This window comes from Pan paniscus, chromosome 6 (genome assembly GCF_029289425.2).
Source record: "Pan paniscus chromosome 6, NHGRI_mPanPan1-v2.0_pri, whole genome shotgun sequence".
NCBI classification, from domain to species: Eukaryota; Metazoa; Chordata; class Mammalia; order Primates; family Hominidae; genus Pan; species Pan paniscus.
Genome location: NC_073255.2, coordinates 10,828,155 through 10,949,999, shown reverse-complemented (window position 1 = coordinate 10,949,999; position 121,845 = coordinate 10,828,155). Strand labels below are relative to the sequence as shown.

The 121,845-nt window shown below is 46.8% G+C and overlaps 3 protein-coding genes across 18 annotated transcripts; 2 read left to right on the top strand and 1 right to left on the bottom strand.

The window, feature by feature from the left end:
• Positions 1-5,270: 5,270 nt before the first annotated feature.
• LOC117980873 (mismatch repair endonuclease PMS2-like) lies at positions 5,271-39,166 on the top strand. Its single transcript, XM_063605617.1, is given in 11 exon segments — positions 5,271-6,224; positions 7,348-7,450; positions 15,146-15,243; positions 17,294-17,393; positions 20,651-20,735; positions 22,428-23,145; positions 23,147-23,287; positions 27,036-27,203; positions 31,403-31,503; positions 32,346-32,515; positions 36,567-39,166. Coding segments are annotated over 10 exon segments (1,740 nt in total). The 5' UTR covers positions 5,271-6,224; positions 7,348-7,435; the 3' UTR covers positions 36,711-39,166.
• A 105-nt stretch (positions 39,167-39,271) lies between these two features.
• Positions 39,272-83,904, top strand: LOC100977127 (radial spoke head 10 homolog B). Of its 15 annotated transcripts, XM_055114919.2 has the most exons (23): positions 39,305-39,585; positions 39,765-39,817; positions 42,643-42,762; positions 42,879-43,217; positions 44,382-44,457; positions 45,527-45,595; positions 49,231-49,404; positions 50,873-50,958; positions 51,931-52,051; positions 53,569-53,620; positions 53,782-53,831; positions 56,710-56,869; positions 58,526-58,647; positions 61,520-61,709; positions 64,792-64,906; positions 65,987-66,066; positions 66,507-66,655; positions 71,124-71,231; positions 72,069-72,212; positions 74,828-74,956; positions 77,110-77,203; positions 81,696-81,894; positions 83,506-83,904. In XM_055114919.2, the coding sequence occupies exons 4-23, from the start codon at positions 42,964-42,966 to the stop codon at positions 83,684-83,686; spliced, it is 2,553 nt and encodes an 850-aa protein (XP_054970894.1). In that variant the 5' UTR covers positions 39,305-39,585; positions 39,765-39,817; positions 42,643-42,762; positions 42,879-42,963; the 3' UTR covers positions 83,687-83,904. The 15 variants fall into 15 exon arrangements, with proteins under 15 accessions (XP_054970900.1, XP_054970898.1, XP_054970899.1 ...); XM_055114917.2 differs by lacking the exon at positions 39,765-39,817 and having other exon boundaries at positions 39,305-39,482; XM_055114915.2 differs by lacking the exon at positions 53,569-53,620 and having other exon boundaries at positions 39,305-39,482; positions 53,782-53,958; positions 56,725-56,869.
• A 173-nt stretch (positions 83,905-84,077) lies between these two features.
• On the bottom strand, positions 84,078-111,132 carry LOC100976634 (vacuolar fusion protein CCZ1 homolog B). Of its 2 annotated transcripts, XM_055114927.2 has the most exons (15): positions 110,899-111,131; positions 109,469-109,566; positions 109,284-109,377; positions 108,918-108,995; positions 108,146-108,193; positions 107,111-107,194; positions 104,594-104,769; positions 99,868-99,949; positions 98,088-98,149; positions 97,068-97,179; positions 91,137-91,170; positions 90,071-90,188; positions 86,528-86,686; positions 86,110-86,237; positions 84,078-84,420 (listed from the first exon to the last, which is right to left on the bottom strand). In XM_055114927.2, exons 1-15 carry the CDS (start codon positions 111,016-111,018, stop codon positions 84,365-84,367), a joined length of 1,449 nt encoding a protein of 482 aa, XP_054970902.1. In that variant the 5' UTR covers positions 111,019-111,131; the 3' UTR covers positions 84,078-84,364. The 2 variants fall into 2 exon arrangements, with proteins under 2 accessions (XP_054970902.1, XP_054970903.1); XM_055114928.2 differs by lacking the exons at positions 97,068-97,179; positions 98,088-98,149 and having other exon boundaries at positions 110,899-111,132.
• Positions 111,133-121,845: the final 10,713 nt, after the last annotated feature.

Genomic DNA, 121,845 nt, shown 5'->3' with positions numbered 1-121,845 from the left:
TTGAATACAGCAATGGCTGCAGGTATGCGGCAGAAATACCATTCAAGTGACACAGAAGGGCTTTCCTGGCCGGACACAGTGGTCACTCCTGTAATCCCAACACTTTGGTTGCCAAGGTGGGAGGATTTCTCGCAGCCAGGAGTTGGAGGCTGCAGTGAGCTGTGATCCCACCACTGCATTCCAGGCTGGGCCTCAGAGTGAGGCCTGTCTCTAAAAAAACGCTTCACTCCCCACAAGAAGGGATTTGCAAATACCAGCCTTTCAGCATGAGGATCACATGGAGGAACATTAAGATACAGATGCTGGGACCCAGCCCTATTGATTGTAATTCAAAAGCTGAGGTGGGGCGTGATTTAACTCTGTCACTGGAATCCATTCAGATTTGGAACTCTCTGGGTTGGACAGTGCAAGAGAGATCCTAAAGAAAGCAAAGTCACTATGGACTGAAATGAGCAGACAAGGTTTTCTGAGCATGGTGAAATATGATTTGGGCCTCACTTGGGAGGGCTGTGGCCAGGCCTTGAGTCCTTGGCTCAGTGGGACCTTCTGAAACAGCCTCCAAGCTGTGCCCCCGCTTCCTTTGCTGTTGGATGACCCCCTCCAGCGGCTTTGGTGCTGATGGGAATAAGTCGACCTGCAGCGGAAGTTCAGCCCAAGTCTCAGCCCAGCAGCGTCCCGACACCTGACCAGGGTCTGGTCATGCTGCTGTCTCTGCGGTTCTCTGCGGAGTCATGGTTTCTGTACCTTGAAGAGAACTTCCCCTTCTGGAACCCAGAAACCCAGTAAACCCTGAGGAAAAAAGCAAATGAAATTACTGCAGACAGCTCTGTGGTGGGGAGATGGAAAAGGGGCTCTTTGTTTTTGTTTTTTATTTATTTTTATTTTTTGAGATAGAGTTTTGCTCTTGTCACCCAGACTGGATTGTAGTGGCTCAATCTCGGCTCACTGCAACCTCTGCCTCCCATGTTCAAGCGGTTCTCGTGCCTCAGCCTCCAGAGTAGCTGGGACAATAGGTGCGTACTACTGCGCCCAGCTAATTTTTGTATTTGTAGTAGAGATGGGGTTTTCCCATGTTGCCCAGGCTGGTCTTGAACTCCTGGCTTGAAGCAATCCGCCTGCCTTGGCCTCCCAAAGTGCTGGGACTACAGATGATGTGAGCCACCGTGCCCAGCCCTCACTGTATGGATTTTCTAAAAAAAAAAAAAAAGATTAAATTTGTCTTATTTGCCAAAAGGTAAATTAACCTTTTCTCCTCTCCTTTTTAAAGAGTATTTCCTGATAAACGTTGTAATATAAGTAACTTCTTTTGTGCCTTTGACATGTATCTAAATCTTTTAAAAAGGTAAATGAACTTCTTGCCAACACTACAACCCGGGAATTTTTTTTTTTTTTTTTTGAGACAGAATCTCACTCTGTCACCCAGCCTGGAGTGCAGTGGTATGATCTCGGCTCACTGCAACCTCCACTTCCTGGGTTGAAGCAATTCTCAGGTCTCAACTTCCTGAGTAGCTGAGACTACAGGAACTTGCCACCACGCCTGGCTAATTTTTGTATTTTTAGTAGAGATGGGATTTCACCTTGTTGGTCTGGCTGGTCTTGAACTCCTGACCTCAGGTGATCCACCTGCCTCGGGCTCACAAAGTGCTGGGATTACCGGTGTGAGTCACCCCGCCGGGCCACAACACAGGAATTTTTTTCTTAAGAGCCTGAGAGTCTTGTCTTTGAAATGTAAACCTCGAGGAAAATAGTGTCCCTATCTTCCTGTTGCCTAGGGAGTTTAGCCTAGGCACCTGAGCTGTTACTACCTGCTTGTCAAGGAGATATGAGAAGTTTTATTTTTTTTTATCTAATACAAGTAATTAACTAGCATGGGTGGCCACCTTGATTTCCAGGTGAATTTAGGATGAGTGTTTAAGAATGCATGGCAGGCCAGGCGCGGTGGCTCACACCTGTAATCCCAGCACTCTGGGGGAGGCCGAGATGGGCGGATCACTTGAAGCCACACAGAAATTGAAAGAAGGAGTTGGAGTCTAGCCTGGCCAATATGGCGAAACTCTGTCTCTGCTAAAATACAAATATTAGCTGGGCATGATGGCACATGTCTGTAATTCCAGCTACTCCAGAGGCTTAGGCACGAGAATCACTTGAACCCAGGAGGTGGAGGTTACAGTGAGCCAAGATCACACCACTACACTCCAGCCTGGATGACAGAATGAGACCCTGTCTCAAAAAAAAAAAAAAAAAAAAAAAAAGCATAGCAAGTCCTTTTACATGAGGATGAGTTACTGTTTATCTTGAGAGCATGTATGCAATGGATTGTATCTGCCAGGCTATACAAAAAGGAGGCTTTGGCCAGGCGCCATGGCTCATGCCTATAATCCCAGCACTTTGGGAGGCCGAGGCGGGCAAATTATGAGGTCAGGATTTCGAGACCATCCTAGCTAACATGACGAAACCCCGTCTCTACTAAAAATACAAAAAATTAGCCAGGCGTGGTGGCATGCACCTGTAGTCCCAGTTACTTGGGAGGCTGAGGCAGGAGAATTGCTTAAACTGGGGAGACAGAGGTTCCAGTGAGCCGACATCGCACCATTGCACTCCAGCCTGGGCAACAGAGCAAGACTCTGTCTCAAAAAAAAAAAAAAGAGGCTTTATTTCTCTTTGCATCTCATTAATGGATCACCTGTGATGGGCATCACAGTCTGGTTTAATGCTTATTCAATGATAAAATTGTTTTCTTTATTTTCTGAATTTGTGGAGAGAATATTCTAGGTTAACAGAATAATTTATTTATTTATTTTGAGATGGAGTCTTGCTCTGTTGCCAGGCTGGAGTGCAGTGGCGTGATCTCGTCTCACTGCAATCTCCACCTCCCGGGTTCAAGTGATTCCCCTGCCTCAGCCTCCCAAGTAGCTGGAACTACAGGCACGCACCACCACACCCAGCTAATTTTTTGTGTTTTAGTAGAGATGGGGTTTCACCATGTTGGCCAGGATGGTCTTAATCTTCTGACCTCATGATCCACCCACTTCGGCCTCACAAACTGCTGGGATTACAGGCATAAGCCACTGTTCCTGGCCTCAGAAGAATTTATTTTTAGTCTTCTCCTTACCAGTTTTTATGAAACAACTGGGCAAGAACACTGTTAGATTTCACCAAAAAATTGTGATGAATCATTGTCCTTATATCCCATTTTTGAAAATTGACATTTTAATTGTAAAGCAAAAATAAAATTCTAAGCCCCCACAGCTGCTGAATGGACTCCTCTGTTGGCCAGCAGGATCCAAAATAAACATGAAAAACTAATTCAGGTCATGACGGGAAGGAGGGGGTCGGACATGCCTTGTCATACTCTCCTCCCTTCAGAGTTTAGGCACAGCTGACCAACATTAACACTAGAATACACATCATAAGACTGACAGAACAGGCTCTTTGTATCAGTAAGATACCCAACTCCATCCAGACTCTGATATAGCATCACATGACAGATAGCAGTCCCTGAAGGAAATCATAGTATTTTACCCCATAATATATTTTCTTTGTCACACTTTAAAATAGTCCTGCAAAGCCATCTCTTTGGGGGAAATTTGCATTCTGTAGAGAATCTCCTTCCCTTACAGAAAAGACTCCAGGTCTTTTCTGGAGATTCTGACACCTTTTAAAATCCAATAAGAGATATTTATCATCTATTCTCTCTGAAGACTGTTCTGAGGCTTCACCTACATAACAAGAACCTTGGTTTCCACAATGCCCCTTATCTTAACTCAAGCTTTTTTTTTTCTTTCCCTCCCTCTTTCTTTTCCCTCCCTCCCTCCCTTCCTCTCTCTTTCTCTTTCTTTTCTTCTCTGTTGCCCAAGCTGGAGTGCAGTGGCACCATCATGGCTCACTGTAGCCTCAACTTCCCAGGCTCAAGCGATCCTCCCATCTCAGCCTCCTGAGTAGCTGAGACTACAGGCATGCACCACCACACCTGGATAATTTTTTTTTTTTTTGTAGAGATGGGGCTCTTGCTGTGTTGCCCAGGCTGTCCTTGAACTCCTGGCCTCAAGGGATCCTCCCAGGTCACCCTCCCAAAATGCTGGGATTACAGGCATGAGCCACCGCAATGGCCCATTTCTTTATGTCATCTTCCAACTGTTCAGCCAACACTTAACTCTGAATCAACTGCCAATCTTTGAATCTGCTAGTGACCTGAAAGCCTTTCCAGGCTGACCCAATGTGTACATCCCATGTATTGATTTATGTCTTTGCCTGTAACTGCTGTCTCCCTAAGATGTATAAAACCAAGCTGTAACCCAACCACTTTGGGCTCACGTTCTCAGGACCCCCTGAGGCTGTGTCACCAGCCATGGTCACTCAAATAGGAGGCCCACAATAAAACTCTTTACAGACTTTGAGTCTTTTTGGTCAACATAACCTAACCCTAAACATAATCCTCCTGGGGAAGGTGAAATCACAGGTATCTTTTCTTTGTTCGATTTGTGTATTTCCTGATTTCTCTACAGTTTTTAGGCATTCGCTGTGTGATCTAGAAAAGCTACAGAGTCTGGCTCCGTCGCCAGGCTGCAGTGCAGGGGCGCGATCTCGGCTCACTGCAACCTCCACCTCCCGGGTTCAAGCGATTCTCTTGCCTCAGCCTCCGGAGTAGCTGGGATTACAGGCACGCGCCACCACGCCCAGCTAATTTTCGTATTTTTAGTAGAGACAGGGTTTCACCATGTTGGCCAGGATGGTCTCTATCTCTTGACCTCGCGAGCTGCCCTCCTCGGCCTCCCAAAGTCCTGGGATTACAGGCGTGAGCCACCGCTCCCGGCCACAAATTCTATTTTCTTTCTCTTCCTTGGAAAGCATCGCTGGGCATTTATCCTGTCCTAGTATTTGAGTGAAACTTCTCTTAGCATTTCAGCGCAGTGACCACGATACACCCTTTCCTTTCCTTCTCGTTATGGGAAACTCTGTTCTAACCTGGAGGCCTTGGGCTCCAGGACCCAGTCACAGCAGCCCTGGACTTGACCCTAAAAGGGAGTAAAGACAAATGTGAAGTTCAGTCGGGGATCAGGGCTGCCAAAGCTCATATAGCCTGGGGCTTCTTAACCTTTAGACGGGGGAGAGACATTTGAAACGGCCCCTAAACTTGGGGGGCGCTGGTAGGCTCCTGGGAAATAGAGTCCGGCCCTTGTCCTGGGACCAAGGGTGGGCCCTGGGAGGAGGACTTCCGGTGCACTCCTGCGCGTGTGCACCTCTCCCTGTGTGCGTGTTCGCGCATGCGCGCCGCCGCCTCTCTGCCCTCGCTTCCTGTGCGTCCTCAGGTCACCGCTTGCTCTAGTTCCCAGGCTTTGGCCCCCAGTGGACGAGAATCGCTGAGCCTGCGGGGCTGGACGCTGAGCGCCCGGGCCAGCACCTAGGCGGGCGCGGAGCTATACGGGCCAGGGTTCGCACGGGCTGGGTGGAGGCTCGAGCGGGGACCCCCGAGCGTGAGCCCCTGAGCCGGCGGCCCTGGGGCCAGGGGAACCGGGCGGGAGGTGGCGAAGGTGGCGGCGGAGGCGAAGGGGGCGGCGGGACCCGGGCCTGGCCCATGTGTGTCCTGGGGGCCTGGCCCAGGCCGCTGCTGTACGGTGAGTCCCAGGGAGGCGGATCTGGGCGCCTGGAAGGACACCCTCCTGGATTTGCCCCGTAGGCCCGGCCCGGGCCCCTCGGGAGCAGAACAGCCTTGGTGAGGTGGACAAGAGGGGACCTTGCGAGCAGACGCGCGCCAGCGACAGCAGCCCCGCCCCGGCATCTGGGGAGCCCCAGGAGTATACGTCTTTGGATTTTCGGGCCCGCAGCGAGAAGGGCCTGGGTGAAGTCACCGTGTGTTCGGGACCTTAGAGTATGGGGCGGGGGAGGGTCCCGATCGCTTGCAAGAGAGGCGTGTGTTTGGGTTTGAGGCGCTACACGGGAAGATATGGGAGGACGAGGCTTACTGGGGCGTGGAGGGTGTCACCAGCCTCAGCTGCAGACGTCGTCTCCACTCCCCCCTAACCCCTAACAGCCCTTCCTCCTCCTTTCCGTGCTCCAGATTTCGACCGCCTCTAAACATCCGTCAGCACCTCTGTTCTCTCATTTAAGTGTCTGCTGATTCCCCCCTTAGATCTGCCCTGGGGACTGGTAGTAATGCAGGAACAGTCTGCAGGGATTCTCTCTTGCTGCCTCAGTTGCTAGGGGAAGAGACTGGGCCTTAGCAGGTGGGTGACTTGACTGGGTCACTGGCTTTGTGGGTAGAGTTGCTCAGAGTAGAACTCAGGAGTCTTATCTCCCAGGCCAGTGTTCTTTCTCCCGTATCCTAGTTTTCTTAGTAGAAGATTATTAGGTGCAGCAATAACCAAGTTCAGTTAGATAATTTAGAAACAAAACCATATTTTATACACATTCATTTCATTTCTGAGAGCTCACATACTCAATTCGTATGGCTTCTTTGATTTTAAGCAGTTTAAAGAGACAATAAGAAAATGCGGGCTGGGTGCAGTGGCCCATACCTGTAATCCCAGCACTTTGCGGGGCTACAGCAAGAGTATCCCTTGAGACCAGGAGTTAGAGACCAGCCTAGGCAACATAGGGAGACCCTGACGCTACAAAAAATACAAAAGTAGCCAGGCATGCTGGGATGCACCTGTGGTCCCAACTACTCAGGAGGCTGAGGTGGGAGGATCAATGGAGCCCAGGAGGTCGAGGCTGCAGTGAGGTGTGAATGCACCACTGCACTCCAGCCTGGGTGGCAGATTGAGACCCTGTCTCAACAAACAAACAAACCAGAAAAAACATGAGCCGTATAATGGGAATTTTTTTTTTCTTTTTGCAGGTTGTATTTGATGATGGCAGACTATTTGTAAAAGGAGTCATCTTACCCATGAGAGTCTAGCTCATCTAATTACTACCTGATTATCTCAGAGTTACAAAGTTACAAGTGCATGCTTCCCTTATCACTCTTTTTTTTTTTTTTTTTTTTTGAGACAGTGTCTCTCACCCAGTCTGGAGTGCAGCAGTGTGGTCTCGGCTCACTGCAACCTCCACCTGCCAGGTTCAAAGGATTCTTATGCCTCAGCCTCCTGAGTAGCTGGGACTACAGGCATGTGACACTGCGCCTGGCTAATTTTTTTGTTATTTTTAAGTAGAGACGGGATTTCGCCATGTTGGCCAAGGCAGGCGGATCACTTGAGGCCAGAATTTGAGACCAGCCTGGCCAACATGGCGAAACCCTGTATCACTCTTTTAGGCCCTTCTGAGTGTTTGCAGGCTGAGTGTTCACAGGGCGTTAGCCTATTGAGCTTTCTTTTGTGGTTCTTACGGAGGAGATTCCTGCCTTTGCAGGCCAGAGCACTCATGACTTCAGTGACCTGCTTCTCCCCCTCTACGTCTACCAGCCACAGTCTCTGCACGTTTCCAAGAGCAGCAGAAAATGAACACATTGCAGGTGAGTTTTTCTGCTTGTGTATATGTTCCTCAACTTTATTTTATGATGCATTTTAAGAGGTTTGTAAGGATTCATACTTTTTTTTCTTTTTTTTTTTTGAGATGGAGTCTTGCTCTGTTGCCCAGGCTGGAGTGCAGTGGCATGATCTCGCTTCACTGCAACCTCCACCTCCTGGGTTCAAGCGATTCTCCTGCCTCAGCCTCCCGAGTAGCTGGGATTACAGGCGTGTGCCACCATGGCAACTAATTTTTTGTATTTTTAGAAGAGACAGGGTTTCACCATGTTGGCCAGGCTGGTCTCAAACTCCTGACCTCAGGTGATCCTCCCGCCTCAGCCTCCCAAAGTGCTGGGATTACAGGCATGAGCCACCGCGCCCAGCCAGGATTCATACTTTAAAATGGGAATGTGGAAATAGACATTGTCCTGTAAAATATACTTAGTGTGGCAGATCAACACCAAAAATGATTTGTGAAGCTTGTGTGTGTGGATAGTAGATTTTAAGGCTGTTGAAATTGAGCCGCACCCAGGACTGATATTCTTGGCAGTCATCACAAAAGGAAAATGCCATCTGTATTAGTCCATTCTCACACTGCTGTAGAGAAATAACCAAGACTGGGTCATCTATAAAGAAAAGAGGTTTAATTGGCTCACCTGCAGGCTCTATCATAGGAAGCATGGCTGGGGAGGCCTCAGGAAACTTACAGTCATGGTGGAAGGCAAAGGGAAAGCGGGTACATCTTCCATCACCAGAGCAGGAGGAAGAGGGAGGGGGAGGCGCTACACACTTTTAAACAACCACGTCTTGTGATAAGTCACTGAGTGTCAGGAGAACAGCACCAAAAGGGAAATTGCCCCCATGATCCAATCACCTCCCAGCAGGCCCCACCTCCAACATTGGGGATTATAATTGAATATGAGATTTGGGCGGTGACACAAACTGAAACCATAGCACCATCCATGACATCATTTGCATTCATTATAAGGAGAAACCAACTTTGTTACTTGTGGATTTAAAAGATTTTCTAGGACTTTGAAAACTTTCTTCATTCCAGTTGATACAATTGCGGATAGCTTTCATAATAACAACCATCAAATTACCGTAACTTATGGCTTATTCTTGGTGCTTATGTAAGCAGAGGGCCTGCCTGCTGCCCAAGGAGAACTTGGTGCATATAATTTTTCCAGGGACGGAAATATTGTGATCCAAGTAGACAGAATTCTGTTTGTACTGTTGAGTCCTAGATCATGGGGGGAATGAATGACTTGATCATCCTTCAAATATTTGTTCGTCTTTCTGTTTGGGTTGCACAGCAAACAATACAGTTACTCTCTTGTGAAGATTTCCTCATTTCTGTTTCTCATTTCAGTTCTCAGTGTTTTAGTTTTGTGCTTTTCACGTTGCTGAGTCAGTCTGTAAAGATTACCAGTGATTTCATTGCAGTCGAATCCAGCGGGCATTTTCTAGCCCCTACCTCCCAGGACCCTTTGTCTGCCTTTGACATCTGTTACTTCCAAACTGATACTTTCTCCATGGAGTCTCTCTTTTCTTGGCTTTTAAAAAGATTCATCTGTAAGTATTTCTGCTTGTCTTTAAATGATGAAGTCTGTTTTGTTCTGTTTCTTTTTTCCTTTTTTTTGAGATAAGGTCTTGCTGTGTCACCCAGGCTGGAGTGTAGAGACGTGATCACAACTCACTGCAGCCTCAATCTCCTGGGCTTACACGATCCTCCTGCCTCAGCCTCCTGCATAGCTACAGGCGCAAGCTGCCACACCCGACTAATTTTTTTATATTTTAGTAGAGACTGGGTTTCACCCTGTCACCCAGGCTGGTCTTGAACTCCTGAGCTCAGGCAATCTGCCCGCCTCGGCCTCCCAAAATGCTAGGATTACAGGCGTGAGCCACTGCTCCCAGCCTAGAGATGTATTCCCACTGTATTGCTCAGACTGGTCTCAAACTCCTGACCTCAAGCAGTCCTTTCACTTTGGCCTCCCAAAGTGCTAGGATTACAGGTGTAAGCCACCACACCTGGCCAATAAGGAATCTTTTTGAAAGGGGCTAGGAATAACCCATAATACTCTCTTAATACATGTGGCAGTTGGGTTAAGTCTTTTAATAGTTCCTATAGTATGTCTCTTGCGTGCTCATTGTTTTGAAGAAACTGGGTTGGTTATCCTCATTTTGGATTGTGTTACCCTTGTTTCACCTTTAGCACATTTTTAAAAAATATCTTGTATGCCTTGTAAAATTGGTAGTTTGATCTGGAAGTCTAATCAGGTTTATGTTCAATTCTTTTCACACAGCTGTACCGTACGTGGCATTTGTCTACTTCTGGAGGCATGTGTTACCTTCTTTGTTTTTGTGAACTTAAGAACTATTGACTGTTGATTATTGCTGTGATTTAATCGTTCATTAGGGGAGGCAAAATGGTGATCTGCTAATTCTACCATTTCTTCTTTATTTACTAGCCAAAATACCTTTCTTTTCTTTTCTTTTTTTGGAGACAGAATCTCACTCTGTCGCCCAGGCTGGCGCGTTTACGGCTCACTGCAGCCTTAAACTCCTGTGCTCAAGTGATCCTCCCACTTCAGCCTCCCAAGTAGCTGGGAGTATAGTCATGTGCCACAATGCCCAGCGAATTTTTTAATTTTTAGTAGAGACAGGTTTTGCTATGTTTCCCAGGCTGGTCTTGAACTCCTGGGCTCAAGTGATCCTCTTCTTTGACCTCCCCAGTGTTGGGATTATAGGCATGAGCCACCACAGCTGGCCTAGAATACTTTTCTAAAGATAAATTTCTATTCTCTATTTGGTTATGTAATTCATGCAGGAAAGAAAGTTTCTAAAATATTGAGTAGGCTTCTAAGCAGGAAGGTTTTTTTGTTTTGTTACCATTATGAGCTTATGGGTTTAAACAGATAGTAAATATTTCAGTATGTCGAAGTTGTGATTCTTTTTGAAAATTAAGTGGTTCCATCTTTGGCCAGATGGAATCCCTTTAAGTTGTTTTCTGAGGCTCTGTTGAAATATATTTGATATATTTGATATCAAATATATACATATAATATATATTTGATATCAAATATATACATATAATATATATTTGATATCAAATATATACATATAATATATATTTGATATCAAATATATAATATATATGATAGTATATATAATATATATCTGATATATAATATATATTTGATAGCATTATTTTCTATTGAGCATTTTATTTTGAAATCATTTCAAATTTTCAGAAAAATTGCAAGGATTTTACAAAGAAATCCCAGGTACTTCCTTTTGTTCAGATACTTCATTCTTAACATTTTCCCACATTAATCATTTATATGCATATATACATATATGTGTGTATATATATTTATATATATATTTTCTGAACTATTTGAGAGTGGGTATGATATGTCATGCCTCTTTACCCTGTAAAGTTTTAGATTATATCTCAAAAAATCAAGAACATTCTATTAAATATCCATAGCACAGTAATTAAATTCAGGAAATTTATCATTGATTTAGTTCTTTTATCTAAGCTATAGTTCATTTTCCAGTTTTACCAATTTCCCACTAATTTCCTTTATAGCAATTTTTAGTTTTTGGTAGAAGATTCAGTCTAGGACTGTCAATTTCCTGTAGTTTTCATGCTTTTTAAGTCTGTTTAATACAGATTTGTTCCTCAGTGCCATTATAATATTTGCAGAATACAGGCCAATGATTTTATAGAAGTCTTTAAATTTAGGTTTCCCTGATCTTTCTTCATGATTAGATTTAGACTGAATTTTTGTCTAGAATACTACATGGAACCTCTTATATTTATGGCTCAGAATAGGATCTGTGTTGGGAAACTTCTGCACATGCTTGAGAAGATGACTTGTTCTGCTCTGATTTGGTGGAGTGTTTGATAAATGTTAATGAGATCAAGTTGGTTGGTTGTGTTATTCAGGTGTATTATGTCCTTTTTGATTGTGTGCCTACTTGTATCAATTGTGGGGGAGAGGGGATTGAAATCTCCTGCTGCAATTGTGTTTCTGTTTCTCTTTGCAATTTTACCACTTTTTGCTTTATGTGTTATATTAGATACATAAATGTTCAAGGTTATTACGTCCTGTTGATTAATTAACCACTTTGTAAAATGGCCTTCCTTATCCCTGCTAATATTCCAGGCTATGAAATGTACTTTGTTATTTATGTAGCATTCTTTTGAGTAATGCATGCATGGTATATCTTATTCCATCCTTTTACTTTTAACCTATTTGCATCTTTATATCTAAAGTATTATTTCTTGTAGGCAGCAAGATTTGGATCTTGCTTGTTTTCATCAGTCTATTTCTGTCTCATAATTGGGGATGTATAGACTGTTTACATGTAATGTGATTATTGATAAAACTAGTTAGGTTATAGTCCATTGTCTTTGCTTTCTTTTAGTCTCACTTTGTTTCTTTTTAAAATGTCTTTGTTCGTCTTCCTTCCTTTTGATTAATTGAGAATTTTTTATGATTCTACTTTATATCTTTTGTTGAGTTTTTAGCTATCCACTGTTTTGTTATTTTAGTGAGTTAGAATTTATAGTATGCAACCTTAATTATCCAGTTTATTCTTAAGTAATTTACCATTTTTCTTAGAGTAAGAGAAGTTTACAATAGGATACTTCCACTTCTTTCCTTTGGTCTTTATACCGTTGTTCATTTTATTTTTACAGGTGGTATCAGTGCCACACACAATCTATTACATTGTTGTTAATTAAACAGTTATCTTTTATTTATTTATTTATTTATTTATTTATTTTGAGATGGAGTCTCACTCTGTCCCCCAGGCTGGAGTGCAGGGGTGCAATCTCGGCTCACTGCAACCTCTGCCTCCCAGGTTCAAGTGATTCTCCTGCCTCCGCCTCCCGGGTAGCTGGGATTACAGACACCCACCACCACGCCCGGCTAGTTTTTGTATTTTTAGTAGAGACAAGGTTTCACCATGTTGGCCAGGCTGGTCTCAAACTCCTGACCTCAGGTGACCTGTCCACCTCAGCCTCCCAAAGTGCTGGGATTACAGGTGTGAGCCACCATACCCAGCCCAGTTATCTTTTAAAGAGATGTAAGTAATGAGAGAAAATACACAGTTACCATTTCTGATACTCTTCATTCCTTTGTGTAAATCTAAGTTTTTATTTGCTGTCATTTTACTTCTGCCTGAAGGACTTTTTTTTAACATTTCTTCTAGTTGATGGTGAATTCTTGTATGTCTGCAAATGTCTTCATTGTGTCTTAGCTTTTAAAGGTGTTTCTGCTGGATATTTCTCCACAGTGCTTTAAATATGTTTCTCTATTGTCTTCCTGCTTACATTTTTTTCTAAGAGAAACCTGATCTCATACTCATCTTTGTTCCCCTATATATAACATGTCTTTTTTTCTTTCCCCCCTTATTGTTGTAAACTTTTTATCACTAGTTTTGGGGAATTTGATTGCAATACATCATGGTATCATTTTTTTCATGTTTCTGTGTTGGGGATCATTGAACTTCTCGGATCTTGGGTTTATAGTGTCATCACTTTGGGAACATTTTTATCATTATTTCTTCACATACCCACCACCTCCCCTCCATTGATTCTTGTTGCCTGTATATTAGGCCACTTGAAATTTTCCCACAACACACTGTTGCTCTTTATTTGCTTTTAATTCTTTTTTCTCTGTTTCATTTTATGTAACTTCTGTTGCTGTCTTCATATTCAGTAATCTGTTTTTTCCACGATGCTGTTAATCTTGTCCAGTATAATTTTCATCTTAGATATTGTAGTTTCTGTCTGTAGAAGGTTAGCATGGGTCTTTTTTACATCTTGCCTGTCTCAATTTTTTGAACATGTGGAATAGAATGATGAACTCTCTCAGTGCTTTGTGCCGGTTGTAAACTCTCTGTCAGTTCTGGGCCAGTTTTTTTGGACTGATTCTTATTTCCTTATGGGTTGTAATTTCCTGCCCATTTTCCCATCTCACAACTCCTACTCCTCACATCTGCCTCTGTTCTTCTTCCCTCCTCTGTGGCCTGGAAACACTCAAGGCAGAAGTTGATTGGTTCACCTTGTTTATTTCCCATCACTCATAGATAACTCTACTGCCTGATAATCAGTGCCTTGAAAACTATTGCTTCAGCCCGGGCGTGGTGGCTCATACCTGTAATCACAGCACTTTGGGAGGCCGAGGCGGGCGGATCACGAGGTCAGGAGTTCAAGACCAGCTTGGCCAACATAGGGAAACCCCGTTTCTACTAAAAATACAAAAATTAGTCGGGTGTGGTGGTACATGCCTATAATCCCAGATACTCAGGAGGCTGAGGCAGGAGAATCACTGGAACCCGGGAGATGGAGGTTGCAGTGAGCCGAGATTGTGCCATTGCACTCCAGCCTAGATGACAAGCGGGAGACTTCATCTCAAAAACAAAAAAAAGAAAAACAAAGAAACCATTGCTTCGTATATGTTCTCCGTTTTATTTTTCTTTGTGTTTTTGATTTTGTTGTTGCTGCTGTTCTTTGTTATGTGCCATTTCAGGTTGGAGTACCTGTTAGTTTATCACAACTGAGGGCAGAAGTCCTCATGTCTCTCTCTCTATATATTTTTTCTAATATATATATATTTTTCTTTGTAGAGACAGGGTCTTGCTATGTTTCTAAGGCTGGTCTCAAACACCTGGCCTCAAGCAATCCTTCTGCCTCAGCTTTCCAGAGTGCTGGGATTACAGGCATGAGCCACCGCACCTGGCCTGGATACAGTTTTGTCCATGTCCAAATGGTGTTCTTCCCTGAGCTGTTTTTGATTTTCTTCCACCCCATAAGAACTGTAGTGTCAGCTTATCTAGTTCCAGGAAAAAGCTTTTTGATATTTTTATTGGGATTGCATATTTATAAAGTAATTTAGGATAACTGACCTTATCCTAGGTAGGGTAAGTTGACCTTAATAATACAACTAATTTTTTTTTTTGGATTTTTAATAGGGATGGGGGTTTCACCATGTTGACCAGGCTGGTCTCGAACTCCTGACCTCAAGTGATCTGCCCGCCTCGGCCTCCCAAAGTGTTGGGATTACAGGCGTGAGCCACCGTGCCCGAGCACTTTTACTTTTTCTTATAGTCCTCTAATTGTTTTCTCTAATTGTAGATAATGAGCATTTTATTACTACCTTGTTTTTGATCTTAGTGGGAAGGTATGTAGTTTTTCCCTGTTAAGTAAAATCCTGACTTTTGGACCAAGAAGACTGAGGCATAAATGCGTGTGTGTGTGTGTGTGTGTGTGTGTGTGTGTGTATACACGCAAACTGTATATATGTGCTTGTGTAATTGAAATACATATGTCGCATATATATCATACGTACTATTGCATATTAGGGTGTAATATTTATATTTGTGTATATACATAACATTGATGTTAATCAATGTTAATGTAGTCCCAGCTGCTCACTCAGGAGGCTGAGGCAGGAGGATTGCTTGAACCCACGAGTTTGACGCTGCAGTGAGGTATGATTGAGCCATTGCACTCCAGCCTGGGCAATAGAGGGAGACCCTGTCTCAAAAAACAAGACAAAAAAGAGAATTTTTTAATTTTTTTGTGCTCGTAATGTGGATAGCTTGACTAGGAAAGAAAACAAGTAAGTCCACCCTGTCTTTATTAGGAAGTAACTGTGAATTTTTTTGTTTGTTTGTTTTAGTTGCAAAGCCTCATTCCTTTTGTTCAGCTGCCCCCTAGTGACTCCATGTGTGAGGAGTATGGTCTGGGCTGTTCGGATGCTCTGCATAATCTTTTTTAGTAAGTAGATTGCTGGCAAGAGAACGACAATTGAACATTTTATCTTGAGAGTTTTTAAAAAAATTTTTTTAAAGATAGTGATTTTTAGGGCTAATAGTTTCATGTCTTTTTTTTTTTTTTTTTTTTTTTTTAAGAGACGGAGTCTCACTCTTTCCCAGGCTGGAGTGCAATGGCGCTATCTTGGCTCACTGCAACCTCTGCCTCCTGAGTTCAAGCAGTTCTCCTGCCTCAGCCTCCTGAGTAGCTGGGACTACAGGCACGTGCCACCATGCCTGGCTAATTTTGTATTTTTAGGAGAGGCGGGGTTTCTCCATGTTGGCCAGGCTGGTCTCGAACTCCTGACCTCAGATGGTCCGCCCACCTTGGTGTCCCAAAGTGCTGGGATTACAGGCATGAGCCACCATGCCTGGCTAGGGATAATAGTCTTTTATGTCCTTTATAAAACTGTGAGCAATGCTATTGCTAAGAAAGATGATTTATACAAAGGAGTCAGTTACTTAATTCAAACCATGTTCTGAGTAACTGGTATATTTCAGGTGGTTTTCTGTTGAGCAGGTCTTCTTTAAGGCTCTGTTTAGTTAGACTAACTTGTAAATTATTTTATCATTTTAAATGATTTTGACTTTTCTGGCATCTGATGAAGGCAGTTCAGTGTCATTAGTTTTAGTATAAGAAAATAGACACTTCCATAAATAGGATTGGTCCTGTAAATCTCATTCTCTCTCTCTGTCTCTCTGTCTCTCTGTCTCTCTGTCTCTCTCTCTCTCTCTCTCTCTCTCTCTCTCTCTCTCTCTATATATATATATATTTTTTTTTTGAGATGGAGTCTTGCTCCGTTGCCTAGGCTGGAGTGCAGTGGCACAATCTCGGCTCACTGCAAGCTCCACCTCCCGGGTTCCCGCTATTCTGCCTCAGCCTACCGAGAAGCTGGGACTACAGGTGTTCACCACCATGCCCAGCTGATTTTTTGTATTTTTAGTGGAGATGGGGTTTCACCATGTTGCCCAGGCTGGTCTTGAACTCCTGACCTCAGGTGATCCGCCCACCTTGGCCTCCCAAGGCTCTGGGATTACAGGCATGAGCCACCGCACCCAGCCTAAGATCTGTATTTCTTTTTGTTTGTTTGTTTGTTGCCTTGAGATCTATATTTCTTACTCTTCCTCCACTTGCTTTTGGCTTATGCCTGAAATTGTAAACATGGAGCTTTATGTCTTTATGTGAAGGTGGTGTTCTGGAAATGCCGGTATCCCTGGGGTGGGTCTCATGTGAAGCAAGCGCTTTACCAAGACATGAGATACAAGCTTCCTATCCGGGAGATTTTGAAAGGGGAGGGAATGTGGGCAAAATCCTGAGCACAAGTGGTTAGACTTCATTGACAAACCAGGGGCGGCAGCACGGAGGTTCTGAGAATGCATTTGAAGCGAGACCCACTTACAGAGGCTGAGGATTTATCAGGAAGGGTAAGGAGAGCTGCAACACATCAGTTTTGGACGCACTGCATCACCTGTGGTGCATTGGTTGACTGCAGGAGCTTTAGAGCATTCCAGAAGGTCTGGTTCTTTGATGACTCATCGAGATTTGGAGCACAGATACCGATGAACTGCAACTGTGATACTTATTAGCATGTCACCTGGTGTTTTGTTTTCATTTCACTTTAAGAATGTGCCATGTTGGCCGGGTGTGGTGGCTCACGCCTGTAATCCCAGCACTTTGGGAGGCCGAGGCGGGAGGATCACAAGATCAGGAGTTTGAAACCAGCCTGACCAACATAGTGAAACTCCATCTCTACTAAAAATACAAAAAAATAAAAAATTAGCCAGACATGGTGGCGCATGCCTGTAATCCCAGCTACTCTGGAGGCTGAGGCAGGAGAATCGCTTGAACCTGGGAGGCAGAGGTTGCAGTGAGCCGAGATCGTGCCATTGCACTCCAGCCTGGGCAATGAAAGTGAAACTCCATCTCAAAAAAAAAAAGAAGAATGTGCCGTGTGATCGTATTTCTAATCCCTTTCACTCTGGAATCCTGCTCTTACCATATTAATGTTGATTAGCATCTCAGGTTTCATTTCACAATGCGCACGTGGAGTTGGAAGGAGTTCAACAGACAGACAGTTTTTCTTTGTCAACCGGTGTCCTTGTGACCCAGCAAAGGTATTTAAAATTTTTTTGTATTTGTTTGTTCTTTATGCCTTTGACTTTTAATCGATAACTTTTTTTCTGTTAATAGGCAGTTTACATGGAACTCGGGACTTTGAGACATGGCTTTAACATTATCTTATTTTGGGCATTTACAGAAGTTTACTGCAGATGGCCCCCAACTTAAGATGTTTCAACTGAAGATTTTTCTGGCTGGGCGCAGTGGCTCATGCCTGTAATCCCAGCACTTTGGGAGGCCGAGTCAGGTGGATTGCTTGAGGCCAGGAGTTCGAGACTAGCCTGGCCAACATGACAAAACCCCGTCTCTACTGAAATACAAAAAATAGCCAGGCGTGGTGGCCTACGCCTGTAATCCCAGCTACATGGGAGGCTGAGGCAGAAGGATCGTTTGAACCTGGGAGACGGAGCTTGCAGTGAGCCGAGATTGTGCCACTGCACTCCAGCCTGGGTGACAGAGCGAGACTGTGTCTCAAAAAAAAAAAAGTATTTTTCTACTACTTCACCTTGTTGCAAAAGTTATTTTTGCAGTAGATACCATACTTCAAGTACCTATGTAACCATTGTTTTTCGGTATAGTATTCAATCAATCACAGAAGATATTCAACATTTTATTATAACATAGGTATTGTGTTATTTTGTCTATAGACTAATGTAAGTATTCTGAGGCAAGGCTGAGATAGGACATTCAGTAGGTTCGGTTATCACAAAGGCATTTTTGACATACAGTATTTTCAACTTATGGGTTTATCAGGCGTGAGCCACTGCACCTGGCCTCTGTGTACAGTTTTTTAAATTGCATATACATGAGTGTGTTTGTATGTGTTTATATACATTATATGTGTTGTGTGTATATACATACATAAATATAACCCTATCATAAATCAAGGAGCACATCTATCTGTGTACAGTTTTTTGTTGTTGTTTTTTGGGTTTTTTTTGAGACAGAGTCTCGCCCTGTCACCCAGGCTGGAGGGCAATGGCGCCATCTTGGCTCACTGCAACCTCTGCCTCCTAGGTTCAAATGATTCTCCTGCCTCAGCCTCCCAAGTAGCTGGCATTACAGGCATGCACCACCATGCCTGGCTAATTTTTTGTATCGTTAGGAGAGACGGGGTTTCACTATATGGCTAGGATGGTCTCGAACTCCTGACCTCGTGATCTGCCTGCCTTGGCCTCCCAAAGTGCTGGGATTACAGGCGTGAGCCACTGCGCCCAGCCTCTGTGTACAGTTTTTTAAATTGCATATACATGAGTGTGTTTGTATGTGTTTATATACATTATATATGTTGTGTGTATATATATACATAAATATATAAACATATTAATTACCAGTATATTATTGTAAAAACTAAAACTATTTGAAGAAACTAAACATTTTATAACATTCTGCATCACCTTTCAGTATAGACTGATTACATGGTTTCTATATTTTCTATAGATTTCTATATTTTCTCTTCTTTCTGTTTTCCTAGGAAAATAAGGGCTCAGATTACTTCTGCCTCAGATTTAAACTGATCATCTTGATATGATGACATGGGTTTTTTGAGTTTGTATCTTAGCAACACAACATTGTACCTCAGTAATATTTTCTGGTTTTTTTTCTTTCTTTCTTTCTTTTTTTTGAGACGGAGTCTTGCTCTGTTGCCCAGGCTGGAGTGCAGTGACGTGATCTTGGCTCACTGCAACCTCCATCTCCCAGGTTCAAGCCTCCCGAGTAGCTGGGATTACAGGCACATGCTGCCATGCCTGGCTAATTTTTTGTATTTGAGTAGAGATGGGGTTTCACTGTGTTGCCCGGGCTGGTCGAGAACTCCTGAGCTCAGGCAATCAACCTGCCTCGGCCTCCCAAAGTGCTGGGATTACAGGCGTGAGCCACCGCTCCCAGCCCCTGTTTTTCAATGATGCTTTAGAGTTTGCTTGTAATCTGCCAGATGTGGTTGAACTTCTAAATTTTTTAACCTATAGTGTGATGGATTAATAATTATTAATTATAACTATTAATAATGTGATATTTAGGTTTATTTCTAATGACATTTTAATGTCATAAATACTTTTCTATGTACATTGAATGTGTTTTATGAACATTTAAGCTGTGCCCGTATTTCACTAGAATTTCTCGGAGAGCAACTTTAGGTTGGAAAAAGACTCAGTTTTAGGAATCTATGATTAGAGAAATACAACTTTGTTTTTTTTGTTTTTTTTTCTGGGGTCTCGCTCTGTCGCCCAGGCTGGAGTGCAGTGGCGCCATCTCGGCTCACTGCAAGCTCCATCTCCTGGGTTCATGCAATTCTCCTGCCTTAGCCTCCCAAGTAGCTGGGACTACAGGCACCCGCCACCACGCCCGGCTCATTTTTTTGTATTATTTTTAGTAGAGACGGGGTTTGACTGTGTTAGCCGGGATGGTCTCGATCTCCTGACCTTGTGATCCGCCCGCCTCGGCCTCCCAAAGCGCTGGGATTTCAGGCATGAGCCACCGCGCCCGTCCGAGAAATAACACTTTGAGAGTTGTGAGGAAACTTTTGGTGATGGATATATTCATTATCTTGATTGTGGGGATAGTTTCACAGGTGTTTGTGTATATGTCAAAGCTTATGAAATTGCACACTTTAAATATGTGTAGTTTATTCCATGTTAGTCATATCTCAGTAAAGCTGTTAAAAAATGTATCCTTAGGCCAGGTGTAGTGGCTCACGCGTATAATCCTGGCACTTTGGGAGCCCGAGGCGGGCAGATCAGCTGAGGTCAGGAGTTCGAGACCAGCCTGGCCAACGTGGTGAATCCCCGTCTCTACTAAAAATACAAAAATTATCTGGTCGTGGTGGCATGTGCCTGTGATGCCAGCTACTCTGGAGGCTAAGTCAGGATAATCACTTGAGCCCTGGAGGCAGAGGTTGCAGTGAGCCAAGATCGCGCCATTTCACTCCAGTCTGGGTAACAAGAGCGAGACTCCGTCTCAAAAACAAAAACAAACAAAAAAAAAAAAAAAAAAAAAGTCCTGCCTGTAGTCCAAGCTACATGGCAGGCTGAGGCAGGCGGATCACTTGAACCTGGGAGGTTGAGGCTGCAGTGAGCCATGATTGCTCCACTGCACTCCAGGCTGTGACAAGGCGAGACCTTGTCTCAAAAAAAAAAAAACAAAAAAGTATCCCCTTCTAAGAACATGCTGGTTGGTTAGAATAGTATGTTGTTAGAATGCGGGGGGTCGGAAACATTTGTCATTTTTTCTTTTCTACTCCTTGTATTTTGTGCAGGTCTGCAGACTCGTGAATGACGTCTACCGCATGTATAATCGACACCAGTATCCATTTGTTGTTCTTAACATTTCTGTTGATTCAGGTAAGTTCCATTGGCATTTCAGTACAACTAGTGACTAATGCCTCAAAGAATAAAATGAAATTCTACAGCTCTGCTATGACTTGAATGAGATAACAATTTATGGTCATGTAAGTTTTTTTTTTTTTTTTTGAGACGGGGTCTTGCTCAGGGTTTCACCATCCACGCCCTGTAATCCCAGCATTTTGGGAGGCTGAGGTGAACGGATAAGTTAAGATCAGGATTTCAAGACCAGCCTGGCCAACATGGCGAAACCCCGTCTCTACTAAAAATATAAAAAATTAGCTGGGTGTGGTGGCGGGCACCTGTAGTCCCAGCTACTCGGGAGGCTGAGGCAGGAGAATGGTGTGAACCCGGGAGGCGGAGCTTACAGTGAGCCAAGATCGTGCCACTGCACTCCAGCCCGGGTGACAGAGGGAGACTCTGTCTCAGAAAAACAGACACACAAACAAACAAAAACCAAAACAGTATAGTTTAATCTGTTTTTAATTTGAAGTTATTCAGTCTGTCCTTTTCTGTGATTTGTTTCTTTCTCTCATTATTTTGTTTGTGAGATTCATCCAAGTCATGCGGCAAAATTCATTTATTCGTTCGCTATACAGTGTTCCGTTATAGTCAGATATCATCATTTGTGAATATTTGAATTGTTTCCAGTTTCGGGCTATAATGAAGAATGCCGTCATGAACATCCTCATCCACGTCTTTTTGACGAGCATAGAGATAGACACTTCTTCTTCTTTCTTTTTTTTGAGAGGGAGTCTCACTCTGTCGCCCAGGCTGGAGTGCAGTGGAGTGATCTTGGCTCACTGCAACCCCTGCCTTCCAGGTTCAAGTGATTCTCCTGCCTCATTCTCATTCTCCCTAGTAGCTGGGATTATAAGTGCATTCCACTATGCCCTGCTGATTTTTCTTGTATTTTTAGTAGAGACGAGGTTTCAGCATGTTGGTCAGGCTGGTCTTGAACTCCTGACCTCAAAGGGCTAGGATTACAGGCGTGAGCCACTGTGCCGGCCGATAGGCACTTCTGATAGGAGTAGCTATGCTGGGTTGCAGGTGTGCATACATTCAGATTTAGGAGGTATTCCCAGAGAACTTTTCAAAGCAGCTGTACCAGGTTCAATCCTACCAGAGGTATTCAAGCATTCCTCTTGATCCTGATCTTTGTGAGCATTTGTTGTTTTTTTAATTTTACCCATTCTGGTGAGTATATGGCCATATTGCATTGTGTTGTGGTTTTTTTTTTTTTTTTTTTTTTTTTTTTTTGAGACAGAGTGTTGCTCTGTCACCCAGGCTGGAGAGCAGTGGTGGCATCTTGGCTCACTGCAACCTCTGCCTCCCGGGCTAAAGGGATTCTCGTGCCTCAGCCTCCCAAGTAGCTGGGATGACAGATGTGCCACCACACCCGGCTAATTTTTGTATTTTTAGTAGAAACAGGGTTTTGCCATGTTGTCCAGACCGGTCCTGAACTCCTAGCCTCATGCGATCCCCCTGCCTTGGCCTCCTAAAGTGCTGGGATAACAGGCGTGAGCCACCACACCTGGCCCATATTATAGTTTTATTTTGAACATTGAACCGTGTTCATCTGTGTAATTAGCATGTGGATCTCCTCTTTTGTGAAGTATCTGTTCACATAAGCACATCCTCTCACCATTTCAGGATAGTCCCTGACCCTCTTCTCCGTCCACGTTTGCTTAGGTAACTTAATAAAAATGCATGCAGCGGATTTGGAAAAGCCCATGGTAGAAAAGCAGGATCAATCCCCTTCATTAAGGACTGGAGAAGAAAAAAAGGACGTGTCCATTTCCAGACTGCGAGAGGCCTTTTCTCTTCGTCACACAACAGAGAACAAGCCTCACAGCCCAAAGACTCCAGAACCAAGAAGGAGCCCTCTAGGACAGAAAAGGGGTATGCTGTCTTCTAGCACTTCAGATGCCATCTCTGACAGAGGCGTCCTGAGACCTCAGAAAGAGGCAGCGAGTTCCAGTCAGGGACCCAGTGACCCTACGGACAGAGCGGAGGTGGAGAAGGACTCGGGGCACGGCAGCACTTCCGTGGATTCTGAGGGGTTCAGCATCCCAGACACGGGCAGTCACTGCAGCAGCGAGTGTGTGGCCAGCACCCCAGGGGACAGGGGCTCGCAGGAACATGTGGACTCTCAGGAGAAAGCGCCTGAAACTGACGACTGTTTTTCAGATGTGGACTGCCATTCAAACCAGGAAGATACCGGGTGTAAATTTCGAGTTTTGCCTCAGCCAACTAATCTCACATCCCCAAACACAAAGTGTTTTAAGAAAGAAGAAATTCTTTCCAATTCTGACATTCGTCAAAAGTTAGTAAATACTCAGAACGTGTCAGCCTCTCAGGTTGATGTAGCTGTGAAAATTAATAAGAAAGTTGTGCCCCTGAACTTTTCTGAGTTCTTTAGCTAAACGAATAAAGCAGTTACATCATGAAGCACAGCAAAGTGAAGGGGAACAGAATTACAGGAAGTTTAGGGCAAGGATTTGTCCTGGAGAAAATCAAGCAGCCGAAGATGAACTAAGAAAAGAGATAAGGTAAAGTTTTAATTTTTTACTTTTTATTTTAAATTTGTATTTATTTTTATTTTTTATTTTTTTGAGACAGAATCTTGCTCTGTGCACAGGCTGGAATGCAGTGGCACGATCTTGGCTCACTGCAGCCTCCACCTCCTGGGTTTAAACGATTCTCCTGCCTCAGCCTCCTGAGTAGCTGGGATTATAGGTGCACGCCACCAGGCCTGGCTAATGTTTGTATTTTTGGTGGAAACAGGGTTTCACCATGTTGGCGAGGCTGGTCTGGAACTCCTGACTTCAGGTGATCCAGCCATCTTGGCCTCCCAAAGTGCTGGGATTACAGGTGTGAGCCACCACACCCCGCCAGGTAAAGTTTTTTCTTAAGAGTATTTTGAGGCTGGGTGCAGTGGCTCACGCCTGTAATCCCAGCATTTTGGGAGGCCAAACCGTGGAGGGAGGATCACTTGAGCCCAGGAGTTCAAGACCCGCCTGGACAACATAGGGAGACCTCGTCTCTACAATAAAATTGGCTGGGCACGGTAGTGCGCAGTTGTAATTCCGTCATCTGCCCCTGGCCAGATCCTGTTCTCTGTGGCAGGACCCAGACTCCAAACACATGGAAGACTTGGGTCTTTTAGGCCAGCACCAGCTTTTGAGCAGATTATGTATGTACTGGGAACCAGGGCATATTCAGACAATTGCCGGGAGAGCCTGGGATCGGTGCCAGGGGAGGTGGTATTTGTGCTGGTATCTGGGATGCTTCTGGGATGTTCTTTTCCTTCCCTCCTGCGGGGCAGGAGTTCCTGCGTCATCACTCACTCTGGCAGCTTCTCTCCATCCAGCAGGCTGCGGCCACTCCTGCTCCAAGGAGGTCTGAAACTCAGCCTGAGTGGGTAGGAGCCTCTTACAAGAGTTCCTTTTCTGCTGGGCATGGTGGCTCATGCCTGTAATCCCAGCACTTTGGGAGGCTGAGGTGGGTGGATCACCTGAGGTCGGGAGTTCGAGACCAGGCTGACCAACATGGAGAAACCTTTTCTCTACTAAAAATGCAAAATTAGTGGGATATGGTGGTGCATGCCTGTAATCCCAGCTACTTGGGAGGCTGAGGCAGGAGAATCGCTTGAACCTGGGAGGCGGAGGTTGTGGTGAGCCGAGATTGTACCATTGCACTCCAGCCTGGGCAACAAGAGCGAACTCCATCTCAAAAAAAAAAAAAAAAAAAAAAGGAAAAAGAAAAAAGAGTTCCTTTTCTGAGGACTCTCCCTCTTCCCTAGGGTAGTAGCATTTTCCATTCCTGTATTTCTTAGCATAGTAGTTAACCACCTTTTGCTACTTTGTGTAATGCCTTATTATATATTTTTCCTCCTCAGGCCTAGCATGGTGGTGCACACCTTGTAATTCCAGCACTTTGGGAGGCTGAGGCAGGAGAATCACTTGAGGCTAGGAGTTTGAGACCAGCCTGGGCAATATAATGAGGCCCCATCTCTAAAAAAAAAAAAGTTAGCTAAGTACACTGCTGCACGCCTGTAGTCCCAGGTACTCAGGAGGCTGAGGCAGGAGGCTCACTTGAGCCCAGGAGTTTGAGGCTGCAGTGAGCTATGATCATGCCATTGCACTCCAGCCTGGGTGACAGAGCAAGACCCTGTCTTAAAAAAAAAAAATCCCTGTTAAAATCACTGGTGTGGTTTTTGTCTCTTGATTGATTGCACTTTGCCTGATATGGAATCGGTACCAGGAAACAGACCCTCAAAGATAGGATTTGGGGATTGGTTTGGTTATGACTTGGATTTGAGCTCTGTGTGGAGCCCCTCACCATAGGAAATGTGGGCTCAGTAATCCATGCCATGTGGAGGTCTCACAGTTCACCAAACTGTCCCCTGTGGTTGATTGTGATGGTGACGAGCATGGTGGCATGGGACCGGGTCTTCCTGGAGCACTTATAGAAACAACAATATCAGCTCCTTTCTCTTTTTTTTGAGACAAGAGTCTCTTTCACCCAGGCTGGAGTGCACTGGCACGATCTCAGCTCACTGCAACCTCTGCCTCCCGGGTTCAAACGATTCTTCTGCCTTTGTTTCCCAAGTAGCTGGGAGTACAGGTGTCCACCACCACGCCTGGCTAATTTTTTTATTTTTAGTAGAGATGGGGTTTCACCATGTTGGCCAGGCTGGTCTTGAACTCCCAACCTCAAATGATCTGCCCACCTTGTCTTCCCAAAGTGCTGGGATTACATTATAGCTCCTTTCATCCTCAGCTCAGGCCACCAGGTGAGAACCAGAAAACGTCCATGGCTGCTTTAACAGAGCCATTTCTTGTCGTCACCGCGCTGATACTGCAGAAAATCCGTTTTCACCGGATTTAATTGTGTGGAACTGAGAATGACAGTGTCAATTTCTCGTGTGAAGGTTAGCGGTGGTGTCTGTCTTTTGTCCAGATTGACTAAGTTAGTATTTAATGACATTGGATGTTGAAGCCACCCAGCAAAGGACCCAGTGGTGGGCCTGGCAAAGATGAGAAGGATTGATATCCAGCATTGGCAGAAAGGTGCTCTTACACACCATTGGTGGGAGTGTGACTTTTCACAGATTTCCCGTCAAAAAGTACACATGTAGTTCTACCTGTAGTGTCTGTCTCACGGAAATGCACCCACAGATGAGTAGGTTTATGCACAGAAGTATTTGTTGCAGCTTTGAGTGCACTATTGAAATTGGAAACAACCGAAATGTCCTTTAGCAGGGGATTTGTCAGACAAGTTATGGTACATCCATGCAATGAATTCCTATGTGGCCATTAAAAAGAATGAAGTAGGCCGGGTGCGGTGGCTCACGCCTGTAATCCCAGCACTTTGGGAGGCCGAGGCAGGTGGATCACTTGAGGTCGGGAGTTCAAGACCAGCCTAGCCAACATGGTGAAACCTTGTCTCTACTAAAAATAAAAAAATTAGCCGGGCTTGGCGGTGCATGCCTGTAGTCCCAGCTACTCGGGAGGCTGAGGCAGGAGAATCGCTCGAACCTGGGAGGCGCAGGTTGCAGTGAGCCAAGGTCGCGCCACTGCAGTCCAGCCTGGGCAACAGAGAGTGAGACTCCGTCTTAAAAGAAAAAAAAAAGAAAAAATAATGAAGTAGATCTATGTGTACAGGTCTGAAAACGTCTTTCAGATGCATTAAGTGATGACAGAATGGAGAATTAAGATTCCATTTTTGTTTTTTAAAATTAAAAAAATTATATAGAGAGACAAGGGTCTAGAAGGATATATTCCATTTAAATCATTAATAGTAGCAACTGATGTCTTCTCCGGAGAGTTGGATGAATGAATAATTAATGTTATCTTTAGAAAGTGGGATGGTTAAGCTGAGCGCAGTGGCTCACGCCTGTAATCCCAGCACTTTGGGAGGCCAAGGCGGGCAGATCATGAGGTCAGGAGTTCGAGACCAGCCTGACCAACATGGTGAAACTCTGTCTCTACTAAAAATACAAAAATTAGCTGGGCATGGTGGCGCACCTGTAATCCCAGCTACTCAGGAGGCTGAGGCAGAAGAATCACTCGAACCCGGGAGGTGGAGGTTGCAGTGAGCCAAGATTGTGCCATTGCACTGTAGCCTGGGTGACAGAACGAGACTCTGTTTCAAAAAAAAAGAAAGAAAGCGGGATGGCTAGGGACTTTATTTTGTTTTTGTATTGTTTGACTTTTTTTTTATTACAGTGTTCTATAACATAATCAGAAAAATAATCTTGTAAAATGTCTGATAATTAACATTTTCTACCTGCAGTAAAACGATGTTTGCAGAAATGGAAATCATTGGTCAGTTTAACCTGGGATTTATAATAACCAAACTGAATGAGGATATCTTCATAGTGGACCAGCATGCCACGGACGAGAAGTATAACTTCGAGATGCTGCAGCAGCACACCGTGCTCCAGGGGCAGAGGCTCATAGCGTGAGTGTGTTTAGTGTTCATTCCCAGATTCCCCCTCAAATTGAAGATCTAATAGAGGCCGAGGCAGGAGGATCACAAGAGGCCAGGAGTTTGAGACCAGCCTGGACAACACAGCAAGACTTTGTATCTACTTTAAAAAAAGAAGAGATCTAGGAAGGAGGGGTGTAAAAAATAAAAAAGATCTGGTTGGCCAGGCGCGGTGCCTCACACCTGTGATCCCAGCACTTTGGAAGGCCGAGGCAGGCAGATCACCTGAGGTTAGGAGTTGGAGACCAACCTGGCCAACGTGGTGAAACCCCGCCTCTACTAAAAATACAAAAAGGCTAGGCACGGTGGCTCACGCCTGTAATCCCGGCACTTTGGGAGGCCGAGGTGGGCAGATCACTTCAGGTCGAGAGTTCGAGACCAGCCTGACGAACATGGTGAGACCTGTCTCTACTAAAAATACAAAATTAGCCAGGCGTGGTGGCGGGCGCCTGTAGTCCCAGCTACTTGGGAGACTGAGGCAGGAGAATCGCTTGAACCCGGGAGGCGGAGTTTGCAGCGGGCCGAGTTCGTGCCATCGCACTCCAGCCTGGGCAACAAGAGTGAAACTCCGTCTCAAAAAAAAATAATAATGATAAAAAATAAAAATACAAAAAATTAGCCAGGCATGGCAGTGCATGCCTGTAATTCCAGCTACTCAGGAGACTGAGGTAGGAGAATCGCTTGAACCTGGGAGACAGAGGTTGCAGTGAGCCGAGATGGCACCACTGCACTCCAGCCTGGGTGACAGAGCGAGATTCTATCTCAAAAAAAAAAAGAGACCTAATAGTTTATATGTGTGTCTATATGTATATATGTATTTTTCCATAAGTATTCATATAGCAGATTTTTATACTTTTTACATAATAATAGTGATAGTTACCATTTATTCAATGCCTAGAATCTGCCAGGCACTGTTGAAATAATGTATGTGTATTAGTTCCTTTAATCCTCAAAAACCTATGAGGTTGTTACTGTTACCATCACCATTCCACAAGCGATGAAACTGAGGCACATGCAGAGAGGTTGAGTAACCTGCTCCAGTTCACGTGGTTAACATGTTCTCTAAGTATCAGACCTTTTTTGCTATTAAAAATGTTGATCACTGGTTAGCCAGAAGATCCTTCTGATGAGGGCAATTGATAGTATGGAGTATTAGTATGCATAGTGTATGGAATGTGTGTGTTCAGAAAGACAGCCTGTGCGCCAGTGTTGATTGACAGTAGAGTAATCAGAAGTCAGATAGTCACTGCAGGTTGGACGCAGGGGCACACGCCTGTAATCCCAGAGCTTTGGGAGGCTGAGGCAGGCAGATCCCTCGAGCTTAGGAGTTTGAGACCAGCCTGGGCATCATGGTGAAACCTTGTCTCTACAACAAATGTAAAAAATTAGTCAGACTTCATGGTGTATGCCTGTGGTCCCAACTATTCGGGAGGCTGAGGTGGGAGGATCGTTTGAGCCCAGGAGATTGAGGCTGCCATGATCGTGCCACTGCACAGCTCTCCAGCCTGGGTGACAGAGTGAGACAATGAGACTCTGTCTCACAAATAAATTAATAAATAAAATAAAATAAAATTTAAAAATTATTTTAAGATAGTCACTGCAGAATTTGGTATTTCTCTCTCCTTGGCCAAGCTGGAATGTTTTACCCTGACTACTTCACAAAGGTCAGGTGTGATAGTATCATGTAAAACCAAAGTCTTGTCTTCAGCAAAGTTATAAGAAGAGGTCATGGATTTTCATGTGGGAAATTAAACCACGTAGTGAAGTAAACTCAGATCCCGACAAGTAGATCCCACATGGAGAAATGTACCACTGAACCTGTGTAGTTTACTGAGTACTCTCCTATGTAGTTTGCTGAGTACTCTCCTGTGTAGTTTGCTGAGTACTCTCCTGTGTAGTTTGCTGAGTACTCTCCTGTGTAGTTTGCTGAGTACTCTCCTGTGTAGTTTGCTGAGTACTCTCCTGTGTAGTTTGCTGAGTACTCTCCTGTGGAATGCGTGAATTGTTTTTATTCTCAGTAGGAGGCAATGGTAATAATAGACATTTAGTAAGCTACTTTATATCCCTTCCCTGTTCCTCTTAATAGAGGTTTTTTGTTTTTGTGTTTTTGAGACAGAGTTTCACTCTTTTGCCCATACTGGAGTGCAGTGATGTGATCTCGGCTCACTGCAACCTCTGCCTCTCGGGTTCAAGTGATTCTCCTGCCTCAGCCTCCCGAGTAGCTGGGATTACAGGCGCCCGCCGCCACACCTGGCTAATTTTTGGATTTTTAATAGATAGGGAGTTTTGCCATGTTTGTCAGGCTGGTCTTGAACTCCTGACCTCAGGTGATCCACCAACCTCAGCCTCCCAAAGTGCTGGGATTACAGGCGTGAGCCACCATGCCCGGCTGAGGTCTTGTATTTTTTAGCCATTCGGCAAAGATAACCTCTCGTCTGTGACATTTCAAGTTGGCCCAGGTAATCACAGACCACTTAGGGTCCCAGATGGACCACACTTCAAGATTAAAGGATGAAGACCCAGTTCCACCCTGCCCTGCCAGCCCCTGTGTAGGGTGGCCCTGTTGACTCTGTAGCTTTTCCCGTTCGTCTTCCACTTGTTCCCTGTACTCAAGCCTCTCTGGCTGTCTTTCTTTTTCCCTTGGCAGGCCTGATGAATCCCTATGTGGCCACTAAGCAGAATGAAGGATATCTTTATGTGTGGCTCTGCAAACATCAGCGGTCCATCCTGGGGCTTGGCACAGATTGTTGTCCCTGTCTAGAATACTTGTCCTGCACCCTGCACCCACTTCTCCCCCATTACCTGATTAACTCTCTTATCCCCGGACTCAGCTCAAAGGTCACTTCCTGACCCCAGGGTGAAGTCTCTCTATGACACTGGGTGCTTTTTCTTCCTGACCTTCCTGTCGTTTCTCATCATAATTGACTTGCCTGAGTATTTGCTGAACGTCTTTCTTCCCCGGTAATCTGTTGGCTCCAGGACCAAGCCTGTGTTTGCTCACCAGCTGTCTCCTGCCTTTAGCAGTGTTTGTCTTATCCAGCACTCAGGACCGGATGCAGTGGCTCACACTTGTAATCCCAGCACTTTGGGAGGCTGAAGTGGAAGGATCTCTTGAGCCCAGGAGTTTGAGAGCAGCCTGGGCAACATAGTGAGACCCTGTCTCTATCTTTGAAAAAAATAACAAAAGGTTAAAAAAAAAAAAAACACTCAGTAAATCCGGGAGGAGAGAAGGATGGAGATATAATACAGGCAGAGGAAGGAACAGGATAGCAAAATAAATGCTGTCTGTTCATTCTGTTTACAAATGCTGGCAATGACCTAACCCAGTGTTTCAAATTCTGTATTAGAAGGAGGAAAAATAGCATTTTTGTGATATTGTTATCCTTAAGGAAAGGATTCAGAAAAAGTGGGAGTCATTGGCGTGGCAGGCTGAGGAAAAAGCAAACTACTTTTGTAGTTACTTTAACTTTTTTTTTTTTTTTTTTTGAGACAGGGTCTTGCCCTGTTGCCCAGGCTGGAGTGCAGTGGTGTGATCTTGGCTCACTGCAACCTCCACCTCCTGGGTTCAAGCAATTCTAGTGCCTCAGCCTCCCGAGTAGCTGGGATTACAGGCATGAGCCACCACTTCCAGCTAATTTTTGTTTTTGTGGGTGTTTTTTTTTTTTTTTTTGAGACAGAGTCTTGTTGTGTGGCCCAGGCTGGAGTATAGTGGTGTGATCTTGGCTCTCACTACAACCTCTGCCTCCTGGGTTCAAACGAATCTCCTGCCTAAGCCTCCCAAGTAGCTGGGACTACAGGCGTGCGCCACCATGCCTGGCCTAATTTTTATATTTTTAGTAAAGAGAGGGTTTCGCTGTGTTGACCAGGCCGGTCTCAAACTCCTGGCCTCAAGAGATCTGCCTGCCTCGGGCTCTTAAAGTGCTGAGATTACAGGCGTGAGCCACCGCACCTGGCCTGTAGCTACTTTAACTTCTAAAAAGAACTTTCAAGAAAGAGAAAATTAAAAGGAACTTCTCAGGAAGTTTTGTGACACTTAGCTGAATAATGTTGTTATTCGTGTTGTTATTTTGACATGAATTCAAAATACAGTATTGTTGTTTTCATTTCATTTCTGCTGTAAAGCTAAATGTTTGACTTCAGAATATGGTTTGAATCATTTTTGTGTTTTTCAGACCTCAGACTCTCAACTTAACTGCTGTTAATGAAGCTGTTCTGATAGAAAATCTGGAAATATTTAGAAAGAATGGCTTTGATTTTGTTATCGATGAAAATGGTAAGTTATTAATTAGAACTATAGCAGCTGGGTGTGGTGGCTCACGTCTGTAATCCCAGCACTGTGGGAGGCCAAGGCGGGCAGATCGCCTGAGGTCAGGAGTTTGAGACCAGCCTGGCTAACATGGTGAAACCCCATCTCTACTGAAAATACAAAAAGTAGCCGGGCGTGGTGGCGGGTGCCTGTAATCCCAGCTACTCAGGAGGCTGAGGCGGGAGAATCGCTTGAACCCGGGAGGTGGAGGTTGCAGTGAGCCGAGATCACGTCACTGCACTCCAGCCTGGGCAACAAGAGTGAAACTCTGTCTCAAAAAAAAAAAAAAAAAAATTAGAACTATAGATTCTTGTCTTTTTAGAGCTGGGAATAATCTTTCAGGTCATATAGACCAGTTTTTTTTAATTTTATAAAAGATTAAAAAGTTCCTCCAAAAAGCATTTTGTGACTTTCCTCTCTTTCAGGTGTTCACTTTTTTTTTTTCTGAGATGGAGTCTTGCTCTGTCGCCCAGGCTGGAGCGCAGTAGTGCCGATCTCGGCTCACTGCAAGCTCCGCCTCCCAGGTTCACACCATTCTCCTGCCTCAGCCTCCCGAGTAGCTGGGACTACAGGCGCCTGCCACCACACCCAGCTAATTTTTTCTATTTTTTAGTAGAGACGGGGTTTCACCATGTTAGCCAGGATGGTCTCTATCTCCTGACCTCATGATCTGCCCGCCTCGGCCTCCCAAAGTGCAGGGATTACAGGCGTGAGCCACCACGCCCGGCCTCAGATGTTCATCCTAAGTAGCTTTCAAGTGAAACGTGTTTGTCAAGTCATGGATTTTTCTCAAAATTGTATTCTTTTAGCTCCAGTCACTGAAAGGGCTAAACTGATTTCCTTTCCAACTAGTAAAAACTGGACCTTCGGACCCCAGGACGTCGATGAACTGATCTTCATGCTGAGCGACAGCCCTGGGGTCATGTGCCGGCCTTCCCGAGTCAAGCAGATGTTTGCCTCCAGAGCCTGCCGGAAGTCGGTAAGTGAAGAAAGCCTGGCTGTCAGCTCAGCTGCTCAAGCTTGCAGTCGAGGAAGGTCTCAGCCCAGCTCCTGATTTGGTCAAGGTTGTAAACGCCTTTGTGATTGCCAGGGGTCATTTTACACAGAGAGCTACATGCAGTGTCGTAGCTGAGCATCCCTGTCGTCTGCATTCTCTGTGACCTTGAACTCATAGTTATTGCTCTTTTGTTACCTCTGTTAAGCATATTCTTGGCTGGGCGCGGTGGCTCAAGCCTCTAATCCCAGCACTTTGGGAGGCTGAGGCAGACGGATCACGAGTTCAGGAGATCGAGACCATCCTGGCTAACATGGTGAAAGCCCGTCTCTACTAAAAATACAAAAAAATTAGCTGGGCGTGGTGGCGGGCGCCTATAGTCCCAGCTACTCGGGAGGCCGAGGCAGGAGAATGGCGTGAACCCAGAAGGTGGAGCTTGCAGTGAGCCAAGTTCATACCACTGCACTCCAACCTGGGCGACAGAGCGAGACTCCGTCTCAAAAAAACAAAAAAAACCCAGAATTCTTCTTTTTTTTTTTTTAGACAGGGTCTCCCTCTGTCGCCCAGGCTGGAGTGCAGTGGCGCAATCACAGCTCACTGCAGCCTTGACGTCCCAGGCTGAAGCGATCCTCCTCTCTCTGTCTCCCAAGTAGTTGTGACCACAGGCATGCACCACCATGCCCAGCTAATTTTTAAATTTTTTGTAGAAACATGGTCTCCTTTTGCCCCTTGTCTCAGCCTCCCAAAGTGCTGGAATTACAGGCGTGAGCCACTGTGCCTGGCCCGGCCAGTATTCTATCTCTGAGCTTTGGTTGACTCCAACGCAGTTAGCATTTGAGGTACCTTGTTCGTCTATGGACCTTATGGGTCATAACAACATTGGGAGATAAAGATTTGCTGCTGCCAGGACTCGCCGACATTGGACACGATTCTGCAGAGTCATCGAGGCAGCAGGTGCTTCACGGGGTGCCATGGTTGTCATTGCACGTGGCGTCACTGCCGCTGCTTCGGTTGGTGTGGGAAGGTGGCAGCAGTGGTTCTGCCTGCAGTGGGGATTAGCCTCACGTCCAAGAAAAGTGACTGTGTATCAGCCGGCCACTGGGAAGGGCCAGGACGCCATTCCTTTATTTATTCAGCAGGTGCTCCTTGAGCCCCTGCTGTGGGTTCCGCCCTGCTCCAGGTGCTCGGGACACAGAGGTAACAAGGCGGCTGCAGCCCCTGCCCCTGTGGAGCAGACAGTGGGGAGAAATAGGCATCACCACAAATAAATGACACGCATTAGATGCCAGTAAGCACAGTCAAGAGATTCAAACAGCATTTTTGTCTGTTTTTGAGACGGAGTCTCGCTCTGTTACTAGGCTGGAGTGCGGTGGTGTGATCCCAGCTCACTGCAACCTCCGCCTCCCGGGTTCAAGCGATTCTCCTGCCTCAGCCTCCCAAGTAGCTGGGACTACAGGCACCCACCACACCTGGCTAATTTTTATATTTTTAATAGAGATGGGGTTTCACCATGTTGGTCAGGCTGGTGTCGATCTCCTGACCTCATGATCTGCCCGCCTTGGCCTCCCAAAGTGCTGGGATTACAGGCGTGAGCCACCGCGCCTGGCCTAAAACAGCGTTTTGGGACAGGAAATGACAAGAGAAAAACATGGTGACCAGGTGAGATGGTGGTCAGGGAATGGCATCTGGGCAGGTGGCATCTCAGCTGCCATCTAAAAGGTGGGATGGAAGCCAGGCATGGTGGCTCACACGTGTAATCCCAGCATTTTGGGAGGCCAAGGCGGGAGGATTGCTTGAGGCCAGGAGTTAAGAGACCAGCCTGGGCAACACAGGCAGACCCCATGTCTACAAAAAATTAAAAGATTAGCCAGGCGTGGTGGCATGTGCCTGTAGTCACAGCTACTCAGGAGGCTGAGGTGGGAGGATCACTTGAGCCAGGGAGGTCGAGGTTACAATGAGCCAAGATCACGCAACTGCACTCCAGCCTGGGTGACAGAGTAAGACCTTGTCTCAAAAAAAAAAAAAAAAAAAAAGGCAGAATGGAGCCCTCTTGGGTAAGAACTTTCCAAGCGAAGGAAGTAGCAAGACTGAAGCCAGAGGCTGATTGTGTCCCTGGAGAGGGGAAGGGAGTGAGCAGAGCGGCGTCCAGAGGACAGCCACGTAGAGTGTTGCCGGTCATACCTAGACCCTGGGAGTCTGTGCTGTGTGTGGCGCGAGCCACTGGAGAGAACAGACGGCAAGGAGTCCCGTGATTGCAGCTGCTGGAGAGAGAACAGACTGGAAGGGGTGCTGTGGCTGCGGCCGCTGGGGAGAGCAGCAGCTGGGGGCCACGTGGGGAGTGGGTGGGATGGAGCCTGCTGTGTGAGTTTCAGGTGTAATTTACAGCCATGAGATTAGATGAAATGACTCAAGGGCAGAGTTTAATTAGAAGAGGGCCCAGAGTCTGACTTCTAGCCACAGTGTTTCTTGGATAAAGACCTAATATGGGCTGGGCGTGGTGGCTCACACCTGTAATCCCAGCACTTTGGAAGGCGGAGGTGGGTTGATCACCTGAGGTCAGGAATTTGAGACCAGCTTGGCCAACATGGTGAAACCCCATCCCTACTAAAAGTACGAAAATTAGCTGGGCATGGTGGTAGGTGCCTGTAATCCCAGCTTCTCGGGAGGCTGAAGCGGGAGAATTGCTTGAATCTGGGAGGCGGAGTTGCAGTGAGCTGAGATCGCACCATTGCATTCCAGCCTGGGAGACAGAGTCTCCCCACCACCCCTGACCTCGCCAAAATAAAAGACATAATATGGATCTTCCAGTCTTGGAGTCTGTGAGTGAGAGTGTGGAGCTGAGCTCATAGCCGGGCAGTTTTGATGTCGTGAGTTTAGTGTGACTCAGTGGCCCGGGGAACCACAGGCTGCTCCTTCCCTCCCGCCCTGGCCTGCCCGTCCATCTCCGGTGTTGTCACTGCCTGCCCAGGAGGCTCCTGCTTTGAGCCCTGCCCACCCTTCCAGCCCCATCTCCCCACCACGCTTCCAGCCATGTAGCTGCCTTCCAGTTCCACGCTCGCCTCAGTCTCCTCCCTGCCTTACACCCTTTCTCCCTACTCTCCTCTCTACCTGGGTTTGCCACCGTCACCCTTCACCCCATCCCCACACCTGAGCAGGCCGCCTCGCCTGGGCGCCACCTGTCTTGGTTCTCTGTTGACTTGTTGATTGTTTGTCCTTCTCCAACCTGCTGTCACCCCAGCCTTCTGACTGTGCTTGGCACATGGCGAGCCCTCAGGGTGCTGCAGGAAGAAGGAAGGTGACATTGGGCTTCAGGCTTGTGTCCTCTCCTTCCTGTCAGAGGACCCATGGCAGGGAGGCAGCAGGGCCAGGGCTGGAGTGCTATGGGCAGCAGGTCAGAGCTCGACAGAGGGAGAGTGACGCCTGCACCCATTGGGGGAGAGGGTCCCGGGAGTGCCACAGTCCCAAGGCAGGTGTTTGCGTGATGGGCCTGTGCAAGAGGAAGGGAGTAGCAGTGCAGCTGGGGTGAGGAAGGGAGGCATTCGTGCTTGGAGGTGGGGGTGCAGGCACAGCCCAGCGAGGGCCAAGTCAGGGGACAGACGGGGGCTTTTATTCAGGTGAGGGGGAGAGCTGTGAAGTGGAATGAATAACCTGACAGCCCTTTAAAAGTAATCACTGGCTGCTGAGTGGAGAGCGGCTCGGAGGGGTCGCAGTGGGGCAGGGAGGCCTGCTGGGAGGCTGCTGCACCTGCCAGGGTGAGAGGGCAGGGTGGCTGCTGAGACAGGTGTGGTCGGCGTCTGGAGTGGAGGCGGTGCCACCTTGAAGGAGCCACAAGGAGCCTGATTTCACAGAAGGGTGGAGGGCTGAGATCTAGAACCTAGGCTTCTCTGGGGGAAGGTTTTTCAGGGGTTTTTCAGGGAAGGTAGTTTTTGAGCTGTAATCTTGTCCAGCCTTATTTTAGAGAAGAATGCTTCTGAAGAGCTGCCATTCTGACGTCAAAAAACTACTAAAACGTTGAACCGTTGTGTCTCACACTCAGGTGATGATTGGGACTGCTCTTAACACAAGTGAGATGAAGAAACTGATCACCCACATGGGGGAGATGGACCACCCCTGGAACTGTCCCCATGGAAGGCCAACCATGAGACACATCGCCAACCTGGGTGTCATTTCTCAGAACTGACCGTAGTCACTGTATGGAATAATTGGTTTTATCGCAGATTTTTATGTTTTGGAAGACAGAGTCTTCACTAACCTTTTTTGTTTTAAAATGAACCTGCTACTTAAAAAAAATACACATCACACCCATTTAAAAGTGATCTTGAGAACCTTTTCAAACCAGATGGAGCATTGCTTGCAAATTTTTTTTCTCTATGTTTGCATGCGCTCGTGTGTGTGTGTCCAGGCAAGAACACATTTTATAAAAATAAGAACACTTGGGCTGGTCATGGTGGCTCATGCCTGTGATCGCAGCACTTTGGGAGGCCGAGGCCAGCGGATCACCTGAGATCAGAAGTTCGAGACCAGCCTGACCAACATGGAGAAACCCTGCCTCTACTAAAAATACAAAATTAGCCAGGTGTGCTGGCGCATGCCTGTAATCCCAGCTACCCAGGAGGCTGAGGCAGGAGAATCGCTTGAACCCGGGAGACGGAGGTTGCAGTGAACCGAGATTGCGCCACTGCGCTCCAGCCTGGGTGATAGAGCAAGACTCTGTCTCAAAAAACAAAACAAAACAAAACAAAAAAAAACCAAACCACTTTGGAAGTTACTCAGGCCTCTGCTCTGGCTGGACATAGTTTAGTCTATAACTTTCAACCCTTAACAATAATTAAATTCATCTTTGTTTAATTTCATAAATTTAAAAGTAGGGTCCTTTTCGGTTAGTGATTCTCAGCCCTGATTCACACTAAATTTTTAAACAAGGGGGATTCTCTGCCCGGCTGGAAGAAAATGACTGGATGGGACAGGGGTCACTATTTGAAACATTCCTCTGTGCGGCCAAGGTCGCAAAGTGCTGTCCTCGCAGGGGAACAAAAAGAGTTTGATTTCCCATAATTTGATGCTGTGATTTGGTTTCCTCAGGGTGTGAACTGTAGAACATTCCAGTTACTGGCCTTGAATGGTTCTGGGAATATAAGAATCCCTGTCTGTCTTTTCAAATAGTTTTCATGGAACCTTGTCCTGTTTGAACTTGGCTGAAAATGGAAGTAAAGATGCCCTCTTGGGGGCCCAGAGATGACAGATGTGGCTCCCCCTGCTGCCCCCACCCCTTCTCCAGACTGTGGGCGGCTCCCCTTCCTGCTTTAGAATCCCTCAGATGGAGGAGGCGGTACAGTAGTCACTGTGCCATCGTGTCTGGCACTGTGCTGGCGTGGTCTGCAGGATCCCACTTATGAACTCTCCAGATTGGGAGCTGTGGCAGGATAACAGCCCCCAAGACAGCTGTGTCCTAATCCCCAGAACCTGTGACCACGCTGCCTCACGTGGCAGAAGGGACTCGGCAGGTGTGATTGAGTGAAGGATCTTTTTTTTTTTTCTTTGAGATGAAGTTTCGCTCTTGTTGCCCAGGCTGGAGTTCAATAGCATGATCTCAGCTCACTGCAGCCTCTGCCTCCCAGGTTCAAGTGATTCTCCCACCTCAGCCTCCCGAGTAGCTGGGATTACAGGTGTCCAGAACCATACTGGCTAATTTTTGTATTTTTAGTGGAGACAGGGTTTCACCATGTTGACCAGGCTGGTCTCGAACTCCTGACCTCAGGTGATCCGACCGCCTCGGCCTCCCAAAGTGCTGGGATTACAGGTGTGAGCCATCATGCCTGGCTGAGTTAAGGATCTTGCAACAGAGAGATTATCCTGGATTGTCTGGGTGGGCCCAGTCCATTGGGTGAGTCCTTCAAAGGTGGAGACCTTTCCCTGCTGGCCAGAGAGAGGCTGCCTTGCTGGTTTTGGAGATGGAAGGAGGTACCACTAGTCAAGGATTGCAAGCAGTCTCTAGAACAGGGATTCCAACACTCCGGACACAGACCAGTAGTGGTCCATGGCCTGTTAGGAAGCAGGGTGCACAGCAGGTTAGGGGCTGGCAAGCCAGCGAAGCTTCATCTGTATTTACAGCCACTCCCCGTCGCTGGCGTTACCACCTGAGCTCCACCTCCTGTCACACCAGCGGTGGGCATTAGATTCTCATAGGAGCACGAGCCCTATTGTGAACTGCACACACGAGGGATGTAGGTTGCATGCTCCTTATGAGAATCTGATGCCTGATGATCTGTCACTGTCTCCCGTCACCCCCAGATGGGGCTGTCTAGTTGCAGGAAAACAAGCTCAGGGCTTCCACTGAGTCTCTATGATGGTGAGTTGTAGAATTATTTAATTATATGTTACAATGTAATAGTAGAAATAAAGTGCACAATAAATGCAATGCACTTGAATCATCCTGAAACCATCCCTCCCCCCGACCCCCATCCATGGAAAAATTGTGTTCCGCGAAACCGGTCTCTGGTGCCAAAAAGGTTGGGGACCGCTTCTGGAAAAGCTGGAAAAGGCAAGAAAACGCATTCTCCCCCGGAGCCTCTGGAAGGAACCAGCACTGTGGGACTAATTTACATACTGTAGGGTAATAAATTTGTGTTGCTTCGAGCCACTAAATTTATGGTAATTTGTTTGCGGCAGCAATGGAAAACTAATGCCTGCGTTATTCCTATTTTATGATGAAGCAGTTAGCAGAGCTGAGAAAACCCTGGCCTGCTGCCTCCAGCGTCCAGCCTTTCCCCCGGCCTTCAGGACCAGCAAGGGCGGGACACCTGCTTGGCGCTGGCGCGCGGCCCCTTTAAGAGCACAGGGTGGGCCTGGCGGCGTCCGCGGTTGCCTGGAGACCGGAGCCAGGTCTGGGACGCAGAGAGCCCGGCAACACCTCAGCCCGAGCCCGGCGAGGTCTCTGGGCTCCTGGAGCGAGGTGAGCGCCCCAGGCCGCGGTCCTGCGTACGCCGGGACAGCCATGGCGACTGGGTCCTGCTCCTTCCCGGCCGGACTGACGCGGCCTCCCAGGACCCGAGCACGTGCGTGATGGGCGAGGAGGGCCTAGGCCGGGCAGACCAGTGCAGGGAGCCGATTCTTCCCGGCTCACCGTAGACACAGGAGAGAGACGGCCTCTCCTTAAGCCCAGGAGAACAGAGGAAACATTAGGAAACGCACTGAGAAACGAAATTGGCTTGATTTGTAGTTCACTTATTTGTAGGTCACTGACAGAAGACCGAAAAGCTCGTAGTAAAGGCCCCTCTAAATTTAGAGGTGAGGGCACCTTGGGCTAGGGGACCCAGGGGCGGCTTCGCTGAGACAGTAGTCGGGGGCGGGAAGGAGCAAGGGTGTTGGAAGGAAGAGAGAAGGCTTGGCCGGGCGCGGTGGCTCACGCCTGTAACCCCAGCACTTCTGGGAGGCCGAGGTGGGCGGATCACCTGAGGTTAGGAGTTTGAGACCAGCCTGGGCAACATGGTGAAACCCTGGCTCTACTAAAAATACAAAAATTAGCCGGGAGTGGTGGCGGGCACCTGTAATCCCAACTACTTGGGAGGCTAGGGCAGAAGAATCACTTGAACCTGGAAGGTTGCAGTGAGCCAAGACTGTGCCACTGCACTCCAGCCTGGGTGACAGAGCGAGACCCTGTCTCAATAAATAAATAATGGAGGAAGAGAGAAGGCTGGAGATGGGTTCAGCTGGAGGGTGGGGTGTCCAGAGGATGGCATCCAGGAAGAAGAGGGCAAGAAGTGCCCACTGCACCCGTCGGGGCCTACGAAAAGGGACCAGACCTGGCCTTCACCACAGGGCTCACCTATGCATCCTGCTTGATGGACCAGGGTGCTTTCAGCGGGGCCAGAGTAGGAAAGCCATGAAAACTATGGCTTTGAAACCCTGCACCGCAGCTCATATGCCAGACAAGCAAAGATATGCGCTGGAAACGGAGCTCGAGCAACGATGCGCTGGAAATACAGCTCAAGCAACGATGCGCTGGAAACGCAACTCCAGCACACCGGTCCTTGCTTGTCCGGCATATGAGAGGCACTCAATCGATGGCAGTGCTAGACGGAGTGGGAAACCAATGATTTCAAGTTTGAAAACAGGAAAGGGACGAGATAATCACCCAATTTATTGACTTTGCTCTGTATCCTGTACTTAGGGATTTTTCTGTGTGTAATCGATTTAATTCTTACGAGACAAGGTACTGTTATTTCTATTTGTGAGGCAGAGGAGATTAAGCAACTTGCTTCAGAACACAGCACTTGGCCGAGCTCAGTGGCTCATGCCTGCAATCCTAGCAGTTTGGGAGGAGAAGGTGGGAAGATTGCTTGAGGCCAGGAGTTTGAAACCAGCCTGGGCAAAATGTACAACACCCCGTCTCAAAAAAAAAAAAAAAAAAAAAGGAAACCAGCCTGGCACGGTGGCTCACACTTGTAATCCCAGCACTTTGGGAGGCCAAGGCAGGCAGATCACGAGGTCAGGAGTTCGACACCAGCCTGGCCAACACAGTGAAACCCCATCTCTACTAAAAATACAAAAATTAGCTGAGTGTGGAGGCAGGTGCCTGTAATCCCAGCTACTCGAGAGGCTGAGGCAGGAGAATCACTTGAACCTGCAGTGAGGTTGCAGTGAGCCAGTGAGCCAAGATCCTGCCACTGCATTCCAACCTGCAGGACAGGGCTAGACTCTCTCTAAAAAAAAAAAAAAAACCCAAAAAACGCAGAACTGGGCCGGGCACCCACACCTGGTGGCTCACGCCTGTAATCCCAGCACTTTGGAGGCCGAGGCGGGCAGATCACGAGGTCAGGAGATTGAGACCATCCTGGCTAACACGCTGAAACCCCGTCTCTACTAAAAATACAAAAAGAATTAGCCAGGTGTGGTGGTGGGTGCCTGTAGTCCTAGCTACTCAGGAGGCTGAGGCAGGAGATGGCATGAACCTGGGAGGTGGAGCTTGCAGTGAGCCAAGATCGCACCACCGCACTCCAGCCTGGGCAAGAGAGTGAGACTCCGTCTCAAAAATAAATAAATAAATAAATAAACCCATAGAACTGGTAATGGGCAATGCAGGACTCCGAATCCAGCTCTCGCACACTTTACAATGCTGACCTATAAGGAGAGGGGCTTTTGTTTAGTTTTGTTTTGTTTTGAGACAGAATCTCGCTCTGTTGCCGAGGCTGGAGTGCAGTGGTGTGATCTCGGCTCACTGCAACCTCCACCTCCTGGGTTCAAGCGATTCTCCTGCCTCAGCCTCCTGAGTAGCTGGGATTACAGGCATGTGCCACCATGCCTGGCTAATTTTTTGTATTTTTAGTAGAGACGGGGTTTCACAGTGTTAGCCAGGGTGGTCTCAGTCTCCTGACCTCGTGATCCACCCGCCTTGGCCTCCCAAAGTGCTGGGACTACAGGTGTGAGCCACTGCATCCGGCCGGAGAGGGGCTTTTAAAGTGTGAATTGGCTGCATGCAAGACCTGAGAGGTGAAGTAGCCTATTTCATGTGTAGGGTTACCTTTCAAGAAACAATGCTAGACAATGGTTCCAACTTAAATAATTTTTAGGGCAAGGTACAGTGGCTCACACCTATAATCCCAGCACTTTGGGAGGCTGAGACAGGCAGATTGCTTGAGCTCAGGAGTTCCAGACCAGCCGGGGCAACATAGCAAGACCCTGTCTCTACAAAAAATTAGCCAGGTGTGGTGATGCATGCCTGTGGTCCCAGCTACTTGGGAGGCTGAGGTGGAAGGATCGTCAGAGCCTAGGAGGTTGAGGCTAGAGTGAGCCGTGATTGTGCCACTGCCCTCCAGCCTGGGTGACAGAGTGAGACTCTGTCTCAAAAATTAAAAATAAAAAAATTTTAGGAACAACCAATGCGATGTTGAGGTTGTATTTTTATAAACTGATGGTACTTGAAACTTGTAATTATAATCATTTTTGAGACAGAGTCTTGCTCTGTTACCCAGACTGGAGTGCAGTGGTGTGACACCACTCACTGCAGCCTCAACCTCCCAGGCTCAAGCAGTCCTCCCACCTGAGCCTCCCTAGTAGCTGGGACTACAGGCATGTGCCACCACGCCTGGCTAATTTATTTTTATTTTTTGTAGAGAGGTGGCATCTCACTACATGGCCTAGGCTGGTCTCCACCTCCTGGACTCACATGATCCTCCCACCTTGGCCCTCCAACGTGCTGAGATCGCAGGTGTGAGCCACCGCACCTGGCCCTGGTAACTAATTTTTCAGACTTTGTCAGGAGAATGATAATGACATTGTGTTGTAAAACTGAAATTTTAACTACAAATGAAAACCCCAAGTGTTTGGAGACGTAATTTTTATTTTTCAGATAAAACTCATCAGTGCTTTGAAACAAGCAGCTCTGAACCAAAGAAATCATTTGATTCAAGTAACCATTGGATCTTCCCAAGGCAATGGTGAAAGAAAAGAAAAAAGCAGACAAAAAAGGGGAGAAGTCTGCCCGCTCTCCCTCATCTCTCTCTGATAATCTAGACTTTTCCAAACAAGATGGCAACACCACTAGGCAAGAGATGTCCCCAGCTGGTGTCCCATTGCTGGGAATGCAGCTCAACGAAGTGAAACCCAAAAAAGACCCCCAAAACATTCAGCAGAACGAAGATGCTACCCAATATGAAGAGTCCATTCTGACCAAACTCATAGTGGAAAGGTGATTTTAATGGGGGTGCCATCAGGTATAACACTGCCAGTCAGGCGGTTTATCTTATTTTATTTTGAGACAGAGTTTCACTCTGTCGTTCAGGCTGGAGTGCAGTGGTGCGATCTTGGCTCACTGCAACCTCCACCTCCCACATTCAAGCAATTCTCCTGCCTCAGCCTCCTGAGTAGCTGGGATTACAGGTGCCTGCCACCATGCGTGGCTAATTTTTGTATTTTTAGTAGAGACAGGGTTTCACCATGTTGGCCAGCCTGGTCTCAAACTCCTGACCTCAGGTGAGCCACCTGCCTCAGCCTCCCAAAGTGCTGGGATTGCAGGCATAAGCCACTGTGCTTGGCCTGAAGGTAATTTTATGTATTTAAAAAAATTATTTTATTTTAGATTTAGAGGGTTACATGTACAGGTTTGTTACATGGGCATGTTGTGTAATGCTGAGGTTTGGGCTTCTAGTAAGCCCATCACCCAAATAGCAAACATACAGCCCCATGGCGCGTGTATATATAGAGTTTATTGTGGTGAAACATATAACAAAATGTACTATCTTAATTATTTTAAGTGTACAATTCAATGGCATTAAGTACGTTCATAGTGTTGTACGACCATCTATTAAATAGTAACTCCTGGCCAGGTGCGGTGGTTCAAGCCTGTAACCCCAGCACTTTGGGAGGCTGAGGCGGGCAGATCACTTGAGGCCAGGAGTTTGAGACCAGCCTGGCCAATATGGTGAAACTCCATCTCTACTAAAAACACAATAATTAGCTGGGCGTGGTGTCATGTGCCTGTTATCCCAGCTACTCAGGAGGCTGAGGCGGGAGAATCACTTGAACCCGGGAGGCAGAGGTTGCAGTGAGCCGAGATCACGCCATTGCACTCCATCCAGCCCGGGCGACAGAGTGAGACTCCATCTCAAAAAAAATCCCCAAAAGACAAACAAAAAAACCCCGAAACACCTTCATTCCTCACCCTACCTTCAAACCCCTGGTAACCTCTTCTACTTTCTAGCTCTGTGTATATATATATATATATATATATATATATTTTTTTTTTTTTTTTCTGACTTCATTCTTCCCATTACATAGTTATATAGTTTAACCCACTGTCACTTGGGTTTATTCACATTGTTCATTACCTTGAATTACCTTTATTTCTTTGTAGCTATGAAGGGGAAAAGGTTCATGGGCTGTATGAGGGAGAAGGCTTCGCAGCCTTTCAAGGCGGTTGTACCTACCGTGTAAGTCACCCATTTGAGAACCTGCAGGAAGGGGAGGAAGGTGTGGGGTGATGGTCGTAGATTTGTAAATCTTCAGTAAAATCCACTGATGCTTCAAAAGAAATCGGAAGCTCTTCATGCTGATTTTATTCTGAAACCTGATTACCTATTTAAGGTAAAAATAATGCTCAATATAACAAAAGTTATTTTAGATTTGTTTCTTTTCCTGATTATTTTATATTTTTTGAGACAGGGTCTCACTGTGTCACCCAAGCTGGAGTGCAGTGGCACAATCATAACTCATTGTGGCCTCAACCTCCCGGAGTCAAATGATCCTCCCTCCTCAGCCTCTTGAATAGCTGGGACTACAGGCGTGAGCTAGCACGCCTGGCTAATTTAATTTTTTTTTTTTTTTTTTTTTTGGTAGAGACAAGGAGTTGCTACGTTGCCAGGGCTGGTCTTGAACTGCTGGGCACAAGTGATCCTCCTGCCTCAGGCTCCTAAAGTGCTGGGATTGCAGGTGTGAGCCCCCGCACCCGGTTGAGAACACATTTTTGTAGCTGAGGTCATCCTTAGGTCATGAAGATGAGGACCTCTTAGATCCTTTTTAGAGAAGGATGGAGCCCGGCATGGAGGCAGCTCAGAGTAGGACTCAGTAGGACTCAGCTGGTGCTGAGTGCGCAGACAAGCATCTTCACGCACGTGAAATCGGGATAAGGCAGCTGTGGGAGAGAATCATCAGCTGCAGGCCAGGCGCGGTGGCTCATGCCTATAATCCCAGCACTTTGGGAGGCCAAGGCGGGCGCATTGCTAGAGCTCAGGATTTCAAGACCAGCCTGGCCAACATGGTGAAATCCCGTCTCTACAAAAAATACAAAAATTAGCTGGGCATGGTGGTGGATGCCTGTAGTCCCAGCTACTCGGGAGGCTGAAGTGGGAGGATTGCTTGAGCCTGGGAGTTCGAGGCTGCAGTGAGCTATGATCACACCACTGCACTCCAGCCTGGGTGACAGAACCAGACCCTATCTCAAATATGTATATGTGTCAGCTGTATTCTAAGTGTTTGTCATTGCTTTGTTTTGTTTTGAAGGGTATGTTTTCAGAAGGACTCATGCATGGACAGGGGACTTATATTTGGGCCGATGGATTAAAATATGAGGTGAGGCATATAACCAGTTATAGTTCTAAGCTGTGATTATTGGATGGAACAATCAGTTTCCCACAATTGAACAGACTGTTTTCGTAGATGTCATTCAGCATATGGGTTAAGAAAAATTTGCAGAACCAGAGGATCTAGTAACTCATGACTGTGTGGGACCCGCTAGTAATTGTTATTGGTTTCATCTGTGTGTTCTAGAGGCATTCTATGTGTTCTAAGCACAGAGAGCACACGTACATGTATGTAGCTTGTCCTACTTTTTTCTTTGAGACAGGGTCTTGCTCTGTTGCCCAGGCTGGAGTATAGTGGTGCGATCATAACACTGCAGCCTAGAACTTCTGTAGCCTGTCTTGCTTTTTACAAACACACATAGTTTATTATACACTCTCTTTGGCGTATTTACTTAGTTAGTTAGTGAGTCTGAGATGGGGTCTTGCTCTGTCACCCAGGCTGCAGTGCAGTGGTAAGATCATGACTCACTGCAGCCTCGAACTCCTAGGCTCAAGCGATCCTGTTGGCCCAGCCTTCTGAGTAGCTGTGACTACAGGTATGCTCCACAGCGCGCGGCTAATTTATTTTTACTTTTTTTTTTTTTTTTGTAGAGACAGGGTTTGCCATGTTGCCCAGGCTGGTCTCGAACTCCTAGGCTTAAGCGATCCTCCCACCTTGGCCTCCCAAAGTGCTGGGGATTACAGGCGTGAGCCACCACACCTGGCCTGTACCTTTAAGTTTGAGATCAAACCATATCCATTCATGCAGATCTGTTTTTAGTGGCTGCATGTATTCCATTATGTGGCTTTTATTTAACCTGTCTTGTGGGGTTGAGGGGAATGTGTATTTTTAAACTGATTGCAAGGACCAAATTGTTTGCCAAGAGATCGTACCAGGCTCAATTCCCACCCACAAAGTGAGTGAGCGCCTGAAATGCTATTCTAAAAACCCCAAATGCAGAGTTGCTAACAGATGATGTTTATAAATGGTAATGATGACATTTAAAACACATGCGCATAATGCACTTATTCAAATAACACGCAGGCAATGATGGAAACGGAGTCAAGTTTGGGCCGGGAAGCCACCTGCAGCTGGGCGGTGAGAGGCGTGCTGCAGAGGAGCGGGGAGAGGGAGGGGCTGACCGTCACTGGCGGGGCGAGGAGGCTCTCCAAATTCCAGGGGAGCCTGAGGATTGGGCCCCCATCTTGGGTTCATGCCAGCTCCCTTCCCACGCGACATCCCGCCTTCTAGCCGGTGACTGACATGTAAGGTTTCTGGTCTTTATTTTATTTTATTTATTTTTGTGGGACAGAGTCTTGCTCTGTCGCCCAGGCTGGAGTGCAGCGGCGGGATCTCGGCTCACTGCAACCTCCACCTCCTGGGTTCAAGCAATTCTCCTGCCTCAGCCTCCAGAGTAGCTGGAATTACAGGCGCCCGCCACCACGCCGGGCTACTTTTTGTATTTTTAGTAGAGATGGGCTTTCGCCATGTTGGCCAGGCTGGTCTCAAACCCCTGGCTTCAGGTGATCTGCCCACCTCAGCCTCCCGAAGTGCAGGGATTACAGGTGTGAGCCACCGCACTGGGCCAGTTTCTGGTCCTTAAGTGACAACTTACCAAGAACCGCCCTGTGCCTCGTTGTCTCGGGAAACTCTCGGCAGGTGGGGAGGTCATTTTTGCAGGCACAGACCCCCACTCCAGCCCAGTCAGGGGGGCTTCTGGGCAGGACTCGGGGGGCTCCTAGAAGCATTCTCAGAGGCCGACTGGCCTCATGGGTCCTGGCTGGTGATCAGGCCACGGCGTGCTGTCCTCTTTTCTCTGCTGCCGTGGCTGCCTCCAGGGAGTTCAGGTTCCTGGAAGAGAATCCGATGCTGCTGGGTGCTGTGCACTGTGCTGCCTGCTGCCCACTCAGACGTCCTGGGCAGAGCGCGTTCCCTGGCAGGTGCCCCTGGGGCAGGCTGTTGGCTGATTTGTTTACAGAATATTTTGATGACCCGTGGGAGAAAGAGGGATTTCCTGACCGGGCATGGTGGCTCACGCCTGTAATCCCAATACTTTGGGAGGCCAAGGTGGGCAGATCATCTGAGGTCAGGAGTTCGAGACCAGCCTGGCCAATATGGTGAAATCCTGTCTCTACTAAAACTACAAAAATTTGCGGGGCATGGTGGTGCACACCTGTGATCCCAGCTACTCGGAAAGCTGAGGCAGGAGAATTGCTTAAACCTGGGAGGCGGAGGTTGCAGTGAGCCGAGACTACACCATTGCACTCCAGCCTGGGCAACAAGAGCAAAACTCCATCTTGAAAAAAAAAGGAAAAAGAAAGAGGGATGTCCCCAGTCATCACTAAGCCTGGAGGGAACAGTGAATTCACCTCCTTTGAGCGGGTTATTATTATTTTTTCATTAGAGACAGGATCTTGCTGTGTCGCCCAGGCTGGAATGCAGTGGTCATAGTTCACTGCAGCCTCAACCTCCTGGGCTCAACAGATCCTCTCACCTCAGCACCCCCAAAGTGCTGGCATTATAGGCGTGCACCACTGCACCTTGGTGGCCAGCACCTGTAGTCCCAGCTACTTGGGAGGCCAAGGTGGGAAGATCACTTGAGGCTGGGAGTTTGAGACCAGACCAGCCTGGGCAACATAGAGAAACTCCATCTCCACAAAAAATTTAAAAATTAGTGAGGCTTGGTGGCACACACACTTGTGTTCTCAGCTACTTGGGGGGCTGTGGTGGGAGGATCTCTTGAGCCTGGGAGCTCGAGGCTGCAGTGAGCTATGATTGTGCCGCTGCACTCCAACCTAGGTGACAGGGTGAGACCCTGTCTCAAAAAAACAAAAACAAACAAACAAAAAACAAAAACTAGGCATGATGGCTCATGCCTGTTAAATGCCTGTTAATCTCAGCACTTTGGGAAGCCGAGGCAGGTGGATCACCTCAGGTCAGGAGTTCGAGACCAGCCTGGCCAACATGGCAAAACCCCGTCTCTCCTAAAAATACAAAAAAAATTAGCAGGGTGTGATGGTGGGTGCCTGTAATCCCAGCTACTCGGGAGGCTGAGGCAGGAGAATTGCTTGAACCCGGGAGGCAGAGGTTGCAGTGAGCCAAGATGGCGCCATTGCACTCCAGCCTGGGCGACAGAGTGAGACTCTGTCTCAAAAATAAAAACAAAAACAAATAAAATCTTTTTCTAGAGACAGGGTCTTCCTAGGGTGCCCAGACTGGCCTCAAATTCCCGGCCTCAAGCAGTCCTCCCGCCTCAGTCTTCCAAAGTGCTGTGATTACAGGTGTGAGCCACTGCGCCCTGCCAAGGTGGGTTCTAAGAATCTGAAGTTCCCCAGGTCAGGATTGGAAGCCAGCACTTTCCAACGTCACCTGCTTGCTTCTTCGAACTTGGTCGACCTGCAACCTCCCAGATATTTCCTCCTGCCTGAGCTTCCGCCCACTGGTCGGGTCAGATGAGAGAGGATGCGATGAGAGCAGACAAGGAAGGAAGAGAGAGAATGTGAGGGGGATGTTCAGTGTGTCCACAGGAGAGGCAGGAACAGGATCAGAGGTCAAGCAGCTCCTGGAACCGCCCGCAGGACTAGGGATTCCCGCCCACACCCCCCAACGCTTCCTTCTGTCACCCCATGGCCGTTCTGCTTCAGGGCAACTTTGTGAAGAATGTCCCGATGAACCACGGCGTGTACACGTGGCCGGACGGCAGCATGTATGAAGGCGAAGTGGTCAACGGCATGAGGAACGGATTCGGGATGTTCAAGTGCAGCACCCAGCCTGTGTCCTACATCGGCCACTGGTGCAATGGCAAGCGGCACGGGAAGGTGGGCGAGGTGGCCACGTGGAGGGCAGGTGGGGCAGGAGTGAAGGGGGTGGGCGGACATGGGGGGCAGCCATGAGGGGGCAAGGTCGGGGGGGTCTGGGGGGCAGAAAGGAGTGGGGTGGCCATGTGGAGGGCAGGGGAGGGGCTGGGTGGCCACATGGAGGGAGAGAAGGGGGTAGGGGCTAGCGGCGCTGTCCAGGGCATATTCACTTTTTGTTTATTGAGGTGAAATTCACATCACATAAATTAACCATTTTATTCATTTTTTTTTTTTTTTTGAGATGGAGTCTTGCTCTGTCGCCCAGGCTGGAGTGCAATGGTGCCATCTCGGCTCACTGCAACCTCTGCCTCCCGGGTTCAAGCAAATCTCCTGCCTCAGCCTCCCAGGTTGCTGGGATTACAGGCATGAGCCACTGTGCCTGGCCGTATGCAGGCTTTAATGGCTATTTATTCAGTTGTGTTGTTGTGTGTGTGTGTGTGTGTGTGTGTGTGTGTGTGTTTTACAGCAGATTGCTTGAGACATATTGGAGGGATTGGGGGTGGTGACTTCTAGACAGCAGCATCTGCATGGCTGCAAGAAGGAATGAGTTTGCCTGATCATGAGAAAGAAGATAGAAAAATTCTCTCTCTCTCTCATACACAGATAAACCTGTGAAAAAGCCTTTTGAGGCTTTTCTATGTAGATCAAACAAAGGGTACTCTATGCTCACTTATACTCGGAGGCGGTAAAATGAGTAGCATGTCCAAATGGGTAAAACAACAATGGATCTGGTGCCTAAGAGAGAGTGACCTTCCGTTACACGGAAGGCGCAACTGTTCACTCCAGGTGGCAACAGACAGGATTTCTCTAGGTACTTAATTGACTAATAGTTACTGGATAGAATGAATATACTCGAATATGATGAATACAGTCATTCTGTGCCTTAATATGATACTTTTTATTTTATTTTATTTTGAGATGGAGTCTTGCTCTGTTGCCCAGGCTGGAGTGCAGTGGCACGATCTGGGCTCACTGCAACCTCTGCCTCCCAGGTTCAAGCGATTATCCTGCCTCAGCCTCCCTAGTAGCTGGGATTACAGGCACGCTCCACCACTCCTAGCTAATTTTTGTGTTTTTAGTAGAGACGGGGTTTCACCATGTTGGCCAGGCTGGTCTTGAACTCATGACCTTGTGATCCGCTCACCTCGGCCTCCCAAAGTGCTGGGATTACAGACGTGAGCCACCGTGCCTGGCCAATATGGCACTTCATTAAGGAGCAATTGATTCGTGACATTATCTCATTTCCCTTTGTGCAGCAGTTTTACCATTTTCTTGATAGCAAAACAGAAAAATAGCAGTTTACATGTCTTGCCTATGTATGACATTGACCTCTGTGTAGGTTCTACTTTTTAAGTTAATATCCTTACATTTGACAAAGCATTTGTGTCATGAGGCTTGATAGTTTTAAAGATAACATTATTTGTTTCAGGGCTCCATTTATTACAATCAAGAGGGTACGTGTTGGTACGAGGGAGACTGGGTGCAAAACATCAAAAAGGGCTGGGGAGTAAGATGGTAGGTATGACCACCGCCGCGCTTGGGGTGTAGATGAAGAAGTGTTTGTGGGCCCAATAGTGTTCACCTCGGATATTTAAAAGTAAGATGCAAAAGTTGCACAGAACATTTTCTCTCTAAGCAGAGTGGATTTTTTCTCTTTTTTTTGAGACGGAGTCTTGTTCTGTCACCCAGGCTGGAGTGCAGTGGTGCCATCTCAGCTCACTTCAACCTCTGCCTTCTGGGTTCAAGCAATTCTCCTGCCATGATCACACCACTGCTCTCCAGCCTGGGTGACACAGTGAGATCTCATCTCAAAAACTGGCCAAATATTAACTAATCATGATACAATAGGGAATTATTAAAAGATTTTAAAAACCCGGCTCTTACCCACTTTGTCCCCTTATTAAAGAGTCAGAAGATTTAATAAAGTGACTCATTCTGCTCCCTTAGAACCATGAGCCTATCCATTGATTTTTTAAAATTTTATTTATTTTTATTTATTTATTTTTTAGACAGTCTCGCTCTGTTGCCCAGGCTAGAGTGCAGTGGCATGATCTCGGCTCATTGCAACCTCCACCTTCTGAGTTCAAGTGATTCTCCTGCCTCAGCCTCCTGAATAGCTGGGATTACAGGTGCCCGCCACCATGTCCGGCTAATTTTTGTATTTTTTTTTTTTTTGAGATGGAGTTTTGCCTCCCAAGTAGCTGGGCTAATTTTGTATTTTTAGTAGAGATGGAGTTTCTCCATGTTGGTCAGGCTGGTCTCAAACTCCCAACCTCAGGTGATCCTCCAGCCTCGGCCTCCCAAAGTGCTGGGATTACAGGCGTGAGCCACCACGCCTGGCCTGAATTTAAATACAGAGAAGATTGTATAAGTACAAGGGGTGGATTTCTTCAAAGGAGCTCAAGGGGAGTGTTTAAAAGAATGTCTTAAAGGTAAATGTTGTGTAGGAGGTAACTGATTGTTTTTCTTTGGTTTCTTTCATCCTAGTTATAAATCTGGAAATATATACGAAGGCCAGTGGGAAGACAACATGCGCCACGGGGAGGGGAGGATGAGGTGGCTGACCACCAACGAAGAGTACACCGGGCGGTGGGAGAGGGGCATCCAGGTACGCCCGGGCGGGGTAGCAGCTTATACCCAGAGGCGGACGCTCCGCCGATTCTCAACGCATGTATATTTCTTTTTGGGTTTTGTTTTTGTTGTTGTTGTTGTTGTTTTTGAGACAGAGTCTCTCTCTGTCTGTCTCCCAGGCTGGAGTGCACTGGCGCAATCTTGGCTCACTGCAGCCTCCACCTCCCGGGTTCAAGCAATTCTCCTGCCTCAGCCTCTGGAGTAGCTGAGATTACAGGTACCCACCACCACCACGGCTGGGCTAATTGTTTTTTTTGTATTTTTAGTAGAGACGTGGTTTCACCATGTTGGCCAGGTTGGTTTCGAACTCCAGACCTCAAGTGATCCGCGCGCCTCAGCCTCCTATAGTGCTAGGATTACAGGCATGAGCCACCACACCCAGCCTGTTTGTTTGTTTTTAGAGACAGAGTCTTGCTCTGTTGCCCAGGCTGGAGTGCGGTGGCAGGATCTCAGCTCACTGCAGCCTCCACCTCCTGGGTTCAAGCAATTCTCCTGCCTCAGCCTCTGGAGTAGCTGAGATTACAGGCACCCACCACCATGGCCCGGCTAATTTTTTTTTTTTTTGTATTTTCAGTAGAGACGGGGTTTCACCATGTTGGCCAGACTGGTTTCGAACTCCTGACCTCAAGTGATCCACCCGCCTCGGCTTCCCAGAGTGCTAGGATTACAGGCGTCAGCCACAGTGCCCAGCGTGTTCGTTTGTTTTTAGAGACAGAGTCTTGCTCTGTTGCCCAGGCTGGACTGCAGTTGTGCAATCAGGGCTCTCTACCTCCTTGGCTCAAGCGATCCTTCCACCTCAGCCTCCCCTGTAGCTGAGACTACAGAGGTGCCCACTGCCACCATGCCTGGCTAACTAAAACAATTATTATTATTATTTTTTTTTTTAGAAACGAAGTCTCACTTTATTACACAGGCTGGTCTTGAACTCTGAGGCTCAAGTGATCCTTCCACCTCTGCCTCTCAAAGCGTTGGGATTACAGGCATGAGGCACAGCACCCAGCCCAATTGGTGTCTTTAAAAATAAAAATTTAGGCTGGGCACAGTGGCTCACACGTGTAATCCCGGCACTTTGGGAGACCACCTGAGGATTGAGGCCAGGAGTTTGAGACCAGCCTGGGTGATATGGTGAAACCCCATCTCTACTAAAAATATAAAAATTAGCCGGGAGTGGTCGCTGGTGCCTGTAGTCCTGGCTACTTGGGAGGCTGAGGTGGGAGGATCACTTGAGACTTGGAGGTTGAGGCTGCAGTGAGCCAAGATTGTGCCATACTCTAGCCTGGGTAACAGAGACCCTTTCTCAAAAAATAAAAATATATAAAAGCAAATAAACCCCAACATTTAAAATAACAATGAAAATCTTCATGATCAAGCTAGGCACTTTATGTACACTTATCTTCACTTTTTAGTAGAGACGGGGTTTCAACATGTTGGCCAGGCTGGTTTCAAACTGCTTTATATCTAACCTGAGGGGTAGGTGTCATTTCTGTCTTACAGATGAGGAACTTAGAGGGCTTAAGTGATCTGCCTTATTGCAAAAGACTCCTTAGTAAGTAGCTGAGCTGAAATTGAACCCAAGTCTGTGTGACTCCAGAGTCCAAGTTCTTTGCCCTTTCCAGTTTTCATTGTATTTATCCTAATTTTAAGGGGATCCGGGTAAAGAGAGAAACTGCTTTGTGCATTTCTGATGGCAGTCTGCTTTCTTTTCAGAATGGCTTTGGAACACACACGTGGTTTCTAAAGAGAATCCGCAGTTCCCAGTATCCTTTGAGAAATGAATACATAGGGGAGTTTGTAAATGGATATCGTCACGGACGTGGCAAGTTTTATTATGCCAGTGGAGCCACGTATGATGGAGAATGGGTTTCCAATAAGAAACATGGCATGGTGAGTATAGACCTGGGAGGATCACATTTCAAACAATTATGTAAAGCCATTGAAATTATGTAAAGCCATTGAAATGTCCAAGGATAATTGCAGATTTGTCTATTCTGCTTTCAGATCTATCAGTTTTGATTCAAATATTTGAAGCGTTGTTAGGTGCATATACACTGAGGATTATTCTGTATTCGTGCATTGGCTCTTTTGATCATCACATAATGTTCCTCATTAACCCTGCTAATTTTCTTTCTTTTTTTTTTGAGATGCAGTCTTGCTCTGTTGTCCAGGTTGGAGTACAGTGGCGTGATCTCAACTCACTACAACCTCTGCTTCCCGGGTTCAAGTGATTCTCCTGTCTCAGCCTCATGAGTAGCTGGAATTACAGGCGTCGGCTACTATGCCTGACTAATTTTTGTATTTTTAGTAGAGACAGGGTTTCGTCATGTTGGCCAGGCTGGTCTCGAACTCCTGACCTCAGGTGATCCACCCTCCTTGGCCTCCCAGAGTGCTGGGATTACAGGCGTGAGCCACCACGCCTGGCCAACCCTGGTAATTTTCATTTCTCTGAAGTCTATTTTGTCTGATGTAAATATAGGCACTCTAGATTTCTTTTTAATTTTAATTGTGGTAGAGTACACATGAGATTTCCCATCTTAACCATTTCCGAGTGCACAGTCCAGTGGCATTAAGCACATGCGCATTGTTGTGCAACCATCACCATCCGTCTACAGAACTCTTTGACAAAAGGCATGTCATTCTCGATTAAATTACATTATCTGTTTTGTATAGGATGACTTACTGTTTTGCTAAGGTGATTACATGACTTTTTTTTTCTTTCTTTTGAGACAGAGTTTTGCTCTGTTGCCCAGGCTGGAGTGCAGTGGCGTGATCTCGGCTCGCTGCAACCTCTGCCTTCCGGGTGCAAGTGATTCTTGTGCCTCAGCCACTAGAGTAGCTGGGATTACAGGTGTGCGCCACCACGCCCAGCTCATTTTTTTTTTTTAGTAGTTACAGGGGTTTTGCCGTGTTTGCCAAGCTGGCCTCCTGGTCTCAAGTGATCCTCCCACCCAAAGTGCTGGGATTACAGGCATGAGCCACTGTGCTTGGCAAAATAGTTTCAATGGTCATTGATTTCCTATATATTTAGTGGTTATTTAATCAGTTTTTGGTGTGTGTGTATGTGTGTGTGTGTGTATGAGGATGGTTTTGGTTTGCAAGTAACAGAGAATCTAGTGTCGTCTGCCATGTGAAATACAGAATAATGGTTTGATTCAGCAACTCAGAGCTGTCAGGATTTCTCCTCCATCTATCCACAATATCTCCCACCATGTCACTTTCACCCTTGTGTTTTTCCTCCCTCATGATTGCAAGACGGCTGCTGTGGTTCCAGCCTTCACATCCACATACCATGCTAACTAGAAGAAAAGGAGGAACTTTTTACAGAAGCTCTCTAAAAAGTTCTTTCATTTCACAGAGCCAAATTGGGTCATTTGCCCACTTCTGAATCAGTAACTGACTATTGGCCTGGGTTTGACAAATCTCAGGGAGTCTTGGCCAGGCTTAGTGGCTCAGGCCTGTAATCCCAGCACTTTGGAAGGCCGAGGTGGGCAGAACACTTGAGGTCAGGAATTCGAGACCAGCTTGGCCAACATGATGAAACCCCGTCTCTACTAAAAATACAAAAATTAGCTGGGTGTGGTGGTGCACGCATGTAATCCCAGCCACTCGGGAGGCTGAGGAAGGAGAATTGCTTGAACCCAGGAGGCGGAGGTTGCAGTGAGTTAAGACTGTGCTACTGCACTCCAGCCTGAGTGACAGCAAGTCTCCATCTCAAAAAAAAAAAAAAAAAAATTGTGGGGCACGATGGCTCACGCCTGTAATCCCAACACTTTGGGAGGCTGAGGCAGACGGATCACGAGGTCAGGAGATCGAGACCATCCTGGCTAACATGGTGAAACCCCGTCTCTACTAAAAATATAAAAAATTAGCTGGGTGTGGTGGCAGGCGCCTGTAGTCCCAGCTACTCAGGAGGCTGAGGCAGGAGAATGGTGTGAACCCAGGAGGCGGAACTTGCGGTGAGCCGAGATCGTGCCACTGCACTGCAGCCTGGGCGCAGAGCGAGACTCCGTCTCAAAAAAAAAATCAGGGAGTCTGTATTGTGTGATGGGCGTTCTGCTGGTCACTAGCGTAGTTCAATAAGACACATTCTGTGGCCATAGGTGCTTAAAGTTGGAGAAAGATTGTCGGGGAGAGAGGGGGAGGGGGAGGAATAGGAAAAGGAGGAAGAGAGAGAGGACTTATACAGTGCATGAGACCCAGGAGCCTGATTATATGTAGAGTAAGTGCATATTTTCAAAACGAAAAGCTCCACACCCTTGAAAAAACTATTGATGTACATTTACCCATGTTTTTCTTTCCTTTTTTTTTTTTTTTGAGATGGAGTCTCGCTCTGTCACCTAGGCTGGAGTGCAGTGGCACGATCTTGGCTCACTGCAACCTCTGCCTCCCAGGTTCAAGCGATTCTCCTGCCTCAGCCTCCCGAGTAACTGGCATTACATGTGCCTGCCACCAGGCCCGGCTAATTTTTGTATTTTTAGTAGCGATGGGGTTTCACCATGTTGGCCAGTCTGATCTCGAACTCCTGACCTTGTGATCTGCCCACCTCAGCCTTCCAGAATGCTGGGATTACAGGCGTGAGCCACCGCACCCAGCCTTACCAGTGTTTTTCTAAGAAAACTTTTCCTAAACTGTAAAAAGTTTTTCTGTCTGCAGGGCCGATTAACTTTCAAGAACGGGCGTGTGTACGAAGGCGCATTCTCCAATGACCACATAGCTGGGTTTCCAGATCTTGAAGTTGAATTCATCAGCTGCCTGGACCTGTCTTCAGGAGTTGCCCCAAGATTGTCCAGGAGCGCCGGTAGGAAGCATTCACCTGTTGAAATAAAATTCACCGGCCGGGCGTGGTGGCTCATGCTTGTAATCCCAGCGCTTTGGGAGGCCGAGGCCGGCGGATCACGAGGTCAGCAGTTCGAGACCAGCCTGGCCAACATGGTGAAACCCCCGTCTCAATTAAAAATAAAAAAAAAATTAGCCAGGCGTGGTGGCAGGCGCCTGTAATCCCAGCTACTCAGGAGGCTGAGGCAGGAGAATGGCTTGAACCCGGGAGGCAGAGGTTGCAGTGAGCCCAGACTGCACCATTGCACTCCAGCCTGGGCAACAGAGAGAGACTCCGTCTCATAAATAAATAAAATGGAAAAAAAAAAAAGAAATAAAATTCATCTGTTTTTATCCATGGTGTTCACTCATGAAAATACACCGAACACTTCAGAAAACAGAAGTCCTCTGTGAGCAACTCCTTTTTTAAAAAAAATTTTGAGACAAAATCTCGCTCTATCACCCAGGATGGAGCAGGATACGATCACTGTTCACTGTGGCCTCAAACTCCTGGGCTCCAGTGATCCTCCCACCTCAGCCTTCCCCATAGCTGGGAATACAGGCACACACCACCGTGCCTAGCTAATTTTTTTTTCTTTTTGAGACGGAGTCTCGCTCTGTCGCCCAGCCTGGAGTGCAGCAGTGTAATCTTGGCTCATTGCAATCTCCACCTCCGGGGTTCAAGGGATTCTGCTGCCTCAGCCTCCTGAGTAGCTGGGATTATAGGCGTGTGCCACCATGCTTAGCTAATTTTTGTATTTTTTGTAGAGATGGGGTTTTACCATGTTGTTCAGGTTGGTCTGTAACTCCTGACCTCGTGATCCGCCCACCTTGGCCTCCCCAAGTGCTGGGATTACAGGTGTGAGCCAGCACACCTGGCCAGGCCTAGCTAATTTTTAAACTTTTTGTAGAGGCAGGGTCTCACTATGTTGCCCAGGCTGATTCAAACTCCTGTCCTCACACAATCCTCCTGCCTCGGCCTCCCAAAGTGCTGAGATTACAGCTGCAAGCCATTGCGCCTAGCTGGCAACTGCTTTTAAAAAATGTTTTTTTTAGAGACAGGATCTCACTCTGTTGCCCAGGTGGGAGTGCAGTGGCGTGATCATAGCTCACTGCAGCCTTAACCTCTCATTTTGGCTTCCCAAAGTGCTGGGATTAAAGGCATGAGCCACTGTTCTGCCTGCGTTCTTAGTAGGTTTTTGGAATATTCTTGCATCACATTTTGGTGGAAAATGATTGTGACATAGTATTGAGAAATTTGAACATTGTTTTTCATAATTATCTCCAAGGATGGGTGTGGTGGCCCATGACCGTAATCCCAGCACTTTGGGAGGCCAAGGCAGGCGGATCAGTTGAGGTCAGGAGTTCGAGACCAGCGTGGGCAACATGGTGAAACCCTGTGTCTACAAAAAATACAAAAATTAGCTGGTCGTGGTGGTGCATGTCTGTAGTCGCAGCTACTCAGGAGGGTGAGGTGGGAGGATGGCTTGAGCCTGGGAGGCAGAGGTTGCAGTGAACTGAGATCATGCCACTGCACTCCAGCCTGGGCGAGAGAGTGAGGCCCTGTCTCAAAACAAAACAAAACAAAAACCCACCAAACAAACCATACTTATCCCCTGTGTTTGCCTTCATTCATTAGAACTGATCAGAAAGCTTGATGGCAGTGAAAGTCATTCTGTGTTGGGATCGAGCATTGAGTTGGATCTAAATTTGCTCCTGGACATGTACCCTGAGACAGTCCAACCTGAAGAAAAGAAGCAGGTAAAACCTTTTTGATTGGTATGAGTTGCATCCTGGGGAAATATAGCTGGTGACTGCTGTCACGTGTTGAGTGTCTTCTTTTTTGTTTTGTTTTTTGAGACCGGGTTTTGCTCTGTCGCCCAGGCTGGAGTGCTGTGGCGCAGTCTTGGCTCACTGCAACCTCTGCCTCCTGGGTTCAAGCCTCCCCCACCTCAGCCTCCCCAGTAGCTGGGATTACAGGTGTGGGCCACTACGCCCGGCTATTTTTTTGTATTTTAGTTGAGACGGGGTTTCACCATATTGGCCTGGCTGGTCTGGAACTCCTGACCTCAGGTGATTGGCCCACCTCAGCCTCCCAAAGTACTGGGATTATGGGTGTGAGCCACCACGCCCGGCCTAGAACAATGCTTTAGATTATACATGTTTATTCAATTGAATTGCGTTTTCAAAAGCAGGAATGAATGCTCAGCGTAACAAATGCCTGAAGCTGCCCAGGTAGGGCTCTGTCTCCCTTAGGACCCTGCATCCTGTTCTTCACATTCTCTGAATGTCTCATTATGAGGGTAGGGCATGGGGTGAGTGGTTCTGGAGAACAGGACGCTGTGTAGAGGGCAGGGCTGCATGTGTGGGGAATTTGGGCATCAAGGGTCTGGGGAAAATCCTAAAAGGTGAAGTGTGACAGAGGGAGGTGAGTAAAGCAACCACCATGAATATTGCTTTTTTTTTTTTTTTTTTTGAGACGGAGTCCCTCTTGTCGCCCAGGCTGGAGTGCAATGGCACGATCTCAGCTCACTGCAACCTCCGCCTCCTGCGTTCAAGGGATTCTCCTGCCTCAGCCTCCTGAGTAGCTGGGATTACAGACATGCCCCACCACCCCCAGCTGTATTTTGTATTTTTAGTAGAGATGGAGTTTCACTGTGTTGCCCAGGCTGGTCTCGAACTCCTGACCTCAGGTGATCCTTTCGCCTCAGCCTCCCAGAGTGCTGGGATTACAGGCGTGAGCCACTGCACCTGGCGGAATATTGCTTCTTTCAGACTTTCAGCCCTATGTGTGGTGTGAGTTGCATGTGTTTTGTACATGCTGTTTATCAGGTTGAGGGATTCCTTTCTATTCCTAATTTGCTGAGGGTGCTTTTCATGAATGGATGTGAAATTCTGTGAAACGCTTCAGTTGATAGAATCATTTGGTTCTTCCTCAGTCTGTGAATTACATTGATTGATTTTTCAAATGTTAACCCAACTTTGCAATTCTAGGAGAAACCCTACTTGGTGCTGCTATATTATCTTTTTTTTTTTTTCCTTTTTGAGATAGGGTCTTGCTCTGTCACCCTGGCTGGAGTGAAGTGGTGCGATCTCAGCTCACTGCAGTCTTGACCTTCTGGGCTTAAGCAATCCTCCTGCCTCAGCTTCCTGAGTAGCTGGGACTATACGGGCACTTGCTACTGTGTCTGGTTAATTTCTTTTTTTTCTTTTTTTTTTTTGTTGAGACGGAGTCTTGCTCTGTCGCCCAGGCTGGAGTGCAGTAGCACGATCTCTGCTCACTGCAAGCTCCACCTCCTGGGTTCACGCCATTCTCCTGCCTCAGCCTCCCGAGTAGCTGGGTCTACACCATGCCCGGCTAATTTTTTGTATTTTTAGTAGAGACAGGGTTTCACCGTGTTAGCCAGGATGGTCTCGATCTCCTGATCTTGTGATCCGCCTGCCTTGATCTCCCGAAGTGCTGGGATTACAGGCTTGAGCCACCACGCCCGGCCAGTTAATTTCTTTAATTTTTAATTTTCAGTTGAGACACAGTCTTACTATGTTGCACAGGCTGGTCTCGAGTTCTCAGGCTCAAGCGATCCTCCCGCCTCGGCCTCACAAAGTGCTGGGATGACAGGCATGAGCCACCACGCATGGCTACTGTTCTTTTTATATATTGCTGGATTCAACTTATTTTGTTGACGATTTTTGCACGTATGTTGATGAAGGATAAGGATCTGCAGACAATAGAATTTTGTTGCCGCCACTGAGAGAGGAAGCCAGCCCATTGCCATGTGAAAGGAAGTCTACTTTCCAGATAACTTGTTTTGTTTTGTTTTTACTGTTGGTCGGAGATGGCATTTTATTGACCAAGGGGGGTGGGTGGAAAGAGTAAAATGCTTCTTGGCCAGGTGCCGTGGCTGATGCCTGTAATCGTAACACTATGGGAGGCCGAGGCAGGCGGATCACCTGAGGTCAGGAGTTCAAGACCAGACTGGCCAATATGGTGAAACCCCATCTCTACCAAAAATACAAAAATTAGCCGGGCGTGGTGGTGGGCACCTGTTATCACAGCTACTCTGGAGGCTGAGGCACGAGAATCACCTGAACCCAGGAGGCAGAGGTTGCATTGAGCCAAGATTGTGCCACTGCACTGCAGCCTGGGTGACAGAGCGAGACTCCACCTCAAAACAAAACAAACAAACACTTCTTAAGTTCTTACAGTGGAAAGAGCTAAATGCCATTACTTTACTTGTATTATCGCATTTAATGTAGGACACAGGTGTTGTGTCTTTTGTTCTTTTTAAAATATTTAAATTTTATTTCTTTATTTTGAGGCAAGGTCTCACTCTTGACACCCAGGCTGGAATGCAGTGACATGATCTCGGCTCACTGCAACCTCCTCCCAGGTTCAAGCAATTCTGCCTCAGCCTCCTGAGTAGCTGGGGTTACAGGCATGTGCCACCACGGCCGGCTAATTTTGTATTTTTAGTAGAGATGGGGTTTCACCATGTTGGCCAGGCTGGTCTGGAACTCCTGACCTCAGGTGATCTGCCTGCCTCGGCCTCCCAAAGTGCTGGGATTACAGGCGTGAGCCACCACGCCCGGCCGTCTTTTGTTCTTAATCCACGTATGACTTTCTTCCTTTCAGGTGGAATATGCCGTCTTAAGAAATATTACAGAATTAAGAAGAATCTACAGCTTTTACAGCAGCCTGGGATGCGGCCACTCTCTGGATAATACCTTTCTGATGACAAAGCTTCACTTCTGGAGATTTCTAAAAGATTGCAAATTTCATCACCACAAACTAACTCTTGCTGATATGGACAGGATATTAAGTGGTGAGTGTTCCAGATCCTTCACATCTTTTGGTTTAAAGCAGAGGACCAGGCCGGCCACAGTGGCTCATGCCTGTACTTCCAGCACTTTGGGAGGCCGAGGCAGGCGGATCACGAGGTCAGGAGTTCAAGACCAGCCTGACCAACATGGTGAAACCCCGTCTCTACTAAAAGATACAAAAAATTAGCCAGGCGTGGTGGTGCATGCCTATAATCCCAGCCATTTGGGAGGCTGAGGCAGGAGAATCGCTTGGACCCAGGAGGCGGAGGTTGCAGTGAGCCAAGATTGTGCCATTGCACTCCAGCCTGGGTGACAGGGTGAGACTCCATCACACACACACACACACACACACACACACACACACACACACACACAAAGCAGGGATCCCCAACCCCCAGGCCAGGGAGCAGTACTGGTCCATGGCCCGTTAGGAAACAGGCTACACAGTGGAAGGTGAGCAGTGGACAAGCAAGTGAACTTTCATCTGTTTTTTTATTTTGTTTTATTTTGAGACAGAGTTTCACTCTTGTTGCCCAGGCTGGAGTGCAGTGGCACGATCTCGGCTCACTGCAACCTCTGTCTCCTGGGTTCAAGTGACTCTCCTGCCTCAGCCTCCCGAGTAGCCGGGATTACAGGCATGTGCCGCCATGCCCAGCTAATTTTTGTATTTTTTAGTAGAGACGGGGTTTTTCCATGTTGGTTAGGCGTGTCTCGAACTCCTGACCTCAGATGATCTGCCCGCCTTGGCCTCCCAAAGTGCTGGGATTACAGGCATGAGCCACCGCACCCAGCCTACCTTCATCTGTTTTTACAGCCATTCCCCATCGCTGGCATTACCGCCTGAGCTCTGCCTCCTGCAGATCAGCAGGGCATTAGATTCTCATAGGAGCGCAAATCCTACTGTGAGCTGAGCAGGGGAGGGATGTAGGTTGCACGCTCCTTAGGAGAATCGAATGCCTGATGATCTGTCACTGTCTCCCATCACCCCCAGATGGCACCGTCTAGTTGTAGGAAAACAAGCTTAGGGCTCACACTGATTCTACCTGATGGCGAGTTGTAGAATTGTTTCATTATGTATTACAATGTCATGATAATAGAAATAAGGCGTGCAGTAATTCGAATGTGCTTGAATCATCCTGAAACCAACAGCCCCCCACCGCTTTCCACCATTCATGGAAAAACTGTCTTCTACAAAATCGGTCCCTGGTGCCAAAAAGTTTGGGGACCTCTGGTTTCAAGGACAGTATCACAGTGTCACCTGGAAAACCGTTAGGAAATGTGGAGGGAGCTGGGAAGGCCCAGGTTGGGAGACGAGTGTTCCAGAAATCAGCGCGTGGTCATTTCCCCCGTGATTACGAGGTACTTGATAAAGAGACAGTCTCGTGACATAACAGCAACAGTACAAGGTCACCTACAAAAGCAGGGCCAGCAATGCACGGTCTCAGGGTGAAATCCAGTCCACCCCCGTTCCCCTAAATCATGCTTTACTGGAACACAGACATGCCCGTTTGCTTACGTGTTCGTGACTGCTCTACCCCGAAGCACCACAGCTGAGGGATTGTGATGTAGACGGTCTGGTCCACCAAGCCTAAAATATTTACTCTCTGGCCCTTTACAGAAAATTTGCCTCCCTCTCTCCCGCTGACCATCGATTTATAGTAAAAAAGCACTAAATTGTCAGGTCAGAAATGGGGAGATGGCCAGGCCTCGTGGTTTACGCCTGTAATCCCAGCACTTTGGAAGGCCGAGGCGGGTGGATCACTTGAGTCCAGGAGTTTGAGACCCGCCTGGCCAATATGGTGAAACTCCGTCTCTACTAAAAATACAAAAATTAGCCAGGTATGGTGGTACATGCCTGTATTCCCAGCTACTTATTGGGAGGCTGAGACAGGAGTAGAATCGTTTGAGCCTAGGAGGTGGAGGTTGCAGTGAGCCGAGATTTCCAGCCTGGGTGACAGAGTGAGACTCCGTCTCTTAAAAAAAAAAAAAAAAAAAAAAAAAAAAAGAAAAAGGCCGCGTGCGGTGGCTCACACCTGTAATCAGCACTTCAGGAGGCCGAAGTGGGCAGATCATGAGGTCAGGAGTTCAAGACCATCCTGGCTAACATGGTGAAACCCCGTCTCTACTAAAAATACAAAAAATTAGCTGGGTGTGGTGGTACATGCCTGTAGTCCCAGCTACTCGGGAGGCTGAGGCAGGAGAATCGCTTGAACTCACGAGGCGGAGGTTGCAGTGAGCCGAGATCGTGCCACTGCACTCCAGCCTGGGCAACAGAGTGAGACTCTGTCTCAAAAGAAAAAAAAAACAAAACAACAGGGAGAATCAGCAATGGCTTGGAAGAGTCTAGAAAAGGCCCTAAGTAGTCTTAGGATTGGTCTTGATTTCAAATTAGGAAGTTGATGTGATAAATTTAACAACTTTGGAAGTTTAACTTCTTTCAGCCAAATCCTGGGAGGCGGAGCTGCAAGCTTCTAATTATCTGCTTGAAAAATGAAGTATTAGAACAAATGCCTATTGACGTCAAAGTTTAGTGTTTGAAACATACTTAAAATCCATTTAGAATTAGCAGCATTCATCAGATTGTGTCTCAGACTATTCTGGAAAACAGTGGGACAAGATTGACATCTTTTTTTTGTTGTTTTTTGAGATGAAGTCTCGCTCTGTTGCCCGGGCTGGAGTGCAGTGGCTCAATCTCGGCTCACTGCAGCCTCCACCTCCCGGGTTCCAGCGATTCTCCTGCCTCAGTCTCCCAAGTAGCTGAGATTACAGGTGCCCACCACCACACCTGGCTAATTTTTTGTATTTTTGGTAGAGACAGGGTTTTGCCATGTTGCCCAGGCTGGTCTCAAACTCCTGACCTCAGGCAATTTGCTGCTGCAGCCTCCCAAAGTGCTGGGATTACAGGCGTGAGCCACTGTGCCTGGCTTTCACGGAGTTTTAAATTTTTGGTTGGACGCTTATACACACGTTCAGAGCATTTTGAAATAAGCGCATATATTCAGTTCTTCGAATTGTATACCAGGAGCAAATAAGACGGAAGGTTCTAGCAAATGTCAGGCATCCTCTCCAATTTTCTTATTTTAGCCAATAATGACATACCAGTTGAAGAAATCCATTCTCCATTTACAACAATACTTTTGAGAACATTTTTGAATTACCTCCTGCATTTGGCGTACCACATTTATCATGAAGAATTCCAGTAAGTACCATTTCTGGACCCTCATTGGGGGATGGGGCACAGCTAAGCTGTATTATTGTCATAATGCCCTCTTTTCTTCAGCAGTCATTTTTATTTTTTTGGAGATGGAGTCTTGCTCTGTTGCCCAGGCTGGAGTGCAGTGGCACAATCTTGGCTCACTGCAACCTCTGCCTCCCAGGTTCAAGCAATTCTGCCTCAGGCTCCTGGGTAGCTGAGATGACAGGCGTGTGCCACCATGCCTGGCTAATTTTTTTTTTTTTTTTGTATTTTTAGTAGAGATGGGGTTTCACCATGTTGGCCAGGCTGGTTTCAAACTCCTGACCTCAGATGATCCCACCTGCCTCAGCCTCTCAAAGTTCTGGGATTACAGGCGTGAGCCACCATGCCCAGCCTCAGCAGTCTTTTTTTAACATACTCTTGAAATGAAGGACTCAGAACACAACCTTTCCACAAATATTAATCACAAAGCCATGACATACTGGATCAAAACTTTGAAAGCCCTTCATATCTGAGTGAGTTCAATACTGCAAATATCTCTCGGGGTTTCTAATGCAGAAACAAATAGTCACAACCAAGTCATCTTTCTTATGTCAGAATTTCTTGTCTTTCTTACAGCAAAAGTGGTTTTATATCTTTTTTTGAAAAAACTTTTATTTATATATTTATTTTTTTGAGATGGAATCTCGCTCTGTCACCCAGGCTGGAGTGCAGTGGCGCGATCTCGGCTCACTGCAACCTCCACCTCCCAGGTTCCAGTGATTCTCCTGCCTCAGCCTCCCAAGTAGCTGGGATTACCGGTGTCTGCCACCAAGCCCAGCTAATTTTTTGTATTTTTAGTAGAGATGGGGTTTCACCATGTTGGCCAGGCTGGTCTTAAACTCCTGACCTCGAGTGATCCGCCCACCTTGGCTTCCCAAAATGCTGGGATTATAGGTTTGAGCCACTGACTTTAGCCTTCCCTTTCTATACTCTATACATTAGAAGCAAATTATTAAGTCTAGCCCATGCTCAAGGAGAAGGGAATTAAGTTCCCTCTTTTGGAGGAGAAGTAACTATGGTATCTTTTGATCATTATCACAGAAAGAGAAGCCCATCCCTCTTCTTGTGTTTTACAAAACTGATGACCGAGAACATTCGTCCAAATGCCTGCCAGATAAAAGGTAAATACAAAACCAATAGGATTCTATTTACTGCCCCATTTTTTTTTTTCTCAAAATATAAATCTGGGCTGGGCGCAGTGGCTCACTCCTGCAATCCCAGCACTTTGGGAGGCCAAGGCAGGAGGATCACCTGAGGTCAAGGAGTTCAAGACCAGCCTGGCCAACATGGCAAAACCCCATCTCTACTAGAAATACAAAAAAATTAGCCAGGTATGGTGGTGCATGCCTGTAATCCTAGCTACTCGGGAGGCTGAGGCAGGAGAATCGCTTGAGCCTGGGGGGCGGAGGTTGCAGTGAGCCGAGATCGTGCCACTGCACTCTAGCCTGGGTGACATCAAGACTCTGTCTCGGAAAAAAACAAAAGCAATAGGATTATATTTACTGCTATTTTTTTCTCAAAACATAAATCTGTAATCATTTTTTGAACGTTGTATTTTTAGGCAATTTATTCTGTGAGCAACAGCGGACGCTCTACTCTATGAGTTACATGAATAAGTGCTGGGAGATTTATCTCGCCTACTGCAGACGCAGCGCAGCGCCTCCCCACGAGCCTACGATGAAGATGAGACACTTCCTCTGGATGCTGAAAGTAACCACCTAAGTTCGATATTGGCTTTCTATTTACAGGCACTTTGATCTTAATTAAAGAAAGGCAGGATATTCCAGCTGTGATATGCAGATAATCAGGTGAAGATCTGGGCTGGATTTTCAGGACCATTAAATGTTTACTAAGTCTCTTGGCAGAACAGTGGTCTGTGGTCGTGGAAGGAACAGAAACAGCCGTCACCTGCCCAATATGCTAACAGATTAGGGCAAGAAAATGGTCCATGGCCTATAACAATGGCCCATGGCATGCGTATATATATATATTGCAATCCCAGGACGTTGAGAGGCCGAGGCGGGCGGATCACCTGAGGTCAAGGAGTTCAAGACCAGCATGGACACATATATTTATATATGCCATGGGCCATTGTCTTAAAAATATATATATATAAATAAATACATATATAATAAATATATATATTTTTTAATTTTATTTTTTTGAGACGGAGTTTTGCTCTTGTCACTCAGGCTGGAGTGCAACGAAGTGATCTTGGCTCACTGCAACCTCCACCTCCTGGGTTCAAGCAATTCTCCTGCCTCAGCCTCCTAAGTAGCTGGGATTACAGGTGCCCGCCACCACACCTGGCTAATTTTTGTATTTTTAGTAGAGACAGGTGTTCACCATGTTGCCCAGGCTGGTCTTGACCTCCCGACCCCAGGTGATCCATCCGCCTCAGCCTCCCTAAGTGCCGGAATTACAGGCGTGAGACACTGTGCCTGACTGGCCTACAATATCTTTATTCATGCAGATCCAGCCATTTAAAGGAAGATAGGGCCGAGTACAGCGGGGCACCCCTGTAATTCCAGCACTTTGGGAGGCCGAGGCAGGAGGATCACTTGAGCTTAGGAATTCAAGACCAGCCTGGGCAACATAGTGAGATCCCCCTCTCTACAAAAAATAAAAAAATCATAGCCGGGCGTGGTAGTGCACACCTGTAGTCCCAGCTACTCGGGAGGCTGTAGTAAGCTGTGATCGTGCCACTGCATTCCAGGCTGGTTGACAGAGTGAGGCCCTGTCCCAAAAAAATCCCCCAAAAAACAAAAAAGGAAAATGGAGGAACACCTTAGTCTTTTTGATGGACTGAAGTGTTGCCTGATCCTAGAATAGCAATAAAGTCAACTGAAATCTTTTTAAAAAGGAAGGACTTTGGAAGGCGGAGGGGTGGATTACCTGAGGTCAGGAGTTTGAGACCAGCCTGGCCAATGCTGTGAAACCTCCTTTCGACTGAAAATACAAAAAAATTAGCCAGGCATGGTGGCGGGAGCCTGTAATCCCAGCCACTTCGGAGGCTGAGGCAGGAGAATTGCTTGAACCTGGGAGGCCGAGGTTGCAATGAGCTGAAATTGTGCCACTGCACTCCAGTCTAGGCAACAAGAGCAGAACTCTGTCTCAAAAAAAAAAACTAAGGAAGTGGGGAGGATGAATATCATTTAAAACAATTACAGTTTATCGAAAAAGGAATTTTTAAAAGTTATTACTTGGGAAAATAGTGACAACATTTATACAATGTTCTCATACTAACTATTGGTTGTTTTTGTTCCATGATACTTTTTTTTTTTTAGACAAAGTCTCGCTCTTTTGCCAGGGTGGAGTGCAGTAGCGCGGTCTTGGCTCACTGCAACCTCCGCCTCCCGGGTTCAAGCAATTCTCCTGCCTCAGCCTCCTGAGTAGCTGGGACTAAAGGCGTGCATGACCATGCCAAGTTAATTTTTGTATTTTTTAGTAGAGACAGGGTTTCACTATGTTAGCAAGGATGATCTCAATCTCTTGACCTCGTGATCCGCCCGTGTCAGACTCCCAAAGTGCTGGGATTACAGGCATGAGCCACTGTGCCTGGCCTGTTCCATGGTACTTTTAATTTGTACTTGTGGGAATACAAATGATTAAACAGAATCAAATACTAATGATACAGTGTTTTTACAAATTTCATAATGTTGTATACATATGAAAAATGGATAATAACCTAGTGTCTAACTATAGGAAAATAGTTTTGTTTTTTTGAGCAAGGGTCTCACTCTGTCACCCAGGCTGGAGTACAGTGGTGCAATCTTGGCCTCCTGCAGCCTCAACCTCCCGGGTTCAAGCAATCCTCCCACCTCAGCCTCCTGAATAGCTGGGACTACATGTGTGTGCCAACATACCCAGCTAATTTTTCTATTTTTTGTAGAGACGGGTTATTGCCATGTTGCCCAGGCTGATCTTGAACTCCTGGGCTCAAGCAGTCCTCGTGCCTTGGCCTCCTGAAGTGCTGGGATTACAGGCGTGAGCCACTGCACCTGGCCCTTTTCATGGTTTCATTTGTTTCAAGCATGTTTGCAATTGCCCATTGAATACTACTACTACTACTACTACTATTACTAATTATTATTATTATTATTTTAACAGTCTTGCTCTGTCGCCTAGGCTGGAGTGCGGTGACATGATCTTGGCTCACTGCAACCTCTGCCTCCCGCGTTCAAGTGATTCTTCTGCCTCAGCCTCCTGAGTAGCTGGGATTACAGGTGCATGTCACCATGCTCGGCTAGTAGAGACGGTTTCACCCTGTTGCCCAGGCTGGTCTCAAACTCCTGAGCTCAGGTGATCCAACCATCTCGGCCTCCCACAGTGCTAGGATCAGAGGCATGAGCCACCACACCCAGCCTCATTGAAGCATTTTTGTGATGACTGTCTCACAGTCTCTGTCAGTCAATTGTAACATCTTTGTCATCTTGGAGATGGCATCTGTGGATTCTCTTTTTTTCATTCAGTTTGAGATCTTCCTGGTTCTTGGTATGAGTTTTTTTTTGTTTTTGTTTTTGTTTGAGACGGAGTCTTGCTCTGTCTCCCAGACTGGACTGCAGTGGCGTGATCTCAGCTCACTGCAACCTCTGCCTCCTGGTTCAAGCGATTCTCCTGCCTCAGCCTCCCAAGTAGCTGGGATTATAGGTGCGTGCCACCATGCCAGGCTAATTTTTGTATTTTTAGTAGAGACGGGGTTTCTCCATGTTGGCCAGGGTTTCACCATGTTGCCCAGGCTGGTCGGTATGAGTGAATTAAAAAAAAAAAACATTGAAACCTGAACATTTGAGTGCAGTAAGTCCTCACTTGACATTGTTATTATTATTATTTTGAGACAGAGTCTTGCTCTGTCACCCAGGCTGGAGTGCGGTGGCGCGATCTCAGCTCACTGCAACCTCTGCCTCCTGGGCTCAAGTGATTCCCTTGCCTCAGCCTCCCGAGTAGCTGGGACTACAGGCACACGCCACCATGCCCAGCTAATTTTTTTGTATTTTTAGTAGAGTTAGGGTTTCTCCATGTTGGCCAGGATGGTCTGGATCTCTTGACCTCGTGAGCCGCCTGCCTCGGCCTCCCAAAGTGCTGGGATTACAGGTGTGAGCCACCGCGCCCGGCCCCACGTAACATTATTGATAGGTTCTTGGAAACCGTGACTTCAACCAGTGCTTTGTGGTCAGGAGCTTAACTCTTCTTCATGTCAATTATTCTGCGGTCAAATCGGTTTTGTTGTGCAGCACGTTGTTTCCCGACGTGCTTTTCGGCCTACAGCATCGTGTTAATATTTCACACCTGGACCGTGTTCTGTTCTCCCACGTTCTATGTCCTGTTCTGATGGCAAAAAATACTCTGCTGTTATTTTGGAGGCACTAGAGAAGGGATAGAGGGGTAAATACGTGTGTGTGTGTGTGTGTGTGTGTGTGTTTGAGACAGGTTCTTGCTTTGTTACCTAGGCTGGAGTGCAGTGTTACGATCACAGCTCACAGTAGCCTCAAACTCCTGGACTTAAGTGATCCTCCCACCTCAGCCTCCTGAGTAGCTGGGACTGCAGGCATGCACCACCATGCTCAGCCTACATTTTTAATTTTGTGTAAAGACAGGGTCTTGCTATGTTGCCCAGGCTGATCCCCAACACCTGGGCTCAAGTGATCCTCCCACCTCGGCCTCACAAGGTTCTGGGATTACAGGTGTGAGCCACCATGTCTGGCCGCAAATGCCCATGTTAATCCAGAATGCTTTTCAGAATTATCAGTCTTTAAGATATTAATTTACGGCTGGGCGCAATGTCTCACGACTGTAATCCCAGCACTTTGGGAGGCCGAGGCAGGCGGCTCACTTGAGGTCAGGAGTTTGAGACCAGCCTGGCCAACATATAGTGAAACCCCATCTCTACTAAAAATACAAAAATTAGCTGGACGTGGTGGTGTGTTCCTGTAGTCCCAGCTACTTGGGAGGCTGAGGCAGGAGAATCACTTGAACCCAGGAGGTGGAGGTTGCAGTGAGCTGAGATTGCGCCACTGCCTAGCAGCCTGGGTGACAGAGTGAGACTCCGTCTCTCAGAAAAAAAGAAAAAAGATATTAATTTCTGGTACACTTTCTTAGTTATTGTATTGATATAAATTGACATTAAAACATATAGCTGTTTACAATTATAGGCAGTTATGGTTTTTCTTTTTTACAGGACTTTAAAATGATAAATAAAGAATTAACAGCAGCTACATTTATGGAGGTCATAGCAGAGGATAATCCGTTCATATATGATGGAATTGACAGCAACTTTGAACCTGAGGTTTGTAAAGAGCCATCACAAATGGTACAGATCCAATTCAGGCTGTTGGTTTTGCCATGGATACCAAGGACAAAGAACCAAGATTTTTTTTTCTTTTTTTCATTAGCCTTTTCACTGATGCTTCTTTTTTTTTTTTTTTTGGAGACGGAGTCTCAGTCTGTTGCCCAGGCTGGAGTGTGCAGTGACACGATCTCTGCTCACTGCAAGCTCTGCCTCCCGGGTTCACGCCATTCTCCTGCCTCAGCCTCCCGAGTAGCTGGGACTACAGGCGCCCGCCACCATGCCCGGCTAATTTTTTTTTTTTTTTTTGTATTTTTTTTAGTAGAGACGGAGTTTCACCGTGTTAGCCAGGATGGTCTTGATCTCCTGACCTTGTGATCCACCTGCCTCGGCCTCGCAAAGTGCTGGGATTACAGGCATGAGCCACCGCGCCTGGCCTTCAGCTGATTTTTTAAAAACAATTTTTTTGTACAGAACGGGTCTCACTGTGTTGCCCAGGCTGGTCTCAAACTCCTGGGCTCAAATGATCCTCCTGCCTCAGCTTCCTGAAGTGCTGAGATTGCAGATGTGAGCCACTGTGACCAGCCTAAGAACCAAGATTTGATTGAAAGCAGTCTGAACACAGGTACCTAATATATGTGTGTGTGTGTCTGTGTGCGTGTCTGTGCGTGTGTGTGCATGTGTGTGTGTCTTTGTGCATGTGTCTGCATGTCTGTGTGTGTGTGTGCGCAAACATGCATATTCAGATGTCAGGAAATAATGAACACCAGTCAATCAATGCTCTGTCTCCAGGTGTGTCAGAATGATGGAAACTCTCTGTGTTTTATTTTATTTCAGCTGGTTTTCCTGGAATTCTTTGAAGCTCTCTTAAGCTTTGCATTCATCTGTGTTACTGACCAAATGACTAAATCCTGTACAAATGTTCCAGCTGATGATGTGTCTGGAAATAAACATGAAACTATTTATACAATACTAAATCAGGTAACACGTAATATCTTAGAATTAGGTAATCTTAGAATTATAGAGTAAGGAGGGCTGGGTACGGTGGCTCACGCTTGTAATCCCAGCACTTTGGGAAGCTGAGGCGGGCGGATCACAAGGTCAGAAGATCGAGACCATCCTGGCTAACATGGTGAAACCCCGTCTCTATTAAAACTACAAAAAAATTAGCCGGGCGTGGTGGCAGGCACCTGTAGTCCCAGCTACTGGGGAGGCTGAGGCAGGAGAATGGTGTGAACCCAGGAGGTGGAGGTTGCAGTGAGCTGAGATTGTGCCAATGCACTCCATCCTGGGCGTCAGAGCAAGACTTCTCAAAACAAAACAAAAAAACCAACCAAACAAAAAGAATTGCAAAGCAAGGAATGGCTTTATTCTGGAATGGTTAAACCATCATCAAAACTATCTTGGCTTTACTAACCCTTCTAGAAAGTAATTTAAGAAGTCTTTCCTTTTTCCTTTTAAAATTTTATTTTATGTGTTTTGGGACAGGGATTCACTGTTATCCAGGCTTGAGTGCAGTGGTGCAATCATGGCTCACTGTAGCCTTGAGCTCCTGAGCTCACACGCTCCTCCCACCTTAGTCTCCTGAGTAGCTAGGACTACAGGCATGTGCCACCACACCCAGCTAATTTTTTTTTTTTTTTTTTTTTTTTTTGAGACAGAGCTTCACTGTGTTGCCCAGGCTGGAGTGCGGTGGCACGATCTCGGCTCACTGCAACCTCCACCTCCTGGATTCAAGTGATTCATGCCTCAGCCTCCCGAGTAGCTGGGATTACAGGCATGTGCCACCATACCTAGCTAATTTTTTATATTTTTAGTAGAGATGGGGTTTCACCATGTTGACCAGGCTGGTCTCGAACTCCTGACCTCAGTTGATCCGCCTGCCTCGGCCTCCCAAAGTGCTGGGATTACAGGCCTGAGCCACTGTGCCTGGCCTTTTTGTATTTTTTTGTAGAGATGGGGTTTTGCCATGTTGTCCAGGCTGGTCTCAAACTCCTGAGCTCAAGTGATCCTCCTGCCTCAGCCTCCCAAAGTGCTGCGATTACACGTGTGAGCCACCATGCCCGGCCAAGATGTCTTTTTCACATTTTGGAAGTGTATATAGATTTTTTTAAGTTAGGGAAAATGTGTTTCCTGGCCATGATCCAGGAAGTGGACTCCTAGCCACAGCAGAGAGTTGCTGATGAAGGGGAGAGTGCATACCGACATGCTGGGTGGGCCGCTAGACCACACTTTAGAAAATCAGAGGTGTTTTACTAGGAGATGTTTCGTTATACGGATCCAGTGTTTCTAAGAGTGGAAAGCCTGCTCAGGAGCAGATGTGTCGAATAGTTCCTGAGTGTGTGTGGGATGCTAACCAGGTCCCCAGGGCTTGCTCACAAGCATGGACACCCAGGCCAGGCACGGCGGCTCACGCCTGTAATCTCAGCACTTTGGGAGGCCAAGGTGGGCGGATCACTTGAGGTCAGGAATTCGAGACCAGCCTGGCCCACCATGGTAAAACCCCGTCTCTACTAAAAAGACACTGGAAACTGAACGTTCATGTCATGCTCCAAGGGAATCACTGCTCCCTTTTGACCAATGATTTGGGAATGTGATTTAGAGATCAGAGAGAGGCTCAGCTTCAAACTTATCAAAGCCGGTCCTTCTTGCTCAGCTCACGGTGGTTTCACACGCTCTAGTAATTTGCGGAGGCAAAGGTAGAATTCTGTTCCACAGAGGTAAGCGTGCTATGAAGAGGGACAGCAAGCTCCAGAGATGTGCAGAAGGCTCCCCTTGAGCCGTCAGCTGAGTGTGCACGCATGTGAGGGAACAGCTGGAACCTAAGAGCAGCCAGGAAGAAGGGGAGGGGCCTCAAGGACTCACGCAGGGCTGGGAGTAGTTTGCATTTCCAGTCGCCAGCGTAGAGAAGCCTTCGCATCCATGAGGGGCATCAGGCTGGGTACTTAAAAGTTCACTGTGTGTGTGTGTGTGTGTTTCTTTTTTTTGACAAAATCTTGCTCTGTTGCCCAGGCTCGAGTGCAGTGGCACAATCTTGGCTCACTGCAGCCTCTGCCTCCCAGGTTCAGGGTGACTCTCCTGCCTTGGCCTCCCGAGCAGCTGGGATTACAGGTGCGCACCACCACACCTGGCCAATTTTTGTATTTTTAGTAAAGACAGGGTTTCACCGTGTTGGCCAGCCTGGTCTTGCACTCCCGGCCTCAAGTGATCCGCCCGCCTCATTCTCTGAAACTTCTGGGATTACAGGCATGAGCGAAGCGCCTGCCCTGTTATTTTTTTTTTTTAGAGATAGGGTCTTGCTGTCTTGCCCAGGCTGGTCTCAAACCCCTGGGCTCAGGTGATCCGCCCACCTTGGCCTCCCAAAGTGCTGAGATTACAGGCGGGAGCCACTGTGCCTGATTCGGTTCACTGTCTTGACTGAGGCGATGGTTTCACAGGTATAGATGTGTGAAAACACATCAAAGGGTACAGTTTATGTGTAGTTCATTGTAAATCAGTTACAGCCCATTAAAATTGCGTGTGTGCGTGTATGTATGCCTGTATGGATCTCTATGGAAACCAGAAGCCCTCTGATGCGTGTGTTTGTTCTTGCTTAGGATGCCCCGAACAAGAGTCTCAGCGCGGTCATGAGCCACGAATCGGATGCTGCTCACTCTGACAGTGCCAGGTCATCTTCCAGCAAGTTAGAACTCTCGCGTGATGTTAACAAAATAAGGAAATCAGAGGTTTGTCTTGGCAACTAACCGTGTAGAGACACCCGCTACCGAGTGCCTGCTCTGCGAAGAGCTCTTTTCCATGCGTTGGGGACCTAGCAGTGAACAGAAACCCACGCCCTCATGGGCTTTACTTTCCAGTGAGGAGGGGACACGGCAGCAAGTGAACAGCAGTAATAGCGTTTATGGGTGTTTACCAGGCGCCGAGCTGTCCCCAGGGACCAGCTCAGCATCCCCATGACCTTAAGGTACTGTGATTCTCTCTAGGAGGGAACCCAGGCCCAGGAAGGTTAAATAGCTTGGCCACAGCTGCATAACCAGTAAGGCATGGAGCTGGGGGTTTGTGCCCAGGCACTTTAACTCCAGAATTAGCACCGGTTACTGCAAGCTATGCTTCTTCCCACTTACGAGGTCTAAGTGACAGGAAGGGCATGTGGCCGGGGTGGGGTCCTGGCGTTTATTCTGGGTGAGTGGGATGGGATGGGACACCATCTGAGCAGAGGTGTCAGGAGGCTCTGTGGCTTCACTGTTGACAAACCAGTGAGGAAGCTCTTGGAACCATCCCGCTGGGAGGTGATGGTGACTGGGACTAAGGTGGGCTGAGGTCTGAGGTGTTTTGAAGGGTGCAGGGGTTGACAGGGAAAGAGAAGGCAAAGATGAGTCCAAGATTTTTTGGCTGAGCATTGGCAGAATGGAGTTGCCATTTATGATGATGTGGAAGATGGAGGCAGGGGGCTGAGTTTTGGGAGCAAAATTAAGTGGTTGATTTTGGAGAAGTTAAGCTTAAGGTGCCTGAACTGATGCCCAAGTAGCATGGCTGGAGGCAAGACTGGAGTTCAAGGGCAAACTCCAGCTGGAGGTAGAAATATGGGGGTTAGGGCATACACGTGGTGATTAAAGCCGTTAGGTCGGGCGCGGTGGCTCACGCCTGTCATCCCAGCACCTTGGGAGACCGAGGTGGGTGGGTCACTTGAGGTCAGGAGTTCGAGACCAGCCTGGCCAACATGGTGAAACCCCATCTCTGCTAAAAAAAATATAAAAATTAGCCAGGCCTGGTGGCAGGTGCTTGTAATCCCAGCTATTCAGGAGGCTGAGGCAGGAGAATTGCTTGAACCTGGGAGGCAGAGGTGGCAGTGAGCCGGGATCCAAGATCACACCACTGCACTCCAGCCTGGGCAACAGAGTGAGATTCCGTCTCAAAAAATGTAATAATAATTAAAGCCATTAATATATGAGTCTAAGTATGGTTAAATTTTGTTTTGTTGTTTTTTTTTTTTGAGACAGAGTCTCGCTCTGTCGCCCAAGCTGGAGGGCAGTGGTGCGATCTTGGATCTCGGCTCATTGCAAGCTCTGCCTCCCGGGTTCACGCCATTCTCCTGCCTCAGCCTCCTGAGTAGCTAGGACTACAGGCACCCACCACCACGCCCGGCTAATGTGTTGTTAGTAGAGATGGGGTTTCACCCATGTTAGCCAGGATGGTCTCGATCTCCTGACCTCGTGATCCACCTGTCTTGGCCTCCCAAAGTGCTGGGATTACAGGCATGAGCCACCACGCCTAGCCGGTATCGTTAATTTTATACAATAAATACTGTACCAACAGACCCAGGTGACATTTTCAAGTTTTTGGGGTTTTTTTTGAGAGACTTTCAGTAAATGCCATAATTCTGTTATTCATTTCATCAATAATATAAATATTAATATTTTATTCAGGTTAAAATAGTCAAATTGGCTGGGTGTGGTGGCTCACACCTGTAATCGCAGCACTTTGGGAGGCCGAGGCAGGCAGGTCACCTGAGGTCAGGAGTTCGAGACCAGCCTGGCCAATATGGTGAAACCCCGTCTCTACTAAAAATACAAAAATTAGCCTGGTGTAGTGGCACATGCCTGTAGTCCAGCTACCCAGGGAAGCTGAGGCAGGAGAATTGCTGGAACCCGAGAGGCGGAGGCTGCGGTGAGCCGAGATCGTGCCACTGCACTCCAGCCTGGGCAACAGAGCAAGACTCTGTCTCAAAAAAAAAAAAAAAAGTCAAATTAAAGTCAAATTAGCTCAAGGAGAACAGCCTCATTAATAATATTCTAATTAATTAAAGTATAAAAAAGTGGTTTTAACCCCATAATGATGTAAACGTAATATTTTGCTTTATGATTTTTTTTAAATGCAAAAGCCCAAGATCAAGAAGTCTGTAAGTGATGAAAGAGTCTCCAAAATGAATTTTAAATCGACTGGAAAAGGGATCACCTTTTTCTCATCTGAGAGCGGTGAGTATTTTAATTGTAGAACCTTAATATTTACAAACTGTTGCTTATGAATTATATAATGTCTATACTGTTTTACAACCATCTTTTTTTAATTTTTAGTTTCTTAGAGGCAGAGTCTCGCTATGTTGTCCAGGCTGGTCTTGAACTCCTGGGCTCAAGTGATCCTCCCACCTCGGCCTCCCGAGTAACTGGGATTACAAGTAGGCGTCACCACATCCAGCACAACCATCTTTTTAAATAATGAGGCTGGTACAGCTGCTTCTGTTTCTCCTCCCTGGTTTGGAGTTCAAGTTCAAGGCGTGACCTTGCTGTGCTGACTCAGTCTGTTAGGGCAGATGCCAGTATGGGACAGCTGGGCCTCCCCTGGGCCCTGCACGCCCATCTCAGAGTCTGATGCTGTTGACTATATTGTTTTCTTACAGGCAACTTTTCTCTCTCAAGGGTCTCATTCTCTCGGATTTTTAAAGGTGCTCAAATTAAAAACAACATACAACCCTTATTCACTTCCTCATCCTCCTGTTTTATTACGTTTTCCTTTATCCTGGGAAGATCGCTCTTGAGGCCTCTCTGTCTGCTGACTGCACTTCGTCCCTCTGGTCTGATTCCTCAGCTGTGTCTGTGTGAACTTTCAACCTCACGCCTCTCGTTTTCTCAGGGTCATCCAATGATGATCAATGTCATGGGAATTTTCTGCTGTTACTCTGCTGGCCTTGCCAGTTGCACGTGGCCTTGTTTTCATGATTAAACAAGCCCTGGTGTTTCCCCTTTTTTCTTTTCTTTTTCTTTTTTTGAGACAGGGTTTTACTTTCTTGCCCAGGCTGGAGTGCAGTGGTGCCATCATAGCTCACTGCAACCTCTACCTCCTGGGTTCAAGTGATTCTCCTGCCTCAGCCTCCCTAGTAGCTGGGATTACAGGCACCCATCACTGCACCTTGTATTTTTAGTAGACGGGGTTTCATGATGTTGGCCAGGGTGGTCTCAAACTCCTGACCTCAGGTGATCTGCCTGCCTCAGCCTCCTGAAGTACTGAGATTACAGGTGTGAGCCCACCCGCCCCTGGGCTTTTTTTTTTTTTTTTTTTTTTTAAAGAGGTGGGTTCTTGCTCTGTTGCCCAGGCTGGTCTTGAACTCCTGGATCCAAGAACTCCTGGATCTGAACGCCTTGACTCCCAAAGTGCTGAGGTTACAGGTATGAGCCCAAACGCGCCTGGTCTTTTTTTGTTTGTTTGTTAAAGAGATGGGGTCTTGCTATGTCGCCCAGGCTGGTCTTGAACTCCTGGGCCCAAGTGATCTTCCCGCCTTGGCGTCCCAAAGCACTGGGATTACAGGTGTGAGCCACCGCGCCTGGCCCTCCCCCTTTTCTGACGGCGTCTCTCTATGGCCGGCCACCCACTCAATGGTGGACTTTTACAGGCTCCATCCTGGGCCCTTGTCCTCTCAAAGGCCTCCCCTGTGTATCCCCCTCTACAGTGCCTGTCGTTTCCCGTTACTCCTCCTCCAATGGATCATTCCCATCGGCACACATGTGCTGCATATGCCCAGTTAGGAAAATCTCTTCTCCTGGCCGGGCATGGTGGCTCACACTTGTAATCCCAGCACTTTGCGAAGCCGAGGCAGGCAGATCACAAGGTCAGGAGTTTGAGACCAGCGCGACCAATATAGTGAAACCCCGTCTCTACTAAAAATACAAAAATTAGCCAGGTGTGGTGGCACACGCCTGTAGTCCCAGCTACTTGGGAGGCTGAGGTGGGAGAACCGCTTGAACCCAGGAGGCAGAGGTTGCAGTGAGCTGAGACCATGCCATTGCATTCCAGCCTGGGTGACAGTGAGACTCCATATGAAAAAAAAAAAAAAAGGAAAAAAGGAAAATCTCTTCTCCCACTTTCCCCTCTAGATCCCACTTTCTTTCCCTGCTCCTTTGCTGCTAGGCATCTTGGGGGGCTGTGTACATGCTCACCTTTGCTGCTAGGCATCTTGGGGGGCTGTGTACATGCTCACCTTTGCTGCTAGGCATCTTGGGGGGCTGTGTACATGCTCACCTTTGCTGCTAGGTATCTTGGGGGGCTGTGTACATGCTCACCTTTGCTGCTAGGCTTCTTGGGGGGCTGTGTACGTGCTCACCTTCTCCAGGACCTCTCCTGTGTGTCCCTTAGCTTTTGCTCCACGTGGCACTGCCCTCCCCAGGCCACTGAAGGCCCCTTTTCATCAGCAGTGACTCCGTGTTGCCACCGCCAGGAATCCTGCTGTCACTTGAACCGATCTCTCCACAGTCAGGAAAAGCGTCAGCTTCTTGAAATACTCTTCACAGAGATTCGGCCTCTGTGACCCCTCGTCACCCTAGGTTTCTTCTCCCTCTGGTGCAAATCTGTGGGTTGTGTCATTTTCTCCCGCAGAGCTCAGCATCCCAGCAGAGACAGGGCATTCCTGCGGTGCCGTAATCAAGACGCACAGTTCCTGTAACAGAAATAGAACTGAAAATGGAACCCCAGCTAATGTGTTTTCCTGCTGATCTGATGAGCAGGGACGTGATCTCTAGTCCCAGCTCCAACTGGATTTTGTCCTGGATTTCTCTGGTTGTTCCTTTAAGTCCCGTGTGCTAGTCACCAGTCCTGTGGCTCCTGCCCTGTCTCTTGTCAAGGACCCCCTTGACCCACGTGGCATCCCTTCCAGTACCATTTCGTCTGATTATTGCATGTGGCAGCCGTGACTTACTGTCCTCCAGCTTGTGGGTGTCTAGTTGAGAGTTCATGAATGAACATAAGACAATCTTGCAGCCAGGTGCAGTGGCTCACAGCTGTAACCCCAGAACTGTGGGAGGCCAAGGCAGGAGGATCACTTGTGCCCAGGAGTCTGAGACCAGTCTCGGCAACATAGCGAGCCCGTCTCTACAAAAAATATATCAAAATTCACCGGGTATGGTGGCACACTCCTGTAGTCCCAGCAGCTTGGGAGGCTGAGGCAGGATGACTGCTTAAGCCCAGGAGCTCGAGGCTGCAGTGAGCTGTGATTGCACCACTGCACTCCAGCCTGGGTGCCAGAGCGAGACCCTGTCTCCAACCAACAAAAAGGAATCTTCCTTCACATTCAGTCTTGTTCCGACCTTAGAGTCCTGGATTGCGTATAATTTGATTCTCTGAATTTTAAAATCTTCCAAGTGAATAGATAACCAGAATTGCTTGAAAATATGGAAAAAATTGTGGTAGTTTAAGATTTAGAGATTCTTTAGCCTGGACAAGAAAGATAGAGAGGGATAACTATAACTACTAGGAAATTACTTTTGTGAGAGTAACCAGTTGTCTAGTTCTCTAGGAGAGAGGATTCACTTGGGTACACAGCTATCCTTGTCTCCAAAGGGGTTTCAAACTCTGAATAAATAAAAGGTTTCGAATATTTTGTCCCCACGACCTAGGCCGGGTGCAGAGGCTCATGCCTGTAATCCCAGCACTTTGGGAGGCCGAGATGGGAGGATTACTAGAGCTCAGGAGTTTGAGACCATGGGCAACATAGCGAAACCTTGTCTCTATAATAATTAGCTGGGTGTGGTGGCACCCGCCTGTGGTCCCAGCTACTTGGGAGGCTGAGGTGGGAGGATCATTTGAGCCCAGGAGTTGGAGGCTGCAGTGAGCCATGATGGTACCACTGCACTCCAGCCTGGATGACAGAGCATGACCTTGTCTCACAGTAATACTTAAAACAATTAGCCTCGTGTGGTGGTGCATGCCTGTATTCTCAGCTATTAGGGAGGCTGAGATGGGAGGATCACTTGAGCCCAGGAGTTCCTCCAGGCTTCAGTGAGCCATGGTCATGCCACTGCACTCCAGCCTGGGCCATAGAGTGAGAGCTTGTCTTTAAAAAATAAAGAAAAAAGCAAGAGAAACGAGTTTTTCTATTCTTGAAACATGGAAAATTAAAATATCAGAAAACCCAAATTCTTAAGATAGAAAAAAAAAAGAGGTGGCCAGGCGCAGTGGCTCATGCCTGTAATCCCAGCACTTTGGGAGGCCGAGGTGGGTGGATCACGTGAGGTTAAGAGTTCGAGACCAGCCTGGCCAACATGGTGAAACCCCATCTCTACTAAAAATACAAAAATTAGCCGAGTGTGATGGCACGTGCCTGTAGATACTGAGGAGGCTGAGGCATGAGAATCGCTTGAACCCAGGAGGTGGAGGTTGCAGTGAGCAGAGATCACACCACTGCACTCCAGCCTGGGTGACAGAGTGAGACTCTGTCTCCAAAAAAAAAAAAACAAAAAACAAAAAAGAAAAAACGAGGTAGCAGGAAACTCAAAGGGAAGGCTGACAATCCCAGCCAGGGTCTGCTGAGCCCCTGCCTTGTTCCAGGTGGTCATGGAAGCAGCGTCCTTACTCCTCTCCCGTCTCCTGGCCGAGGAGAAGGGGGCCCACCCCAGGAAGGCTAGAACGAGAAAAAGCACACAGACCCCCAATTGACAGCAGGATTGTATTCATGTTCAGCTTCATGAAACTCTATTCCAGAGAAATATGAGAGACCCAAGGATGATCGAAAGGAAGAGTTCAACACGTGGGTCAATAATATGTACGTCTTCTTTGTGAACACGCTCTTTCACGCGTATAAACGTGAAGAAGCTATCAAGGAGAAAATAAGGGCAGACAGGTTACGTAGCACAGCACAGGCCCAGCAGCGGAAGATGGAAGATGACGAACTGGAAGCAAGGTAACTTATGAGGTCCCTCCTCTCCTTCCCCAGCTGCTCTCTCTCTTCCTGTCTTCCGCAGCTGCCAGAACGCATCAGGACCAAGTGCTTTCTGGACAAGCCGTAATTTCCTATGGGCATCATTGACATAAAAAGGAATGAATATTTGGTCTCTGTTCCTGGCAGAGCACCTGAAGCCTTTGTAACTTCCTGAGTAATGGGATAATGGGAGCATCTTTTGTTCTAATATTTGGTCTTAGTTTCTAGTTTTATTTTTATTTTTTAGACAGGGTCTCACTGTCACCCAGGCTAGAGTGGAGTGGTATGATCTCAGCTCACTGCAACCTCCGCCTCCCGGGTTCAAGCGATTCTCTTGCCTCAGCCTCCCGAGTAGCTGGGATTACAAGCATGCACCACCACGCCTGGCTAATTTTTGTATTTTTAGTAGAGACAGGGTTTCACCAGATTGTCCAGGCTGGTCTCGAACTCCTGACCTCAAGTGATCTGCCAGCCTCGGCCTCCCAAAGTGCTGAGGTCACAGGGGTGAGTTACTGCATGCAGCTGTTTTCTAGTTCTTGACCCAAGAGTTCAAAACCTGTGGACTCTTTGGGGTAATGACTGTCTATGTTGAGATGACTGGTAGCCAGGGGAGGGGCCCTCGATAGCTTCTCGTTGGAGCTGGTTGCCAGGAAACCAACCACGAGATTAGAGGGTTGGGACTTTCAGCTCCAGCCCAACCTCCCAGGAAGGGAGAGGGGCTGGAGATTGAGTTCAATAACTAATAGCCAGTGACTTAATCAGGTCTACATATTGGACCCTCCATAAAATCCCCAAATGGGCTGGGCATCATGGCACATGCCAGTAACCCCAGCACTTTGGGGGGCCAAGGCAGGAGAATCACTTGAGTTTGAGACCAGCCTAGGTAATACAGCAAGACCTCATCTCTACAAAAAATACAAAAATTAGCCAGATGTGGTGGCAGGCGCCTGTAGTCCCAGCTACTTTGGAGACTGAGGCAGGAGGATTGCTTGAGCCTGGGAGGTTGAGGCTGCAGTGATCTGTTTGTGCCACTGCACTCCAGCCTGGGCAACACAGTAAGACCCTATCTCAAAAACACACACACACACACACACACACATACATACATATATATATACACGTAACTTTGGGAGGCCGAGGTGGGTGGATCACCTGAGGTCAGGAGTTTGAGACCAGCCTGGCCAACCTGGTGAAACCCATCTCTACTAAAAATACAAAATATTAGCCGGGCGTGGTAGCGGAAGCCTATAATCCCAGCTACTCAGGAGGCTGAGGCAGGAGAATCGCTTGAACTCGCGGGAGGCAGAAGTTACAGTGAGCCGAGATTGCACCATTGCACTCCAGCCTGGGCAACAAGAGCGAAACTCTGTCTCGAGAAAAAATTTTCTTTTCATAGATAGATAAAAAGTTTATTTTGGACTGTGTCGACATGGCATCAGTTATTTCAGGCAAAGTGTAGCAACTTACAGTTTTGTTTACACATGCTGTTGAAATGCAGGTATGAAGGGCTGTATACTATAAATAGCATAAAACTGGTTTTGCAGTTTGGAGGGGGATAAAAAAAAGCTACCACCTTCTCATGTTTGCTTTTAGGCTGAATATCTTTATCTTGAGAGAGGAAGAGGCCAAGAGACATGACTATGAGGTGGACATCACAGTGATCAAGGAGCCAGCAGACGTGTCATCCTCTCACCTCATACTGGACCCTCCCAAGGAGGATGTGACCGTGTCCCCATCCAGCAAGACCATCACCAGCAAGAAGAAGAAAAAGTAGAGAGACACGAGGACACACACACAGGCTTAGGACGGCACGTGCTGTAAGATTTCCTGAGCATTACAGTTCTTAGCACTGAACTCGTTGCAGTGTTTTAACATACCCCCTGGCCCACTGCATCTCAGGTTTCCTACGTGGCTGGATTACGGGAGTTCGAGACCAGCCTGGGCAACATAGTGAGACCCCCATCTCTGCAAAATTAAAACATCAGCCGGCCGTGGTGGTGTGTACATGTGGTTCTAGCTTCTTGGGAGGCTGAGGTGGGAGGATTGCTTGAGCTCAGGAGGTTGAGGCTGCAGTGAGCCATTGCATTCCAGCCTGGGTCACGGACCTGGTGGCCGGTGTAATCTATAAATAGGCAGCAGGAGAGAGACTCAACATAAAACCAGAATTTTAAAAACTTTTAACAATTTATTAGTCTTATTTTCCAGTAAAATATTCACATAATGTCAAAAGAATGAAATGATAGCGATATAGCCAACTACCTTTAATTAATTCCACATAAATATTTAAAATCTAAAAACCTCAGATCAGCAGACCGAGTCGAAATGTGATTCTTCAAAGCAAGTATTGCTTTACCCTTGTCCTGAATGCAGTCCGTCATATGACCACTAACTTGCATGTGACCACATGTTTGCAGAGTGGTTTTTAGATAAGCTCTCGGTGAGCCGTCATCCGTCAATCCAAGAAGAAGATGTTGTTGAACTGCGTTGCACAAAGTTTCTTGACCTCTTCTGCAACAAGGACACAACAGTGAGGAAGGAGGAGGCAGTCACTTAAAAGGTTACATGATATATAATTAAATTCTTCTTGGGTAAAATTAGGAAGAGAGATTTGCATTGATTTTGACCTTAAATCCCAGAAGACTAGGCAAGAATTTTTTTTTTTTTTTTTTTTGAGACAGGGTCTCACTCTGTCACCCAGGCTGGAGTGTAGTGGTGTGATCTTAGCTCACTGCAGCCTCTGCCTCCCAAGTAGCTGGGACTACAGGTGCACACCACCACGCCCTGCTAATGTTTGCATTTTTTGGTAGAGACAGGGTTTTGCCATGTTGGCCAGGCTGGTCTCGAACTCCTAACCTCAAGTGATCCGCCCACCTTGGTCTCCCAAAGTGCTGGGATTACAGGCATGAACCACTGTGCCCAGCCAAGAAATGTTAACAAGTAGAAGAGGGGAAAAAACCACCTACAAAACCTACCAGGCCTCAGGAGTTTTGAGCCTATCAACACTGCTGCCCGGGGCCTGAGAAACTGCAAAGTGCCCGGGACACCCAGGGGAGGGGGTTAGAAGCACAAGGCTGGTGACACACACCAAGCACAAGGTTGTCATCCTGGGACAACTAATGGAACAACAAAGAAACGGACAGCAACCTTGAGCTGCAGACCAAGTGCTCCGCAGAGGGGTCAGGATTTTGATCTTACCACATTCACAGTTTAGATCAGGCTTGCATTAACTGATGTTTCTAATGCACACAATGACTAACACAAGTATTACTAATAAAGAGAAAAATTTAGTATGCCCGAGAAGATACAAGGGGAAAAAAACGCTTACACTTAATTTCCACACAGTGTACACGTGGGGCATCTCCCAAGGGGGCAGCTCTGCCGAGGTGAGGTCCCCTGTCTCCAGGGCAGCCGAGCTATCAGCACAGCAGCTGCCGGGTCGCCCCGTGCAGTGGGCAAGGCTGGCCGCTTTGGTGGGAAGGCAGGAAAAAATGTCTGCCTCCTCCTGCCTGTGTACAGAGGGATACTTGTAAACGGCTACGTGAACCTGGCAGCTTCTCCCTACAAAAGATATGTTTTTATCACAGGATATTAAAAAAGGACATTTGGGGCTGGGCAAGGTGGCTCACGCCTGTAATCCCAGCTCTTTGGGAGGCCAGAGGATCACTTGAGGCCTGGAGTTTGAGCCCAGCCTGTGCGACAGAGCAAGACTCTGTTTCAAAAAAAAAAAAAAAAAAAAAAAAAACAAAAAAAATTAGCTGGGTCTGGTGACACATGCCTTGGTGATACATGCCTGTGGTCTCAGCTACTCTAGAGGCTGAGGTGGGAGGACTGCTTGAGCCTAGGAGTTGGGGGCTGTGGTGAGCTACGATTGCACCACTGCACTCCAGCCTGTGTGACAAAGTGAGACCCTGTCTCCAAAAAAAGGGGGACATTTCTTAATATATAGTCACTTTTTTTTTTTTTTTTAAGAGTTGTAGAAAATAATTTTCTTTTGGCCATTGCCAAGTTTCCTGTGCTACAGGAAGGTCTTGTCATAGTTTTCCAAGGAACAGAAAATGGATCAAATGTGGATCAGAGGCACCTGCTTAGAATCTCAACAGTCATGATTTGTTCTATTTATCTATTTTTTAACCATGTTTCTTAATGCAATGAAAAGACAACTTTTCAAATTCTCCTGAAATACCAAATCCTACTTACCATTTACTTCAATCAGGTTTGCATTTTTTTGATTCAAAATAACATAGAGCTCCCGCCGATCAGACTTCTTTCCAACAACCCAGTAATCACTCATGGCCTTCACAATGATCTCCTCATCTTCATCCACTCTGCAAGACGAGTGTCAAAATGCAATCGTTCGTTACTCATACGGCCAGACTGTGAGAATAAGCGTTCCAAACCAAGAACAGGAAATGGAACGGGCGCACGTGGCATTTAAAAGGCTCAGGGAGTGCCGCGCGAGGGAACCGGTGACTTCAGGGCTCCCGGGTCTGTTTGGAAGCGGCGCCCATGAAGGTGGTTCACGCTTGAACCCCATGGAAAGGGCTTTGAAGGGACTTTCTGTGTCTTTTCTCTTCTTAGAAAGGGGACGCCTGATTGGAGAAGTGGCTGGAATCACCTGGTAAAGTCACTGTTGATGTCCCCGAGAATCTTCATTAAATCCGGGTGCACGGAAGTGAGCGACACGCTGGGCGTTTTCCTCATGTGAACTGTGCTCTTCTCGGCGAGATTCATGTGGTTGAAGTAGATAAACTTAAACTGGGGTTCTTTCTCAGACCTGTGAAAACATGTCACCAAGACAGTAGCACTCCGGCCGGATACAACTGGATTCTTCTTTTAAAATTTTTTTGAGATGGAGTCTTACTGTCACCCAGGCTGGAGTGCAGTGACACGATCTCGGCTCACTGCAACCTCCGCCTCCCTGGTTCAAGCGATTCTCCTGCCTCAGCCTCCTGAGTAGCTGGGATTACAGGCGCCTGCCACCAAGCCCAGCTAATTTTTGTATTTTTAGTAGAGACGGGGTTTCACCATGTTGGCCAGGATGGTCTCGATCTCCTGACCTTGTGATCCGCCCGCCTTGGCCTCCCAAAGTGCAGGGATTACAGGCGTGAGCCCCCGCGCCCGGCCCTGGCCCTCTTTTTCTAAACAAAGTTTCACGGGAACCTCGCCATTGCCACATGTTCATGTGTTGTCTGTCTGCTTTCCCACCAAAATGATAGTTGAGTAGTTTTAACACGTATCTACACACAGCCCGTGACATCTGAAATACTTATTATTGGGTCCTTTACCGTAAGTCTGCTGACCCCTGCTTGAGGAGAGTAACATCTCGTTCCTCCCGCAGTGCGGGGAATGAGTGTCCTGTGGAAATTAACCTGCCTCATGAGGGAAGCCTATGACACTATGTAACGAAGCTTTCCCTCATATCATCCCCAGTGGACATCACTGTAAAACGCAGTCGCCTTTTCCACTGCAGTCTGATGAACATTTTAAATGGGATATACCTTTTTATTTCTTAAACTGACTAGGCAATGCTACGACACTGACTCCCAGGTCAGAGTCTGTGACCTCCTCGGGGACCGAGTGGGAAAAGCTGGGCCTCACGGCTCCTGGGGCCCCTCCCCTCCCCTCCCTGCACCCTCAGTGTCCACCCTGGGGCCTGGATGGAGCCTGAACACAGCCCCGCCCCTGGGCTCAGAGGCCTCCTCTGCTTGCTTCAGGGTTAGCAGCCACGTTCTGGAGGGCTGGGGGTACCAGAAATCCGACCTCCGGACAAATGGGGTACTCATGAAATACTCTACATCCAGGCAAAGAAAGAACGTGGAGGATTCAGTTTCCAGGAACATGTAAAGAAACTTCTTATAAAACCAGAATTTGTTTTCATAGTGTCCTAAGGTTAAGGAAAGTATAATGACAAGAAAAACTGTTTGGAAAGAGTTGTAAATTTAGTGGTCTGGGTAGACAAGGAACTTAAATCGGGTGTAAGCTTTTATCCTCACAACACTCTGTGGAGCCAGCACTTTGGGAGGCTGAGGCAGGCAAATCACTTGAGGTCAGGAGTTTGAGATCAGCCCAGGCAACATGGAGAAACCCCGCCTCTACCAAAAATTCAAAAATTAGCCAGGCGTGGTGGCACACACCTGTAGTCCTAGCTCCTGGGGAGGCTGAGGTAGGAGGATCACTTACAGCCTGGGAGGTCAAGGCTGCAGTGAGCCATGATTGCGCCACTGCACTCCGGCCTGGGCAACAGCAGGAGACCCTGTCTCCAAAAACAAACCCACAAAAAAACAGGTGACACGTTCTCTATGGTCACTACACTTTGTCACTTTCCATCTGTTAGTTGATAACCTGCATGATCCAAACCGATTTAACTCACTTTTGCCTCCTTCACAAAGGAAAACCTGATATTTTCACGGCCAAAGGATTCAATGATTCAGCAGCACTGTCAAGATGTAAGCTGTTGGCTGGGCCTGGTGGCTCATGCCTGTAATCCTAGCACTTTGGAAGGCCGAGGTGGGTGGATCACCTGAGGTCAGGAGTTCAAGACCAGCCTGGCCAACATGGCAAAACCCCGTCTCTACTAAAAATACAAAAATTAGCTGGGTGTGGTGGCACGCGCCTGTAGTCCCAGCTACGCAGGAGGCTGAGGCAGGAGAATTGCTTGAACTCAGGGGCTGGAGGTTGCAGTGAGCTGAGACCATGCCACTGCACTCCAGCCTGGGTGAAAGAGTGAAACTCTGTCTCAAAAAATAAAAACAAAAAACCAACAAAGATGTAAGCTGTTGACAGCAGTAATCCACACACTGTTGTACAAAACCTAGAGGTGCTTTCACCTTTGCTCGCTTCTGCGCTCTTAGAGGCCCACGGTTACACAAGACCATGCAGAAATAACATATGGGCCGGGCGCGGTGGCTCACGCCTGTAATCCCAGCACTTTGGGAGGCCGAAGCAGGTGGATCACGAGGTCAGGAGTTCGAGACCAGCCTGACCAACATGGTAAAACCCAGTCTCTACAAAAATACAAAAATTAGCCAGGCATGATGGCACCCAGCTACTCAGGAGGCTGAGGCAGGAGAATTGCTTGAACCTGGGAGGCGGAGGTTGCAGTGAGCTGAGAACAGACCATTGCACACTCCAGCCTGGGCAACTGAGACTCTGTCTTAAAAAAAAAAAAAAAACCCCAAAAAACAACGTATGAACATTAAGACCATGAGCGTATGCAGAAATTCACAGCCTTTTAGTAACTTCTCAAATGTGTAGAGAGCCCATTTAAAAGCAGGACTTCAACTTCGCAAAGTGCTTTCCATCGCCTCACTTTCTCTTTATAATAACTATTTTATATTGAGAAAAGATAGGCATGGCCGGGTGCGGTGGCTCACACCTGTAATCCCAGCACTTTGGGAGGCTGAGGCAGGTGGATCACTTGAGGTCAGGAGTTCAAGACCAATCTGGCCAACATGGTGAAACCCCGTCTCTACTAAAAATACAAAAAGGAGCCGGGCATGGTGGTGCACGCCTGTAATCCCAGCTACTCAAGAGGATGAGGCATGAGAATCGCTTGAGCCTGGGAGGTGGAGGGTGCAGTGAGCCAAGATCAGGCCACTGCACACTCCAGCCTGGGCGACAGAGTGAGACTTTGTCTCAAAAAAAAAAAAAAAAAAGCCAGGGAGAAAGAATTCAAGGACATTTCAGTGTGTAGAGAGCCGGAGGAGTGAATCCCGCCTCTCGCACTCAGTGTAGACACTTCAGGCTGCCAGACTGAGTACCCAGGCCCAGTGCCCCACATCCCAGCCAGTTTCCCCCACACATTTTCACACAACGAGAGGCAAACTGCTTTGAGTCTGTGCACACCAAGCCCACGCCGATGACCACTGTCCAGGTGAACGTAACACTCTGGGCTGGGGAAATGGGACGTTCCATCCGGGGGGAGCTGAGGGAGGGGGTTTAACAGAAGGTCCCGCCCCAGCTGCCATCGTGGGGCAGAAACGCTCAGGGTGACTGTCCCGGGACCCTCTCACACAGAGGCCTGAATGGCACGTGGCACCATCCTCTACAGTCCACGAGAACACAGGACTGTTAATACCACCCGTATTTGTAAGTAAAAACTACGTGTATTTCCAAAGCCGTTCGATGCCTGAAAGTGAACCGAAAGCAAAGTACAAACCCAGACATCCTCTTGTTGATGTTAAACTGCTCGCAGATGTCAGAGGCCAGCACTGTGAGCTGGGGCCCAACGATGCTGTCCAGTCTTCGGCAAAAATCCAACGTTGGGTGGATAGAGGCTGGCAAGTCATGACAAAAAATACCAGTAAGATTCATTTTACTGTGCGACGCTGAACAACAGTATTCCAACGAAAACTTCACTGGTCTGGGAAAACAAATAATGAATGCTCAGGCCCCCTTCTGCTCCTCAAATAGAAGAGAAACAGAAGATACAAAACCGGTTACATTTCAGATGAAAAAAAGGCGAAGACCTATCTCACCGTGAAAAGTTGACTGAGGCACACCCTGTGGGGTGGTAAACGGTTGCCTACCCCAGAAAGACCTCAGAAGGTCGTATGTTTATTTAACAAACATTACGTAGCACTCACGGGCCAGGTGCTTCACAGACACGACCTCATTCGATCCTCAGAACCCCCCCGAGAGAGGTACCACTGCTGTCTCCAGCTTGCAGTCGGCGGGGCACAGAAAGATGCCCACACTCTACTGCTGACTAGCGGGAAACCTAGGACTTAAAAAATATGAGCAATGGCTAGTTAAGGAGACAGGGGGGTCCCAGATGGGGAACAGGGCTCCTCTCTATGCCTCTATATTGCTTATGACAACACATTTATCATTTAATGGGCTGGGTGTGGGGGCTCACGCCCAAAATCCCAGCACTTTGGGAGGCTAAGATGGGGGGATCGCTTGAGCCCAGGAGTTTGACACCAGCCCGGGCAACATAGTGAGACCCTGTCTAAACAAACAACAACAAAAACATTAGCTGGGTCCGGCGGTGTGTGCTGGCAGTCCCAGCGACTTAGGAGGCCAAGGTGGGAAGATCACTTGAACCCAGGAGGTCGAGGCTACAGTGAGCTATGATCATGCCACTGCACTCCAGGAGTGAAACCCTGTCTCCAACAAAAACACCCCAAACAACGGAAACCCCCAAAACATATTTATCACTTAAGAATAGGATGCAGCAAAGTACAAAAAGCTTAGGCTGAAATCAGACAAAGGCGCGTACCCACCGTCGATCATAAAGCACACAGCCGCACTCATGGCCTGGGAAGACAGAACATACCAGAGGTTATGAAATGGTGGAAAAAAGGAGACTTTCGTATAATAACAATCTGTTCAAAGTCAATGGGGGGAAGTCAACTTTAAGAAGCTACTTTTTGGTCAACTAGAGCCATCTGGACACAGACTGCCCATTCCATGATGCGAGGGGAGTGCTGTTGACCTTGTCAGGTGTGACAGCGCCAGTGGGGAGGTTACCACTGATGTCCTCATCAGAGAGGCACAGGGAAGTGGTCGTGACTGACGTGATGACTTAAAATGCTCTTGCAAACCCAACAACACAACATGGAGAAGCAACGAAGACCAGAATCTTATTCACTTGTGTGATGGGGACTTAGGGGTTCACTGTTCTAGTCTCTCTGTGTATAGTCCAGAGAGAATAGACAATTGGCAGAAACTGTCCATTATTCTGTGACGATTTCCATTGACACAAGTTTACAAAGACAGCAAATGGATATCATCCTGTCTCACTTTATTATAGCAAATAATTACAGTTATGACATTAGACCTAGCAACCTACAACAACCAGGACCACAGATAACCAAATAAAAGTTATCAAAGCAATGCATGGTTAAAAAAGGCTGAGCAGAACACCAGGCCTGATGATGAAAGCCACAGACTTCCTTCTCTGACCCTCCTCCCTGGCAACCCCTTCACACTGTCATTAGACAACAGCGTTATCCTAACTCTTTAACGTATCCTCTTTGGGCATCGTACTGACTTCCTGCTCATGTCATGACAGGTGTGACCCCTCGTCTGCCTTCCCCCCTCCTCCTCTATGGTTTATAGCATTCTATTTCCTCTGCTGGCCGCCTTCCACCAGCCACAGCCTACGCTCCTGAACTCACATTCCCACCTGCCCCAGTACCTCTTCCCACTTCCGAGAGCGAGATCCTGTCTCAAGAGAAGAAAGATCTCAAATCAGTGACCTGACCTTTCGTCTTAAGATCCTGGACAACAGGAATCAACTAAACCTAAAGCAAGTGGGGCCGGGTGTGGTGGCTCACACCTGTAAGCCCAGCACTTTGGGAGGCCGAGGTGGGCGGATCACCTGAGGTCAGGAGTTTGAGACCAGCCTGGCTAACATGGCAAAACCCCATCTCTACTAAAAGTACAAAAAAATTAGCCAGGCGTGGTGGTGTGCCTATAATCCCAGCTACTCAGGAGGCTGCGGCAAGAGAATCATGTGAACCTGGGAGGCAGAGGTTGCAGTGAGCTGAGACTGTGCCACTGCACTCCAGCCTGGGTGACAGAGCAGGACTCCGTCTCAAAAAAAACAAAAACAAAAAAACCCAAACAAACCTAAAGCAAATGGAAGGAAATAATAAAGCATGAGAGCAGAAACAAACTCAACAGAGAAAAATCATAGAGAAAATAAATGAAACCAAAAGTTGTTCTCTGAAAAGACCAACATTGAAAAACTTTTCCTTTTTCTTGTGAAGATTCCAGAAGTATGAAGAACCTTTAGCTAGACTGTACAACAAGAAACAGAGAAGACTCAAATTACTAAAACCAGGAATGAAAGAGGAGACATCACTACTGACTTTACAGGAAAAACGAAGGAGTATCCGGCTTTACCTACAATACCATGAAAAACCGCGTGCCGACAAATCAAATAAATTAATTGAAGCTGACAAATTCCTAGAACGACACAAACTACCAAAGCTGACTCAAGAAGAAACAAAATCAAAATAAACCTGTAACAAGTATAGAGATTAACCCATTTATGCTGGAGGTTGTAAATCTTTTTTGTGAAAAATGAGACCTTGGCAATGACCTTCAGCAGGATATAAATAACTCCCACAAGCTTAGTGTTCCAATAATGGAACACTGGGCATAAATGGTTAACTTTAAAATTTGCCACAAAGAAAAGCCCAGGTGCAGAGAGCTTGACTGTGAATTCTATGAAACATGTAAAGAGGAATTAACACCAATTCTTCACTGTCTTCCAAAAAAAATAGGAGGGAACATTTCCCAACACATTTTATCAAGCCAGCATTGCCCAAAGATATCACAAGAAAACAAAATTACAGGCCAATATCCCTTACAGCCCAAGCCCGTACAGCACCCGCTCCACCTCTGGAGGGCTGGAGACTAAGGCTGGCCATGTGGGGCCAGCTGTGTCTCTGTGGCCAATCCCCAATCAAATCTCTGGATCTCGAGGCTCAGGTGAGCTTCCCTGGATGTCAACACTCCATAGAGACAGCCACACATCCTCGATGGGGAAACACTCACTGGGCTGTCCACATGACCCCAACGGGAGAGGACAGCCGGAAGCTCACACCAGAGTGGGACTCCATCTCAAAACCCAAAAAACCAAAAAAACAAAACAAAACAAAACAAAAACCCAAAAAACCAAACCAACCCAAACCAACCTAAAGCAAAGAGAAGGACTCCTGGTCCTTCCATTGGTGGCTCCTGGGCCCTGCCCCACACACCTCTTCCCCGGGCTGAGTTTAACCTGTATTCTTCCACTTTAATAAATCGCAGCTGTGAGTGCAGCCATTCTTCCTTCTCCCTGGTTTTGCTTCCCATGGTTTCTGTTACGTGAGAGGGACAGTATAATAAAATATTGAGGTAAGGGGGAAGCAAACCGCATTCACATGACTTTTATTGCAGTAGAGTGTCATCGTCCAATTATGATTACTATTACTTTTTTTGAGATGGGGTCTCACTCTTGTCCAGGCTGGAGTGCAGTGGCACGATCTTGGCTCACTGCAACCTCCGCCTCCCAGGTTCAAGAGATTCTCCTGACTCAGCCTCCTGAGTAACTTGGATTACATGTGCATGCCACCATGCCTGGCTAATTTTTGTATCTGTAGTAGAGGCAGGGTTTCACCACACTGGCCAGACTGGTCTCAAGTTCCTGGCCTCAAGTGATCTGCCTGCCTCGGCCTCCCAAAGTGCTGGGATTACAGGTGTGAGCCACTGTGCCCAGCCTTATTAATTGCTTACTGTCCTGAATTTATAAACATTATCACAGGCATGTATGTACAGGAAAAAACACAGCAAGTGAAGGGTTTGGTACTGTCCCCGGTTTCAGGCACCTCCCGGGGGTTTTGGAACACATGGCCTTTGGCTCGGGGGTTCTGCTGTAGAAAGCCTTTTCTGAGTCCTGTAGTACTTCTAGCGAACTCTTACCCTAAAGGTGGTCACCGGGACTCCCAAACTCACAGTGGGTGTCAGAAGTGAGGATGGTCTTGGAGACTCATGAACTTTGCAACTAGAAATCACTGAACTGTACATTTTAAGTGTACGAGGGTGAGTTGTATGGTACGTGCATTGTATCTCAAAGTCATTAAGAAAAAGGTAAGGACCCTTTAACATAGCCACAATCCCATTATCACACCCCACAATATGTCTGTAGATTGACTCTAAAAATAGAAATGCAGCCGACAGCATATTACACACCAGGGTTATGGAGATTTCAGTCATTACCTGGGTCATTCAAAGGAGAATGATTTTTTTCTTGAGATGGGGTCTCAAACTTTCACTCGATACACAAACGGACATTCTTCCTACTCCAATTCCTGCTCTGAATTACACCTCCAACATTTTGGTTTGCTTTTTCAGACCACATCTTTCTGTATGCTCTTCCTGCAATCTCCCCTTCCCTGCCAGTCTGTCACAGCCCAACTTTAAGTGACTCTCAAGCACACCATGTGATGAATGAAACATCTTTTTATCTTGGCGGCTTGAACCCTAGAGCCCTCCCTCCTCCTGCTGTCACGGAGGTGCTGGAGGTGGGGTGCCGCCAGCAGACCTGAAGAGCCTTATCACCCCAAGATTTCCTTGTACCGTCTCACACATGAGAACTACTGTTCTGGATTCCCAAGTGTTCCTTCTTGGTGTGCTCACTTATTCTGCTGACGGATGACCCTGTGTAACACCCTCAGGAAGGGTGCATGACGGTAAACTTTTTGAGGCTTTTCATGTTTAACGTGTTTTTTTTTTTTTCTTTTTGAGACAGAGTCTTGCTCTGTTGCCCAGACTGGAGCACAGTGGCGTAAGCTCAGCTCACTGCAACCTCCGCCTCACGGGTACAAGTGATTCTCCTGCCTCAGCCTCTGGAGTAGCTGGGATTAGAGGCGTGCGCCACGTCACCTGGCTGATTTTTTGTATTTTTAGTAGACAGGGTTTCCCCATGTTGGCCAGGCTGGTCTCGAACTCCAGACCTCAGGTGATCCGCCCACCTTGGCCTCCCTAAGTGTTGGGATTATAGGCATGAGCCACCATGCCCCGGCTAATGTCTTTCTTTTGTCTTATCTGTGGTTGACAGCTTGGCATGGCAAAGAACTCTATGCTCAAATTCATTTTCTCTCAGAACTTTCAAAGTCTCTCTTCCACTGTCACATAATGTCTGGTGCTGGATATGAAACTGTTGATACCAGTTTCATTATTTTTGAGAGGGTTTCACTCTGTCACCCAGGCTAGAATGCAGTGGTGTGATCATAGCTCATTGCAGCCTTCAACTCTTGGGCTCAAGCAGTTCTCCTGCCTCAGCCTCCTGAGTAGCTGGGACTACACATGAGCACTGCCATGCCTGGCTAATTTTTAAACATTTTCCTGTCGACACAGGGTCTTACTATGTTGCCCAGGCTGGCCTCCAACTCCTGGCCTCAAGTGATCCTCCCACCTTGGCCTCCCAAAGTGCTGGGACTGCACCTGGCCCATTTCAATTTTATATTAATAGATACAACTCTTCTAATTAGTGGATACTAATTTTTAAAGTTCTTGTCTGTCCTCGGAATCATGTTTCTTTCGAGACCTCTAGTTTTGTTTTTGCAGCCATATTTAACAATGAGGGAACCAGAAGGCTGACCAGAGATGGAGGCTTCACTCTGAGTGTAGGATGAAGGTCTCAGTTCTGTCTGGGAGAAAGAAATGCCAGAATGAGCAGGGCCTCATTCTCAGGGGCAGACATCCACGTTAGCCACTCTGGGTCTCTTCAGACTGTTTCCTTTCTTTAAACAGACCCTCAATTGTCACCCAGGGATGGATGCTCAGCCGTGGGCCTGTCTGTGCAAGGATGGGGGAAGGGGAGGCTGACTGGCCTCTCTGCCACACTTCACTTCCCTTCCCCACCTTTCCAGGCCCAGGCCCCACGCTGACTCCTCAGGTGACCTCCTCCAAGTCAGGAGCCTCTCTGGGCTTCCACAGGGCTGTGGGTCCTTGCCTTAGCACAGGGTTGCCACTCGTATTCCAGGTCTGCTCCGGCACCGCCCTCTATCAGGCATGGTTTACAAGTCCCGTCTACCTTCCAGAGAGGGACGGGACTCCCTCATCCTGACACATCCCGCTCCTTCCTGTTCCCCCACAGCATCATTTCTGAGCCTTTGTAAATGAAAACTTCTCCACAGCCTCAGGCAGGAAGAGGAGAAACACGTGCACATGCTCCGTCTTCTTTCTTGAATCAAAAACTGCCTTTAATTAGAAACACAACCTGAGTACATATCCTTACAAGACCATGTCCTGACAGAAACAAAATACGATCCTTACGGAATTAGCAAGCCCACAGCTTTAAAATCAGAGCAAAAGCAGCATATGCACAGACACATGGCTACGGCCCCCATCCAGAGCCATTTCGAGAACAGGCAGCACCAACCTCTGACAGCCTTTGGTTTGAGAGCACGTGAGACTTCACACGTTTATAAATCACAATCTTAAACAGTTCCTCTTTCACCAATAACAAAACTGTTTAAAAGGAACTGAAAATAAACTTATTACGCTGGAAGAACACCCATTTTGAGTTTTACCATAATCAGAACTTCCAATATCTTTTCCAAGAAACATTTAAGAGGTTTGCACATGCACTCGTGTACACATGCAAGAAAGATCCACTTCAGCATAATCATTAACGCTGGAAGGAAAAAAGTTGTTACCTTATAAACAATTAAATGGAGCTCTTCATAAGTGTCATCTGTATTTACAAAAATTTTGGGGAATCTGCATTTTGCATCTGGATCATTGAGGTTCAAGGGTCCGGTAAGAAATCTTAAAAGCAAGAACAGACATGACTTGATTCAACGAGGTGAATGAGAATCAGGAATCTAGAAACAGAACACACTCCCACTTCATACACACCGGTTGCTTTTGATGCCAGCTGCTATTTGGCAAAGACCATATCAGAATATGCCAGCTGGGCGTGGTGGCTCATGCCTGTAATCCCAGCATTTTGGGAGGCTGAGCTGGGTGGATCACCTGAAGTCAGGAGTTCAAGGGCAGCCTGGCCAACATGGCAAAACCTCATCTCTACTAAAACTACAAAAATTAGCTGGTTCTGGTGGTGGGCACCTGCAATCCCAGCTACTAGAGAGGCTGAGGCAGGGGAATTGCTTGAACCCAGGAGATGGAGGCTGCAGTGAGCTGAGATCGTGCCACTGTACTCCACACTCCAGCCTAAGCGACAGAGAGACACTCCATCTCAGAAAAAAAAAAAAAAAAAAGGGTATGCTAAAGTAAGTTTTAACTCATTGGAAACAACAAACTTTCCTTTGTTGATTACTGTCAATCAGATGGCACAAAGATATTTCAATGTCCATATTATCTTTACCAAAAAGATAATAGGCCAGGCATGGTGGATCACACCTGTAATCCCAGCACTTTGGGAGGCCAAGGCAGGTGGATCACTTGAAGTCAGGAGTTCAAGACCAGCCTGGCCAACATGATGAAACCCTGTTTCTACTAAAAATACAAAATGAATTAGCCAGGCATAGTGGCTCATGCCTGTAGTTCCAGCTACTTGGGAGGCTGAGGCATGAGAATCACTTGAGCCTGGGGAGGCAGAGGTTGCAGTGAGCGGAGATCTTGCCACTGCTCTCCAGCCTGGGTAACAGAGCCAGACTGTGAGTAAAAAAGAGAAAGAAAACCCAGTATCATAAATCAAAGAACAGAAGTCCTACCTTCCATAGTGTTGAAGATTTCCTGGCATTTCTGCTCTTATTGGAGAATCCCTTCCTGCTAACTGCAAATACATTTAATGTTGAGAATGACTTATCAGACTTTTTATTTATTTTCCAAGCTTTGAAAAACAGCATTATCTACTACTTGGTTCCATGCCATTTGTCTTTTTCTTTTAGAGACAGGATCTTGTTCTGTTGCCCAGGCTGGAATGCATGCAGCATGATCATGGCTCACTATAGCCTTGAACTCCTAGGCTCAAGCAATCCTCCCACCTCAGCCTCCTGATAGAGGCATGTGTGACCAAACCTGGCTAGTTTTTAAATTTTTGGCCAGGTGAGGTGGCTCACGCCTATAATCCCAGCACTTTGGGAGGCCAAGGCAGGCAGATTACTTGAGCCCAGGAGTTTGAGAACAGCCTGGGCAACATGACGAGATCCCATCTCTACAAAAAATTAACCAGGTGTGGTGGCACACACCTGTAGTCTCAGCTACTTGGGAGGCTGAGGTGACAGGACCGCTTGAGCCCAGGAGTTTGAGACCATCTGAGTCAACAAAGTGAGACCTCATCTCTTAAAAAAAAAACTTGGAAAGCGGGAGGACAAGAGGGAGGGAATGAACAAGCGAAGAGAGTGAGTTCAACTGAGCCAAAATGATTTTTGTGTGTTAAGCTCTGAAAATACTTTGGGGAGAACACAGTGATATCATTTAAAAGTTCTCTGCAGGAAACCGGGAAATTAAGTACTAGAGTGGAAAGCCAGGTAGGCACTAGAACATCTACTGAAAATTAGGTCTCCTGTCGATAGAGGAAAAGACTACACAGGTCGATTGTTTTAAAGATCACTGGCATTTTAAAGGTTCCTAGAACCCGATCTAAAATCCAATTTTTTGGCCAGGAGCAGTAGCTCATGCCTGTAATCCCAGCACTTTGGGAGGCTGCGGCGGGTCAATCACCTGAGGTCAGGAGTTCGAGACCAGCCTGGCCAACATGGTGAAACTCCGTCTCTACTAAAAACATAAAAATTAGCCGGGCATGGTGGCAGGTGCCTATAATCTCAGCTACTCGGGAGCCTGAGGCCGGAGAATTGTTTGAATTCAGGAAGCGGAAGTTGCGGTGAGCTGAGATTGCACCATTGCACTCCAGCCTGGGCGAAAAGAACAAAACTCTGTCCCAATAAATAAATAAATAAAATAAAATACATAAATTAAAAGTAAAATAAAATCCAATTTTCCTCTACTCAGTGACTCACTCCTCTTAAAAACATGCTTTGTGGACTGGGGGCGGTGGCTCACGCCTGTAATCCCAGCACTTTGGGAGGCCAAGGTGGGCAGATCACAAGGTCAGGAGGTCGAGACCAGCCTGGCCAACATAGTGAAACCTGTCTCTACTAAAAATACAAAAAAATTAGCTGGGCGTGGTGGCGGGCGCCTGTAATCCCAGGTACTTGGGAGGCCGAGGCAAGGAGAATTGCTTGAACCTCTCCATCCCAGGTGAAAGTTCGAGACTCTGTCTCAAAAACCAAACAAACAAAAACACACACAAAAAAACCAACACACAGACACACAAAACGATGCTTTCTGTATCACATCTGAATGTCACATACTGGAGGAGAGCTGCATGTGGTTTTCTGTGCTAATTGATATACAGTGACATAAATATCACACTAAGACAAAACATACATCAGAAACGATCAGAAACGCCCCCATGCACCACCATCTCACTCCACCTGCCCTCTCTGTGCCCCTGGATGTAATTGTGCGCAGCTATGGTACCCATCATACCTCAGGTTCGATGTGCCTTGGAAAAAGGGAGGTGGTAAGGTATTTGTATAAAATTCTCATGTCATCTTGTTCTAATCCACTCCTGCAACAACAGAAAAGCACTGGGTTAAACGTTTGGAACTGTCTTCTGTCTTTCCACTGCTTTGATAAAGCTCATTAAACAAAAATCTTTTTTTCAAGTCATTTTTAGTAACACAGAATAAATTCTAACTTTTTAAAGTCTAAAGCTACTTAAAACTCAAAGCAATCTATTTTTCTACCTGAGATCAAAATGAGTTTCCTTTTTCCTAAACATAAAATTCTTAGCATTGAGGTAAATCTGAATTTACGTGGTATACTTTGTCAAACTTTTCCAAAGAATTTGAAGCCCTGGATAAAGCTCATTTTTTATTAAAAAAATTTTTTTTCTTTTTTTTTGAGACAAGGTCTTGCTCTGTCACCCAGGCTGGAAGCAGTGGTGCAATCATGGCTCACTGCAGCCTTGGCCTCCAGGGCTCAAGCGGTCCTCCCATCTCAGCCTCCGGACTAGCTGGGACTACAGGCGTGCGCCACCATCAGCTAATTTTTGTATTTTATGTAGAGATGGGGGTCTTGCTATGTTGCCAGGCTGGTTTCGAACTCCTGGACTCAAGCAGTGCTCCCGCCTCAGCCTCCTAAAGTGCTGGGATTACATATGTGAGCCACTGTGCCTGGCCTCATCTTTTTTCATTTTTCAAGAGATGAGTCTCGTCTGTCGCCCAGGCTGTATTACAGTGGTGTGACCACAGCTTGCTGCAGCCACCAATTCCCAGGCTCAAGCGAACCTCCCACCTCAGCCTCCTGAGTAGCTGGGACTACTGGTGCTTTTTTCTTTAACATTATATCAAGAGGCTCACCACCTGACCGCGAAGTTAAGGAAGGTAAAGAGTTAAACTTGAGTCCAGGCACTGCAACTTTATCCTGACCTGCAAAAGGCTACTCCTACAGTCCTGTATTTTACATGCCATTTGAGATGAAAAAAAAAGTCACAAGGGATTGGACTCTCTGGTTGAATTCCGTGTAGGATTATGCAGGAAACCTCCAAAGCCACACTGTTTCATTTTAGGAGCAGATGTCTCTTAGCTTCCTGGGTTATATGGTAATGCCACATTCTCTCCCCTAGTCCCCTGGGAAAATATGGGTGTGCTGTAGACAGGGAACGTGATCCTAGGTCTCAGAAATGTACATGGATTTTAATTCTCCGGATCTTCGGTGAAGAAAGAGGAGGAGGAGAAAAACAAGCTTTCAGGCAAACCATCTGATCTGAAATGAGGCAGGAAGGAGCAGCACATGGAAAAAGCACAGAGAAACTAGCAGGTATCAGACTCTGGAACCAGTTTTTTAAAAGGAGACAGACAATGAGGCTGGATCGGGGGGTTTTCTATTCAAGATCACTGAAATACCATGAAGGTGGTCGGGCGTGGCAGCTCACACTTGTAATCCCAGCACTTGGGGAAGCCAAGGTGAGCAGATCACCTAAGGTCAGGGGTTCAACACCAGCCTGGCCAACATGGCGAAACACCATCTCTACTAAAAAATATAAAAATTTGCTAGGCCTGATAGCACACACCTCTAATCCCAGCTACTTGGGAGACTGAGGCATGAGAATCGCTTGAACCTGGGAGGCGCAGGTTGAAGTGAGCTGAGATCACACCACTGCACTCTAGCCTGGGCAACCAAGCAAATGAGACTCAGTCTCAAAAAAAAAATCAAAGCAATATACTAAGTAAATACATAAGGGTAATATATACTCTGCTTGTGACAAATTTTTTTTTTCCACTTTTTGGTAGAGACAGAGCCTCATTATATTGTCCAGGCTGGTCTCCAAGTAACTCCTGGCTCAAGTGATCCTTCTGCCTCCTCCTCCCCAGCAGCCGGGACTATAGGTATGTGCACCACGCCTGGCTGAAAAGTCTTTTTGATATTTAATATAACAGCTTTGGAATAAGCAATTCCGTCAAAACGTGCTGTTTTTCTTTTTCTTAGACAGGGTCTTGCTCTGTCACCCAGGCTGGAGTACAGTGGTGCTATCATAGCTCACTGCAACCTCAAACTTCCAGGCTCAAGTGATTCTCCAGCCTCAACCTCTGTAGTCTCTGTAGTTGGGACTCTTAAGTGCACATCACAATGCCCAGCTAATTTTTTTTTGCATTTTTTGTAGAGATACAGTCTCACTATGCTGCCCAGGCTGGTCTTGAACTCCTGGTCTCAAGTGATCCTCCTGCCTCAGCCTCCCAAAGTGCTGGGATGACAGGTATAAGCGTTGGCGCCTGGAGTAAGAGGCTGTTTTTCTTGAAGGTTATTTTTGTTGCTACTTCCTCGGACTGACCTTTCCCCACGAGCACACTGGAGGTGACAACCGAGCAGTTCTGTGCAGCCACCAGAGCTGTGCCCTGCTCAACCCCTCAGATGCTATTCCAAGATGACGATGCCAACAGGATCCCCAGAGCTGGGCGCCAGATTGTCCTGTGACTCCAGGCTTCAAAGGGCCAACCCTGCTGGTCACTCTGGCTCCAGGGTCTCCCAGAATGAGCTCCTGGAAGACCCTCTGCTCTAAGCCTTCCCTCTTCCTCACTCTCAGGAGTCTGCACCCATGGCGGGGCTTGTGTTCTGTCCCAGAGATCAGAATCTCAGCTACCCTTCTCTTTTTGGTGGAAACAAGGCCATGGGCCACTACTGCTGGATTCTGGCTTGTCACACTACATCTCCCTATCGCCGTGGCTGCGTGTGACTTGCAAGCACTTCCTGTCATTTCCATCTGTGGAGGAGCCATCCCTCTGCAGACCTGATGCTACAGAAGCACAACTAGCCTCCCATCTCCTACATTTCACAGCAGAATTTCACTTTAGTAACACTGTGTACATATCACAGAAAGCAACTATAGCTGAGTCAGTACAGTGTAAGGTTTCCTGATAAACTATTTGTCAAATTAGAAAGTAGGTGGAGGCGGGGCACAGTGGCTCACACCTGTAATCCCAGCACTGGGAGGCCGAGGTGGGCGGATCCTTTGAGGTCAGGAGTTCGAGACCAGCCTGGCCAACATGGTAAAACCCCATCTCTACAAAAAAATTAGCTGGGTGTTGTGGTACGCACCTGTAATCCCAGCTACTCGGGAGGCTGAGGCAGGAGAATTGCTTGAACCCAGGAGGCAGGGGTTGCAGCAAGCCAAGATCATGCCACTGCACTCCAGCCTGGGCAACAGAAAGCGACTCCATCTCAAAAACAAACAAAAAAGTAGATGGGTTTCACCTGAAATTTGTGTTGTCTTCCTAGGAGATAAAGTTCATGTGGAAACCCACCAAGTTGTCTATTAACTGGATTCAAATTTCTTTACAGTAACTTGTTTCTCTTCTTAAAATGGAGCTACAAGATTTTGGCAGGGAAGGTAAATTTTAGGGGAACTAGTTTTGCCTTTTCTATTAGCTGAATTTACCTTATAGTAGTACCATATGGCCACACCCCTAATTAAGAAACTGGGCTAGGCCAGGTGCGGTGGCTCACACCTGTAATCGCAGCACCTTGGGAGGCCTATGCAGGCGAATCACCTGAGGTCAGGGGTTTAGGACCAGCCTGGCCAACATGGTAAAACCCTGTCTGTACTGAAAATACAAAAATTAGCTGGGCATGGTGGCATATGCTTGTAATCCCAGCTACTTGGGAGGCTGAGGCAGGAGAATCGCTTGAACCCAGAAAGGGGAAGTTGCAGTGAGCCAAGATCGCGCCACTGTACTCCAGCCTGGCAACAGAGTGAGACTCCATCTCAAAAAAAAAAAGAAAGAAAGAAAGAAAGTGGGCTCTAGTCAATGGGAACATAAAACTTGAGGGTCCCGGAACAGCTGCAAGCCTTGATGACTTCTGTCCACGTACTCTAGGCCAAATGTGCACAACCTCGGTTGCCACCCAGCTCTCAGGGGTCACATAGGCTGGGCAGTCTTGTGCCCACGTTGTTCCTACTGCAGGACACAAACCTAGTTTCACGATGGCAGGTCATTTCCTGGTTTATATAACACTTTGGATTTCTTGGATTTAAAAAAAAGAAATCGAGTTTCTTTAAAAGAAAGTAGGTGCAGCGGCTCACGCCCGTAATCCCAGCACTTTGGGAGGCTGAGGCGGGTGGATCGCTTGAGGCCAGGAGTTTGAGACCAGCCTGGGCAACACAGTAAACCCCATCTCTATAAGAAAGAAAGAAAAAAAAAAGGTATAAAAATTCTCTCTGTTGCCAGGCTGGGGTACAGTGGTGCCATCTCGGCTCACTGCAACCTCCGCCTCCCGGGTTCAAGTGATTCTCCTGCCTCAGCCTCCTGAGTAGCTGGGATTACAGGCATGCGCCACCACGCCCAGCTACTTTTTGTATTTTTAGTAGAGACAGGGTTTCACTATGTTGACCAGGCTGGTCTCCAACTCCTGACCTCGTGATTCACCAGCCTCGGCCTCCCAAAGTGCTAAGATTACAGGTGTGAGCCACCGCGCCCAGCCTTTCATCTTTCATGCAGCCAGTTTTAAACTCCTCTGCTTGGAAATTTGAACCCAAATCACCCTAGTTCTGCTTTAAATAATCACTGCTTTATTTTGACAATATCTATGAAGATGCTTCCTACCCATCCTCCCCGCTGCAAGTTCCTGTTTGACAACCTGTCATCAATCCAGTCACTGCTGTTTTTATTATCTTAATTTCTTCTTTTAATACCATGCCTCGGGGTGTACCTACCAGATGAGCTGATCGTTATAGAGAAAAGCAGTGTATTTGACTATATTCAGGCTTTCCTCCATTCTGTTAATAAAGGACTGGATTTTCAAATAAGTCATTTTATCCAACGGGAAGAAGCTGATTCCACCAAAAATGTCAAGTAGGTCACATGACTGCAAATGTAGCGTTTGCAAATACTGTGGAAAAAAAACAAGGCATAAAATTTACTAATAGTACACTGAATATAATGCTCCTTGATAACTGAAAATAATCTTATGTCAGACTCACATTTATGGTACAATTACATACTAGCAAACAGCGCAACAATGAGGCTGTGGTGAAGACATGGGTGACTGAGTGCCAACTCAGTACCAATTCCAAGATACAAAGTTCAAACATATCTACTTAATGTTTATTCAGTATTGTGTTTTACTGCTTTAAATTTATTTTTTTGTGACAGAGTCTTGCTCTGTCATCCAGGCTGGAGTGCAGTGGTGTGATCTCAGCTCACTGCAAGCTCCGCCTTCCAGGTTCACACCATTCTCCTGCCTCAGCCTCCTGAGCAGCTGGGACTACAGGTGCCTGCCACCATGCCCAGCTGTTTTTTTCCATTTTTAGTAGAGATGGGGTTTCACCATGTTAGCCAGGATGGTCTCAATCTCCTGACTCGTGATCTGCCTGCCTCGGCCTCCCAAAGTGCTGGGATTAGAGGTGTGAGCCACCACGCCTGGCCAAAATTTTTTTTTTTTTTTTTGGTATAAACAGAGTCTTGCTATGTTGCCTAGGCTGGTCTTGAACTTCTGGCCTCCGTGATTCTCGGTCTAGGTGTCCCAAAGTGCTGGGAATACAGGCATGAGCCACTGTGCCCAGCTAGCACTTTCAAGTATTTAATTCCTGGCCAGGCACAGCGGCTCGCGCCTGTAATTCCAGCCCTTTGGGAGGCCAACGCGGGCACATCACTTGAGGTCAGGAGTTTGAGACCAGCCTCGCCAACATGGCAAAACCCCATCTCTAATAAAATTACAACATTAGCCGGGCATGGTAGCCTGTAATCCCAACTATTCAGGAGGCTGAGACAGGAGAATCACTTGAACTTGGGAGACTAAGGTTGCAGTGAGCCAAGATCACACCACTGCACTCTAGCCTGGGTGACAAGAGTAAGACTCTGTCTCAAAAAAAAAAAAAAAAAAATTAACTCCCTGCCTTAATGCTCTTCAAATTAGACTAACCTAATGAGGGATCTATCCATTAATACTACAGAGAGTGCCATCTTTATTTCCCCCCCGAGATGGAGTCTTGGTCTGTCACCCAGGCTGGAGTGCAGCGGTGCGATCTCGGCTCACTGCAAGCTCTGCCTCTGGGGTTCAAGCGATTCTCCTGCCTCAGCCTCCAGAATAGCTGGGATTACAGGCGTGCGCCACCACGCCCAGCTAGTTTTTTGGTATTTTTTAGTAGAGACGAGGTTTCACCATGTTGGCCAGGCTGGCCTCGAACTCATGACCTCAAGATCTGCCCGCCTCGGCCTCCCAAAGTGCTGGGATTACAGGCGTAAGCCATCACACCCAGCCAAGAGTGCCATCTTATACTAAAATCATGTCTAAATGATATGTACTCAGGACAACAGTTCTATCCATATGATGATGGGTAAGAGAGAAATGAGGACAAGAACAGAAACCAGGAGATAATATGCGAGTGGATAATTGTGGTCATTAAAATGACAAAACAACAAAGAAAAGTAATTCAGAGAAACAAAAAAATTCAAAAATAGCTATGAAAGCTGTTTTAGCAAGTCGAATTCAAAAATAGATACAGAAGGTATTTTCAGAAGAAAATAAATTGAGAATTGTTGCTTCGAGATAAACTAGGCTGGGCGAGTTGGCTCACGCCTTTAACCCCAGCACTTTGGGAGGCCAAGGAGGGAAGATCGCTTGAAACCAGCCTGGGCAAAACAGCCAAGACAAGACCCTGTCTCTTTGTTTCCTTTTAAAAAAAAGATAAACTGAGCTTGACAAGGTAGGGTGAAACATCCAAAATTCAATTACAATGAAAGAGGACAGCACTTGGAACAAATCTCCCCAATCGCTAATGTGACAAAGTCTGTCAAGGGCAATAACTCTCACCTACATCAAGACAGTTTACGCCCGTTTAGTGAACAGAACCAATCCCTGAGAATGTGCAACTCCAATAATTAAGTTTTCCTTATCAACTAATCTATCACACAAAAGATGGCTGCTGAGTAAGCCCAGAAGGACAGATGCAGGTAAAACACAGGGAGGCCAAACGATGTCTCCAGGACCCTTTAAGAGCCCCGGGCAAACGCAGGAAGCTCTGCCTTACACCACAGCTGGAGGGAAGGTTCCAGAGCACACACCTCATGCGTCTCCTCGCTGCTCCAGTTTTGCGACGGTCTGTCTCAGGCTCTCTGCCACTTTCAAGTTCTGGGTTTTTTGTATATAAGAAACAAACTTGTCTGTCTATATTTCTCTAAAAACCTGCTGAATGCTTACTAAAGTTATAAATGAAATTCAAAATACTTACCCGATGGAAGAATTTCTCTAATCTTTCTTTCAGAAGCTTGATGCCTCCGTCTTCCATGGCTTTCAGAAATGTACCATTAAAAAGCTAGTGAGGTAAAAGATTGCAGGAAAAAAAATCAGTTTCCTATGCTCACTTTTTCAGTATAACAAGTTCTTTTTTTCCTTTAGATTATTAATTCAGCTCATTAAATCTCCCAGTTCTTTCCAACAGAGAATATTTACATGAGAAAACTTGAGTTAAAAATGTAAGTTACAAAAAATACTGTTAAGTGATGCTGTCTTATTTATGAAACCACCTAATTGCTCTAGGCATCTTTCAAAAATTTCAACTTACCCTGAAGTTTCAATTTACATACATAATATCACCCACATTTCTGTTTTTTTATTTTTCAGTGTTCTGTTAATAAATGGAATCACCAAACTTTTTATCCTTTTTTTTTTTTTTTTTGAGATGGAATCTCGCTCTGTTGCCCAGGGTAGAGTGCAGTGGTGCAATCACAGTTCACAGCAGCCTCGACCTCCAAGGCACGAGCAATCCTCCCACCTCAGCCTCCCAGGTAGCTGGGACTACAGGCATGCACCATGATACCTGGCTAACTTTTATAAAAATTTTTTGTAGAGATGGGGTCTTGCTATATTGCCCAGACTGGTCCTGAACTCCTGGGCTCAACCAATCCTCCCACCTTAGCCTCCCAGAATGCTGAAATTACAGGTGTGATCCACTGTGCCCTGCCTCACTGAAACTTTTAAATCATAAAATTATCTGCATTCTGTACATTCCTTGAGCACATAGACACACTTTTTCATCAATGGGGACACATTCCTACTATAAGGCTGAGAAAAGAGAAGGGAGTTCAATACTTACTGAATAAATGTAGGCATAAACCTCACTACCTGTTTCAAAGGCCTCATTATTTTCTTCTCTAAGACAAATACAGAGTCACTTTGCAATCATTTACAGATTTCTCTTTAAACAACCCTGGAGCCTAGAGATAGGGGTAAGTGGCTGGACTCTGAGAAAGAACGCCACGCTTACCTTGTACATGCTGTAGCACTGCCGCAGCACCGAGCTATAAACCTTGTCCTGCAGACACGAAAACACAGCACACAGCTCAGTTCAAGGGAAAAACAATGTCTACTGGATAGATGGCAAAGGTACACTGACTCTTGGCCAAACAGGATAATGTTTACAAACTTGGTCCCACCATAGTCGTGTGCTGAAAAAAACTGTTTGCGTTTTTTTTTTTTTTTTTTTTTTTTGAGATGGAGTCTCACTCTGTTGTCCAGGCTGGAGCGCAGTGGTACAATCTTGGCTCACTGCAACCTTTGCGTCCCCGGTTCAAGCGATTCTCCTGCCTCAGCCTCCTGAGAAGCCGAGATGACAGGTGTGCACCACCATCCCTGGCCAGTTTTTGTAGTTTTAGTAGAGACAGGGTTCCGCCATATTGGCCAGGCTGGTCTCGAACCCCTGACCTCAAGTGATCTGCCTGCCTCGACCTCCCAAAGTACTAGGATTACAGGTGTGAGCCACTGTTCCCAGCCAGAAGTGTTTAAACTCTAATTTGTGAATCAGTAAGCCTTACTTTAGGAGGGCTTTCAATATAGATGAAGAGTAGAAGGTATTAGTGAGATAGGGTGCATATACATTTTAAAAAGATTGTGCTCATGTAAATGATAAACATAAACCTTTGCTATATACCCCGAGAAACTTCAGCAAAAGCCTCCTAGTTTAAATCCGACCAAGGAAGGCATTCAACATACTCAGCAATACATTTTAAAAAATAAATAAACAAACAATGACACATTACCAACAACTCCTCCTCTTGATATTCAAGAACTGGTTTTCCATCTTTACTCTGTTTTTCAATTATAGGATTCCGAACAACCTACAAAGTTTGATAAACTGAAATTATACAATGAATTCATTAGACCATGTTTATTTTGCCTTAATTTAAAAACTTTGAACATGCTACAGCACCAGAAACACAACTTCTTAAAACAGCCCCAAGAATGAATAAAGCAAATAGGAAGAACTTGATTTTAAAATTGCAACCAATTTTATTTTAATTTTACTTGGATGCAACAGCCAGAGAACTTTCCTAAATTCTGAACAGTGAAGATCACCCATAACTTCACCATACAATTTCAGAAAGATACACTGTGTATGTAAATACCATGACCATCCAGAAATCTTCTTCTGGTTCATTGAAGAACTGTCTGTTCTTCTGTGTATGTAAAGATTTTGCAGGTTTTGATGGGCTAAATGTCCTACAAAGGTTAAAAAAATATGTTTGGGACAATTCTCCAGCAGCAGTTTTAAGAATTCACTGAACGCTAAAGGCACACTTAGAGGTATTACCTTGTAAACTGTACAATAGCTTCACACAATCCGACATTTCTAATCTTCTCATTCTTTTCTACCTCATTTGGATGATAAAATAAAATCTTATTTTCCTCCTGAAACATGAGGAAACAGAAGCACAACATGAATAGAAACATTTCATCTTAGCTATTGAAAACGCTAAGTTCAATGTCGACCTCTTGTGTCACACATGCTAATGACAAAACAAAACAAAAACCGGTTTTAGAAAAACAGGAATTGTAATCCTAGTATTTTCAGAGGCTGAGGCGGGAGGATCACTTGAGCTCAGGAGTTCAAGACCAGCATGGGCAACACAGTGAGACGTCTCTATTATTTAAAATAATAAGAAGAACAGGAATTATCTCATCATTGTGCAAATACTGCCCACCAGTCAGAAAGGCAATTTCGATAGTCAAGAAGTCACATCTGAAGTAGCACCAGGTAATTTTTATGAAAACTCAAGTCTCCAGGTTTCTTTCCTAGTGCTAATTTGTAATACACCAATGCTTGTAAGAAATAAAGGTGTGCCCATCTGCAGACACATAGCTCCCTGAAAATTAAATCCAGTCAGTTCCCAGACATTTGAACTGACAAGCTGTTTTTTTTTTTCTTTTTCTGGAGATGGGGTCTGTGTTGCCCAGGCTGTAGTGCAGTGGCGCTATTACAGCTCACCTGCAGCCTCAATCACTTGGGCTCAAGCGATCCTCTGGCCTCAGCCTCCTGAGTAGCTGGAAATACAGGTGCGTGCCACCACGCCCGGCTCACTTTTCGATTTTTTTTTTTTTGTAGAGTTGGGGGTCTTGCTATGTTGCCCAGGCTGGTCTGGAACCCCTGGCCTCAAGCAATCCTCCCATCTCGGCCTCCTAAAGTGCTGGGATTACAGGCGTGAGTCACAGCGCCCAGCCTGGACAGTCTTTAACAGAAGTCTGACTTGCTGGAAACGAAACACAGCTCCGGACATCCTTTGAGAAAGTCGCCGTCCCCACCTCAGAAAAACCACACACACACACACACCCCTCCCGAAATTAATTTATTTCCTCATTTGGGCGAAAACTATTACAGGGTCCTCCAGGCTTGCATCATTTGAAGGCTAGCGTCTGCCACCCTGGTTCCACGCTTCTAGTTGGGGACTACCCACTTAACAAAGCCAAGTTCGATTTTAATTTCCCAGAACTGACGCAAAGCAAAGCGCAAAGAGCCTCAACCTGGGGTGTGGAGTGATACAGACCCGACGGGGCTTTATTCCATCGACCTAGGACCTGAAGCGGTCCCTGCCTGCTGTCAGGTCCCCGCCGCAGCCCCCTGCCCGGACTCGCACCTGGCACAATGCAGGCTAGGTCAGTGCCCCTCGAGGTGGGCAGAACCACAGGGCCACCTTCCCGGGGAACACCGGCGCCGCCCGCCCGCGCGCCGCCCCCTCCGCATACCTCTCCTTCGCGCGGCCCGAAGCGCGGGTTGTAGATGAAGAAACTCAGCAGCGCCGGCGGGAACTGCTTCTCCTGGGCCGCCCAGGGCCCGCTCCCGGCCCCGGCCGCCGCTGCAGCCATCCCGCCCCGGCCCCCACCTCGGGAGTAGCCTCCCACGGCCCGCCCAGAAACAGCAGCCACCGGCTAAAACACCGCACTTCCGCCTCCGTCGCCACCGCCCCGGAAGCGCTCGCCGCGGGCCCGGAAAAAGAATCCGCCTCGCAGCGTCCTCTTCAGGCACCCCCGGGTGGCCGTGTTGTCTGTTTCCTGGCCGAGTTTGTGTTTTCCTGGCTCGCGGAGTTTTCTCCTGGCTACAGGCGAGGGCTGCGCGTTTCAGGAAAAACTGAGCGGGCACTGTTTTTTTTGTTGTTGTTGTTGTTTCTGATAGGGTCTCAGTTTGTCATCCAGGCTGGAGTGTAGTGGCGCGATCTCAGCTCACTGCAGCCTCAACGTCCGAGACTCAAGCAATCCCCCTGCCTCAGCCTCCCAAGTAGCTAGGATTACCGGCGCGCGCCACCAAGGCCAGTTTTATTTTTTTGTAGAGGTGAGGTCTGTGTTGCCCAGGCTGCTCTCCAACTCCTGGCCTCAAATGGTCTCCCACTTCGGCCTCCCAAAGTGCTCCGATTACAGGCGTGAGACACCACCGCCCAGCCTGTTGTTGTTTTGGTGGTATTGTTTTAAATTTAACTTAGAGACAAGATCTCGCTTTGTCACCCAGGTTGGAGTGCAGTGGTGCCATCATAGCTCACTGCAGCCTCCAACTCCTGGGCTCAAGGGATCTTCCCACCTCAGCCTGAGGAGTAGCTGAGACCACAGGCATGCACTACCATGCCCAGATAATTAAAAAATAGATAGATAGATAGTAGAGACAGGGTCTCACTTTGTTGCCCCGGCTGCTCTCTAACTCTTGGCATCAAGGGATCCTCCTGCCTCTGCTACTGGATGGAAGGTCTTGACCGTGGATTGCCCAGGTTCTTGGCTTGTTGAACACAGAACTGAACAAAATGCAATGCACAAAGTAACAAAAGAACAAAGCAACGAAAAGAAACAAAAGAAAAAACCGGAGTAAGGAAGAGACAGATTTATTGAAGCGAAAGTACAACTCACAGAGCAGGAGCAAGATAGAGCAAACAGCTCAAGAGCCCCCATTAGGATTTTTATTAAGCTGGAAGAATTAGGTAACGCCCCTAGGTGCCCGTTAGAGGTCTCCGATTGGTTACACCCTCTGAAGGATTGGCCTGTGACCAATCAGAGGCTGAAGTGGGGACGCGCACCCGCCCCGCCCCCCCCGTCAATCAGAGGCTGTCACCCTCCCCCCCGCCCCCCCCCGTCGTCCGTCAATCAGCCTCTGATTGAGGGAATGAACACGTGGCCTCTATGCTGCCTAATCTTGCCTAGAACTGGCTGCACCTGCTGTTCTTTTGTTTATGCCTTAACCCTTGGTTACCCTCATTCCCTATTCTGCCTCACCTGCCCTCCGAAAGTGCTGGGATTACAGATGTGAGCCACCCACACCAGGCCCATTGTTTTGTTTTTAGTTTATTTAAAAAGTATTTTATTCTAAGACAGCACTTTGCTCTGTTGCCCAGGCTGGAGTGCAGTGGCCAGATCAGACCTCACTGCAGCCTGGAACTCCTGGGCTCAAGTGATCCTCCCACCTCAGCCTCCCGAATAGCTGGGACCACAGGTGCATGCCACCATGGCTGGCTAATTTTTAAATTTTTCGTAGAGCTGGGGTCTCACTATGTTAACCCAGGCTGGTCTCGAACTCCTGGACTCAAGTGATCCACTGGCCTTGGGCTCTCCAAGTGCTGCGATTGTAGGCATAAGCCCCTGTGCCATGGCAGTTTTTTTTTGTAGAAGGAAATGTAGAGACACAAAGGAAGCCTCATTTAGAAATAAACAAGGCTGGCCACGGTGGCTCATAGCTGTAATCCCAGCACTTTGGGAGGCCAAGGTGGGTGGATCACTTGAGGCCCGGAGTTCCAGACCAGCCCCGTATCTACTAAAATAAAAAAACTAGCCAGGAATGGTGGCACATGCCTGTGGTTCCAGCTACTTGGGAGGCTTGAGGCAGAAGAATTACTTGAACCCAGTAGGTGGAGGTTGCAGTGAGCCAAGATTGCACCACTACACTCCAGCCTGGGCAACAGAGCAAGACCCTGTCTCAACAAAAAAAAAAAAAAAGAAAGAAAGAAGAAAAGAAAGAAAAGAAACACACTTAGGGGCAGATGTGCATTCCATTTGGCCCATTAACATCATCTACAGAGTCCTTGTTTGAGAGACCTCAAGTGACCACTGGATCACCCACACCTACAAAGCTTGCCCCTTCCCCCCATTCCTTCAGCGCAGGTCTGGACGCAGATGGGGCACCGTGTGTGCCACGGGAGCAATATCAGAGGTGGCAGACTCCCCAGAGTGGCTGTTCCTGGACCTTGTCGCCTGGGATTCCCTTGCCTTTGAGTTGTGTGGGTTGTGGCATAGTTGGGATGGCTTGTTACAGTTATGTGGATTCAAGCCTTGGCAGCATATTGTTTGACCAAACTCAAGAAGACTTTGGTTTAGATTGCCTTATCTGTCACATATTAAGTTTGGAAGCAGAACGACTTCCCTTATCCAGCCTGGCAGAATAGACCACTTTTAGGGAAGTGATGAGCTGGAATTTGGACTGGAGACAGATCTGGGTACATATCCACTTTTGCCACTCACCGACTGCACCAATCTCCTTGCACCAAAGAAGAGATAGAGACTCTCTCGTCTGTATCTCTTATTTGGAAAATGGCTAATAGTAAATTCCTGCCAGGTGAGAGTTTCACTTGAAGAGTTAAATGGGACTATGAATGTGCATCAGGTGCCAGCACCTCATCATTATTTCATAAACGATTACTACTGTTCCTTGCTATTGACTTTCCCAATTAGCTTGCTCTAGCGCATGAAATTATTCCATGAGAAATACATGTTTTGGCTGGGTGTGGTGGCTCACGCCTGTAATCCCAGCACTTTGGGAGGCCGAGGCTGGCAGATCACTTGAGGTCAGGAGTTTGAGGCCCAACATGGTGAAACACTGTCTCTACTAAAAAATAAAAATAAAAATAAATAGCCGTGCGTGGTGGCAGGTGCCTGTAGTCCCAGCTACTCGGGAGACCGAGGCAGGAGAATTGCTTGAACCCGGGAGGCGGAGGTTGCAGTGAGCTGAGATTGTGCCACTGCACTCCAGCCTGGGTGACAGAGTGAGACTCTGCCTCAGTAAATAAATAAATAAATAAATAAAAATAAAGTACAAGGTGCTATATAAGAGAGTGAGATTAATATTTTAGAGTATGAGTCACAGTTTCTCCCAGGATACCTCTGTGTCCTTGTACATGTTTGCCTCTCCCTTCCTCCCACATACAATTCATTGCAGGAGGCATCGAAAGAGGGAGATGACAAAAAACAAAATGAAACATCCAGAGATCAAAGAAAAGAACATGCTTTTATGGTTTCAAAGTTAAGGATGCAAGAACGCTTAGACCTCAATGCATCTGCCTCTCCAAACACAGTCCTTGGGTGTGCACGGGTACCAGGCAGGAGTGGTAGTGATGACAGATACCCACATAGGTTTGGAGGTCTCAGAGGAGAGGGCGTGTGTGTCTTTCTCCCTGGGGAAGCTGGGGGAGGGGTGAGCTTTGCAGAGTTCCCCTCTGGGTCCAGCATGGCTCAGTAACCATAGAGTAACCACGGAACAGGGGTATCTAGACGAGATATCCTTATTGTTCAGGAAGAAGCTGAATGATTTACTTGTGCACAGAAGGAATTCAGAGAAAGCCAGTGCTGAGAAGCCTCAAGGTCAGGACCAGGAGGAGGTAGCAGTGGCCCCTCAAGACCATGAGAGTAGAGAGGATTGAGGATGACTCTGTGTTCACTGTTCGGACTGAGAAAACTCCAGTCCCATGTGGGGCCTCGACTCTCTCCCCCAGCCTATGGTAAGAAGGGAGAAGAGGTTGCTTAATTACCTGACATAATTAAGATTCTGACACCCAGCACAATGGGAATTCAAATCAAGTTCAGTTACAGAAATAGAAGTTAGATGTTTTGCACAAAGAATTTGCGAACTCAAAATTCCAAGGGAATGAGCTGTGGGAAAGACACATTTTGGTGTTGGAAAGGGAGCTCAGTTCCAAGTAGAAAGTCACAGTTCCAACCGGGCGCAGTGACTCACGTCGGTAATCCCAGCACTTTAGGAGACCAAGGCGGGCAGATCACTTGAGGTCAGGAGATTGAGATCAGCCTGGCCAACATGGTGAAACCCCGTCTCTACTAAAAATACAAAACTTAGCTGAGCGGGGTGGCATGCACCTGTAGTCCAAGCTATTCAGGAGGCTGAGGTGGGAGAATCACCTCAGCCTGGGGAGGTCGAGGCTGCAGTGAGCCGTGATGGCTCCCCTGTATGCCAGCCTGGGCAACAGAGCAAGACCCTGTCTCAAAAACATAACAATTTAAGGTGAATAGATTTACATTCATTGTAGAGCCCCTAGGAAAACAATGTCAAAATGTATCCCCGCCCCCCGCCAAAAAAAGTTGACTTTTTGAAACCTGTGAAAACATATGCAAATGAAGAGTCTTTCCAGTGAATAAATTAACAGGCCAGGTGGAAACCATCCTGGTGATTCCAATTTCATCTCTCTTCTTAAGTGTTTGCAAAGTAACCTCATACCTTAACATGAGCAGAAGAGATAGAAGATAGGTTTTTGCTTGCAATTGGATTCCGGAGTGCTCATTCCATAAACTTAAACTGCAGTCATGACAGAGAATTAACTACGTACCTTGTAAACCTATACAAATAGACAAGTATTTCCTATCATCAGTGTTTTGCTATGCTTTGCTTATGAGCTAGAAAGAACTACTTTGTAAATATTGCTACTACGTCTTTACTAAGTACTGCTACTTAGTAAATAACTACTTACAAAATCCTAAAGCATTTACTGAGTATCAGTACTTAGCAAATGACTACCTACAGAATACTAAAACATTTACTGAATAGCTGTACTTAGCAAATGACTGCTTACAAAATATGAAAGTATTTACTGTGTAGCAGTACTTAGCAAATGACTACTTACAAAATACTAACATATTTACTGAGTTGCAGTACTTAGCAGATAACTATTACAAAATACTAATCAATTAGATTTTGTGCAATTATATAGTAGTGCTAAATATTAAAATACTTAGTATTTACAAATTGCTAAAGTATTTACTAATTAGTGGTACTTATAGTATTTACAAAATCTTATAAATACTTCATCATGTACAGATGCTGAAGCAAAATACTAGATAATGTTTGAAGTATTTTAATAATTCTTATTAGTCAACAACTAAACATTCACAAAGCTGGTTTTTAAATTTTTATTTTTTTATGCTAATCTCTGTATTGTTCCAATTTTAGTATACGTGCTGCCAAAGCAAACACACAAAGCTGGTTTTAAGATCATGTCCTGGCCAGGCGTGGTGACTCACGCCTGTAATCCCAGCACTTTGGGAAGCCGAGGTGGGTGGATCACCTGAGGTCAGGGGTTCAAGACCAGTCTGGCCAACATGGTGAAACCCCGTCTCTACTAAAAATACAAAAATTACCCGAATGCGGTGGCAGGCGCCTGTAGTCCCAGCTATTTGGAAGGCTGAGGCAGGAGAATTGCCAACCCGGGAGGCAGAGGTTGCAGTGAGCCGAGATCGTGCCACCGCGCTCCAGCCTGGTGACAGAGTGAGACTCCATCTCAATAAATAAATAAATAAATAAATAAATAAATAAATAATGTTCTACCAAAATATGAACTACTCTCCCAAACTATAAGCCAAAATTACAATTAAGTAAAAATGGTCAAAATGAAAGCCCACACTTCCAGTCCTGTTTTATAAGCAATTAGGGAAAATAATAGGATGCCTAGTTTTTCAACTCTGTGACCTACGTTGCAATCTAGACCTTCATTTCTTTCTTTCTTTCTTATTTTTTTTTTTTTTTTGAGCTAGGTTGTTGGTCTATCATCCAGACTGGAGTGCAGTGGTGCGATCACAGCTCACTGTAGCCTCCAACTGTGTGGGTCAAGGCATCCTCCTGAATAGTTGGGACAATAGCCGCACCACCATGCCCAGCTAACTTTTAAATTTCGAGATGGGATCTTGCTATGTTGCCCCAGCTAGTCTCAAACTCCTGGGCTCAAGTGATCCTTGAACCTTGGCCTTCCGAAGTGTTGGGATTACAGGTGTGAGGCACCACGCCTGGCCATGGACTTTCATTTCAAAGTCAATATATGGCCAGGCGTGGTGGCTCATACCTGTAATTCCAGTACTTTGGGAGGCCAAGGTGGGCAGATCATCTAAGGTCGGGAGTTCAAGACCAGCCTGACCAACATGGTGAAACCCTGTCTCTACTAAAAATACAAAATTAGCCAGGCGTGGTGGTGCATGCCTGTAATCCCAGCTACTCGGGAGGCTGAGGCAGGAGAATCGCTTGAATTGGGGAGGCGGCGGTTGTGTTGAGCGGAGATTGCACCGTTGCACTCTGGCCTGGGCAACAAGAGCGAAACTCTGTCTCAACAACAACAAAGTCAACATACATCATTTTGGTGCTGAGAACAAGCTCTCTTGAGGTAGACCTGTGGTCATCTACAAATTAGGTAAAAATTGAGAAGGCAAGCGCAAAGATAAAGTTGGTTATATGTTTGTCAATCCCTTTTCTGGATTGTTCTAATTTTCTCTAGAGTTTTGATTTCATTTTGGGTATGTTATATTTAACATTCTCCTTCAGTACATGAAAATACATGCAAATGAGTCAAACAATGAATAGAAATTTTGGGAACAGAATAGCATGCCAAGCTTTCATTAATTTGAGTGTTGGACACACTCTAGGCATGAAAGATTTTTTTGAATCAGAATTTATTACTACTTTGGGCCACGTGCGGTGGCTCATGCCTGTAATCCCAGCACTTTGGGAGGCTGAGGCAGGTGGATCACCTGAGGTTGGGAGTTCGAGACCAGCCTGGCCAACATGGTGAAACCCCATCTCAAGTAACAATACAAAAATTAGCTGGGCATGGTGGCAGGCACTTATAATCCCAGCTACTTGGGAAACTGAGGTGGGAAGATCACTTGAACCCAGGAGGTAGAGGTTGCAGTAGGCCAAGATCACGCCACTGCACTCCAGCCTGGGGGCAACAGAGCGAGACTCTGTCTCAAAAATAAAAATAAAAAATAAAGAATTTATTACTACTTTGGTTTAATGATAATTATTGGGCAAACTCTGCATCTCTTTTCATTTTATTTATTTTATTAATTTATTTTTGAGACAGGGTCTCGCTCTATCACCCAGATTGGAGTGTAGTGGCATGATCATGGCTCACTGTGGCCTCAACTTCCAGGCTCAAGGGATCCTCCCACCTCAGCCTCCCGAGTAGCTGGGACCACAGGTGCATCCTACCACACCCAGCTAATTTTTAAGTTTTTTTGTAGCGACACGGTCTCCCTATGTTGTCCAGACTGGTCTTTTTTAAAATTTTAATTTTAATTTTTTTCCTTCATTTTCTGTAGTTACCATGCTGCACTTTATTTTATTTCTTTTTATTTATTTATTTATTTATTTTGAGATGGAATCTCTCTGTGTCTCCCAGGCTGGAGCACAGTGGTGTGATCTCAGCTCGCTGCAACCACCACCTCCTGGGTTCAAGTGATTCTCCTGCCTCAGCCTCACAAGTAGCTAGAATTACAGGCGTCTGCCACCACGCCTGGCTAATTTTTGTACTTTCAGTAGAGATGGGGTTTCACCATGTTGGCCAGGGTGGTCTCGAACTCCTGACCTCAGGTGATCCACCCGCCTCGGCCTCCCAAAGTGCTGGGATTGCAGGCATGAGCCCCTACACCCGGCCCAGCTGCACGTTTATAAAGGCTCCAGTCTTCTCTCCCTGTTCTGTAATCCTCCCAGCTGGAGATAACTAGGATTAAAATTTTACTGCATCTCCTTTCATTCTTTTTATTGTGAGATACATGTTGAATAGGAAATTTGTATGAAATTTATGTAATGACTAAACTCAGGTAACTTGAAAAAATTATTTTCAAATTATACTTCCCATCAAAGACTTGGAAATGCCACTTTTTTTTTTTTTTTTTTTTTTTACAAAATGCAAACTTAGAAAAATAACGAAATCAAAAAGTGCTAATTAATGAATATGCTCAAATGTGCAAAGAGGCCAGCCATGGTGGTTCATACCTGTGATCCCTGCACTTTGGGAGGCTCAGGTGGGAGGATCACTTGAGGCTAGGAGTTCAGACCACCCCTGGCAACATAGCAAGAACCTGTCTCTACAAAAAATACAAAAATACAGGTGACCACCTGTAGTCCCAGCTACTTGAGAGGCTAAGGCAGGAGAAACACTTGAGCTCAGGAGTTGGAGGCTGCAGTGAGCTGTGATTGCATCACCGCACTCCAGCCTCGGCAACATAGCAAGACCCCATCTCTAAAAAAATTTTTTTCTAATCCCCAGAGAGTTTTACTTGTATGCGCAGGTGAAATAAATCCCCCCTCAACCCCACCGGAGCATACCCAGAATCCAAATAACATAATTAAACTTTGGTATGAGTAAAGACGAGATTATTAGGTTTCATGTAAGTGTACCACCTGGCACTTCTTGGGTGTTAAATAGAGATAGTGCTTCATTATTGCTGCTTATTGTCTGTTGACAGAGACTCTGAAATGAAGTCCCTAAGATCGGGTTGGAAGAATGAAAAAGTAGTGTACTGTTATTTGAAATGGACAAAAATAATTGTCCCTTTGAATTGTAGTTTTGAAACAGTAATATGAATAAAATTTGTGAATAACCAACTAAAATTCTACCTATAGAAAATCCAGCCAGGTGCACTGGTTCACGCCTGTAATCCCAGCACTTTGGGAGGCCAAGGTGGGTGGATCACTTGAGGCCAGGAGTTTGAGACCAGCCTGGCCAAGATGGCAAAACCCCGTGTCTACAAAAAATACAAAAATTAGCTGGGCATGGTGGTGCACACCTGTAATCTCAGCTCTCAGGAAGCTGAGGCAAGAGATTGCTTCAACCTGGGAGGTGGAGGTTGCATGAGCTGAGATTGCGCCACTGCACTGCAGTCTGGGCAACAGAGCGAGACTCTGACTCAAAAAAAGAAAAAAAAATTTTTCTGGCTATTTATCCCTTTGTATACAACTAAGCATTTTCCCTAAGACAGTCAGGCCTAATAGTCTTGACCTAATCCAATGCTAATAGTCTTGTCTTTACTCACACCAGTTTTTAACTGTGGTGTTTGGATTTGGGGAATGCTCTTGGGGTGTTTAATTCCTCCTATGAATACGAGTAAACCTCTTTGGGCACGAATTTATTTTTGTAGAGATGGGGTCTTGCTATGTAAGACTTAATGACACAGTGTCCCCTGGCAGCTCCATATAACCCCTTTAGTCATTTTTCCTATACAGGTGCCCTCCTGATTGACAGAAAAGAAATAAGAGAAATTAAGCTGGACATACGGCTCATGCCTGTAATCCCAGCACTTTCAGAGGCTGAGGAGGGAGGACCGTTTGAGACAAGGAGTTCAAAACCACCCTGGCCAACATAGTGAGACACCCCATCTCTATTAAAAAAAAAAGAGAGAGAGAGAGAGAGAAATCCATGCTCTTAACCTAGATTAGGGGGAGGTTGTCTTGGCAGCTCCAGTGGGTAATGGAGTTCTTGGTCCGTGGAAAACTCACAACTGTGATTTAAAAAGCGTTATCATCCACGTTGTTTCTTTGAGGTGTCTATGGTGGCCAGAAGCCCCATGGAACGACAGAATCACCCATTTAGAACTGTTGATGAGATAAAGAATCCTTAGCTGGGGACGGTCGGTGGAGTGAAAAGAAAATAGCAGAGCAGAATATCAGTGTACGCTGTAGCGATGAAGGCAAAATGAGGATTGTTTTAAGAATCAAGGCTCAGCCAGGTGTGGTGGCTCACACCTGTAATCCCAGCACATTGGGAGGCCTAGGTGGGTGGATCACCAGAGGTCAGGAGTTCGAGACCAGCCTGGCCAACATGGTGAAACCCCGTCTCTACTAAAAATACAAAACTTAGCTGGGTGTGGTGGTGCATGCCTGTAATCCCAGCTACTCAGGAGGCTGAGGCAGCAGAATCACTTGAACCTGGGAGGCAGAGGTTGCAACGAGCTGCTGCACTCCAGCCTGGGTGACAGAGTGAGACTGTGTCTCAAAAAACAAACAAAAACAAAAAAAGTCACTATGCTGAGAGTGATACTGTTAAAAAAAAAAAAAGTTTGTGCCTGTCACCCTAAGTCATCTTGAGGTCCCCTGCTAGTATATGCCCCATACTTTGAGGAACCACGTTTAACATGACCCTCTGGAAAACAAAGGCTCAAAAGCCACTAAGCTGGTTAGTGTGCCCGAAGCAATCTGGAAGAGCCCCAAGGCCTCTTGTGAGCTGGAGGGTTTAGTAAAAAGTGTGAGCTTTTACACAAGCTCTCCAGAAAATGCCTCAATTGTTCCCAGGAGTCCTCAACTCGCAGGGTTAGCCCGAGAGAAGAGCTTTAATGTGCCACCTGGAAACCAGCCTGGTGAGAATTTCCTGGCTTAAGACTGCCCAGCCCTAATGACAGCCCTGTAACAGAACCCCGGAGGCTCACCTCAAACCGAAGGCAAGGCTAGGTGTATTGGGTTTAGGTGAATTGCCTTAGAGCCAGGAAACCAGTGGCTGAGAAAGAGAAGGGGGAGATGTCAGAGGATTGGGTGAGAGCAGGTGAGCCTCTCTGAGAGCTCGTTTCTCTTTTTTTTTTTTTTTTTGATAGCTTGTTTCTCAAAGAAGAAGATGGCCGGGTATGGTGGCTCATGCCTAATTGAGGCTTGGAATCCTTTGGGAGGCCTAGGCG

Coding starts and splice junctions, on each gene's coding strand:
- LOC100976634 (XM_055114927.2), bottom strand. CDS start 111,018: ATGGCTGCAGCGGCGGCCGGGGCCGGGAGCGGGCCCTGGGCGGCCCAG. Junction 108,194..108,917: donor ATCAAGAGGAGGAGTTGTTG/GTAATGTGTCAT, acceptor TCGTGTCTGCAG/GACAAGGTTTATAGCTCGGT. Junction 91,171..97,067: donor TCCATTTAATTGTTTATAAG/GTAACAACTTTT, acceptor CTGTCTTCCCAG/GCCATGAGTGCGGCTGTGTG.
- LOC100977127 (XM_055114910.2), top strand. CDS start 42,964: ATGGTGAAAGAAAAGAAAAAAGCAGACAAAAAAGGGGAGAAGTCTGCC. Junction 66,656..71,123: donor ACTTCCTCTGGATGCTGAAA/GTAACCACCTAA, acceptor TCTTTTTTACAG/GACTTTAAAATGATAAATAA. Junction 71,232..72,068: donor ACAGCAACTTTGAACCTGAG/GTTTGTAAAGAG, acceptor ATTTTATTTCAG/CTGGTTTTCCTGGAATTCTT.